The sequence below is a fragment of the Andrographis paniculata genome, unplaced genomic scaffold, assembly GCF_009805555.1.
Source record: "Andrographis paniculata isolate CXL003 unplaced genomic scaffold, ASM980555v1 Contig77END, whole genome shotgun sequence".
Lineage (NCBI taxonomy): Eukaryota > Viridiplantae > Streptophyta > Magnoliopsida > Lamiales > Acanthaceae > Andrographis > Andrographis paniculata.
Window position 1 is genome coordinate 2678442 of NW_026137614.1, and position 130228 is coordinate 2808669.

At 30.9% G+C, this 130228-nt stretch overlaps 6 protein-coding genes, 1 non-coding gene and 1 pseudogene across 10 annotated transcripts; 3 read left to right on the forward strand and 5 right to left on the reverse strand.

Annotated features, from left to right (window-relative positions):
* Nucleotides 1–10836: 10836 nt before the first annotated feature.
* LOC127239261 (protein trichome birefringence-like 12) lies at nucleotides 10837–19527 on the reverse strand (annotated as a pseudogene).
* Nucleotides 19528–23872: 4345 nt separating this feature from the next.
* LOC127239262 (uncharacterized) lies at nucleotides 23873–24124 on the forward strand (the record flags this gene model as incomplete). The annotated part of the gene is made up of 1 exon (XM_051257339.1): nucleotides 23873–24124. A coding segment is annotated over exon 1 (252 nt), but the record flags the coding sequence as incomplete, so codon positions are not given.
* Nucleotides 24125–29272: 5148 nt separating this feature from the next.
* Nucleotides 29273–29761, reverse strand: LOC127239211 (histone H4). The gene has a single exon (XM_051257251.1). The coding sequence runs from the start codon at nucleotides 29707–29709 to the stop codon at nucleotides 29398–29400; it is 312 nt and encodes a 103-aa protein (XP_051113208.1). The 5' UTR covers nucleotides 29710–29761; the 3' UTR covers nucleotides 29273–29397.
* Nucleotides 29762–37690: 7929 nt separating this feature from the next.
* LOC127239209 (calcium-transporting ATPase 1, endoplasmic reticulum-type-like) lies at nucleotides 37691–43968 on the reverse strand. The gene is made up of 9 exons (XM_051257250.1): nucleotides 43695–43968; nucleotides 42011–43501; nucleotides 41602–41674; nucleotides 41402–41523; nucleotides 40736–41017; nucleotides 40260–40643; nucleotides 39896–40005; nucleotides 38651–38879; nucleotides 37691–38577 (listed from the first exon to the last, which is right to left on the reverse strand). The coding sequence occupies exons 2-9, from the start codon at nucleotides 43433–43435 to the stop codon at nucleotides 38002–38004; spliced, it is 3201 nt and encodes a 1066-aa protein (XP_051113207.1). The 5' UTR covers nucleotides 43436–43501; nucleotides 43695–43968; the 3' UTR covers nucleotides 37691–38001.
* A 7188-nt stretch (nucleotides 43969–51156) lies between these two features.
* On the forward strand, nucleotides 51157–60415 carry LOC127239220 (probable NOT transcription complex subunit VIP2). 4 transcript variants are annotated; one of them, XM_051257271.1, is made up of 15 exons: nucleotides 51157–51471; nucleotides 52978–53106; nucleotides 53842–53950; nucleotides 54022–54203; nucleotides 54446–54560; nucleotides 54657–54824; nucleotides 56061–56270; nucleotides 56350–56445; nucleotides 57374–57462; nucleotides 57539–57721; nucleotides 58944–59372; nucleotides 59457–59509; nucleotides 59613–59654; nucleotides 59878–60022; nucleotides 60110–60415. In XM_051257271.1, exons 2-15 carry the CDS (start codon nucleotides 53089–53091, stop codon nucleotides 60167–60169), a joined length of 1899 nt encoding a protein of 632 aa, XP_051113228.1. In that variant the 5' UTR covers nucleotides 51157–51471; nucleotides 52978–53088; the 3' UTR covers nucleotides 60170–60415. The 4 variants fall into 4 exon arrangements, with proteins under 4 accessions (XP_051113228.1, XP_051113225.1, XP_051113226.1 ...); XM_051257268.1 differs by having other exon boundaries at nucleotides 54446–54824; XM_051257269.1 differs by having other exon boundaries at nucleotides 53010–53106; nucleotides 54446–54824.
* On the reverse strand, nucleotides 53870–53950 carry LOC127239507 (small nucleolar RNA snoR35). Its single transcript, XR_007836141.1, has one exon. It is a non-coding gene; the product is annotated as a small nucleolar RNA snoR35 (small nucleolar RNA).
* A 670-nt stretch (nucleotides 60416–61085) lies between the features above and the next one.
* Nucleotides 61086–63607, reverse strand: LOC127266716 (ankyrin repeat-containing protein At5g02620). The gene is made up of 3 exons (XM_051297073.1): nucleotides 62739–63607; nucleotides 62250–62659; nucleotides 61086–62184 (listed from the first exon to the last, which is right to left on the reverse strand). Exons 1-3 carry the CDS (start codon nucleotides 63073–63075, stop codon nucleotides 61288–61290), a joined length of 1644 nt encoding a protein of 547 aa, XP_051153030.1. The 5' UTR covers nucleotides 63076–63607; the 3' UTR covers nucleotides 61086–61287.
* A 51098-nt stretch (nucleotides 63608–114705) lies between these two features.
* Nucleotides 114706–116777, forward strand: LOC127239395 (3-ketoacyl-CoA synthase 12-like). Its single transcript, XM_051257516.1, has one exon. It carries the CDS (start codon nucleotides 114940–114942, stop codon nucleotides 116359–116361), a length of 1422 nt encoding a protein of 473 aa, XP_051113473.1. The 5' UTR covers nucleotides 114706–114939; the 3' UTR covers nucleotides 116362–116777.
* Nucleotides 116778–130228: the final 13451 nt, after the last annotated feature.

Consider the following 130228-nt stretch of genomic DNA (forward strand, 5'->3'; position numbering starts at 1 on the left):
TTCTCACTATCTCAGGTGCATATCTCTCTCTCTCGCTCTCTCTCTAAATATATATATATATATGTGTATATATGCTGGAATGAGAATCTGGTCTTGATTTGTTCGAATACAGAAGCATTTTAAAATAGTGCAGCAGAATAGCCCTTTTAGAGGATCAAAGAAAGAAGAAGAAGAAGAAGACAGTGACAGATTTAAGTTGGATCCAACCCAAAGAATGACTTAATGCCAATTAAATTAATAATTTATTAACAGCATATATATATATATATATAATCATCATCATGCAGAGCTATCGAGTCCCTAGTATGTTGGAAAAGCCTATTAGTTTATATATATATAAATACATGTTTGTGGCACAAATTAAACCACCAACAAACATCAACATTTCTTAACAATTTGTCTTCTAAAAAAGAAGAAAGCAGCTATGTATAGTTTTTCCTTAGGCACATGCACACCATTATCTTCACCACCAAGGCTATGATATATATATATATATAATATGAATTCATCAAAAGTAGTAGGTAGGTAGGCTGCCCTCAGTGTTGATATATATATATATATGGCCATGCAAAAGTACATGGAAATTAATGAATGGAGTTGGGTTCACTCATGTCTGGAATAGACATACTATGAACCTTAACAATAAATATGTAATACTTACTCCCTTTGCTCATTTGAAGGGACACCACATTATGATTTCATACCCTTTTTTGTTTTTATAAAACTATTATGATTGTAAATCAAAATTTTTGTCGCCTTAAAATTAATCTTTATGTCGAATAAATCTCCGGTAAGCACACATAGATGACTAGGCAGTGAAAAATATAAGAATTTGTTTGCCCAGTTCAATCACACCAAGACCTACATCTGGGGTTTCAACTCAGGCTTGATGGTTAAAAATTCAATAAAAATTTACGCCAAGTTACACCCCAAATCAAGTTTTACAATGGCTAACACAAGACAACAAATATATTGTAAACTCCTCCTCAAAGGATGTCTAACTAAGCTTCAACTCCGATTTCTTGAGTCACCAACTCAGATGGTTGAGTGAAATGAATTTTTATTTTATTCTCATCCTTGAAACAATCTTTCTCCTATAAGCATTGCATTTCTTTAGGCAATAAATTCAAGGATCGGATGATGTAATTAAATGATCGTTTTGGCCCGCTTTTGGATCAGATGAATCTTTCCGACGATAGATTTTCTTCTCTAATATTTTTCCCATAAAGATATAGTCACTCACCTCATGGGTCTCACACTTGCATTCTATTTTTTTTCCAAATACATACATGAAAAATGTAAACAAGATTCTCAAAAATTTTAAACCATTCACAATCATCTAGATGTTTGTATGTGAATGGGTTTGTTGAGCTGTGGGGAACTAGCCATGAGAATTTTGGCATAGATCCTCACCACAAAATCTTAATTTTGTCCTAAACTTGAATTCGAATATGTCGTGTCATGTGTTCACCAACCCTGTAATTTTGATCTCAATCATTAGGTCTACGCATATCCCTCCTTAAGAAGATTTCGATAGGCTTGTTTGTTGCAATCAACCGACTAACTTTTAGACAACATCGACCAAAATCTTTTTTATGCCATGAATCTCTTCTTTGTTGGTTAATTTTCCCTAACAACTTAGGGAATGAGATGTTGACCTCTACACTATTTTGATCCTAGCTATAACAAATTAAGGAGCAAGCTTACATACAGTGATGAAATCAGCTGTAAAATTCCTTGGAGGCAAAATATCAATTCGTTTTTATCGATTCAATGTTGTCTTTTCGATTTGTCCATGCGCAATTGGATGAATAAAATAAGGGGAAAAAATGGGTAAATATTAATTTAGTGTTTTGATTTGAAATCTTTTCACGTGAAATATAGAATATTGTGTCTATAATAAAAAAAGATAGATTTTGTGTTGAATGTTAATTTTTATAAAAATAAAATAAAATGTATATATTGAAAATCGTATCGAAAAAAAATTGGGCAAACAAATCCAAATGTTTAGAGAACAATTTAACAAAATTACATAAAATTCAATATTTTTTTACTAAAAAAAATTTAAAAAATTAAAATCTAAAAAAGTGTAAATCAACGACATTACAAAAATTTTATTATTTTTTAGTATATAAAATAAAAAACTACGAGGGAAGGGGCAAAATAATAAAAGATAAATAATTTTATTATTTTTTACACTAAAAAGGAATACTCCCTCCCGTCCACAAATTAATATCCTACTTTCCTATTTGGGTCGTCAAACAAATATTGTTCTATTTCTTTTTAAACATAAATTTTACATTTTTACCATTCATTCATTTATTACTTTTAATTTCTACCATAACATTAAGGACAAATTTGTCAATTTATAACAAAAAGACAATCAACTAAAAAATCGTGCAAATATACTTTACAATAGAAATTGGACTGGAGGGAGTGATATATTTTGGGAGCTGGATCAGTCCCCTCAATCAAGCCACCATAATATCCAAATCAGCTAACAAATATTCAACCAATTTAAACTAAACAATATACTAGCTCATACAAAAATAATGAGCAAAGCAAACAACAAACAACCATACAAACACAGCCAAAACGAACTAACCAACATAACAACTAAAGTAGTTAAGTACCTCATTCTACAAGAGATTGTTTTCCTCATTATCCTTCGCATCGGTGACATCCGTCTTTTCTTCAGATGGCGCAAAGAATAAAGAGAATTAAGGACACCCCCATAATCCATGCAAATCGGTTTAATCAAGTATCACAATCAACAAAAGTTAATGAACATAACCAAAAAAATTCATTCAATCCATTAATCAAGTATCAATCCTTAAGAAAAGTAAGCTTAATCAATTACCCTTCAATCGTGTTTTCTTCAATCGACATGTCATTTTTAGTTTTCAATCACTCAACACAACTCTTAAGATAATCATTCCAGGAAATCAGCACTTTCTATTCAACCACAATCTCCTCAATCGCTTCATTTTATTTTTTTTTTCCAAACCCATCTCGCAATGCTATTTTTGTCATCATTCTTTTGACTTTCTGTTTTTTCATGTAAAGTAAAGACAACTACATTTTCTTCTTCATCTTGAGCTTTTGAAACCGATCCTTCGATGCCATTATCCTCATCACTCCAGGTAATACCCATCGCCTTAGTCCCTTTCCTTATTGTGGTTGGGTATTCGAAGCAATATGTCCAAAACCATTGTAACCATAATAAATAACATCATCATTCGCATCATCATGTCTGTCATTCTGGTGTTCTTCGAATTACCCGCATGTGTAGTATTTTTCTTTAATTCTCTTGTCTTTTTTTTACTAGAATATTGAAGTCATTTTGATATGTCGGTACTTCATCCTCGTCAAAATCATCCTCGGCAGAGTCATTAGCTATGAAAATTGTTTCCTGTTTCATATTCAATTTGAGATTATTAGCTCACAGGTTTGCAAAATACCAGTTAGTCCATCCAAGGTCATAGTTTTGATCTTCTCCATCTTTTTTAAGGCAACAACCTTGGGGTCAAATTTATGAGTTATAATCTTCAATATTTTGTTAACCAATTTCTTTTCCACATAAATCAATCCGAGCATGTGAGCTTGATTCATGATGTCCTTAAATTGACTAATTTAATAAAAATTGTTTTACTTTCTTCCATCTTCAGACCATCGAACTGTGACTCAACCATCTATAGTTTTTTTCACCTATACATAGGTTGATCCTTGAAATGTCACCAAAAAAGCATCCCAAGCCTCTTTACCTGTTGTGCAAGTGGATATGATCCAGAACAATGGCTCATCAACCCCATTGAAATTTTATCGCCATTTGTGTCCATTGAAATCTATTCGGCCAAAATATTCCCCATTGGTGAAGACCAGCCACCTTCAATAGTTTTTCACTCCTCATCATTAATTGATATTATAGACAGTTTATCTTTATTTTTCAATGCCGATAATTCACACCATCCAAGAGAGGTAGCCTAGAAATTGAGCTCACTTCCTTCCACATAATGTTGAATCAATCTTTGTTAAAGCTTGATGAAACTTGAAATAAGGAAGCTTGTTAAGCTCATAAATGGATTTATTCAGTTTCCACACCATCGACTTTTAGTCACCAACCACAAAGTTCTCAAGTTGCATTACATAGATCTTTTCATCAATGTCGTCTTTGATAAATGTTGTCTTTATATTTATTTTATGTAGCTCAAGATCAAAATGCGCCATAAAAAATGCCATTATTATCCTGAAAGAGTCACCAACCACAAATGCTAATAAATAGTGCCTTCTTTTTGTCTAGAGTCTTTAGAGACCTTGTATTGTTCCACATTGCCTCTTGGATCCTTTTTTGGTTAAGTATTCATTTTTAACCAATATGTTTTGTACCTTCAGGTAATGAAATAATATCCCAAACTTTGTGACACGCCACAAACCTCATCTCTTCATTCATGACATCAATCTACATCAAGAGACTTTCGAATATGCATGGCTTCGTGAAAGTTGATTGAATTATCGTCCACTATACCAATGTCAATCTTTTCTCTTGAAGAAATACAATATAATCATATGTTATTACACATCTTTTGCTCTAGTAGATCTTAATGGCACTGGTTCTTCCGGTTATTGAGTTGGTTCTTCTATATTGGGATATTCATTGCCTTACTCTAGCGTTTGAGGGTCATTTATGTTATTTTTTTAGTTGCATGAGTCTAGTTATAGTTCTACAATGATTCTCAAGTTGATGTTCATTTATCATCCACATAATTTTCAAAGTGCCACGAAACAATTTTCCTCTAATGAAACATGCAAATTGATTTGACTTTTTGTCTAAGTCAGATTGCTTCATAATAGTTTTACTTTTAATAAAAATATAACTCTTCCGACTTCTTCTTTATAATCTACTCGGTTGGCACAATTCCATTCCCTTTCGCATCATGCCTTTTTTTCTTGCCATGAACCGTCAAGTTCATTTTCTCACATTCCTCCATCAACAGTCTCTCCTCTTCTTTGACACACATGGCCATCAACTCGTTTATAGGCCATTTATCCTTATGTGTTGTAGGATATCTTGAATGGCATGTATTGGTGAGGCAAGTTACACATAATGTAGTAGACAAGAAAAGACTCAAACCTGGTCACCTCCAAGGTTTTTAGATACGCCTTAATGTCCCGCATGCGCATTATGTGCTCACGCACACCCCTCACACCCGTGAGCTTCAAATGGAGAAGTGAATAATCAGCGTGATGGCAAGAGCCCTATCAGACTTGACAAATTGTTCGTTAATGGCCTTCAAAAGGTCTCTCACATTGGTATGTTGATCGACAGACACAGATACCAACACATATTTCGGTCTTTATGAGCATCATGGAAAGACGGTTAGATCTCTCTCATCGCTCAAAAAGATTCGCCTCATCTGGCTTTCTGGTTTCAGTAATATCCGACAGCTCGTCTTTCCGGATAGCATAATCAATATCCATCCACCCTAGATGAAGAAGAATCCTCTCCTTCCAGATTTTGTAGTTATCACTAGTTAATTCGCGAATATCGTACTTAATATTGAAAAAAATCGTAGGGTTAAACTCTGCAAAATTATATATACATGCTCATCAATAAACGGGAAGAATAAATTACATGTTCTACCAATGTAAACATGTCAAAATACAAATCCAAAAACATAACACTTGTTTGTGGGCTAAAGTTTTACTTAATTAGATTCATACATAACCTAACAATAGAACTTTCAAATTGTGTTTCTTTTCGTAATTCCTGTTGGTAGATTAAGAAATACAATTCGATATTTTAAGTTTTTAACATAACTAATAAATATAACGAGACTCTTGTGGGTAGATCTCATCATATATGATAATTACAATTGATGTTTATTAATGTGATTTCAAATAAATTCATAAATAAATTGTAATTAACCGGGGATGTTGTGGCTTTTCCCTAACTAATTAAAATTTAAATTAATCACAAAACATCATAAATATTAATCAAAACTGAATCACATGTATCATGTTGCAACACAGAATCCGGAACATACATACACAAATATATACATAATTAAATTTGACTAATGACGGCTACATGCTTCAATTAAATTAGAAGTGCAGATATTTTCCGAAGAAAAATTCTATACACTTACTTATCCATATTGAAACTACAATGCATAAAAGTCTGCAGCAATTTGTCATCATGTCTAATGAATAAACATAAATTTTATTCCTACAGGCAATTAAATGATGATGTAATTAGAAAACACACATAGATTGAAAATAAAGATGAATTGTGCAAGACAACATTCAGAAATTGGTTGCAGACCTTTTATATAAAATTCAATCTCCAATGGCAATGCATCAAATCAATCATTCTTAAACAGATTAATTACTTTTTCCTCACAATCAAAACTCATGCAGCACTAACGTGATGATGCTTCTACATTAATATAATCCAAATGCGTCATCATATGCATAAACTAAATCACTTTACATCAATCGCACACTACAAGGATTGAAAATGAATTTCCAGACGAGATCAAGAAACCTTTTAGAAAACATATTTTTTTCATAAATTAGTTTACCCAAACAAATTTGTAATCGAAATTCTTAATTTTCTCAAAATCATAACGAAAATTTTCTCAAATGCAAGATGGGATCTTGATCAAAAAAATATCACAAGTAATTCGAAAATTAAAATTCAGGATATTTTTCGAACAAAAATCAAATCTCAACTTGATCAAGGTTTCGAAAAGACGAAAATTCAAAGCAAGGTCTGTAAACCTTGGCTCTGATACCAAATATTAGAAATATTTAAATTTTTACAAATCGATTTAAACAATATATTTCTATTGCAGTTAATTATGCTCAAATCGAATCAAATTAGGGGAAACGAAATACAAAAATAAAATCAACCTCCAACCATGGCTACGAAATCGAATATGAACTTTGGATCTTCTCCTTCAAGGAACTTTAAGTTAACTCCAAGAAATCGAATATGAACTTTGGATCTTCTCCTTCAAGGAACTTTAAGTTAACTCCAAGAAGACATTTTCAAACCCTTGCTCTCAAATGCTGATGGTAGATTTTTAATTTCTGAGAGTAGGTTCAGTAACCCGTAGGAGAAGATACATACTAATCAAAAAAATAAATAAATCGTCTGTCACGATTTTCTAATACTTCTCACGTAAATTCCTAATCTTGATGGACTTAATAGGAGAGAGGGAAAGAAGGCTTTGTTTCTATTATTTTTTCACACGTTTTTCCAAAATAATTAATACACTTCACATTCATTATTTTTATATTCCCAACATAATTCTCTGTATTTCACATTAAAAAAAATTCTTTCCAATAATCTCACAAAACAAAAGACCCTAATATTCTCCAACTATTCTTAACTAATTAAAATTAATCACAAAACATCTTAAATATTAATCAAAACTGAATTGCGTATATTAAGTTGCAACACAGAATCCGAAACATACATACACAAATATATACATAATTAAATTTGAGTAATGACATGCTTCAGTTAAATTAGAAGTACAGATATACCATATTAGACTCATAACCATAACCGACAAATGTAGAAAGGATACCTTACTTTTCGAGCAAGATTTTGAACTTAATGCAATCTTTCTTCATGTGTCCTTTCTTTTTACTGGAAAAGCGCGTAGACTCTTTCTTTATAACCCACTCGCCTAGCACAGGTCCTTTTCCCTTCGTATCGTGCTTTCTTTTCTTGCCATGAACCGTCATGTTCACTTTCCTCCCTCAACAGTTTCTCCTTCTCTTGGACACACATGGTCATCAATTGACTGATGGACCATTTATCATTATGTTCGTTGTAGGAAATTTCGAATGGACCGTATTGATGAGGCAGGTTGCACAAACCGTAGTGGACAAGAAAAGACTCAACATGGTCACCTATGGTTTTCAGCTGCGCCGCAATGTCCCGCACGCGCATTATATGCTCGCGCACACCCTTCACACCCGTGAGTTTCATGGTAGAGAACTGAATAATAGAGCCTTATTAGACTTGACAAATTATTCATCAATAAAAGGTCTTTCACATTGGTATGTTGATCGACAAACGCATGGATACCAGCAGATATGTTTGGTCTTTATAAGCATCATGGACAAAGGGTTAGAGGGATGGACTTAATGGGAGAAAAGGAGAGAATGAATAGACCACAATATACGGTTAGTTTAAATAGTCAAATTAATTTAAAATTAATCCAATATATATATATATTAATCTTAACTTTAATTAATTAAACAAATAAAATCTAACCCTCTTTCGATGATGCTCATAAAGACCAAAAGATATTTGTTGGTATCCGTACCTCTGCCGATCAACATACCAATGTAAGAAACCTTTTGAAGGCCATTGGCGAATAATTTGTCAAAGTCTGATAATGCTCTTGTCAGCACATTGATTATTCAGTTCTTCACCATAAAGCTTACGGATGTGAGGGGTGTATGCAAGCACATAACGCGCATACGGGACATTGCGTCGCAGTTGAAAACCTTGGAAATGACCATGTCTGAGTCTTTTCTTGTCCACTGCATTTTGTGCAACTTGCCTCATAATACGGTCCATTCAAGATATCCTACAACACACATAATGATAAATGGTCCATCAATGAGTTGATGTGTGTCCAAGAGAAGGAGAGACTGTTGATGAAGGGAGATGAAAAAATGAACCTGACGGTTCATGGCAAGAAAAGAAAGCACGATGCGAAAGGGAATGGACCTGTGCCAGCCGAGGGGTTGTAAAGGAGTCTACATGCTTTTCTGTAAAAAGAAATGGCACATGAAGAAATAATGCATTAAGTTCAAAAACTGGCTCGAAAAGAAAAGTATTCCTTCTACATTTGTATGTTATGAATATAATATGGTAAATATTAATCATAACGCATGGTGGATTGATTCCGGTTCTAAAATCCATGTTTCAAATACTAATAAAGAAATTCTTTATGCAAAGCTAGGAGTTGTCGTAATTCCTGTTGGTAGATTAAGAAATACAATTCGATATTTTAAGTTTTTAACATAACTAATAAATATAACGAGACTCTTGTGGTTAGATCTCATCATATATGATAATTACAATTGATGTTTATTAATGTGATTTCAAATAAATTCATAAATAAATTGTAATTAACCGGGGATGCTGTGGCTTTTCCCTGACTAATTAAAATTTAAATTAATCACAAAACATCATAAATATTAATCAAAACTGAATCACATATATCATGTTGCAACACAGAATCCGGAACATACATACACAAATATATACATAATTAAATTTGACTAATGACGGCTACATGCTTCAATTAAATTAGAAGTGCAGATATTTTCCGAAGAAAAATTCTATACACTTACTTATCCATATTGAAACTACATTGCATAAAAGTCTGCAGCAATTTGTCATCATGTCTAATGAATAAACATAAATTTTATTCCTACAGGCAATTAAATGATGATGTAATTAGAAAACACACATAGATTGAAAATAAAGATGAATTGTGCAAGACAACATTCAGAAATTGGTTGCAGACCTTTTATATAAAATTCAATCTCCAATGGCAATGCATCAAATCAATCATTCTTAAACAGATTAATTACTTTTTCCTCACAATCAAAACTCATGCAGCACTAACGTGATGATTCTTCTACATTAATATAATCCAAATGCGTCATCATATGCATAAACTAAATCACTTTACATCAATCGCACACTACAAGGATTGAAAATGAATTTCCAGACGAGATCAAGAAACCTTTTAGAAAACATATGTTTTTCATAAATTAGTTTACCCAAAAAAATTTGTAATCGAAATTCTTAATTTTCTCAAAATCATAACGAAAATTTTCAAAAAATGCAAGATGGGATCTTGATCAAAAATATATCACAAGTAATTCGAAAATTAAAATTCAGAATATTTTTCGAACAAAAATCAAATCTCAACTTGATCAAGGTTTCGGAAAGAGGAAAATTCAAAGCAAGGTAGAGGTAAACCTTAGCTCTGATACCAAATATTAGAAATATTTAAATTTTTACAAATCGATTTAAACAATATATTTCTATTGCAGTTAATTATGCTCAAATCGAATCAAATTAGGGTAAACGAAATACAAAAATAAAATCAACCTCCAACCATGGCTACGAAATCGAAAATGAACTTTGGATGTTCTCCTTTAAGGAACTTTAAGTTAACTCCAAGAAGATGTTTTCAAACCCTTGCTCTCAAATGCCGATGGTAGATTTTTAATTTCTGAAAGTAAGTTCAGTAATACGTAGGAGAAGATACATACTAATCAAAAAAATAAATAAATCGTCTGTCACGATTTTCTAATACTTCTCACGTAAATTCCTAATCTTGATGGACATAATAGGAGAGAGGGAAAGAAATCTTTGTTTCTATTATTTTTTCACACGTTTTTCCAAAATAATTAATACACTTCACATTCATTATTTTTATATTCCCAACATAATTCTCTGTATTTCACATTAAAAAAATTCTTTCCAATAATCTCACAAAACAAACAGACCCTAATATTCTCCAACTATTCTTAACTAATTAAAATTAATCACAAAACATCTTAAATATTAATCAAAATTGAATTGCGTATATTAAGTTGCAACACAGAATCCGAAACATACATACACAAATATATACATAATTAAATTTGAGTAATGACATGCTTCAATTAAATTAGAAGTACAGATATACCATATTAGACTCATAACCATAACCGACAAATGTAGAAAGGATACCTTACTTTTCGAGCAAGATTTTGAACTTAATGCAATCTTTCTTCATGTGTTCTTTCTTTTTACTGGAAAAGCGCGTAGACTCTTTCTTTATAACCCACTCGCCTAGCACAGGTCCTTTTCCCTTCGTATCGTGCTTTCTTTTCTTGCCATGAACCGTCATGTTCACTTTCCTCCCTCAACAGTTTCTCCTTCTCTTGGACACACATGGTCATCAATTGACTGATGGACCATTTATCATTATGTTCGTTGTAGGAAATTTCGAATGGACCGTATTGATGAGGCAGGTTGCACAAACCGTAGTGGACAAGAAAAGACTCAACATGGTCACCTATGGTTTTCAGCTGCGCTGCAATGTCCCGCACGCGCATTATATGCTCGCGCACACCCTTCACACCCGTGAGTTTCATGGTAGAGAACTGAATAATAGAGCCTTATTAGACTTGACAAATTATTCATCAATAAAAGGTCTTTCACATTGGTATGTTGATCGACAAACGCATGGATACCAGCAGATATGTTTGGTCTTTATAAGCATCATGGACAAAGGGTTAGAGGGATGGACTTAATGGGAGAAAATGAGAGAATGAATAGACCACAATATACGGTTAGTTTAAATAGTCAAATTAATTTAAAATTAATCCAATATATATATATATTAATCTTAACTTTAATTAATTAAACAAATAAAATCTAACCCTCTTTCGATGATGCTCATAAAGACCAAAAGATATTTGTTGGTATCCGTACCTCTGCCGATCAACATACCAATGTAAGAAACCTTTTGAAGGCCATTGGCCAATAATTTGTCAAAGTCTGATAATGCTCTTGTTAGCACATTGATTATTCAGTTCTTCACCATAAAGCTTACGGGTGTGAGGGGTGTATGCAAGCACATAACGCGCATACGGGACATTGCGTCGCAGCTGAAAACCTTGGAAATGACCATGTCTGAGTCTTTTCTTGTCCACTACATTTTGTGCAACTTGCCTCATAATACGGTCCATTCAAGATATCCTACAACACACATAATGATAAATGGTCCATCAATGAGTTGATGACCATGTGTGTCCAAGAGAAGGAGAGACTGTTGATGGAGGAAGATGAAAAAATGAACTTGACGGGTCATGGCAAGAAAAGAAAACACGATGCGAAAGGGAATGGACCTGTGCCAGCCGTGCCAGCCGAGGGGTTGTAAAGGAGTCTACATGTTTTTTCTGTAAAAAGAAATGGCACATGAAGAAATAATGCATTAAGTTCAAAAACTGGCTCGAAAAGAAAAGTATTCATTCTACATTTGTATGTTATGAATCTAATATGGTAAATATTAATCATAACACATGGTGGATTGATTCCGGTTCTAAAATCCATGTTTCTAATACTAATAAAGAAATTCTTTATGCAAAGCTAGGAGTTGTCGTAATTACCGTAGGGCAGTGCCAGTCGAGTCGAAATACATACGTGAGAGAAGCTAAGCTTTGCATCCCACTCCCAAAAGCACTGCAGAATGGCCTCACCTCCTGCACTACGATGGAAATGTGTGTATATTAATCAGTCCTTCAAAATGTCATTTGGCCACAATACAAATACAAATACAAATCATCATTCACTAAATACTTTACTCTGTCCAATCCAATTCTACAACCAAATTGACACATTTTTTAAAAGACTTCAAAATGTGAAGCTAAAGAAAGGGAGTGTTAAAATACAAAAATAACTAGTTACTACTAAAAAGATCATCATACTATAATACCATTGATCAGTCTGACGAGGACACCGGCACCGACTCTCCATACCGCAGGCTATCCATCAATTGGAAAGAAAACCAAAACAAATCAAGATATATATATATAGATATCTTTCTATTTGTGTGAGTCTGTTTGTGTTTTGCACATTCAAATCCAAATCTAAATCGACAAACATGAATTAGCTTACTTCTTGGTCATCTCAATCTCCTCCAAATTTTAAGTAATCAGTTGAGTTAAGATATCAACCCATGTATCCGGAACACCTGGCAAGCACCAATGCATGCAGTCCTGACCCTAGATAACCACGGCATCCTTCTTCCCTAGCCAGATTGCAGGATGAGCATCAGCTCGGAATTCACTTAGGTGAGTCAGATCTAGCGTCCTGATACTTGTTCCTCTCAGCACCTCCTCAATCACAAGATTTAGTTTCCTAGCTTCTTTGTTCACTCCATTATTACGCGGATCAAACCATAGATAAAGCTGCACAAACATTTACTCACTTTCTAAGACTAAAATCACATGGAGAAGTAAACTTGACAATATTATTGACACGGAACTAGTTCAACACATACCTGAGATTCGCCAAGAGGCTCATTTAACAAACAGCTTCCCCTCTCATTCCATTCGCCACCGTGAAAGTGTCTTGGCGACTGCAGCCGCCAAAACTTGAGCACCTTTTTAGGAAATACTTTTTCAATGTGGGTTACCATATTCTCAAGAACCACTTTAAGACAATCCCAAATTTCCAAGGGAGGATTCATTGCTCGGCCATCTTTAAAGAACAGTGGAGTTTCTTTTGGAAATTTATCGTAACCCCACCTACGATGGCAATTAAGCCAAACAAAATTTTCAGGATTGTGTTTTCATACTGAAACTGGTAAATGAGTAGTTCTTTAGTTAAATTTAAAGATAATCTATAGAAACCAACTATAATTCTAAAATCTAATATATGTAATAAAATATCACAGTTGATCTAAAAAAACAAATGACATTGTAAGATATCAAGTTTCACATATTTTGTTTTTTAAGATTCATTATCATAATATAAATCACTCAATTCAGCAATCAATATCAATATCAGAAAAAGATAAAGAGTAATCACCAGTGACCAGTGCTGAAAACCAGAACATCATAGAAATCGGCAATATTTGCCCAATCGTCAGCTGGAATGTCAACATCTACTCAATAAATCCCTTTGACTTCATCTTGGGTGGGGGGCAATGAGTCAGTTTAGTCTGCCACTTTAATTTTATCAGTAACAATCTAGTGAGGCAGCTGATCACGGCAAAAGGATACATTCATTTAAATCATTTTATACAGCTGGGATATAATATCATGCAATATAATTGATATCATACAAGGGATAAAACAAAAGGTAGGGAGTTAATGATATGCACCATAATACAGAGCCTTTAGCATTCATCTTTGATCTAAACACAAACCGATTACAAGGAACCAGTTAAATCAATCATAAGTTAAAAAAAAAAAAAATCCAAAGCCCATTCAGTTGGAGCGGTTTGGAGTAAATTGATATAAATCCATTTGTTTCATTTGACATTATAATAGATTTCAAATGCACAAAGATCCAGAGAATTTCAAATCACTCTCCCTTTAATACTTGCTATATCATTTCAAATACTTCAATTTATATTCTCAAGTATTTCAAATTCGGAATAGTTCATATCCATTTCAGCAAAAATCATTTTTGGTCTCATTCAATATCATAATTATCAATTTTGGTCCCATTCAAAAAAAATTATCAATTTTGGTCCCACTCAAATGAAAATTTATCAATTTTAGTCCCAAGATGGTTGACTGGGACTGAACACGGCCGTGTTAGCTTGAACACGGCCGTGTTGGATGACTCAGAAGGTGACAGGGCATCCCAGGCAGCCAACACGGCACTTCTGAACACGGCCGTGTTCCTGCCCGTGTTCTCAACACAGCCATGTTCTAGGCCATGTTCCGCCCATGTTGTCAACACGGTCATGTTCTAGACTATGTTTCTGCCTTCTCAACACAGCCATGTTCTAGGCCATGTTCACGACCATGTTTTCAATATAATCATATTGTAGATCATATTTTTTATTATTTTTACATTTTAGTTAAACTTATTTGATATATATATTTATAATTCAACAAAAATATTTTTTACAATTTATTTCATAATATGAAAAATAATCAACTTTAATATTTTAAAAATATGTAAAAATAATAATATATTAATATATAATCATCATTATATATATTTTTAAAAATTTATAGTAAAAATTTTAAAATATTATTTTAAATTAATTATTTTTATAAATTATAAATTAAATTTATTATTCAAAATAATATTTTAAAATAATACTCCATCCGTCTCACGTATCTGGGTCACCGTAGACACGAGAATTCAGGATAAGTATAAATAGTAGATAATTAAGAATGTATTAGTGAAAATAATTATCATATAATATAAATAATTATAAATTAAGATTAAGATAACTCAAAAAATTAAATTAAAAAATAGTGTGTAATTATTTTCCAAAAAAAAGAAAGTGACATGTGATGTGGGACGGGCAGAAACGGCAATGTGGACATGGTAAGTGGGACGGAGGGAGTATTATTAAAAATATATATTAATATATTATTATTTTTATATATTTTTAAAATATTAAAAATTGATTATTTTTTATATTATAAAATAATTGTAAAAAATATTTTTGTTGAATTATAAATATATATATATATCAAATAATTTTAACCAAAAAGTGAAAATAATAATAAATATGACTTACAATATGATTATATTGAAAACATGGCCTAGAACATGGCTGTGTTGAGAACATGGGCAGGAACATGACAGGACATGGCTGTGTTGAGAACACGGGCAGGAACACGGCCGTGTTCAGAAGTGCAGGGTAATCAACACGGCCGTATTGAGACCAACACGGCCGTGTTGGCTGCCTGGGACGCCCTGTCACCTTCTGAGTCATCCAACACGGCCGTGTTCAATCCCAGTCAACCATTTTTGGACTAAAATTGATAAATTTTCATTTGAGTGGAACCAAAATATATAATTTTTTTTTGAATTGGACCAAAAATGATTTTTACTCTATCCATTTATTTGAAGTTCATCCTTAATTCAAATCCATCCAACAATACGGCCAAATGTTATGTTTTACCCTCTCTATGAAGCTGTACAAGTTTTGAAAACTTGATATTATTACCAAACTAAGCAGTCTCTTTAACTGTAAACAAATACCTTATAAAATCAGTACCAACATATTCTCTCTTTTGTATCCAAAATTGTCACAACTCGTGCAAATGCTCTTACATCACATTCAGATAAAGAGCTAAGCCACAATGCACAAAATCCACAAGAATTCAAATAGACATGAAAGAACCATTCAATAAACAAAAAATCACAGAACGACATCAAACTAACAACACTTACTCATATTTTGCCAGCAAAACTGCACGATGATAGGCCACAGTCACATTAAACTTGGGGAAATAAGCACCTCTCCAAGACCCCCTTCGCTTCCACTTCTTAGCGCCAGTATCACCAATGCTTAATATGCAGAAAAATGACACCAGAAAGTTCTCGTTCAAAGAGTCCCCCACCAGCCCAATATTCCTATTCGTCATCAGATTCAAGAACTCAACCAGATCAACCCTATTAAGATCACAGGCTTCGGGCACCCATTTCCTTGAATTGATCAGACCCATATTTTCCCTTTGATTTTTGATGCAATTCCATGTGTTCCTATGGAAAGGGCAGGTGGAATCGTATATCGGTTTTTGAGAGGGGTCGCAAACCATTTGCCTCTGAAAAGGTCGCATGGAGGTGGCGGTAATAGAAAACTTTTAGAAGAGTGGGGTTGAGGGGGTGAGGTGGTGTAGAGAGGGAGGAGGGTGCAGTAGAAGAAAATGAGCAAACATGAGGGTAGAATTAACCATAAGATGGTTTGAGGGATTAATTTGGATGCCATCGCCATTGCCACTGCAGTGCGTATTTTGATAATAGAGATTTCAGTGTCCGTTTTACAGTACAGGGGTAGAGAAAATTAAAATTGAAGGAAATTGGGGAAAGGACAAATAACCCTACCCCAACCAACTTATAAGTCAGTTTACAATACGTTTCTCAATCATTTAATTGAATATATTGAAATTACAAAATAGTCTCAACTTTGAGAAAACCACTAAGATGCCATTAATAATAAAATAAATATATAATAAATCAACTCTCAAATCTATCATACGATTCGTGTTATTTCACTTTTCATTTCTTTGTAACTTATATCGTCGACCTTGCCTTTATCTTTGTTGTGTTATTGTCGCCATGGGTAATGATTCTAATGAAATTATGTCCAAGCACCTCCCTTTATTTTTGCTAGCATTAAAATGTCATTTTTCTACCATCTTTCTGTTTCTTTATATATATACACACACATATATATATATTCTTCATTGAAGCATGAATGAGCTCAAGGGTTTTATTTTGCCCAACACTGGAAAAATATTGATATTTAGCTATAAATAAATTCATAACGAGTGATACTAATTTAATATCAAAAAAGATTTGGAATGAAACAATTTTCGTCGCCCCTTTTGTCGCCAATACCTCGTAGGTAAAGGCCTTTGGCAACGAATTTCACTTTCGTAGAAGAAAAGATGTTTTTTCTTGCGGAAGTGTCTAAATTGTAGCGAAAAGATTTTAAATTCGAAAATAGAATTTTGTAGCAATTTTCTCGCAAAAAGGCTTTAGCTACAAAATATAATTTCGTAACAAATGAGTTTTAGTTAGGAAATATGAATTTTGTAGCAAAAAGAGTTCAGATACAAAATACAGTATGAATTTTGTAGCAAAAGACCAATAGCTACGAAATAGAATTTTGTAACCAAAGGCTTAAAGCTACAAAATATAATTTTTGCAACAAAATAAGTTTAGTTGCAGTAATAGGATTTTGTAGCAAAAGGGTGTTGGCTACTATGTTTAATTTTTGTGGAAAAAATTATTTTAGCCGTAAAAATAGAATTTTGTAGCAAATATGGGAAAATAGAATCTGGTAGCAAATGAGTCAGCTACAAAACATAGGATTTCATATTAAAAACTAAAAAAAAACCCATAAAACCAATAGTTCATACATTAATTCCTCGAAAGGATCAATAAAAAAAGTGCAACCGTGAACTATATATAGCAAGCTTCATCACTCAGTACATTTGATAAACAAATTATCGCAAAAAATAAAAATGAATGCTAAAAAAGATTCATACTAGTACTAGAAATAAATGGCAAATCTAGAAATTATGATACCAGACTAATCATTCCAATTCAAAATTCAAATATCTAATGCTTGTACTAATTAAATCCAATATAGCTAATTCAAATGAACATTGTTGCAACAATCTTTGAAGTAGCTAACTTAAAATTATATATTAACATACTATTTATTCAATGTATTGAGGCAGCTTTTCAACACATAATATTGAGAGATGTGATTGGCAATTCAAGTGTACAATGACCACCATCTTTGTGATAACAAAGTCATTAGGCAGTAGATACATTCTTAAAAACAGGACGGATGATTCAGAACAGATGAAGCATGGTTTGACTAAGACTCAATTACAAGGATTAAGGCCATAAGCAAAGTTCACAGTCAAGGATAAGAGAAAAATAATAGAAACAGAAAAGGTATGAGATGTTTGAGATGATATGTAGAGCGAATCGAAATCTAGCTAAGGTTCATAATGTTTTATGCATCAGTTAAAACAAATAATGACAAGACACAATTGTAGAGTTTTTTTTCCTTATGTGTTTTATCAATTGGATTCACAACACAAGGAAGGAAGGAATGGATAAATACCTGCACTGCAGAATTCAGGATCGAACAAATAGGGGGAGAGAGGTGAAGGGCATGTTGAGAGGCTTCCAATGCCAGTCTCGATGTCCATTCAGAGATATATCCCTCAAAATTTGAATGATCGGATGGACCATTGGTACAGTCACAGATGACCTCCCCAAATATTCCTTGAAACTTCACTGCCTGCAGCAGCTCTGGCAAAGTATGAGATTATTCAATCAATTCTTTTATCCACTAATACATTCTTACATACATACATCCAACCAACCTACCATATCATTAAATAAGCATACGTACAAAAATAACCATATAAAACAAACCCCGGGTTAAACAATAACACAAGTGCCTAAAGGAGGGAACAACTAATAAGATGTGGCTGTGTGTGTGTGTAACAAAGAAGAAACAAAAGAGAATAATGCAGCCATATTTCCTCACCATCAATTTCTACCCAGCATTGATAGACCAGCTTTACACAATCGAAAAGATTGAAAGTACTCAAGTAAATTCAATACATAGATAATGTAGAGGAATGGAAGGAAATAAGAAGAGCAAAAAAAACCCGCAAATTTACTTTCACTATCAGTTAATATTGTCAGATGAATCACTCCTGAGAACAAAACAGGTTCATAATTTTCAAAAACCAGGCCAAACCTGTCTTCATGATTCAAAATACGTAAAAATCAATTCAATAGGCAGGGGATTGATAAATTAATAAATAAATACATTAGAGAAAATTGATAATTGCAGACACAAGGCTAAAGGAAGATTGAAAAATAAATAAATTTAACATCATGTTGAGCAGACAAATTCCAAACATAATAACACATATAATGGTAGAGAAAGAGCTTACAATCGCATCAGAAACAAAGAATGAAAATGGTTTGAGTTAGATGATGATCACCTCAACCTCAATTGAAAATAAGAAGAACGATGGAAACTTGAATCTAGCGGATGTTAACATGCAAAATACAATGTCGAATAAGATCTGAAAGGGAAGAAGCAGCCAACTCCCAATTTTGCAGAAATAGAAGCAAATATGTTCAGTAGAGTGGAGTCGTGAAATAACGAGGAGGACAAGGACAGGACGGGGACGATGGAATGATGGAAGAATGAAATTTGCGAAGATGAAAGCCGAAAGCGGAGAAGTGGATTTTAGAATTAGGGTTGTTCTTTATGATTTTAATGCATCGCATTAAATACGAGCCGACTTATGATGTTTGATGTTTGGATTGACTTTTTGTAAAGTATTTAATTATATTATATTTTAATTATTAAATTATATATTATATTTTAATTTTAATTTTAAGAGATATAATTGATATATTAAATTTTATAAATAAAAATTTAATTATAAAGTAGATAATTTAATTTTTAAATATAATTTATAAAGTTTTAACATAATTTATAAAGTAATTTAAAATTTCTGTAAAGTTAATTATACTTTTTATTTTTATTTATAATTAAATTAAAATTAAACATATAATTTATACGTAAAATTTAATAAATATGTTTTCAATTGTGGTAGGTAATATAAAATTTTTAAATATAATTTATAAAATAAATTAGAAAAGTTTAATGAATATATATATATTTATATAACTAAGTCATATTTGGTAATTTTAAGTTTTAATAGCGCTTTTAATTTTATTGTACCCAAACAATTTTTTATAGAAATTTATTTTTATAATAATTTATCAAAATATAAAATTGAATTGTTTATGATTTTTTATTTATTTTTTAAGTCAATCCAAACGGGTAATTAGCCTTCTAATTAAAAAATTTTAGTAATAATAATTTTTTTTTGATCAAAATTGATTGGTGTCATAAACTTTGAAAGCAACAATTGATGTGACGCTAATGTGGACTTAAGTTAATTTGGATGTTTGTTTTTATTTCTTTTTTGCTTTTCTTTTTATTTTTTGTCAAAAATCAGAAATTATAATTTTTTTAGTTTTCAATAAATATACATTAGTCAAAATTCAATGTTCGCTGTAAATAAAAAATAAAAAAATTCAAACCAAGCATCAGACTAAGTATTCATCTAGCAAAATTTTACAATAATTTGTTCAACATTTCATTTTCTTCTTACTTTGCAAAGTCTGAATTCACACGAAGGAGATTCAATTTTTACCAAAAACAAATTTGAATGAAGTAAGAAATTAAAAAGAAAAATTCCAAAAAATATATATATATATATATAATCAAGACAAATTTACATGGGAAAATCGTGTTGTTCGAACAATCCAGTCAAAGCTACGCCGCACTAGGAGAAGTGATCTGGTAATGGAGGATAGAAGAGGAATGAGCAATTGCAACAACGCTGCCACAGTCGGGAATACTGAGATTTCGGGACTAGCTCGCTCTAGAGAGTTTGCGTAGAAGAAGATCAAACTTCCGTCTTCCAAAATGAGCACGGCCGCCACTTGTTGCGGAGGTTGCCGTTGTTGGCGAGAGCCATAAATCAGATGAATATTAAGATATCTTCTCGCATCCCGAAAGCATCCATTGGTGGTTTATGAGATCCTCTTGTAATCTCTGGTTGTTACTATATTACGAATTCTTCCCAATCTTATTCGATAAAGTAGGCGAACTTCATCGACTGACTGCTTGTGTTGGGGTATAGTTTGATCTTCTTCGTTTGTTGGTATCCATTCAGATAGGTTTTGGCCACGCTTATCCTCAACGATCATATTGTGCAGTATAATACATGTGATCATCACTCGGAGGAGATCGCTTGTTCTTTGAAGCCTTGCTGGAAGCTCCAAAATTCGCCATTTTTGTTTGAGTACTCCAATGCCCTCTCAATGTCTTTCCGACAAGCCTCTTGCGAAATCGTAAACGTTTTCTCCTTAGCTGTAATTGGATTTATGACAGTTTGCATAAAGATAGCATGTTTAGGATATATTTTGCCTGTCAGATAATATGGTAGATTGTACAATGTCCCGTTTACCTCGTACTCAACTGGTGGTGCCGTGTCATCCATGTATTTGTTGAACAACGGCGAATAATCTAAAATGGTTACATCATTATATGTGTCCGACATCCCGAAAAACACATGTCATATCCATAGATCCTGAGATACAACAGCCTCCAATATCAACGTTGGGTACCCATAACGTCCATTGTGTTGGTTGCGCCAAGCAATGGGACATGCATTCCATCGCTAATGAATACAGTCTAGCAAGTCAATCATCCCGGGAAATCCACGAGTTTTTTTTCAAATAAGAGACGCGCAAGATCCTCCATAGTTGAATCACCTAACTCCATTGTTGCCCTCTATGTTGTTGTGTTCCCAATCTTTACGACTTCGTCGACACTATCAAAACAACATCCATAAGTGAGAACACACACGACGGCCATCATTTTTTGCAGCGGTGAAAGGCACTTTCGATTAGTATAATCAGCCCGTTGTGTGAAATAGTGATTATGATTGCATACATTGTGTAAAATTTTGGTGAATACCTCATGACGCATGCAAAATCTCCGCCAAAAAAATGATTAGGAAAACGAGGAGTTTCAGACGTATAGTCATTCCATAACTCTTCATGTCTCACTTCACGATCACGGTATATGTAATTTCGTCGCTCAGGTGCACCTCTAGCTCCAATGTCAAAAATAAAAGGATACGAGTGCTGTAACGTTTCAAGCTAATCATGTTCTAGTTGTAGTAGTATAAGCCTCCTCCACCTTCTCCTGTAATCACTCTCTTAAACCATCGACTAAAAGTAAAAAATTTTGTCTGACATGTTGACCACCATCATCATCACTATCCATATAGTGTTGTGAATAGAACAAATTTAAGGTAAATTCACTTGTTCAGTTGAAAATAAAAATATGTGTAAACCTTATGTTATAGTGATTCGTTTTTATAATATGAGATCCAACAATCAATCTTTAATACAATGGGTATTAATAAATATGATTGGATTTAAAGTAATTGATATAAAGGAAATAAATGTACAAGATTTGCAATTAATACACATTGTAGTAATAAAATGGTCAAAAGAAAAAACCTCCGCTTGTACTTGGCAGGCCCGTCCCTAGGGCTGGGCAATGAGGGCGACCGGCGAGGGCCCAGTCCAGGTTAGGGCCCCAAATTCTTAGACTATATTTATATATATATGGGTAATAATAGCATACTACACGTTGTAGGCGGTCATTTTAATAGCGAGTCTCTCAATATTCCCGATGCGAGTATGCCACCATTCCACTCCCGCCAATGATTCATCTTGCAATTTACCGTCAAGTATTAAATTTTATATATGTACACTTATACGGGCGAAAAGACATATCTGTAAAATTGAACAGCGAAAATAATAATAACGGTGTCGATCCATTTTCTTTCTCTGCAATTTTTTCCCCACGGCCACATCCAACGCGATTCTTCAAGTTAAATTGTAGAAGAAGATCCAAAGTGAAAATTTGTTGCCGCATTGGCCAATTTTACAGGTAGTTAGGATTTCAATTGATTTTTTTATTCAATTTATTTGCTTAATCTTACAATATTTTAATTGAATTGATTTGTTCAATTTTAATTTTTTTTTTGTTATAAGTTAACTTAATTGTTTAATTATATATATATAAGATTATAGTGATATAGATAATAAATCCAATTTTTATCTGAAAAACATTTTCAATTAATTTTTTTAATTGAATTTCTTTTTTTTTTTATTTTGTGTTATAGGTTAACGTTTTATTTTCCTTTTATATTCTTTACATATAATACAAACAATTGAATAAAGAAAAAGAAACAATTGTGAATAAAACCCAGTTGCTTTTGTTTCAATTCGTTAAATATATTTTGTTATTGTTTGATTTATTTATATAGCAATGTTGCCAAGAAAATATCTTTCCGATAGTGAAAAAAAAAAAGATTGAGCAATTGATAGAATCGCAAAAGGATTTCTTGATAAAAAAAATTTCTAGAAATATAGGTTCTTCCAGTGATGATTTGAATGTAGATGATATTGATCAGTTGGAATCTAACGATGAATTCAACACTGAAAATAAAAATAATATTGACGAATTTAATGACAATAATTTAGATGAGCATGATAATGATGTAAATATAGTTGATGATGATATTTTAGATGAAAATTTATTTATCTATGACACGAGGTATTAGAATAATTTTGATAATAAAAAAATATATATATTTTAATCAAAAATAGACCAAGAAGAGACTTAAATCTTAGTTTCCCCTTGGATAATACTTCTCAACATTTTTCAAATATTCATTACACTATGAAAGTAAAGTATATTATTTTTGTTGCAAGTTATTTACATCCAATAATAATAAAAGTTATTTAGCAGGTATAAATTAATTACTAGAAACATCTTGGGGATAGACTTAGAACACATGAGAATAGTTTTGAATATATTACTAATATGAATACTTGGAATGAAGTGAAATTAAGATTAACAAATATCAAACAATTGATAAATATTTGCAACAAGAAATTAGGAAAGAAAAAGAACATTGGAGACAAGTTTTGATAAGAATGATTTATGTTGTCAAATGTCTTGCTAAATATAATTTAGTTTTTCGAGGATCAAATGCAAAAATTTATCAAAACGGCAATGGCAATTTTTTAGAATTGATTGAAATGATTGCTGAATTTGATTTAGTAATGCTAGATCATGTTAGACGGATTCAAGATCAAGACATTCATTATCATTATCTCGATCTTAAAATTCAAAATGAGTTAACTTTATTATTGGCTATTGGTATTAAAAATTCAATTATAAAAACTATTAAAAAAATTAAAATATTTTTCTATTACTCTTGATTGTACCCGGATGTGAGTCATCAAGAGCAAATGACTTTGATTATACGTTGTGTAAATATGTCTAATAGGATGATACAAGCGGGTTAGAGTTTTTTAATGAATTAGTAAATACGCTTAAATCTCTTGATCTTGATATTGCTAATATTAGAGGCCAAAGTTATAATAATGGTTCTAATATGAAAAGTAAGCATCAAGATATTAAAAAACGACTACTTGATATCAATCATAGGGTCTTTTATATGTCATGTGCTTGTCATAGTCTAAATATATGACAAACTCTTGTGTAAAAGCTATATCATTTTTTGAAGTTATACAACCCATATATATACTATTTTCAAGTTCTACAAAAAAGATGAAAATTTTTGCTTAAGAATGTGTCTGGTTTAACGATAAAATCATTGTCAAATACTCAATAGGAAAGTAGAATTAAAAGTGTTAGAACTATTAAATTTCAAACTCCTCAAATTCGATTAGCTTTAGTGGATTTATATAATTCCTGTAGTGATGTCAAGTCACAAAACGAAGTTGAAAGTTTATTAAATGCTCTCGAGTCCTATGAATTTTTAATTGTATGGTAATTTGGTATGATATTTTATCTGTAATTAATATTGTAATTAAAACATTGCAATCTAAATCAATTTGTGTTGATCATGCTGTCAAACAAATAGATGTTATGAAATATTTTAAAAATTATAGAAATGTTGGATTTAATTCTAATTTAGAAAAAGCTAAATAAGTTCTTTTAATATGGATGTTGAATGTAAATTTTTCAAAAAAAACGCCATATTTATAGAAAAAAAAAAAAAAACTGTTTGACGAAAATAAAAATGAAGATGGTATACAATCTGACGAAGAACAATTTAAAAGTAATTATTTTCTTATTATTGTTGATATGACTATTACATTATTAAATGAAATATTTGAACAATTAAGTCAATTTAATAGTATTTTTGGGTTTTTGTTTAATTCTAAAATGCTTAAATATTTGAATGATGATAAACTTAGAAAATGGTGTTTTGTATTTTCAAATAGTTTATCTCATAATGATTTATGTGATATTGATTTAGAAGATTTTATTATTAAATTAAAAGTTTTACAAGTTATTTTACTAGATAACTTAAATTCGCCTATTGAAATTCTTGAATATGTTAGAGCTATTGATTGTTATCCAAATGTTTCAATTGCTTATCGAATTTTATTAATAGTTTCTGTAACAGTAGCATCTGCTAAAATAACTTTTTCTAAATTAAAGTTACTGAAAACTTATTTGAGGTCATCTATGTTGTAAGGAAGATTGAATGGTTTAGCTATGTTATCTATTAAATATATATATATTAGAAACCATTAATGTTGATAATATTATTAATGATTTTGCATAAAAAAATGCTAGAATGAATAATTTTATGTAATATTTATGTATTTTTATTTATATTATGCAAGCAGGGAATAGAAGTAGCTCCCACAAAATAGTAGACAAAATATGATAAAATAGCGGCGGCAACATGTATGAAGTTGGTGGAATAATCCAAAATATTAATCGTTGGCTTAAATCTTTTTGAGTTGTATTATTTAATGTTTAATTTGTTTTGCATTAAGTATACTTTGTAAAACTGAAATATTGCTATTTTTAATTTTTTAATAATAATTATTTTTTTATTTTTTTAAAAAAATTATTTTGTAGGGACCTCTTTTTTTAAGTTTTTGCCCAAAATCTTCGATATGTCAAGAACGGACCTGGTACTTAGCATGTTTTTCTAAACTAAATTTTTCCTACGAATAGAGCAAATGTACAATGTAGTAATAGTTTGATGCACAAACATTATAGATCAAATCAGTTGCTCCAAAATGAACACTAAAACCTACTTTATGTAAGAAAATTCAATGTATATTCTCATATTTGAAACTTGTAAGAATTGACAATTTACTCAATACTGCAAACAATTTCACAAAGAGAAAGAAAAAAATATATACATATTAAAAGGTATAAATCAATTATGTTCCCGTATATTTGCAGCCCTGCAATTCCATGCAATAAAGACGAGAATTTTGTACAAATACATTGTTGTCTTGCAGTGAATTGTATATCAACAAAAAATGCAAACATGTCGAAACAAAAAAATATATATTTATTTTGTTTTAATTTTAGGAAATAAGAAAAATAAAACAAGGAATTGAATATAAGGAAATGAGCTATGTCTATTCACACAGCTGACTTATTAAAATATTACATTCATAATTGATACAATAACAACTATTATAAGTAAGTTTAGACATTGTGTTGGCTTATAATAATTATTATTAAATAAGTATCTTCTTGAACTAAATTTGGATTCAACATCAATATGCATTACACAGCCACATCGGCCTCCATATGAAATAGGCAACAGTGCCAATAAAGTATAAATCCAAAATTTCATCTCTTTTAAAAAATATAAAATTATATAATACTCCTGACGTCCTATAATAAATAATGTAGTACCATTTTCGGCAAGGGATCATCGGTTTAAAACTTACCCAGTTTAATCAGTTTAACCAATTATTTTATAACATCTGTTATGACTTTTTAATATTTTTTTAAAATAAAAAAATAATTAACTCAACTAAAATTATAATTTACCTCTCCAATATTTTATTTATTTCATTCCATTCCTATTAAACACTCCCACCCGATTTATTTTTTCTCTTTCAGCCCTAATCTTTTGACGAGAAAAATACTCCGATGAAGAGAAGAAGAAGAGGGGGAGGAGAGATGACGGCAGCTTCGGTGGAGCAGACCCCAATGGCTGGTGTCGCGGTCGACGACGAGTAGGAAAAAGGCTGAACAGCGGGCGGTGGCTTTGGCAGCGGTGCAAGGCGTCGTCGGGGGTGAATCGATGATCAATGAAGGGGGAAGAGAATAAGAGAGAGTTGTGAGGAAAAGAAAGAAATAGAAAATAAATGCAAGTTTGGGAAGTTTAATTTGGGAATTATAATGAAATTTGGGTGGCCGTCGGCATCACGAGAAAATTAGGGTTAGAGTGTCGATGATATTACGGGAGAGAAATTTAGATGGATGTGTTTACGAATGAAAGGAAAAATAAAAGATTGGAGGATAAAATTGTTATTTTAGTTAAATTAATTGTTTTTTATTTTAAAAAAATATTAAAAAGTCAGAACACATTTTATAAAATAATTGGTTAAACTGATTAAACTGGGTAAATTTTAAACCGACGATCTCTTGCCACCATTTTCATTTTAATATGTCCCATAACAAATATTCCCTTCATCCCAAAAGAGATATTTTATTGGGAGTTGACACGGAAATTAAAGAATAATAGTATTTAATTGAAAGTTAGTATAAAGTAGAATATAAATTACTAAAATGCCCTTACTTTCTTAAGGATTTTAAACTGTAAATTAGTGTAATAATTAAAGGTAGTTTGAATAGTATGAATAATTTTGTTAGTAGGACCACGGTTACTAAATAAGGAAACAAGACAATTATTTTGGGACAAACAAAAATGGAAAACCAAGACAATTCTTTGGGACAAAAGGAGTAATATATTTTTATATTTAATAAATTTTACTAATTTAATACATATTTAACAAACATAAATCAGTTTAATTAACTTTATATATATAAACGCACTTAAAACATATTTATTTCTATCTCTCATCAATAATCAAATATTTATATTTATAATTAAAATGTATATTTTTTATTTATATTATATAAAATTTTATTTTTACAAAATAATATTCATATTACATATATTTTATTAAGATATAAATATTAAAAAAATATTTTTTAATAAATTTTAAAGTTACTAACAATACCTTTTACATAAAAAAGTAATAAAATAATATTATAACATATTATTATCAACTAATTAAATATCATCACCTTAAAAATCATATACTTAATAAAAAAATACGTCATCTGTCCCAGGAAAGTTGTCTTATTTTTTTCATTTTCATTCATCCCAAAACAATAGTCATATTTCTTTATTTAGTAACCCTTTACAATAAAATTATTCTTATTTTTATAAAACTACCCTTAATTATTATTCTAACCTACTTTTTAAAATCCTTCAAAAGTAATTTAATCTTTTACATTCTATACAAGACATCTTTTATGGGGCGAAAGAAAGTATATTTAATAAAATGAATAGAGTATTATTTTTTTCATAAAACAAAAATTGCACAATATAACCTAAAAATAACAAAACTCTATTCTATTTTTATAGTGGAAAATAAAAGTATAAAGTCATCTACAATGAATAGCCTTTCTTTGGTGCAATTACTGCATATACGGAATTTTTACACTCCAACTCTATTTTTTATATAAAAAATAGTATTTGCTAAAGTGCACCATTTTTTGTGTTACACTATAACAATCTCATTTTATGGGGTAGGCTTTTTTTTTACATATTAATTCTTTTATTTATTATTTATTTTTTAATTTTTTTAAAATATAATATTAATTGTAGATATAAAAAATAGTTTAAAATAATATATAAAATAAAATATTTTGAAAAATATTATTTTTGAAGTAAAAAATAAAGTTGTAGATTAAAATAAAAATATTGTAACAACTATTTTTTTAAGTTAAAACGATATAAATAGAGTTTATGCATTGGAAATGGCCTAATAGAATTGAAACTCCAACTTTCAAATTTAACACAATAAACTGATTGATTAAAATTACTCTTGATAAAATTTTAATATTTTCAAATTTTTAAATATCCTTCAAACTTAATATGTCATATATTAGTTCTAACTATTAACAAATAATTTGAAATAAAATCAAATCAACATAGGCCCAACCTAGAAGATATCATCATGTTCCAAGCCATTCAAGTTAAAAGAAAAAATAACCTAAAACAAAATCATATCAACCTAAACTCAATCAAAAACAATTTGTATTGTTTTCAAAATTTCAAGTTGAGAAGTAAGTTTGGGTTGTACTCAAGTTTGCAAAATTTCTAGATTTTCTTAACAATCAAGAATGATGTCAGAAGGAGACTAAATGCATCTTAGAAGTGCTTGTGAACATAATGAATTTTCTTAATAATCAAGAATCAAATGGATCTGAATATATAAGTGCAGATCATAAACAAGAACAAAGCAAAATATCGAAACTAATGTATATCTCATATATCTTGAGTGATTTCCATATATTATCAAATCTAACAGCAGCAAGACAGTCAGTGTTGATACCAATATCCCTTAAAATGCACAAAAACAATGAACAAACCCTAGCCGCCGAATCCATAGAGGGTCCTGCCCTGCCTCTTGAGGGCATAGACGACGTCCATGGCGGTGACCGTCTTCCGCCTGGCGTGCTCAGTGTAGGTCACGGCGTCACGTATCACGTTCTCCAGGAAGATCTTGAGCACGCCACGTGTCTCCTCGTAGATAAGCCCCGAGATCCGCTTGACGCCGCCCCTTCTGGCGAGCCGGCGGATCGCCGGCTTGGTGATCCCCTGGATGTTGTCGCGCAGGACCTTCCGATGCCTCTTCGCCCCTCCCTTCCCGAGCCCCTTCCCGCCTTTACCTCGCCCGGACATCCTCCTCCTGCTATTTCTAGATTGGGAATTGAATTGTAAGAGACTTGACGAATGAATTGAGGCGGGTTTGATTGATTGTTTGTTTATTTATAATTTTGAAAGAGGGGTTTGCTGGTGGGGGGTCGATCCGGAAGGGAATGTGGGATGAATTTTCAACCGTTGGATTTTGTTTATTGGACGGTCTGGATGGGTCCTTCTCAAAAGGCGCGGATCGGATAGTAGTTCGAAAATTATAGAATGGGTTTTCTCAAACGAGCGAGGTTTTAAATTTTGTCTTTTTGGCGGGCGGACCAAATATATTGCACCTATTCTATTGTATTTTGTTTTTATAATTTTTTTGCTTTCAAGATATTTTTGGATGACGTTTGTAATCTAAATATTTGAAAATTAATTATTATTCATTTTATTGTATATACATTATGTAGTACACATGTCAAGGATACGTGGATACTGTTATACCATTTCTGTGGCAGATCTACGCCTATAAATATATGTACATGTACGAGGAATCGATCAATTAATTCTCATGTTTCCCTTACTCATTCTCTCTCCTTAGCATTTATCTTCCTATATTATAGATATATATATATATTATAATATATATAATTACTTATTACTAATATAATACTTATGCCTTATATAAATATATACAATTATATATATACATACACACGCTGCGAATATATATTATTATATATAATATATTACATAATATAAAATAGTGGTTAGCGGTAGAAGTAATTAATATTTCTATTGGATAATCCTATAATAATATCACAACACATTTCATCTATTATAATTATGCTAGATTTTTTATTGTATTTTAAATTTATACATAATTTATTTTGATACTATAAAAAAAAAATTGAAAAAAAAATCCTTGCTCATGTGGAAAATAATTTTATTTTTATTATTTTAAAAAATAATTTGTCACTATTTTTATCATATTATTTTAATAAATTTTCTATATTTTAATAAATTTTCTATAGTACCTTCACTTTATTTTTTATATATTCTACTTTTATATTAAAATATTGTTATTTTTTTAATTTTCATATTCAAGCAAAGTGACTTAAGTATTACAAAAGAGTAAAAATATAAAATACGGTTAGCAACATGTTAACTAATCGATTATGATAAATTACATCAATGGTGTGTTTGGCAGTTAGTTGTTAACTGATTTGATTAGCTGTTAGTAGTTAGCTGATTCGAGTAGCTGGTTTGACTAGCTGATTCGATTATCTATTTGTATTAAAATATTTCGTAAAATAGCTGTGTGATATTAATTGTTTATACGTAAAATGATGATTAATGACATTTTATATTTTATTTTCAAAATATTTAGTTAAATTTTTTCGGTAGATAGATTTTTTTAGAATTTTTATTATTAATTTTAAAAATTAAAAGAAATATATTATGATATTTATTTATTTCTTTTTAAAATATTTTTGAAGAATTAATGCAAGTTTATTGAGAAATATATATTATTTATTAGAAAAAATATAAATATAAAAAGAACAAAAATCATTAGTATATGTATTTTTATTATAATAGTTTTTTAATTAATATATATTTACATTAAATTATAATCTTAAATAAATATATTCATTTTTAATAAAAATATTATGTGATAAAAAATTCTAGTATATAAATGAATATATAATATTCATATTTTTATATTATCTTTATTCTAAAAATTTAAAATATATATATAAATAAGATAATTGTCATATAAAAGATAATTATTTTACATTTATAAACATAAATTTATAAGTTATACAAGAAAATATATCCAAATAATGAATAAATAGTGTAATAAAAAAAGACAAATTAATATATATGAAAAATTAATTAATTTTAAAGTAATAAGAAAAATTAAAATGAAAAAAAGCTAATCTAAAACGCTAGGATGTACCGCTTTTTCAAAATTAGCTTTTTGGACATAATAAACTAATTGAAAAAATTAATTTATCAAACACCAAAATTAGTTGATTTACTAGTCAAACAACTAAAAGTTCTTCAATAAGTTAAAAGCTCTTGAAAAAATTGTTTGTCAAACACCCTGTAAGAAATACCTTATGAGTCATGAAGTAATGACATTTCTATCAATATTGTGAACTCTGACATGACAGTTTCATCCGGCTGAAACTATTAATTCACTTATGATCTATCTTATGTCGTGCCTTAATTTTGCATATACCTTATGAGTCATGAAGTAATGACATTTCTATCAATATTGTGAACTCTGACATGACAGTTTCATCCGGCTGAAATTATTAATTCACTTATGATCTATCTTATGTCGTGCCTTAATTTTGCATACAACGAGCCAATCATCTCTTTTTCTACTCCTACTTAGATAACAAATACTCACTCCGTCCCGGCTACAGTGTCCATTTTATTGTAGATATGAGAATTTAAGATAAGTATAATTAGTAAATAATTAATAATGTATTAGTGAAAATAATTATTTTATAATAAAAATAATTTTAGATTAAAATTAAGATAACTAATCAATCTAATCAAAATTTAAAAAAATTAAAATTTTAAAATAAGATTAAAGTGTATAATTATTTTCCAAAAAAAAAAGTGACAGAATAAGTGGGAAAGACGGAAATGGAAAGATGGACACGGTAAATGGGACGAAGGGAGTATAATATACCTTAACGGTTTGTTGAGCGAAAATATATTATTCCTCTGATCGATACCATCGTTTAAAATTCACATCAACAAAATTATATTTAGCATACACTCGTTGTCCACGAATAGGATCGACCCATTAGCATTTAAACAAAAGAACATGCATTTCAGGACCTTCTAAAAAATTCACATGTATTATTTCTTCCAACTAACCATAGAAGTCGTCTTCAACAAAGGAATAATTGCATTATCGCACACATACCCCATAGTTCATAGTCTGGTTACCATCAACGAATTGCACTTTATGAAAATTGAATCTATTGACAGAATATGCTTCAATTGTTGTCACTTTATTCGATATACATCATGCTAGTGTTTTCAACAAAGGATCGTCTATACAATTTCGAGCATCTTGAATCTGAAATATAAAAATTAATATATCAAAAAAAGTATGTATAATGTTCATATTAAGACAAGATGTTGATAACTTACCTATGATTTAAACCAATTTAAGAAGTGCTTCCACACAAGTGTATCAAGATTCACCCTCTCGTTACTATAAAGATCATTCATTTGATCTTTAAATATACTGCATCAATAATTTCAAAATTTAAGATGAGAAATCTTAATATAAATGAATAAATTTACTTTTAAAAGATCACTTTTAAAAAATTTAAATATAATACTATAAAATTACCAAAAGTAGAGCTCCACTTCAGGGCAATTTAATAATATATGTCTCAATAGTATGTCGTTCTTGTGAGTTAAGATATCGAAACAATATCTTACCATCCAAATGACCAGGTTGATTGAAAATTGAGAAACTTAAATCCGAGACTTTCTCAACACCCTCGTTGTTCCTACTATTGCGAATATATTTTGTGTTGATGCTAGAATCAAAATAATAAGATGCCAATATTGTGACTTCCTCTACTAAATATACTTCGCATATAGAGGCTTCAATAGCTACCTTATTCTTTGGGTTTTTTTTTTGTTTTTTTTCAAATCGCACAAAAACCTTCAAAATAAATATTGAAATAATTAAACATTTTGTATTTACAATATTAACATACCTTTCAAAAGGATACATCTATCGATATTGCACAGGTTCTCCTATATGTGCTTCATATAGTAAATGAACCATAAGATGTTCGATTGAATAAAAAAGGCTTGGTGGAAATATCTTCTCAAGATTGCAAATTATTAATGGAGTTTTGTCCAGATCTTTCATATATTCTCCTTTCAATATAGGACTACACAATTGCTGGAAAAATAGACTAACCTCTACATTGGCACTCCATACATAATCTGGAAGCATCTTCTTGAATGCAATCGAAATCAACCTCTCCATAAATATATGACAATCATGATTTTTCATACCGCTCAAGTTAAACTCATTCACGTCAACACATCTGCCGATATCAGAAGCGTAGCTGTCAGGGAATTTCAATGTCTTAATCCATTGACAGATCTTCTTCATTTGTTCTCGACTTAATGTGTATATTTCTTTGGGCATAGTACCCGTATCTAGGTTCACGGTAAGCTCTGATCGATTGCATAAAACTTTGATATTCTTTTGAGAACTGAGATTATCTTTACTTTTTCCTTTGATTCTCATAACAGTATAGAAGATATTATCAAACACATTCTTTTTAATATCCATCACATCAAGGTTGTGTCGAATCAAATGAATTTTCCAATACGATAAATTTCAAAAATACTTCTGTGGGTCCACTTATGATTAGTATCAAATCCATGAGGCTTTTCAAAAAGATCATTTATAACACTATTAAATTGACATATTTGATACCAAATTTCATCTCCATCTCGCCTATGAGGCGGAGATGTATTTTCAACTAAATCTCTTTTAAAAGATTTCTTAACACGTCGATACTCCTGATCAAAGGGTAAGAATCCTCGGTGGCAATCAAAATAATCTTTCTTCCGTGTTCAAGTAAAATGTTCGAGTATTTTCCATACATATTGGACAACTAATAAGCCCAGTTGTACTCCAAAAAGAAAGCATACCATATGCTGGAAAGTCATTAATTGTCCACATATGTGAAGTTCTCATTCAAAAATATGTCTATGTAGAAGTGACGTATGATATTTCTTTTATCTCCCACAACTTTTTCAGCTCTTCAATTAAATGTTGCAAATACACATCAATATTACCTTTTGGATTTGTAGGGACAGGAATTATTAACAACAAAAATATATATTCACTCTTCATACACATCCCTGGAGGTAGGGGTGGACACGGTTCAATTATTTGCAAATATGCATGTATTTGATATCCGAACCGAAAATATTTACAGTATTTGTAAATAACTCGAACCAACCGAAGTTAAGAAAAAAATACATTAGAAAATAATTAAAATTCTAATTAAATAAAAAATATTTAAAATATTTATACTCCCTCAATCCCATTGAAAGGTTGTTATTTTCTATTTATGTCCGTCCCAAAACAAGATTATCATTTCCTAATTTAGTAATTGTACTACCTACCTAACGTAATAAATACTCTTCCAACTTACACTATATTATACAAATGTCATTACTTTTATATTACACAATACTAATAGGGGTATTGTTATCTTTTTTAATATAACACAATATAATACTAATATTAAAAAATATACGTGTAATAAGTAAACTGTAACCTTTCTACGGAACGGAGGGAGTATAAATTTTAAAATATAATAATATAAATATATTCAGTTCGGTTAACTGAATCAAAAAATATCAAAAACTGAAACCAAATCGAACCAAACAAATATCAAATATGCAGTATTTGTATTCGAACCGAATTTGCTCGGTTAACCAAAAATTCGGTTCAGTTCAGCGGTTCAACAGTTCAGTTCGATTTTTTTACCCACATCTACCTAGAGGTAAGTTATAAGGTGTGACAAGAATAGACCAACAAGAATATTGTTTTCCATATGAACCATTCGGACAAAAGTTATCTGCACATAATTCTAGCCGAACATTTCTCGCCTCATGTGAAAATTCAGTATGTACACGATCAAAATATGTTCATGCTTCACCATCACAAGTATGACACATATAACCATTTTCAGTATCATGTGTGAAATGTCACGTCATATATTCTAAAGTCTTTTTAGAAGATATAACCTCTATACTCTAGGGATTAATGGTAAATATCTCAATTGTGCAAAATGAACTTTTTTTCGTTGAAGCTTACTTCCTTTGGGTGCTTTATAATGTGAATACCCACAAAATTTGCAGAAGTCCATTAACTCATCTTCATTCCAAAACAAACATACAACTAATTTTTTAGCAATCAATTTAATAATTGGTAACCCTAATTCACATATCGATTTTTTTTTTTTTTTTTTTTTTGCATAATAACCCGATGGCAACTTATAGTTTGAAGGAAATATTTCACCTATAATTTGCAACAAATCATTGAAGCAATTTTGTGGCATATTATAATCATTCTTTATGCTCACTAAACGAACAACTGCAGATAATTGAGAATATGTCTCACAAATATTCTACATAGGACGATTAGGTGCACGTAGAACATCTATAAACTTGTTCAAGTGTGCACCATTGTTAGATTGTTTAAATGTGGCATCTATAGATGATTCATCTCCATTCGAATATGTATCTTTCCAACTATCTGCAATATCAGATTGCTCCAATTTATTGACGTCCCAATAATGTCAGGTAAGTATTCATTGCTTCCAATTTGAGTGATAATGATTATGTATTAAGTTATAACCTATATGAAGGGTGTGTTTGTTTGGGGGTTTGGATTTTGAGTTGGGATTTGAATAGTAAAAATTTTGAATTTGAATAGTTGTATGATGTGATATAAATAGGTGATGATGTGATGTTTTGAATGTAAAATTGATTTTTAGTATAATATAAAAAATAAAAAATAGGTGTTTGATTTGATATTTTTTAGGGGAAATTTTGGATGAATAGTGAGATTTGGACCAAATCTCTCAACCGAACACACCCGAAATATATTAATTATAACAAATACATTACGGGTGTGTTTGTTTGAAGGATTTTGGAGGATTTCCACTATTCATCCAATTTTTTTCCCCCAAAAACATCAAATAAAACACCTATTTTTCATTTTTTATATTATACTAAAAATCAATTTTACATTCAAAACATCACATCAAACCCTATTTATATCACATCATACAACTATTCAAATTCAAAATTTTTACTATTCAAATCTCAATCCAAAATCCAAACCCCCAAACAAACACACCCGTAACACCATCCACGATTTCACTATTAATTAATTTTTATTTTTGTGTTTTCACATATTTTTGTAAAACTTCCCTCCTCCAACTTTTTAACTTTTTGACTTTTTTTTTTTTTTCATTTTCAACTTTTTTTTTTAATTATTTTTTATTTTCAAGCGACGTTTTTAAAAAAAAGTCCATTCACCCCCAAATTTTTATGTCTTTTCAATCTATATACTATAAACACGTTTAGATTTTAATTTTTTTTTTTTCCTTTCATATATTAATAGCAATATGAATAACAATATATTCCAATATAATATATCCACTTTTGTTAACAACCTTTTTATTTAATTTTGTTGTTTAGATAATTATATGTATTTACCAGATATAATGATCTTTTGGTTTAAATTTATTTATTTTTATCCTCAATTTCAAAACCCAAACACTCCACCTTTTCTGCCAACAAAACTAAACTGAAAAATGGTACCCCGTTTTAAAGATTACAAAAATATAGAAATATACAACGTGTGTGTAATTTTATATTCTAAATAATATAATTAAATTCCTCCCACCAACAAATTAAACTTAAAAAAGGATACATAAACTTTAAAAATTACAGAAATAATCCTTTTTATTTTTATAAAATATATTTTTATAGTTTTTCTTCATTATTATGTATAATACGTAATAAAATATAATAAAAATTTCAGATATTAAATATTAAATATTTTCAGTTGAAACAAATTTCAATCATATAAAGGTAATATATGTATCATGGTGACTTGGAAAATAATAAAAATAGTTGAAAATTGGTAAAAACACAAAAAAAAAAAAAAAAAAAAAAAAATGTAATAAAGATGATAAAAAGTATAAAATATATAAAATTAATTTTTATAACTATTAATTTAAAAAAGATTTGGAATGAATAACTAATCAAATAGTAAACCGCCCGGACCTACCGTAAAGTTGCTCTTGCCCATCGTATGGTTTGCATCATAAAAAAGTTATATATATATATTGCTTTAACTATTAATTAAACATAATATTTTATAATAAAAAATAAATATTTTCACAAATAAATAATAGAGACAATAACACAATTGCCAACATGCAGTAAAACTTTGTTGTGCTATATACAAAAATTAATTAAAGGTAGCAATACTAAGCAGTACATGATAAGAGGGCTTTTAATATGTAAGTAAGTTGTCTTCGTCTCCCAAAAGTATCACCATTACCAACAAATTATCGATGTTAAGAATAGAATTCTCTAATAAGTAAGTTCCACGACAGAATGACTAGAACAGTTAAAAACGTAATATAACAGACACAGGACGAGGAACCCTAACTAAACCAGGCAGGGTAAGGTGGGGTTGGGTAGGGTAGGGTAGATACTCACCATTTGAATCCCATCCCGCCATCGTCACTCGCGCTTCGCCTTAGATAACGACGACCTCATACCTGACGCAGTCGTGCATCGCCCGACAAACTTGAGAACTTCATCGATTAGAATCACCGGAAAAGCGACAGCCACCACCAGCCACCACTCGTTCAGGCTGAGCGGCACAATGCCGAAGATCTGCGCGAGGAAAGGCACGTAGAGGATAAGGAAGTGCAAGGCAAACGACACCGACATAGCCAGAAGCAGCCACGGGTTGACCCACGGGGGCATCGACAAGAGGCTCCCGTCTTCGGACAGGGCATTGAGCGAATTGAACATCTCGATTGCGACAAGCACCGACAGGGAGAGCGTCGTCGCCTTGATTTTCCCCTCCTTGAAGTAGTCGCAGGGATCGCTGAATTTTATCACCTCCGCCCCCGCCGTGAACGGCGAAGCTGAGAAATTCTGCCAGGTCGGGCACTGCCCCCAGTTGGCGAGTTGGGAGTATGTTACGAGGCTGTGGCCGTCTCCGCTCAGGTCGATGCCGAGGAAAGATGACTGTGTGTACCAGATGACGAATATTCCCACTGTTGCTATGCCTACGTAAGATCCGATTACCTGCGGCAACAAGATAAGGAAAATGGTTTAAGTGGGCGTAGAATTCATTGAAAGGAAAATGATGAGTGTGTACCAAATAGCGAAACAGAATCCATGGATTTATCAATGAATCGTCGCTTTTTCTGGGGGGTTTCTTCATTATGTCCTTGTCGGGAGGATTAAATCCCAAAGCAGTAGCCGGTGGCCCGTCGGTGACCAAGTTTACCCACAGGAGCTGTACCGGGATTAGACCCTCTGGAATGCCTAAAGCAGCTGTTAAGAATATAGATGCCACCTCGCCCATGTTCGAGGAGATCATGTATCTGTGACAAGAATCAGAGAATAAAATTGCTATATTGTGCAGGAAAAAAGAAACAAATAAAATAGAATCAATATATCTTTATCAAATTCTTTATACAAACTTGAATAGTGTGCAAACCAAGTAATGTTCTAACTTCATAATTTTGTTTGCCGTAATAAATGGTATATTTCATCCCTCACACAGTAAATATGGAGCTTCATTCTACGTCAACAGCCGACACATACAATGGAAGTGAGACCAAGAAACATACCAAATTGCTATCCTTTACACAAATTACATAAATTAACTATAAACTTTAAATTGTATTCTTTTGTGGGTTTTACCATATTCTTTTTTCCCTTCAAAATTATCACATCAAACAATTACTTTTTTTTTTTTAATATTATCCTACAAATTTATTTTACATTCAAAACATCACATCAATCTCTATTAATATCACATCAAACAACTATTCAAATTCAACTTTTTACTATTCCAAAATTCAAACCCAAAAACTGAAACCACAAACAAACACACCAAAGCATTTGTTGTTTGACCTGAAGGTTATTTCCCTAACAGCTGACTCGTATCTCAGTAATAACTGGACAACATCGGCCACATGAATTAGCAAGTGCTCCTCTAAGCCATCAGCATGTTTCGCAAATACTGTTGACTGATTGACAAATAAATCAATGTGGCATTCAAATAAAAAACACCACTATCTAGCACGGCAACTAATTCCGGTGCTCATCAGTCTTTAGGGTTATAATTGGGATTGAAGTCATTATAACAATCCAATAGGCAAATATTTTAGCATAAACAAGCAATCCCAAAGTGTAAAACTTAATCTGTATTCTATCTATTCAAGCATTGACTATAGATAAAGTCCCAGAGTCGAGATAGAGTGACCTATTAGAAAAGTAGCTAAAAGTTGGGAGGTAGAAATGGTTAGAAAGCATATTTATTCATCAAAAGGGTGTAATGGAAAACATAATATAGCGAAAAATCAAAGATCACAGACTAGGAGAAAAGCATCACCTGATGAAGGCCTTCATATTATTGTAAATTGATCTACCTTCCCCTACGGCAGCAACAATAGTGCTGAAATTATCATCTGCTAATACCATATCAGAAGCTTCCTTGGCAACCTACAGAAAGAAAAATGAGCATGATAAGTTACAATGGATTAGGATACTGTATTGCATAAACACCGAGCATCAAAATCGATTGGAAGAAAATGTTGCATTACACTCAAAATATGTTCAACCACGTATATAAAAGGGTGAAAATGCAGGTAGTACCATCAAAATATAATTGGTGCAATATGACAAAAAAAGGCAGTATTTGATAACATGTATTGAATAATAGCCGATGCGGCAGAATAATTTGACCTACACAGTACCTCAGTCCCAGCAATGCCCATTGCTATACCAATATCAGCCAATTTTAGGGCAGGAGCATCATTCACTCCATCACCGGTCATTGCCACCACTTCACCAGAATCTTTGAGCAATCTGACTATTTCTTGTTTATGCCGGGGTTCAGATCTTGAAAACAGAAGCCCACCATTTTGATTTAAATGAGCTTCTTTATCCTGTTTAGAGAGATCCATAAAATCCCTCCCCGTTAAGCTCCTCGAGCTAATCTTTTCATGTTTTTCAAAAATACCTATTTCACGACAAATTGCTTCAGCTGTATTTTTATTATCTCCAGTAATAACAATAACCCGAATGCCAGCTGTTTTGCAATCCTCCAATGCTTGAGGGACCTCTTTACGAGGAGGATCCTAGATAATTTAAAAGAAGATAGCATACTCAATTACAAATTTCATAATTCCTTGGCGACTTAAACACAAGGTAATATGAAAATACAACTCACCCTCAAACCAACCAAACCAGCAAAAATTAATTTGCTCTCAATGGAGGAATAATTTGCAGTGTCCAGTAAGAGCTTATGAGCTGGATGGTCTTCATCACCGTTGTACGTGGAAAATTCCGGGAGGTCATCCCTATATGCAAAACCCAACACTCTCAGTGCTCTTGAAGACATATCATTAAGGCTATCCAATATCCCTTCTCGGTAAGTTTGATCAAGTTCTACAATGGAGCCATCCTGCAATTGCACAAATGAACTCCTCTCCAGCAATGTTTCTACTGCACCCTGCATAAGGCATCAGCTACCTCCATGTTACTGAGCATAAATGAAGCTTAAATGAGAGAAAGAATAGCTATGACTAAAAGACTCGTGTTGGCTGATTGCTAGTATCATTTACTGATTTTTTTTGTTGGGAAATCTGTTTGTTTGTGGCAAGCAGGGTAAGTGGTTTTTCACAATGTGACAAGCAAATACATTTTGTTTGTGCTCAGGAGACAACAAAATCTTTTGATACCATGGATAATCTTAGAAAATACCAAAAATGATCGCCAAATTGCACCCTCTTGAAAATAAATCAGAGATAATCATTTTCATTTAAGTAATACTCTGCAACTCATTAAATTCTATACTATTTAATTATAGATGGTGGGAAAGGGACAAAAGAACAACCTTCACAAGTAGTGATTTCTTGTTGTTTCTAGAATTCACAATGACTCCCATTGATTTCCTATCGCGATCAAATTCAAGGGTGGCAATCCGCTTCTCGATTTGGCTCCACGCATAGGAGCATCCTGACATGATTCAATAAGAAATCGCACATCAGTATCATAACTCACGAAAAAAATTCTGAGAGATTGAAGAAGACATACTTAAAACACCATCAAATCCTGAACCAGAGGTAGGGTTTATGTCATCTGGAAGGCCCATTTTCTCAACAAGAACCTGAAAATATAAAAAGGTCAAACGTGTGAACTTCACTAGCCATAAGAACCTCAAATTATTTCTTAGATAGTATGGACTAAAACAAAGTTTGCCCTGTGTACTATATCTCAAAATTGACCAGAGGAACAAAGTTAAAATAACAAATATCAGTCTGTTACTGCAACAAAAAAAATAAAAAAATACTTTCAACATTTCGGCACAGCTAAACTACAACACATTTCTATTGATGAATCATCAATTTGCATGACAACACAAAAATCTTGAATTATCAACAACAATGTTCATTTAGTGTTGTGTATTATGTAATTCTGGCTACTTAATTGTATTCATTAGTACCTTAAGAGCAGCCTCAGTTGGCATTCCATTGGCCACATAATGAGCAGATACATCATGTCCGGATTTTTCCACATCAGCATCATTACACAAAGCAGCAATCTTAGCAATCATTTGAAGATTAGAATCTAATTTTCTTGTTGACCAGTTCTCTATCTCTCCATCAGCTGGATCATAGCTAGTCCCTTGCACATTAAAAGATCGGATAACATTTCCCTTTGAACCCATAGCAACGAGCTTGGACACTGCCATCTGATTGGTTGTTAGTGTACCAGTCTTATCAGAGCAAATCACAGTTGTGCATCCAAGGGTTTCAACACTAGGCAACTTGCGAACAAGCGCATTCTTGGCAGCCATTTTCCGGGTGCCAAGTGCCAAGCAAGTTGTAATCACAGCAGGCAAACCTTCTGGAATAGCAGCAACAGCCAATGCTACAGCAATCTCAAAGTAATAAGTACACTTTTCGAATGAGAACTTGAAATTTGTAGGCCACCCGTCAACAAACTCCCACGAAAGGAAGTATTTCACATTAATCAGCCATACCAATGTACAGATTGCTCCAATGATTGCAGTTAAAGCCTCTCCAAACTCATTCAGCTTCTTTTTCAAAGGTGTATCATCATCGCCCTGGGACGCCTCATGAATTTGTGAATGCACCTTCCCTATCTCTGTTTTCATTCCAATCTCAGTCACCAGACAAATACAGTTTCCGTTCACCACAGTTGTTCCCGCAAAAACCATACACTTCTTGCCCTGAATGTCGACATCCTCTGCCACAGGCTTAGTAGTCTTACTAACTGCCTCACTCTCCCCTGTCAACGACCCCTGCTCAACTCGTAGTGTTGAGCTGATCAAGTTTAAAACTCTCATATCCGCGGGAATCTTATCCCCAACTCTCAACTCCACAATATCTCCCGGAACCAGCTCCTTGGCAGGCAAATTAGAAATCTTCCTTCCCTCACGAATAACAGTTGCATGCTCAGACTGGATCTCCTTCAATGCATCCAGTGCTTTCTCCGCATTGTTCTCCTGCCAAACCCCGACTACTGCATTCACTATCAATATCAAAAATATCACCAAAGGCTCGACAAATGCCGTGATCTCCTTTTCCCCGCCTTCTTCTCCGTCGTACAATGCTAACACAAAGGAAACCACTGCTGCCACCAGTAAAATCCTGACCAATGTGTCGTTAAACTGGTCAAGAATCAACCTAAAGATCGAAACCCCTTCATGTTGCTCCAATTCATTGAAACCATAGACCTGCCGCCGTTTCTCCACCTCATCCGCTGACAATCCATTCTCCCTACTCACTTGATACTTTTCCTCACAATGCGCTACATCTTTCGACCACGCTGGGTAATAAAACCCATTCTCTTCCTTATTAGCCAAAATTTCACTCTTACCATAATCTTCCCCTCCTTTCCCCATTATGAAAATAATTTTCTTAAAAAAAAAGAAGAAAGATAATCAACACACGCCCCTAAATCCAGCAGCCTGAAACAAAAGTTCTAAAAGCATTAGAAAGTCAATTCTTCACAATCGCTAAAATCCAAAATTAGAAATAACAAAGAACATGTAATGGAAGAACGCTTTCACACAAGACAATATCACAAACTCCACAATCGACAGTACAACCGCCCCATAGGAACCGCAAAAATTAATACCGAACATAATCCGAAATGATCACCTCGATTTGCAGTCAACCGCTCACCGATCAGTTGATTAGTGCATCAATCTTCAAGCAAGCCAATAGAAACCAGATAGCAAACTCACAGGAGGCTAAACTGCGGCCCACAATACAAATAGTGCAAAAAGACTGAAACGACTATCTCTGGAAACTACGGGCGTCCCGCCTCCTTGTCGCAGGCGATTGTCCACTTGTGAGGCAGTGGGGCGAGAGCTAGGTCCCCGTGCATCGCTCCTTGCTACGACTATTCGCCTATCGGTGTCAGAACGGGCTGTACCATTGATCATTTTGTATGTCTAGCACCTGGTAGGAGGCCGGATTAAATGGCCCCACATATTGGGCCGGGCCTGTCAGCTATAAGCCCAATAATTAAAAACACAATCTAGCTCCAATTCTCCGGGTGTGTTTTTTTTTTTTTCTTAATTTGCATTTTATTTTCAAAAAATTAATATATAACATATATTTATTATTTATATTACTTCTACAATTTTTAATATCTCAAAAAAAAAAAAAAAATTCTTTTGCCTCAATTTTGAAGTGTATAAAATAAAGATAATCTTTTAGATTTTACCTTATACTCACATTGTCTGGGGTTTAAACCCATGATCTCGTCCAACCTCTACACCATTAAGTCATTGTCATTTTTTACTGGACTTATTATAAATATTAAAAAATGATGATATGGCCCATGTTCACTGCAAGAAAATATTATTTTTGTAACGAGATTTTTTTGTCGTTAAATTCACTTTTTTCGTTACTAATGATATTAGAGACGGAATTACTTACTAATGATATTAGAGACGGAATTAATGATGGAATTAAATTAGCTATGTGATCTTTAGTGATGGAATTCCGTTACAAATATACTATTATTATTTTATTTTTTTTTAGTGGTTGCCGATGGTCTTAAACATTCATTTGACTTAGAGTCACTTTATTTTTTTACAAAGCCCATAAGAGTGTGTTTGGTTGTCTATTGGAATCGGTTCACATTATGCTTTCATTATAAGAGTGTGTTTGGTTTTGAATTAAAATTTCAAATTGAAACCATTACTTTTAATATAATATAAAAAAAAAACAAGTATATATACGTCAATTATCTATTTTTACAGACTAGTTTATAAAGTTAATCATACAAATATTATTTATTTATTATATTACATAAAATTTTATTTTCTATAAATTACCACAAATCTAGCCAAACAATATTTCTATCCAAACAATAAAATCTAAGTCTAACCATTAATATTAACAGCTAATTAACCAAACAAACCCTAACCCTTATCTGAATCATACATATGTAATATCCAAGAATCTCATACACAACAAATTAAACAACCAAGTTCATCTATCCATATCCAAATCTAGGGGTGTCAAAATAAACCCGACCCGAAAAATCGAATCCGTTCGACCTGAAATTTTTCAGGTTTGGGTATTTCGGATTTTAAAAAAATCAGTTCGACCGGAACCCGAAACGAAAAAAAATCCGTATCGTGTTCGGGTCGTGTTTCGAGTTGACCTGATAATTTGAAATATAAAAATCAGGTTAGGTTTTGGGTTTCTTTCGGGTTAACATGAAATTTTTATTATTATCATTTTAATTCATAATATCTATATTATTTTAAATATAAAAAATAAAATAAAATGAATTTTTTAGGTCAATTTAATATATATATTTTTTAAGTTTTCGGGTTTGTTTCGTGTCGGGTTTGTTCGGGTTTCGAGTCCAACTTGAAAGAATTCGTGTCGTGTTCGGGTCCAGGGTTTCAGGTCAGATTTCGAATTCGGGTCGAGTTCAGATTGACAGTTTTTTTTGTTATCCCCATGACTCAACTCGACACGAACACGACCAAAAAACACAAATTCACACCCCTATCCAAATCCAAATCCAAATCCAAAACCCTAATATCATGCAAACAACATCTTCTCTCCCAATATATACACACCACTTAGAACTAAGTCATGAAAATTATTGAAATAATCAAATTAATTAGTAACATAACATATCATCGAAAACATGAAAATATTCAAATCTAAGAACACAACTCGCGCCACCACTGCGGAGATAATGGAGACGATGGAAGCCTTGTCATGGATCAAAAGAACTCTTCCCGCCAATGTCGAATTCTACGACGACGGCGACAATGAAAACAATCCTCCGGCGTGGAAGCGGGTCAAATTCTCGACGGTCTTAAATGGGCCGGACGCCGACCGGGATTATTTCACGTCGCGCATGGTGGCTGCCGATCCCGACCGCTACGGCCGGCTCGGACCCGACCCGTGGGAGGCGAGGGTTAGGCTTTATCGGAAAAGATCGAAGTTCCTACGAAGCTATCCTTTTACTTATTCTGAAGAACATAGGAATCGGAAGAAGGATGCAAAAAATAAGGAGAAGAAGAAGACGAGTAAGAAAGTCGATGACAACACTGATAGCGATAGAGATAGCGGTGGCGAGAAGAAGAAGTCGATGATCGGAGCTTATTTCCGGCGGTGGATGCTGCCGTGCACGGCGGCTAAGGTTGGGGATTCGGGGAAAGAGGTATAGGATGTGTTTGTCTGTAAGTTTTAATTTTTGAGTTTGGATTTTTGAATAATATAAAATTGAATTTGAATGGTTGTTTGATGCGATATAAATAGTTGTTGATATAATATTTTGAATGTAAAATAAATTTGTAATATTTTTGAAAAAAAAAAGGAATTTGAATAATAAAAAGCTATGATAGATTTCAAAAAAAAAACCACATCCTTAGGGTTTGTTTAGTGTTTGGGTTTTGGAGGGATTTTAATTTGGTTAAGTAGAATATTAGATATATGTTTTGCTTGTTTAGGAGTTTTTGCAGATCTTTCGCTGTTTTAAATTTTATTTCAGAAATTTTTTTTTTTGTTTGAATTCAAATATTTTTTTGTCACTTTTGTTTCTCTAACTCCGAATCTTTTTTTTTTTAAAAAAAATAATTATATATTAAAACTAAAATATTAAAACCTCTAATATATTTCTACCAATTAATAAAATACTAGTACTATTATTTCTTAATTTACTATAAAATATCAAAATGGGACTTCTTACATATTTTTATAAATAAATAAAATACTATTATTTTTTAAACTATTACAAAATATCCCTTTCAAATGGGACGGAGAGAGTATCAAATTAAATAATATTTGTAGGCATTAAAAATTGAATGTCTAAATTAAATTAAATATTATATATTTTGAAAGAAAATAAAATTTCAATAATATAAATATATGGTATTTAATTATGCACATGTTAATTTTTGTACAATAATTATCAATCATTAATGCAAAAATTTGCTTAAAATGGAAGATACCGTACAAATATTACGTGCATAAATAAAGTCATAATAAATTTGATAGCAAAATAAATCAATATTGTCAATAAATGAAGTATATAAATTAATATCTTTCGAAAAAAAATGATATAAAGATCTTGGCGAGGAAGGTGCACAATCAAATTCGTAAGAATGGAAAAGAACATACGATGGAAAAGGAAAGATTATAAAATCTTCATATTGGCTAATCAGGACACGCCACGTGGCACCATTCAAAAAGGAAGCCAAGGCCACCCCTCCCCTATAAATAGGAGTCATGGCCATTTCAGCCAAGGCCACCCCTCCCCTATAAATAGGAGTCATGGCCATTTCATTTGACACACCGAAGTTACCTCGATGATTCAAGCAAAGAGGTAAATCTCTAGACTCTCTTTGTATTGTTGTTCGTGTCCTTCGAAGCGTTCTTCGTCGAAAAGTCATCGATTTGGACAAATGATTCAATATTGGTTGACAAATGGATGAAGTTAACGTTCTTCGTCGTATGTCCGAGTCGGAGGAAGGATCAAAGCTCCCAAAGCCATTGGAGAATTCGTTAAAGCTAAGGAAGAGCCTCCCAAGTCCATCCCAAAGCTTCAAGGTGTTCATCGCGTTCTTCACCAAAGCATCAACTAAGCCTTCTTCGATCCAAAAGTCAAAGGGACACGCGCACCAAAAGTGTTATGGAACACCAAATCCACCTCTTCAAGGATCAAAGTTACAAAAGCCGTTAAAGAATCCATCAAAGCCAAGGAAGAGCATCTAAAGTTCAAGCTTCGAGGTGTTCATCGCGTTCTTCACCAAAACAACAACTCAACTCTTTTCGATCCAAAAGTAAAATGGACACGCCGCCAAAAGCGTTATGGAGCACCAAATTCACCTCCTTAAGATCAAAGCTTCGGATCGTCAAAATAAACATCAAATCCAAAGCCAACGATCAAATCGCCCACACGGAGACCAAAGCCCTCCGAACGGCGGCAAAGCTAAACAAAAGATCAAAGTCGCGGATCGTCCAAAGAAGACATCAAATTCAAAGCCAACGATCAAATCGCCCACACGGAGACCGAAGCTCTCCAAAAGGCGGAAAAAGAAAACTAAAGATCAAAGCTGCGGATCGTCCAAAGAAGACACCAAATCCAAAGCAGATGATCAAATTGCCCCAAAGCTTTCCAAAAGGCGGCAAAGCCAAACCAAAGATCAAAGCCGCGGATCGTCCAAAGAAGATATTAAATCCAAAGTCGATGATCAAATCGCCACATGGAGACCAAAGTCCTCCAAGAGCGGCAAAGCTAAAGTAAAGATCAAAGCTTCAGATCGTCTAAAGAAGACATCAAATCCAAAGGCGATGATCAAATTGCCTACACGGATACCAAAGCTCTCCAAAAACGAAAAAGCTGAATCAAACATCAAAGCCTCGGATCGTCCAAATAGGATATTAAATCCAAAACCAATGATCAAATCGCCCACATGAAGACCAAAACCCTCTAAAGTCCGGCAAAATCAAACCAAAGAACAAATCTTTTCGGATCAAAGAAGCCATCGAAAATCAAGTTGGAAAATAAATCGACCCGGAAGGAGAATCAAATGACCCATTTAAAGAATATGACCCGCTTTAAATTCAAATCAAATATAATTTGTACAAATTTTATGTTTATTAAAAATAACACAATTTTTTGTCCACAATATTCTTATTTTTTGTATTATAAGAAAAATATTTTTTTAATATAATATAAAAACATAAATAATATATATAATGTAATATTTTTAAAATAATAAAATACTAGTTAATAATGATATTAAAAATTACAATCAAACGCCCCATATATTTTAGATTGCATAATGAAGATGTTTAGAAGGCTAAACAAACACACCTTTTAGACTTTCTTAACGTGTGTTTGTTTGGTTTTAAATTATAATTGGGCCATGGTGGTTCCGGTAAAAATTAATTATTAATTATTAATAAAATATTATATTTAAATTATGCTAAATTGTATTATTTTGATTTAAAATGTTAAAAGAACAAACTTTACTTCATCAAATATTAAATTAAGTTTCTTTTATTGATAAGTTCTTCAATAAATTAAAACTGATAAATAAATTATTTGCCAAACAGTCTCCAAATTTAATGGAGTGTATTCATTTGATATTTTATTAAATTTTTTCAGATTTAAAAAAATTTATGAATTTATGTGGATTTATAAAATCACAAAGTCTATACGGAATTTTTATAAATTTATAGAATTTATATAAATTTAGTAATATTATAAAATATTTTTTTATTAATTTATATAAAACAAAAGTTTGATAAATATAATAAATTTATAATTAAAGTTATTATATGTTATTATATTTTTATAAAATAAAACAAAATAAATATTAATAAATAATATATAATTATTAATAATATAAAAATATTGTAACATATTCCACTGCGGAATTCAAAGTATACTATTTACTATTTTGGTCTATTCCATTCTGAAATATCAATTTTCTATTTTTAGTAAAAATTATCATAAATTAATAATAAAATATTTTTAATTTTTACCTAAAAATACCATTACATGTACAATTATTTATTTACAGGCAAAATGTCAAAATTTTTTACACAATTCCACTAACTAATAACATATTATTATTTTTTAATCTATTGCAAAATCACAAGTGGCCTATTTTGGACTTGGACTTTGTTACGGACAGGAGAAAGTACGTAATACTAGGATTGTGTATATCATTCAATTTTATAATTTTATTATATTATCATTCAATATATCAATTTATTATTATTATTATTATTATTATTATTATTATTATTATTATTATTATTATTTATATAACTTTTTAAATAAAAATAAAGATATAAATAAATCAATAATATAATTTACGATTTTTGAAAAAAAATCAAAAAATTTAAAAAAATATAATCCATCGTTTTAACAAAAAAATATAAATATCTAGTTCAGTTTAATAGAAATGACAATATAGGGTTTGTTCGTTTGTAGGTTTTTAACAAAATTCTACTATTTATCCAAAATTTTCCCCCCAAAAACATCAAATCAAACAACTATTTTTCATTTTTTATATTATACTAAAAATCAATTTTACATTCAAAACATCACATCATCACCTATTTATATCACATCATATAACTATTCAAATTCAAAATTTTTACTATTCAAATCTCAACTCAAAATCCAGACACCCAAACAAACACACCCATAATGTATTAAATAATTGACAATATATAATATTTTTCAAATATTATATTTATAATATGAAAATACATATTTTCAAAAAATTGATAATAATTAACTAGTATATTTTAGTTTTAAATTATTATTTTTATTAAAAAATTATAATAATATTAATAAATATTACTCAATCCGTCTTTTATCTATCTATCTATCCGTTTGCTTTAGTTTTAAAAATATTAGTAATATTGAGATGTAGTATGAATAAAATAGAGAAAACTAAAATAACCATGTGTGATATAAATTGCAATGACATTTGTGTAATATATTGTTAATTATAAGAGTATTTTTAATATTAGTAAAAAATACAATTACTAAAAAAATAAATATTTTGCTATGACACAGATCAAAATAAAAAAACACGTAAATTATTAAGAGACGAAAGATATTATTTAGTAATTGTACAATAACAAGAGGAATAATAATAATGATTTGTTAAAATTCAATAAAATTTATTGATTTTTAAAGTTAATGAATCATTGAGTACTTTATAAAATTTGCAATAAATATTTTTTAATTTTAAAAGAAAATAAAATAAAGTTAAATACAATTAAATTTTAAAAGTTCCTGCATCAAAACACACACTCCCCCGTTCCCTTTAAAGAATGTTCTGAAATTATTAGACCAAATCTTATTCTTAACCCTAAATTATACTACCTTGGCCTCGTAGGTCTCATTTATTTTTTATCGTTTTAATTTTTAAATATTAAATATTATATTAAAATAAAAAATAAAAAATTGATATAAATATTTTTATTAAAATTTATATTAATATAAAAATATTTTTAATATTAAATAAAATGAAAAATAAATGTGACAATGCAATATAATTTTATTATATATGTATATATATATAGCAGTAGTAGTATAAGTATATTTTACCATTCGTTCCATATCATATCCAATCGAGTCGAGTCGTGCTCCACTTCCAGATCCCTCTATCGTCTTCTTCCTTTCTTTCCATTTCCATTTCCATTTCCATTGATTCTCGTCTTCTCTCTTTCTTACTCTCTCTCTCTCTCTCTCTCTCTAACCTCCAAGTTTGAAATTACTTTCCTACCGTTGTCTTCTCTTCTTATCCTTCTCTGGCTTCCTGGTAGTTTTCTTCTCTGCTCTTAGACGTCGTACTCCAAGACAGGGAAGCTTCGTTGAGTCGTCGTCGTTTTGTTGTTTTCTTCTTTTTACAGTTGTGTGGGAGGCTTTGTAAGTTAATCTCTGCATTAATTTTGAATTATTTGCTGTTATCATTTTTTTCAATGCCGGATGCTATGCTATTTAGGGTTTGAATTGATTGCTGTTAGTTGCAATTAGTTGTGTTGGTTTTAGATTGATTTAAAGGGTTGAAGTCAATTAGTTTAATTTTTGTTGGCTCTTTGGGGATAGGTGGGTTACTTTCAGTTTCTTTTATTGGAATTTTTTAGGTGCGAAGTGGATTGGTTCTAATTTTATACATTTTTGTGTGATTGAAGTTATCTTTGTGAGTTTATCTTCATACAATTTTGTAAATTTAAGTGTATGAAATTAAGTTGTTATCTTTTCGAAATATTCAAATTTCATATTATTTGCAGATTGCAAAAAAAAAAAAAAAAAAAAAAAAAAAAAAATGTGAATAAAAAATGTAGTCATGGAAGATCAAATTGAAAGTTCTAAGGCTTCAAATTACAAAAGGATTGAAGTCCAAACATATGTTTGATTTATTATTATTATTATTATTATTATTATTATTATTATTATTATTATTATTATTATTTTACAAAAAATGGAGTTGGAAAATATGTGATTTGTGGATGCAATGATTGCCAGAGAATATATAAAGTAGGGAAAAAACATTTGGTACTTCTATGTTGAGGTGCCACATGGAAACTTGGATAATGCTGAAAGATCATGATATAGTCAAATGCTTGTTCATACTGATGGGAATTGAAAAATAAAAAGGTGAACACAAAGATTCCACTTACTTTCTAGCTCTTGCAGTTGTCAAACAGGATTTGCCATTTTCATTTATTGAATAGACGGTTCTGTGGTTTTTGAAGTAGACAACTCTCACACTTCCTCTTATACCTAGAAACTCTATTTTTTCTGTTATTAACAAGTAGAATTTCAAGGAAAAAGCTAAACTTAGGGAAGTTTTAGCTAATATTCTGCATAGAGTTTGCTAACTTCAGATTTATGGACTTACATGTACTGGTGAAGGCTTCATTTGTTGGATTGCTCATGTTGCGATGAAAATTGGAAATAATAAGATATTTATTTGATGCCCAGAATGCAGAGAAGCTGTTAAATTGATGTATCATATGCTATTCAACTACTTAGCATTCTCATTGTAGCCCTAGCTCTGCAATTATCATCGCTTCCATAAAGTCAGCCCTGCAAATTTGAGACATTTTGATGTAAATAAGAATTTGATTCGACAATGGATGGTGATATGAAGTATCTGTAATGTCTTATGGATGTTTATATTTAATCGCGATCTATTTGAGTTTGGTATGACCACCATACTTATTGACTTGCCTCTCTTCTTCATGGCTTTTGTTTGTTGTTTTTAACAACTTTCTTTTGTTGATGGATACTTTTCCTGCCTCTGTAAGTTATGCATATGTTTTTTTATGAGTTATTACCTTTGGGGGCTGTATGCAATAGTGGAAGCATATGCGTTCTTTATAGTTTTGTTTGTTTTGACTATTTGTTTAATTCTCCTATTCTATCCAGATTATAACCAGCAAGCTCTTTCTCATTTGAAGATATTTCTGACCCAGGAAGAAAGCGAAGCCACTGCTTGTTGACCAAAAGTCCTATTCATGACCTTTTGATATTTTCAAAATGTCAGGGCTGTTCAATGTATATTTCCCTTCTGTTTTGTTGCAATTTTACGTAGCCTTAAAGTAATATGCTGTTATACAGTTCTGATTTTAGGTGGAACTTGTCCATTTTCTATTTAGATGTTTTTATCGTATTCTTAATCTACTCTTGCCATTTTACTACTTTCTTATCTCCTTTACTTATATCCCATCTCTTTCCTGAGTTCTATGTTAAGTTTTACCTACCCGAAAGTTGGGGAGAATTATCTGTTTTGTTTAATATTAACTTTTAATTATTAATATGTGCTCATTTACTCTTTATTTGGAATTGGTGAGGCTATTACTAAGATATACTGATATATTACTCTAACTATTCACTAGTTGAATTGCTTTCTAAATATGTTACAACAGATGCTAAAATTTTTGCTGTGGACTTAGTAAAATTACTAAAATATGCGGGCTACTTTGATAAGTACAAAGTTTTTTCCTTTTTATTTTTTCTTTTTTAATGAGAGTTGAACAATATGGTACCTGATTTATTTATCAGTGTCGTATTAATTCAAACCTACTATATATGTGTGCGTGCATGCATGCATGCATGTGCTTATAATCTTATGTCGGGCAATTATGCTTCTCACTTTATCAAGGCATGCACTATGCCAGGCATCATACTAAACAACATTGCAATGAAGTTTTGTAGACTAAGTTATCTCATGCTGAAGGCAATTTTTAGCTACAAGTTTTGATTGATTGCATTAGGCTATTTGTTCTGCAGACATCACTTAATGGATCAACATCGAGTCTCGCTGACAGTACAGGACGTGCTTTCTCTCCATCCTTTTCTGCTCAGTCTGGTAATGGATCTGCAGTTTTTCATCATACTGGTGAGTTGATTTTTAGAATTGTTTTATCTGTTTTCTCCAAATTCTGTTTAGTAATAGCCTTTCAATTGCAGGAAATGTGCCTCAGGGGCTGCATAATATTCATGGAAGTTTCAATGTTCCAAACATGCCATCTGCACTTGGATCAAGGAGTACAACTATAAATAACATACCTTCTAGCGGTATGCAACAAGCTGCTGCCAATCTCTCTAGTGGGCGATTTGCATCAAATAATGTTCCAGTGGCTCTTTCTCAGGTGACATGTTATCTCTTAAAAGAATTGTACATGTGATGCTTGAGTTTTTGGGATGCCAATTATGTATTGGAAGACACACAGGTTAGGAACCCTGAAACTATTTTAAATGAATGTTTTGGGGTTCCTTTTGTTATTGTTTTATATTAAATTGATGGTTTGAACCTTCTTTCAGCATCTATTATCTTTTGATGCTGTGGATTATATTGTTACTTTGGCTGACCTTTTGTAAAATATCTCTGCAGATATCTCACAGTGGTGGACATGTTCATTCAGGGTTGACAGGCCGAGGTGGTATGAGTGTTGTTGGAAACCAAGGGTACGGCAGTAACAACAATGGAGTTGGTGGTTCTATCCCTGGTATTCTTCCTAGCTCTGCTGCAATTGGTAATCGAACATCTGTACCTGGTTTGGGTGTCTCTCCTGTTCTAGGAAATACTGTGCCACGTATTTCAGGTTCGGTGAGTAGTATAGCTGGTGGTGGAAACATTGGCAGAAATATTAGCTCAGGTGGCCTATCTGTGCCTGGCCTTGCTTCTCGCATAAATTTAACTGCTAACAGCGGCTCTGGAAATATAAATGTGCAAGGACAAAATAGGCTAATGGGTGGGGTGCTGCAACAAGGTAATTTACAGACTCAATTTAGCTGTAGCCCTGGAAGTCTTTCCAAGTTTGCTCTGTTTTAGTTGGAAAGCTTTCTTGTTTATGTTCTGATATTCTACCACTGGTGGTCGATAGTGGTGCTCGACAAAAGTAGTGTTTTTATCTATTTTATTAGATTGCGACTATGGTTATATGAATGCTTCTGGTTGTTCTATGGTGATTTCAGTATGGGATAGATGCATTATGTGTACATATAGTGTAATAATGGTTTATCATCTGGATAAGGATTGGTCTGGAACTGTTATTTGATCTATAGAAATCTGCTGACTGAATGTTGAGTGCATTTAGGAGGTGTGAACCGTTATAAGATCCCGACAAATATTTTCATTTATGTGATCTCTTCTCCCTCTTGTGGTTCGCTATTACAATCTCAATATTTAGTGGGTCTTAAATTGATTGGTCTAAGGTTACTAACGTCCCTGACTCCCTGGATATATTTGTTCTCTCAAAAGATGATTTATTATTCCATCTTTTAGGTCTAATATTCATGGTTTGCACATATTTGTCGATTTGGTTCTTAACAAGCATATGCTTATTTTTGTTTATATCACCCCCCCCCCCCCCCACCCACCCAAATCTCTGGATTGTCTATTTTTCTCACGCAATTTTTCATTTTATTTTGACTGGAACTTCTCATTTAAGCACAAAGAGGCTTCTCTTTTGATTTCTTTCTGATAACAAACTTGTAGTCATTAAGGATTATGTTATCTGTTTCACTTATTCTAAATTTTTTCCTGACACAACCAACTCCTTATGATTCAAACGGACCGTTTTTTTACTTATTTAAATCTAGGCTGGAGACTTCAGTCCTTTATGATCCAAAGAGATTGAACTTTGTGACAATCAATACACATGGTTTCTGTTGAACCACTTTTGACTTGCAATGCTATCCTGTTCCATTTTTTGCAAATGATTGCTGAACCAATTTAAAATTATAAAACCATTATGTTTCATGTTTCGCACATGGATACTAAGTCCTTTGACAGTATTGATGTACTTATATTGAAAAGTGATCATGCTACATTTTCTTTTATCAAGTAATTTTAACAAATATTTCTATGATATTTTTGTGCTTATGGTGCTTGGTTATTTAAAAATTTTAATTATATATATGACCTAGGTAATTGGCTTTGCCTAGAACTTTGTTCTAGACTATCATTAAGTTTTTATAGTGATAAAGAAGCTTCTGTTATTCAGCTTCTCCACAGGTTTTATCAATGTTAGGTGCCAACTACCCATCTGCTGGTGGTCCGTTTTCTCAAAGCCATGTTCAACCTATGAATAACCTTACTAGCATGAGCATGTTGAATGACGGGAATCCCAATGATGGTACCCCTTTTGATATCAATGATTTTCCTCAATTGACCAGTCGTCCCAGTTCTTCTGGAGGTCCTCAAGGACAATTGGGTAGCTAGCTAGAATTCTCTTTCATTTTTCTTTTTATTTTCCTGCAAACCTCTTCTGTAACATAATTCTGCAATTTTAGGTTCATTACGAAAACAAGGTCTTAGTCCTATCGTTCAACAAAATCAAGAATTCAGCATTCAAAATGAAGATTTTCCAGCTTTACCTGGATTTAAAGGTACCTTTATCTATTATAATAAGTTTGATGTGGTTTCTTATGCTATTCCAAATTATACAGTTTGTCTTAAGTTACAAAATGTATTAGGTTGAAGTTGAGATGCTCATCGTTTGATGTGCCTCATAAACCTTATTTAAATATTCATGTGTGAATGCAACTCATTGTTCCCATCAATATACTGCATACTTGACTTGTGCTTGGTTCTCCTTGAACTAGGTTAGTCTGAGATTCTCTTAATCCATACTGCCTTTCACTCTGGAGAATATAAGGCTGTCCTTTTATTCTGTAATCGACAGGCCATACTAAGCATTTTCCTTACTGCATGCTCCATCATGGTCTGATGATCTCCATAACCATGTGTCATTATGACGTTGACCCTAGTCTTCTGGGCGGAGGGCATGCTGAAATGATGTTGCAAGACAAGATCATCATATCATCATGTGTAGATAACTGAGTTTATAATTATATTTTTGCCATTCTGTTGTGTATACATATATTTAATTGATGAGGAAGAGTATGTAGTATCGTTAATAGACCTTTGGTGGGGCTATTATCTTTTCCTTTTAGCTCTATGCGTTTGTGTGTGCTTGATGAGATTTCTTTTCTGTTTATCAGTTATTCATTTATTATGTGAAAGATTTCTTTTTTATTTTTCCTGTTTTCATCTAGTCATTGCTATGTGGTTAGTTTTGACTGGTTCAAATTCATTTTCCCTTTTCAATGTTAGGGATTGGAAATTTGTTAACAATCTTGTATATCTGCAAATATTATTTGGTTTATTACTCATGCGTCTGTTTTAGGAAGGACAGCGTGGTTGATGGAGTTCATATATCCCTTCTGTTGTCCTTTTCAGTTAGAACCTCTTCTCAGGGACTTCAAGTATCTATACGCCCTGTTATTGTCTTTTTGAGCATTAATTTTGTTTCAGGTGGCAATACTGATTATTCTATGGATCTTCATCAGAAAGAACAGCTTCATGACACCTCTGTCTCTGTGATGCAGCCTCAACATTTTTCTGTAAGGATTCAAAGTTGAAGTTGGTACCATAATAGCTCTGCTAGTTTTTCTTAGATTCACTTATTTGAAAATGCAGATAGGCCGTTCTTCCGGTTTCAATCTGGGGACAACATACTCATCTCATCGGCCACAGCAACAGCAACATGTTCCAGCTGTAAGTGGCAGTGGTGGACCCTTTACAAATGTAAATAGCCAAGATCTCCTCCACTTACATGGCGCTGAGATGTTCCCTTCATCTCTTTCAAATTATCATTCACAGGTGTGGTTCAACCGAGTTCTTATTCTGTCTCATTTTATCATTATTACCAGTCCTAAGACAAGTTACTTTGTGCTAGATTGATTGGGTCGTGTGGTTAGAAAAATGAATTCATCCATGTTATATTAGGTTTGAATTACTATGGGTCCAGAAAGGCTAATATTGGGTGTCTAAATCAAAGAAAGATCAATTTTAATAATATATGTATCTTTAATTTCTTGTTGATATGCTTTAACAATTGACTTGTGTACTACCTGAATGTGTAGCATAACCCAATATCTTTGGGGCTTTGAAGCTAGTCCAAACTCGTCTAATCTTTGATCTAATTTCTTGAAGAGAATACTATATACTTCCTTGTATTGGTAATCTTGTCCAAGGTGGCTCCATTCTCATGCAACCTACTTTGTTGAATCTACTGGAATCTAGCTTATAAATTTAATTAACATATGACTCATTGAATATAAAAGCCTACAGAAGAATATTGTACTGCTTTCCCATTTATTGTATCTATCTTTTGTTTGAGCTTCTGTTTTATTCATTCCATTTTCTTGCTCTTCGGTGTTCAGGAATTATTGACTTTCCTGTCTTGTAAGTTATTATAAAGCAGGCTGAAACTGTATAGGACTTTGCTTTCTCATAGAGAGAATACAATATCAAATGTAGAAACAAAATCAATTCTAACTATAATTTTAAGCATATAATAATTCTAAATATAATATGCACTTCAATTTCTGAAGATGTAGGAACAGACTAGAGAGAATCCTTTATAATACTTCCCCGTAAGTTGAATATGGATAAGCAGACAATGTTCAACTTGAATAATGATTCCATATGTGGTAAAGACTCCTTAGGGAAAATGTCATCATGTACAGCATGTCAGCTATCTTCATCTGCATTTGGCTTGACTGTACCATAACATGAGCCATGGGTGGCTTGCCGCATCTTTTCTTCAGTTACACTGGGCAACTTGCTTTTATTTTGCATGTTGTGGGCACTTCTGAACTTTGTGTTGTGATTGACAATGGTGGGAAGTTAAAGTTCCTCTTGAAGGAGTTAAAGGTCTATATATTATTTTTTAACTTATGCATTGGAACTGACACCTGAAAGATGCTTGATTTGATTTCAATTTTCAATACGCACATTTACATTCAACATGTGAAAGCATTGTGTATTATAGCAATTTGTAATGCCTGTTGTTTGTATGTCGTCATTCTGGATGATCCAGAGTAGTGGAGCCCCAGGAATCGGATTGAGGCCTCTGAATTCTCCAAGTTCAGTATCTGGCGTAGGCCCATACGATCAGGTTCTACAGCAATATCAACAGCATCAGAGTCAACCCCAATTTCGCCTTCAACAAAATTTGTCTGCTGGTGGTCAGCCTTTCAGGGATCAAGGGATGAAGCCTGTGCAGTCTGCCCAGGCACCTTCCGATCCATTTGGTTTACGTGGTTTGTTAAGTGTTATAAGAATGAGTGATCCAGATTTAACATCTCTTGCACTTGGAATTGATCTAACTACACTAGGATTGAACTTGAATTCGACTGAAAATCTCCACAAAACTTTTGCTTCTCCTTGGTCAGAGGAGCCTGCCAAGGGTGACCCAGAGTTTAAAGTGCCACAATGTTATTATGCCAAACAACCTCCGCCATTAAGTGTGAGTTTTCTTACTATCCTTGTTATCTGTTACTTTGCTTCTTAGCCAGTTTCACGTTGCTGAATTATGATCGCTTATTTGCAGCAAGCATACTTCTCAAAGTTCCAACTAGACACATTATTTTATATTTTCTACAGGTAAGGCTGCTTTTTTTTTTTTTTTTTTTTTTTTTAACTTCAATTGTTACCTTTGATATTGCTTAAAAAACAACGTATGTACTCTCTTACTGAATTTATGCAGTATGCCGAGGGATGAAGCTCAATTATATGCTGCAAATGAATTGTATGTACCCTTCTGCTATGATATATTCTTTTTTCTATACTGCTTGTGGAGAATTATCCCGTAGATAATGAATTGTTTGTACCCTTCTGCTACATTTCATGCTGGTATCTTTGTGGTACATTTTAATGCGCGCTGGTTAGTGTTTGCTTCGACTTTCACGGTTGATAATGATCTTGTTTGCAACAGGTGACATTTATTAAGCTTCCTACATTGCTATTTTCAGGTATAATAGGGGTTGGTTCTATCATAGAGAGCACCGGTTTTGGCTTATGAGAGTGACTAACATAGAGCCTCTTGTTAAGACAAATACATATGAGAGGGGTTCCTATATTTGTTTTGATCCAAACACGTGGGAAACAATTCGTAAGGTTGGTTTTTCGGTTTGAAATTTGTTATATTTATTTTTCAGCTATATCTTTAGTTAGTCGATTAATGGACTTTACAAACTTATGCAGGATAATTTTGTCCTTCATTATGACATGTTGGAAAAGAGACCAACTCTACCTCAACATTAATTAGCATGCTAGTGTGTATATGTTCAGTTTACTTTGTTTTTTTTAGGCAGAAGAAACCATTGTCCTTGTTGTTAGCTGTTGTAGACTTGACTTGTAGTCATCTATGTATCATCTCTGTGAAAGTAGACATTGCAGAACTAATTGAAACAGCTTCATTGCTGTTTCATTTTCCGTTTGAGTCATGCAGTTTCGTTTCAATCTTTATATTATGCCTCTCAAGAATTTATTGATTTTCTTGATCCTCTACTAGTATGTATGGTTACCGGTGCAGTTACAGTGCTGATTTTTTCAGACAACAACTCTCCACAAAGTACTGTGCAATGGGGGACAGGTAGAGTGCTGAATTGGAAAAATCGGCACTGTGTTGATTTTTCAAATCAGCACTATTAATGTATACAAACATCAGTGTCTTATTATATACATGCTGTATATAATAAAGACCGGTACGGTTGGTTCATAATTATAAGTGTGTTGTATAACAGTATGTGGTGTGTTGAAATCAACTATTATTTGTATTGCATTAGACTATAGCATGAGCTATTAATTCCTGTGGTGTTGGTTCATAATTACAAGTGTATTGTATAACAGTATGTGGTGTACTGAAATCAACAATTGCTTGTACTGTATAAGATTGTTAGTTTATGTTTGTATTTGTACTATATAAATGCATACAGTGTGTTGCCGGTAGTAATACCGTATGCTGCAGGATGCTATCAGTACAGCGCTGAATTTTAAAATTCAGCACATGTCATTCTTCAATAGTTTAAAGTAGTATGCACTGTATTTAAAATGTATGTTTTTGAACTCTCGAGGTTTATAGATTTTTGAATTGATACTATTTGAATAACTAACAATACAGTATAGTATCGAGCATAATATATACTACATAAAGCATTATGAAGTGCTTGTACTTTTGGGAAATCAAACATAATGTTATTTCTCAAATCAGCACAATAACAAAATCGTTGCTTACGGTTGCTAATTGTCGTGTCGTAATCTTTACAATTTAATATGTTCACTCCTTTCTTAGGATTCATGAGCTTCAACCTAAATATTAGTAATTGGAAAAACGTTTTTGACTTGGCTATTTAATTATCATCTGTGCTTTAATTAATTAATCAAATGGCGTACATTTTCTTAGTGTCCAAATCTTCAGGATCATCCGAGTTAAAGGACACGGCCGTAGATCGGCTGCCGTCGGAGTTCCGCCGGAGCATCGTCCGGCGGCTGCTCCTCAGGTGGATCCGATGCATAACCACCCAGTAACACATGGTGCTGAGCGTCGTCGTCAGTATGGCCGTCCCGATTATCGTCACTCCGATGGCCAGCCACCGCTCGTTGCCGCTGCCGTGCCCGACCACGATGAACGACAGCGCCAGGTACGCCACCGATATGAGCACGCACGCCACCCACATCAGCTTGTTGATCACCGCCATCATCCGCTTCTTCGCCTTGCACTCGATCACCACCACCGACGTCTGCACCACCACCACCGCCAGCGAGATGAACAGCGCCACCGAGTCGAAGACGAAGAAGATGAGGAACGGTGTCTGCCCCGCAATGTTCGCCATCCCGAGCGACAACGACGACGGCGATGACGGAAGCTCCTCCACAAATTGACCCGGCACCGTGAAGATCGCCGCGAACGCCACCGTCGCGATCAGCACTGCCACCACCGTCGTCGAGTTGATTGCGTTGTTCAGCCCCTCTGCGTGCATCTTGTTTATCCGCTTCACGATCCCCCGCACGCGCCGCCGCGTCCGCCGCGTATGCTCCAGCTGGTAATGCACCTCGTGCTTTATGTCGCTCACCGTCTGCTTCAGCTCCCGCGCCGTCCCCGGAATATTCTCCGACGACTCTGGGTTGATCATCCGCGCACTCACCACCCCCCACTCCCGCAGCACCGCCGCAATCCCGACATGCCCCATCTTCTCCGCCGTGTCCACCGCCGTCTCGTTCGATCGATTCACCGCCCCCGTCTCCGTCTCCTTCCGACTCAGCAGCCTCTCGACGATCTACAATCGTGCTAAACCCGATAAATTTTTCGCCGTATTCCAAAGCTTATAAACACATACATTACCGGAGCCCGGCCTTTTCGGGTGGCGATATGCAACGGCGTGTTGCCCTTAGTGTCGACCATGCTAACCGTCGACGGATCCGCCCCAATTAGCGCCTCGACGACGTCGAGATTCTGGCCTTTAACGGCCATATGCAGCGCCGTCTGCCCCTTTTTATCGGTCCGGGTCGTGAGGCCGCGCGCTTTGCTCAAAAGTGCCGCGACTACGGCGACGTGCCCGTTCCTCGCCGCGGAATGGAGCGCAGTTTTTCCGTTGCTTCGAGCGATATTAGCGAGGCTGCTCTCGATTCCCAAAAAATATTCTACGACGTCAATCCGGCCTTGCATTGCCGCCGTGTGCAGCGCCGTCGTGTTCGCCGTGTCCACCGTCATCAGAAGCTCCGGATGCGCGTCGAGCAGCGCCTTCACGACTTCTACGAACAGCGCGCAACCAAACCAACATCGATAAAAGAAAAAAAGAACGGATCGAAGAACACGAAGAATCGTATATACCTAAGTCGCCTTGCTTCGCGGCGATATGCAGTGCGTCGAACCCGTTCTTGGCTTTGATTCCGGCAGCCGCCAAATCGTACTGTTTGATCAAATCCCGAACGAGTTCGTAGTAGCCGTACTCGGCAGCCACAAACAATGGCGTCTCGCCAGCTGAGTTCTGCTTCGACAGCAGCCGGACTAACTCGTCGCCGCCTCCGGAATTATCGATGATCTCCATAATGGCGGCGATGTTACCTAACCGAGCTGCGGAATGCAGCACGGTGTCGTCCCGTTTCCCGGTCAGCTGCTTCGTCATCTTCGTCCGCGGCGTCAACGCCAACGCCGACGGGCCCTCCATTTTTACCACTCTCTCCTTAGATGGCTTAGCAAATTACAAAAATACCATTCTAAAGATCAAACCTGCTTCATCCATGATTATAACCAAGAACATTGTCAATTATTGAAATCCAATTCAAAGTCCCTACCAAACTAAGCAAGATTCAACCATGTCACACATATGTATATACATATATATTCCTATATGTATGTATTTATGAATGTGAAGGTCAGATTGAATAGCTTGGTTGTGAAGAAACAGGGAACTTTAGGGCAATAAAAATTTGAAGAACAAACAAAATATGATATATTATAATTTGTATGAAGCAAAAGGAAACTGTCCAACAAAAATAAATAAAATAAAAAGGATGAAAGGGGAGAATCAGAGTTCTGGCATTTCATTTTTTATTTTTTAGTTTGCAGATAAAAGTGAGGGGAAAAAGAAAAAGGGTTCCAATGGTAGAGAGAGAGAGAGAGAGGCTAAGATAATGGAGCCATCAATGGCACATGTCTGCAACAACAAGAACACTAATTAACATCAATGTATTATACTATGTCCGTCCGTTTATAAGGATCTTATTTATTTTATGCGTGCTGATATTCAAATATTAATTATTATATCAAAATACAGTAGCAACAATATTTTAATTAGTGTTTTACAATACTAATATAATGACATTTGTAAAAGAAATTATATAAATATATAAATATTTTTAATGTTAAATACAATGACGCAAAAGATAAATATGACCTTAAAAACGGACGAAGAGAATATATATATGTGCGTATGTATAAAGTGAGAGAATGAGGTAGAATAAGAGAGATCTAATTAGGAGACAAGGTGACATAACAATAATGGCCCTTTAGTTTTGAAATATATATAAATGTTTGATGATGATTATGATGATGGGGTGGCTGATTCTGATTTTGATTCTCATATTAGGAATTAGAAAGTCCCATTCCATGAATGCAAACATTGATCACATCTTAGCATTGTATAGAAGTATTATCCTGTATAAATATATTTATTACGTTGAAATCAATAATATATTGTGTTATGTAAAATTATATCATATACTATAATGTCTATCAGGTATGTGTTGTTTGTCTTGATTATATGTGTTGACTCAATTCCGAAGTTTCATATAATAATTTGAATACATTTGCTACATTGGAGTTTTCTTTTTGTTCTAAATCAAATGTTTTTTTCTTTCTTTTTTTTTTTTAAAAAAAAATTACTTATAAAATTACGATAATTACATGGTTTAAAAAAATTTGAAATCAAACTAACAAAAAGAAAAAAATACATTTGTATATATTTACGATGTTAATATATATTATTTTGGTATGATGCATATACAAGAAAAAATCATTTTTGTAACAAAATATTTTTTTATCTCTAAATCTATTTTTTTCATTACTAATGACATTAGAGACGGAAATAGGAATGAAATTACGTTAGCTACGTGAACTTTAGGGATGGAATTCCGTTACAAATACTACAAAAAAATATCAATTTTGTAACAAGATTTTTTCGTCGTTAAATTCAATTTTTCCGTTACTAATGATATTAGAGACGGAATTTGAGATGAAATTACGTTAGCTACGTGAACTTTAATAACGGAATTCCGTTACAAATATACTATTTTTTTTAGTGAAATATATTATTTTTTTTAGTGATATATTGAATTATATTATTGAAATAGGATAATGAGTATACTAAAAAATAATCCGATATTCAAATAACCATATTATTGAAAAATATCATTATTGTTTTTATATTTAATCTTGTGAAAATATTAGCCAAGAGTAAACTACAAAATTTTTGTATTATTAAAACATATAATATAAATAATGTCAACCTTATGAAGTATAGGGGTGAAGACTTTAGTCATGTACTATTAATTCCTATTGTACACCTTCTAGCGAGTTTATAATTGTAATGAAATGAAATATTATTCTCTACGAAACATTGCTTTCTCCATTAATTGATGAATTATTGTGTATATATATACTTATTTTTCTTAAATTAGGTCTAATAAGTTTGATAACTCAATGTAATTATTTATTTTTAATATTATAAAATGCATTAATTTAGTAATATATAATTTAAAATTTAAAAGAGTTTGGAATGATCGATGGCCAATGTTGATTGATTGGATCCACTAATATACACATTAGTATTTTTTATATGATTTGAATTAAGCTCGTAGTAAATATTAAATTTTTGAATTAAAATAATATATAATATAATATAAATAAATATTTGATGCTATATTTTGAATGAAAAATTTAATTTTTGTTTGATATATGATATAGAAAATATATATTTGATTTAAAAACAAAACGGTGTCTTAAGCGACCAAAGAGAAGTCTAAGCAGCTTGCCCAAAGAGTTTGGTTGGCAATGATAATGCGGATACAATACTGATGTCAGTTATTTTATTATTATTGGATTTATTTAAAGATGATAAATGTTGTATTGAACAATTTGTAAGAAGTATTGTGTGCGGGTGCACTCAAGAATGTTTATACAATATTGAATGAAGTGTGAAATAACAAATAAACTGTATAAAACAACGCAATAATTAAATTGTGAATCAGTTTCTCCTTTTTTTTTTTTTTTTCATAACTAAAAGAAGATTGCATTCCATAATATGACTGTTTTGGAAAAAATTACGTATTTTTTCAGAAAATATTGTGTTGCCTTTTAATTATTATTTTATTTTTTTCATATTAGGAATTAAATTATTTATTTTCTACAATTTAACCTTCAAAATTTAAATTTAATTAAATATTCAATTTTGAATTAATAACTTTAATGAAGAAGAATTTCTTTAATTTAAAATTAAAATTTTGTTCTTAAAAATAAAAAAAGATTATATATATTGGATTTATAGTTAAACTAAAATTTTCTCAAAAAAGACTTCCCATCTATATGTTACTGTTATCTTTAGGGAAAGACAGAGGGTGAAATATGTATTAAAAAGAGAAAACACAAAGAGTGACGTAAAGTCATACATTTTGTGTAAAATGTATAGAAATACTCCCATAATATATTTTCTACAGAATTCTAGAAAATATATTTTTTCATACACAAATAATCCCTCAATCTCTTACTTGTTCGCATTTTCTCCTAAATTTTCAGTACTATTATGTTTGATCCTCGTACGAATTTCGTGTAACCCGAAACATAAAATATGATCAAAATATCGTATAAGAAAAACGAATTTACATGATTCAAAGTATATCCAAAATTATTTGTATCATGCAACATATTCCATGTACGATTTCTCCAACAATCGTATACAATATTTTCAAACAGATTATGAATAACTGAAACACATTATTAAATGAAACCATTAAGGAAAAATTGATACTACCCATTATGGTTCATTGTGACCATAAGGCTATTATGCCTAAAGCTTTATATTGAGAAATATAACTGAAATATCTATATGTGCTTGTGAGACACAATATGATACAAGAGTCTATACAAATGGGGTAATTATTGTCGGCCATATTTGGTCGCAGTATAATACGATCAATATTATAACTAAAGATTGACTAGATACTTAGTGCATAAGTCGTCAATCAGGATGGGATTAAAGTCCACCTAATTCCACTTTAGGTAAGACACCAATTCCCTTATAGAAAAATGCAAGAAGCTAAATTTAATGCGGAAAACTAAGGTGTAGTAGATTGAAACGTATGCATTTACATTCCAAGGTAAGTGGTTAAATTTTATCTTTCAATAATTGCTTTGAAAAATCATTGTGCATGGGCGAGACAAAAGAAATTACTTACACAAAGATAAAGTAGATATTGTATTTGTTGATGATTTTTTTTCTTCTTTTTTTGAATAATATAAAGAACAAAAAGAAGACCTTGGATCATATAGGGAATTTATAAGTTTTCCTTTGCGTTCTGCAAAATATTCTAGGTACACAAAGTATAATATATGCTTGGCATGACAATTTTATTTTTATTATTATTACTGATGCCATCGTCAAGTCTTGATATGTGAATATAATTCTTGGTTCTCGTCTATTCATGCATTTTAATATTGTACATAACCAATAGAAAAATTTCTTAGTTTCTCACATAAAGTGTTTTTCCAAAAACACATTTTTGCCTATGGTGGTTGAAACTAACAAATACTCCTACAAAACATGAAAATTTAATTAGTTATGTATTTTTTGTCTTTTTATTAATCACGAAATTTGATCTTAGAATGCATTGATCTTCATTTTTAGTTGTGCTGAATTATTAGTACACGAAGAAAAAACAAGTAACAACTGTAAACTAACATATCAAGTGCTTTTTCTTACAAAAAGTTTGGAAGTTCTTGTTTGTTTGATACGTGGTATCAAATGCTATAGAATCTCGAAATAATGAGCAATCTATTTTCATTTGATTATCAAAAAAAAAAAAAAAAATTCCTATCTTGTCATATATGTATCAACCACAATCTCATAGGAGAAGTATGGACTGTCTTTTGATCGTTGATTGAACTATTTCAGTAATGCACATGTTGTTATTTTTTATTTTTTATTTTTTTACAGAGCAATATCTCTTTGATGCTATCCCGTCTACTATTGTCTGTAGATAAATATATAAATAACGTATTATAACAACTTAAATTTTTAGGTAAGACGGTTATTTACATCATCTAAATCCCACCGTCTCCCATTTGTCGAACATTGTGCAGTGCGGGCATGATTGTAATACAAGCAATAAGCATCCTTAGGTGTATGAAACACCATGTCGATCTGTTGTATTTCTCGTAGCTATAAATTTTTAGAGAAGAACCAAAAATATAAAAATATTTTTTGTGATGACTTATAATTGAATGTGTTCTTGTTAATTGTTATTCAGTTAGATATTGTTGTGTCTATGTTTATATATATTTTTAATTTCTATGTCCCTGTCACTTTGGTGCATACATTATTTATTTATTTATTAAAATAGATTTTTATCTAAAGGGAAATGTTCTTTATTTAAGACATAGTATATATGATATGCTAACTGTACTCAAAACAATAATATTGAAACAAAAGTAATAGTATATTATTATTATATTTAACAACTATTTCATTCATTAATCAAATTAAAATTAAAAACATAAATCAAAATAAAATAATCCATAGAATGTAAAATATCCGTTATAACAATGACATAGTAACCATTTATTGGAACGAAAAATTCTGTAAAAATGTCATCCTAATTTCAATTAATTTAAATAAAAAAAATTTGTCACAAAGAATTCGGGACAATAGTGGATAGGAATGATGCTATCTCCAACCCTATATATGCATGTTCATATATATATATATATATCTATGCACATGTTTATATATATAATGCTCTCTACATTGTCAACTTTCGTATTATATATATATATATATATGTATATACTCAAAGCTAAGTAACATTACAACCATATGAGGTATTTAAAAAAATCTATTATTGATAGCTAGACTAATAATTGTAGGAAGAAAAATGTACAACAATTTAAAATAATGGATATAGAAAACATAATCTATAAACTTTATTAATGCTATTTTTTTTTAAAAAAAATATTTATTTGTTGTAGTATTATTATAGGATTAGCCAATAGAAATATTAATTACTTCTACCGCTAACCACTATTTTATATTTTGTATTATATAATATATATATGATGGGTATATATTTATAGATGTATGTGTGAATATAATATATATATATGTAGTATGTATGCTAGTATATATATATATATATATTATATAATGTATGTAAAGTGGGGGAGGAAATGCAGGGGAGGAAATCAATTACATAGACAAAGTAAAAATGGGATGTATTTTGATTTCATTCCTTCAATCAGTATTTATACACGAGAGTACCCCACAACGAAGTAATTGAAAGCATACATAGCACATCGTGTGTGTTACGTGTACAATACTCCACATTGGATGCTTTTATACGAAGAATGTGCCTTGTTAAAACCTTATTAGGAAAAAACCCTGTGGGAAAAAAATCCTAGTGAAGGAAAAAGAGTACAACATTCTTGTATCGATTCGCTCCCCCTGATCTGAGCATTATTTGAGATCCCTTAACCGACGCATCTCAATTTTCTTCACCAGTTTTTCAAATGTTGCTGTCGGCAATGCCTTGGTTAATATATCCGCCAAATTATTATCTGATCGAATTTATTGCACATTAATTTCACCGTTTTGTTGCAGATCATGAGTAAAAAAGAATTTTGGTGAAATATGTTTCGTTCTATCTCCTTTAACGTAACCTCATTTTAATTGCGCTATACAAGCTGTATTATCTTCATACAATGTAGTTGGGGGAATTTTATCGTCAGGTATTAACCCGCAATTTTTCAGAATATGTTGAGTCATTGACCTCAACCAAACACATTCTCGACTAGCTTCATGTATTGCCAATATTTCAGCATGATTTGAAGAAGTGGCAGTTAAAGTTTGTGTCATCGATCTCCAAGAGATCACTGTTTCGCCACAAGTAAATATATAGCCAGTTTGCGACTTGGCTTTATGAGGATCCGATAAATATCCTGCATCGGCAAAACCAATTAATTCATGTCGAGAATCTTTCGAGTAAAATAACCCGAGATCAATTGTTCCTTGGAGATAGCGAAAAATATGCTTAATTCCGTTCAAATGTCGTCGAGTAGGTGATGAGCTGAATCTTGCCAATAAATTTACAAAAAATGATATGTCAGGTTGGGTGTTGTTAGCAAGATACATCAATGCGCCTATAGCACTCATATATGGCACTTATGGGCCAAGTGTTTCTTCGTTTTCCTCTTTTGGTCTAAATATATCCTTTGCTAGATCGAGTGCCTTGACGATCATTGGGGTACTTAGCGGATGTGATTTATCTACCAGGAACTGTTTTAGTACCCTTTTGGTATAATTTGATTGGTGGATAAAGATTCCACTTTCGAAGTGTTCAATTTGCAAACCAAGGAAAAATTTAGTTTTTCCAAAATCTTTGATCTCAAACTCCTTTTTCAGATATTCAACAGCTTTTTGGATTTCATCAGGAGTTCCAATTAAATTAAGATCATCAACATATACAACGATTATTACGAATCCTAACCCATTTTTCTTTATAAAAACACATGGACAGAAGGGTCATTTATGTAATCTTCTTTGGTTAAGCTTTCGATGAGATGAATGTACCATATTCGACCCGATTGCTTGAGCCCATACAAAGATTTTTGTAATTTGATGGAATATGATTCTTTTGGCTTTGATTTGAATGATTCAGGTATGTTAATCCTTTATGAGATTTTCATGTAGACGTCATTGTCTAAGGAGCCATAAAGCTAGGCAATAACCACATCCATTAATCGCATATCAAGATTATTGTGTACTACCAGGCTCACCAGATACCTGAATGTTATTCCATCCATGACCGGCGAATATGTTTCTTCAAAATCAATACCCGGTCTATGGGAGAAACCCTGGGCTACGAGCCTTGCTTTATATCTTGTGATATCATTATTTTCATTTCTTTTTCTCACAAACACCCATCTGTAATCAACAGGTTTCACGTTTTCAGGTGTTTGGACTATGGGGCCGAATACTTGCCATTTTTTCAATGAGTCCAATTCAGACCGACTTGCGTCTTTCCATTTTGCCCAATGATCTCTCTGCCGACATTCGTCAACTGATTTTGGTTCATAATCCCCGTTATCTTTCATTATATCGAGTGCTACAGAATATGCAAATGCATTATCAATATTTGTTTTCTTTCTGTTCCAATATTTTCCACTGGTGGTATAGTTAACAGATGTTTCAATAACTTCATCATCACTTTCATCAGAATTTTTAGTATTAACCTCTTCATGGGTTGTACTGACCTTTTCAGGTATCTGATCATTGTTGATCTCTTCACCAGTATTTACAATTTTCTTCTTTCATGGATTCTTATCCTTAGAACCCAACGGTCTACCACGTTTTGCGCGGGCAGTATGTTCATTAGCACTCGACATTTTTCCTTTTGGGATATTTATTTTAGCTGGTGTATTTGCTGTTGCAATATGTGATTTTGTAACTTTAGCATCATCATTAAAAGCATCAGGCAATTGATTTGTAATTTTTTGCAAATGCACAATTCTTTCAACTTCAAGTTCACTATGTTTCGTACGATGATCAAATTCAAGTGGTATTTTCCGCGAAATTTCTTTTTTCAGTTGATTACTATCTCCCCCTAATGTCGGAAAATGTGATTCGTCAAAATGACAGTCTGCAAACCTCGCAGTAAATAAATCACCCGTTGTTGGTTCAAGATATTTTGCGATTTAGGGTGATTCATACCCGACATATATACCCAACCTTCTTTGAGGTGCCATTTTCGTGCGTTGAGGTGGCGCAATTGGAACATAAACAACACACCCAAATATTCGCATGTGAGATATATTTGGTATTTTTCCAGAAACCAATTGAGTAGGGGAATAACAGTGACAACTTATCGGCCTTATTTTCACAAGGGCTGTTGCATGTAATATAGCATGTCCCCAACATGATACGGGAAGTTTAGACGTCATTAACAATGGTCTAGCAATTAATTGCAATCTTTTGATAAGGGATTCAGCCAGACCATTTTGCATATGTACATGGGGAACAAGATGTTCCACAGTAATCCCAATTGACATGCAATAATCATCAAATGTATGTGATGAGTATTCTCCAGAATTATCTAAACGTATTTTCTTTATCGGGTGATCTGGAAATTGTGCTCACAATTTAATTATTTGTGCAAGTAGTCTAGCGAAAGCTAGATTACGAGTAGATAACAGACATACGTGTGACCATCGCGTTGACGTGTCAATTAGTACCATAAAGTACTTGAAGGGTCCACACGGTGGATCTATTGGTCCACAAATATCACCCTAAATTCTTTCCAAAAAAGTTGGGGATTCAAATCTAACCTTTGTTGGAGATGGCCTGATTATTAACTTCCCTTGGGAACAGGCAGCACAGACAAAGTCATTCGGACTCAAAATATTTTTCTTTTTCAATGAGTGGCCATTTGAATTTTCAACAATTCGCCTCAGTATTACATTGCCAGGATGCCCAAGTCGATCGTGCCAAGTTTTAAATTTTCCAGTAGTCATTTGGTTTACTAGGTGATATGTTTCAATGGCACTGATTTTTGAATAATATAAGCCGGAAGAAAATGATGGCAATTTTTCTTTTACAGTTCTTTTGCCATTCACAATTTGAGTTATCAAGAGATACTTATTTTCTGCCTCATTCAATGTTTCAATGTGATATCCATTTTTTCGAATATCACTGAAGCTCAATAAATTCCTTCGAGCTTTGCTCGAGAACAAGATATTTTCAATTGCCATTTTTGTCTCTTTTGGGAGAAATACAATAGCTTTTCCTGAGCCTTCAATCATTTTCGATACACCACTGATAGTAACAATTGTGGTCTTTCCCATATTCAGGTGGGAGAAATAACATTTGTTTTCAGAATGCTGTGAGTCGTAGCACTGTCGATAAGGCATATATTTTCATCGGCTCTAAAATATTTGGCATCCATATCTTTGCAAGAAGGTAAAAATAATAAAAGACATGTATTAGTAACATAATCAAAATAGACTTATATTATAGGGGGTAATACAAAAAGGGGGGCAAAAAGCATCAAAATAACAAAAGAAATACAACAATATTTTATCAATTTAACATCATCAGCTATGTCAAGCAGATCATCGGTATCTAGGTGCGTGATATTTTCATTCATCACATCGTCAAATGTGTCATCATGGGCAGCGTGGTTTGTTTCGGCAATAACTCTTCCCTGCCTTTCTTTTGAGGCCCGATACAGTTCAGCCAAGTGACTGGCTGTGCGACAAACATGGGTCCAATGGCCATTGATTCCACACCGGGTGCATTCCTCGTCATTGTTTCTGTTTCTCCCGGTGTTGAACCTCCGTTGAGGTCTATACGGCCTTCTGTCATTATAACGCCGATTTGGCACATATCAGGGCCTGTTTTGATAATTATTGTGACTGTATGCGTTTGCCCGGCCCCGTCCGCGATTCTGATTTCGATCGCGATCAATTCTTTGATTTCTGACCTGCCCACGGCCACGCACCGGATTTGCCGGTTGTATTGCATTTGCCTCTGGAAATGGATTTGCACCTGTCGGCCGAGATTCGTGATTTTTCAATAGCAATTCATTATTTTGTTCGGCCAGCAAAACACAGGTGATCAATTCAGAATATTTCTGGAAGCCTCTTTTGCGATACTACTGCTGCAAAACCATGTTAGAGGTATGAAAAGTGGAGAAAATTTTCTCCATCATATCAGATTCAGATACATTTTTCGCCAAAGTGGCGCAGCTGTGATGTTATTTTAAACATTGCAGAATTATATTCTTGGACTGTTTTAAAGTCCTGAAGCCGTAGGCTTTGCCATTCGCTTCGTGCCATTGGCAACAATGTTAGCCTCAAATGATCATATCTTTCTTTCAATCTTTCCCACAATTCGAGTGGGGATTCCAGCGTGACATACTGCATTTTCAGTGCCTCATCGATGTGATGACACAAAAAGATCATGGCGTTTGCACGATCTTGGCTCGGAGAGTTTTTATCCTGGGCAATGGTATTTTCCAAGCCTATTGATGCCAGATGCATTTTAACATCGCGAGCCCATGCCATATAATTTTAGCCAGAAACGAGGAGAGGGAGAAATTCCTATTTGGCAAGATTAGACATAATAAACAGATAAAATATAAAATATTACCTTGCAGAAAATAAAATATATAATCGTGCTGATAACGTGTTGTAGTATTAGTATAGAATTAGCCAATAAAAATATTAATTACTTCTACCACTAGCCACTATTTTATATTTTGTATTATATAATATATATATATACTATGTAATGGGTATATATATATAGATGTATGTGTGCAGCCGTGTGTGTGTGAATATAATATATATATATGTAGTATGTATGCTAGTATATATATATTATATTATATAATGTATGTAAAGTGGGGGAGGAAATGCAGGGGAGGAAAAGCAATTACATAGACAAAGTAAAAATGAGATGTGTTTTGATTTCATTCCTTCAATCAGTATTTATACACGAAAGTACCCCACAACGAAGTAATTAAAAGCATACATAGCAGATACGTAGCACATCGTGTGTGTTACGCGTACAATATTATTATAGATTTTTTTTTATTTTTTTTTAGAGTAAGTGTTAATCGCTTAATCAAATGACACAATCTTAAGAGAATTTAGGACCCTGCGAAATTTGGTTCCAACAATCAGAATATACGTATTCAGTCATCAAATTCATAATTGAGAATATTAAAAAAATAAATATTCTTACATAATGTCCGGAGGGAAAATATATTTTTCTAGAGTATAGAGTGCAAGAATTCTTGTTTTAACAAATTGAGAAATTAAATATTAATTGAATATTTAATCCATTTTCAAAATTGAATTTCAGTGAGTGAAAAATAGATAATGGATGGTAAAATATATTATTCATGTCACATTATTTAATAATATGCCGAATCGAGAAACTTTATCAATGTTGAATGAATTAATAAGATTACCATATGAATAATTTCCATATTTGAAATTGATACCATATTTTGAATATCCTATCCGAATGGTTAATTATGGTATGATTCTTATTATGATTCTCAGTGTCGACTATTTTACTCGGTGGCGGCTACGGTGCTGAGAACACACTGCAGCATACTGTGTGCTATCAGACAACACATAATGTTACTACATGCAACACCCTGTATGCATTCATATAATACAAATATAACATATGAACTAATAGCACATGCTATAGTCATATACAACATAAAAAAATAGTTGATTTCAACACACCACATACTGTCATACAACACACTTGTAATTATGAACCAACAACATAAATACAACATATGTTATAGTTTTATACAACACAAATAATAGTTGATTTCAACACACCACATACGGTTATATATCACACTTATAATTATAAACCAACAACACATGTCTTTACTATACAACATTGCTGTGTATAATAAGACCGTGTGTTGTTTATATATATTACGTGTGTTGGTATTGAATTTTCTAAATCAGCACCCTAACCGTTCCCATCTTACTCTCTTATGTTTGCCAGACCTTCTGATAGTGATGCTACTTCGAGACAATATAAATTATTCTACCTTTGAAAATGATACGAAGACATCAAAGCACCACCAACCGTATTTCACTATGTGAAAAGAGGTCTCTCTCAACTCATTTTCCTTCTCTAACTATTCTATTATAACCCTATATTTTACAACAGTAATAGGTGAATATATATGATAATAATTTCTAATTCACTTAAGGATAACCCTTGCATCATCAAAGCCGAACTTTCATCTATTGGTTACATTTTTAAGGCCCCCCCCCCACTATGCTAAACATCGCTACCACCTTAGCTACTGACGAAAGCTAGAGAAATAAAAATAGAATGAGAGAATTTTCGTCCAAGACTGCACAACCTAGGAAAATTGGTGATTTCCGCTTTGGTAATCTTCAAATCAAGCTCAAATTTTTAGAAGGTGTTTGTGACTCATTGTTTTTTCAATCTTGTAATGGGATTTCCGATTAGACATCTATACCTCCATCAGAAAATTACATAACTCAGTTGTTTGTTGTTGCTCAGCAGATTTGATCTAAAATTAGATGAATAACAAAAATTTGTCTTTCTCGATTGAAAATAAACATGAACGTGAAAGTTTGTTTGTGCTTTACTTTCTTTAATGATTGTTTGTTTATTTTCATAATTCAAATTTTATCTTAGCCTTGGTTGTAGTGTTAATTCGGTTTTGATTCAGTATTACTAATTTGGATTTTATTCGATTTTGTATCCGCTTATTAATTTGTATAGTTTGTATTTTCAAGGTATTATTAAAAAAAAAAAAAACTCATTGATATTGGATCAAATTCCCTATAATCCTTCTAAAGAGAGCCTTAATGGCCAATTGATTGCGAAATAAAAAAGATAAAATAAAATTATGGTTTGAATTTGATAGGATTTGATTTATGGTGAAAGGTTAAACTCTCCTATCTTAATATTTTCGGTGTATTTCTCATGTGAAAGTGAATATGTATATTGCTAAAATTGTGTTGGTTGGCTATATGAGTTTCTTGATGATTAAATAATTCTTGGAATGCATTGTTGCTTTCTTTAATTTTCTTGGTATATTTCTAGGATTATTTTTATTGGCCCTGTGATATATACTAAAATTTTCTTGTGAAATAGCATAATGTATGATTGGTGTCGGTGTTGATATAAATAAAGGATAATCAGGAATAAAACTAATTTTTGTTACATATGTAATTTCCTATGAAAAACGCATATATTAAATTCTTAATTTTATGCTATGTGATTGAATTAGAAAGTCCTCCATAAGATTCCTTGTTAAGATATCAATATCAATAAAAAATTATATTTTTTGTTCTAAATTTCTTTGAGTTGTTTGATTTATGGCAGATAAGTATGAAAATAAAATACAATAAAGACATTTAGTAAATTTAAAAATTATTAGAGAAAATAAAGTTCGATGTTGAGCAAATATTATGATGTTTGTGTTGAAATAAATCAACAAAATAATCTTTGTGGTTGTTAAAAAAACTATTATGCGTCTAGAGTTAATTCACACCATTGTGTATGATTTAAAATTTATTCAAACTAGAGGTAGAGGAAGTAAAATATACTTAGCTTTTGTAGATAATTGTTTTAAGTATTGTTGTTTCTATTTATTGGAAGTAAAAAAAAAACTTCTTAAAGTTATTAAGAACTTTAATAATAAAGCCAAGAATTGAATTGGTGTATGAATAAAAGATATTTGAAGCGATAAAAATAGCGAATACGTTTGCTACAGTTGAACAATGTTATATAATACTCCACTCGTCCACCAAATTTATTTTTACTTTTCTTTTTAGTCCATCCGCTAAATTTATCACATTTTGGCAAAATCAATAAATCAACATTTAATTATTATCCTTCATTCAACACTTATTTACAACAAATATCACAAACTTTATTATATTATCTCTCTTCATTTATTTTCATCTCTAACTAAATTTAAAAAATTATCCCAAACTACTTATTACTTTTTCAATAAAATATTTATTTTTCTTAAACTCCGTGTTAGATCATAATAGACTATTTTTAGTGGACGGAGGGAGTCTATATTTTGTATGTAAATATATATATTTTTTTATTTCAATTTAAAATTTAAGTAACTTATTTAAATAAAAGACAAAACAACTTTGTATAATATTAAAATTAAATTATAATTTATAAACTTATAAAATAAATGTATATAAATTCATAAAGTTATCTAAATAATGAAAGTTACATGTGTGTTTACTTATAAGATATTGATTTTGTGTTTTGATTTTGAATAGTAAAATTTTGAATTGAAATAGTTATTTAATGTGATATAAATATGTATTGATGTGATATTTTGAATGTAAAATAAAATTTTTGTGTAATATAATAAATAAATAATATGTGTTTGATTTGATATTTTTTGGAGGAGAAAAAATTGAAATAGTACTATGCTATGGAGTATATGCTAATAGTCGGCTCTGGTCACAACCAGCAGTTGTTAAATTAGATATTTTGAATTATGAACGGAGTATTTAAAGAAAAATTTTTGAATTAAAAAGTAAAATTTGATTGCGAATCTTGGCTATAATTGAATAATGAAAGTAACAGTTTAATTTAAATGTATTAAATTTGGTTGAATGTGGGAAATGTTGTTTTTTATTCACTTGTTTTTAAATTTTTAAATTTGACTTATTAGTACTTTTATGTGATAATTTATATAAAAAATAATATATTTATATTAAAAATTATGAAAGTCACTTAACAAAAAAAAATTAAAAAGTGATAAAAAAAAAATGCTTCAAATTTCCAAATAGTGTTTTTCACAATAAGGAAATGTGTATATATATATATATATAAAATTGTGCAAAATTATTAATTAATTAATTACTGTGATATTAACAAAATGCAGTTGAGTGTAGGTGTGAATCTATCAATGTGTTGAAAGCATCGACGAAACTAGGTAGGTAGGGGCTTCCCAAGCCTATATATTTATTTATTTAATTTTAATTTAATGTAGATCATTAACAATTGCCTCCCCAAGCTCAACAGATTCTACTCACTCCATAAAAATTACTTCAAACCTAATATATTTTAATTTTATAATACTAAAAGAAATAATTTAGCACTATTCTTTCTGGTCCAAATTTAAAATTGTTTTACTTTTTTTTTTTTTTGAAAACTAAATTATCTTTTAATTATTTTATCTAAATTTATTATTAATTTTATTATTAAATATTAAAAATTTGGTAGATATTGGATGTTGGTTTTGGTCATTAGTTGAAAGTTGAGAGTATATGACTTTGTTCTCCTAAAAACTTTTTCAGATGTAATTCTCCAAAAATAATAATGAATTGTACAATTTTTTTTTTTTTTTTTTTTTACGAAAGTCAAAATAAATTTCAAATAATCATTACAAAAAGTCAAATATTCGATTTAAAATAATATATTTTATACTGTTGACACCCTTTTCCATATCACGTATAAAAAATTAATTCGTCTGAAATTACTTTGCTTATTACATTTATTTATTTATTTTTATTGGGCTATAAACATAGTTGGGCCTCCAACATTAATTGTTTTTGAAGACCCAAAATGCATGCTTTCAGTTGAACATTTGAGCCCAAATTCTTGACCTATTTCGTTTATATAAATATGTATGTACTACAGACACAAAAATAGGTTCTATATAATTTTTCCCCTTTTTTTTTTTTTTTAAAAATAAAATATAAAAAAGTATTATAAAAATATACTATTTTAGCTCATGCCTTCAGTGGTTTAGTAAAAAGTCACCATTTTCAATTTTATTTTAATAGAAAGATTATAGAATATCTATATTTGTCTTTTCTCAAAAGTTATATGTTGAATCGTATTTTCACATTAAATTAATGGAATTAGGGGGCGTTTGGTACAGAAAATGAAATTGCAGAGAAATGGGAGTAGAATAGATAATAGAATGGAAGAGAAATGGAATTGAACAGATAATGAGAATTAATTCTCTTGTTTGATAAAATAGAGATTTGAGAAATCTAAAAAAAATACAGATATATAAATGATCAAACAAAAATAAATGATTAACTCGATAAAAAGAGAGTTTTAACGAATAATAATTAATGAAAAATATTTTAATTTTAAAAAAAATTATAAAAATTAAATAGTAAAAAAAAATTTTAAAAATTAAAAAAAATATATACTGCAATATCATTTCTCTCTATTTCTCTGCATATCATAAATGAAGACAGAAAAATGGAAATAATTTATTTCTCAAATTCTATTTCTCTGGCCTCATTTATATGTACCAAACACAACCTTATATGAATAATCCGAAACCCTAACCCTAATGATACCGATAAGATTGAATTGGTTTTGAATATATACATATTATATTATATATATATATATATTATTGTGTGTTAAATGACTGGATATCAATTTTATGCCCGTGTTTGTTTGGGTTTTGTTTTGAATTTGATTGTTTGTTTAACTATTAGACTATAGGCTCATTTTTAACATAAATCTATTTTTTTTAAATATATTTATAAAATCTTTAAATTAAAAATATTTAATGTTAATAAATAATGCTGGGCCGGGCCAGGTCCAACCTTTGTATGCTTGGGCCCCGAACGGTTCATCGTGCTGGGCTAGTACGATTCGAAATTTTTTAGATCTCTTTTTATAGGTTCAAGTATAATTTTTTCGTGTTAGACTATAATCGAATTTTCAGGTTATATTTATTTTTACAAGTTTTACACCTTTGCTTTACTGCCACCTATTGCCATGGCTCTCTCCGAGCAAATTGAAAGAAAGGAGGAGACATTGAAGCCTATGGTTGCTCATGTGATTGGAAGTTAAGCTTAATTAAATACTCTTTTCGTTCCATAACACTCGATATGTTTGGTTTGAGTACTGGATTGAACGGAATATAATTTAGTAAGTTAATAACAATATTTATGATATTTTTAAAATAAAAAATAATATAAAAAATTAAAAAAAATAGAATATATATTTAAATTTTTTTACATATTATATCTCAATATAATATATACAATATGTATATTATGGTAGATCAACTATTGAATGATTGTTTAGTTAATTTTTTAAAAAGAGATGTATATACGAAAATTAATATAGTTGCTATTGTCAACTGATATCAAAATGTAAAATCTTGTCATAAACGGTACTTATAGTTATTTTAATGTATTATTGATTGTTAATTTGATGTTCCCTACTTTTGAATGTAAGTTTGTTGATGTATTTAACTAATTTTAGTTTAATTATATTAATTATTGACCCACAAAATTCAAAATTCTATATCTGCCACTTGCACAAAGAGCTAACAATCAACTTCATACTGTCCCAAATAGATAAGAACTCAACATAAATTAAAAATACAACTATCGATATTCAGTAGCTTTTGAAGTAAATGATGTCAGACCCAAGGTTTTTATATGTGTTGATTGCATCTCATGTTGTTATAGTGCAATATATTACTAACACACTGGTGTGTTTGTTTGGGGGTTTGGATTTTGGATTGGGATTTGAATAGTAAAAATTTTGAATTTGAATAGTTGTATGATGTGATATAAATAGGGTTTGATGTGATGTTTTGAATGTAAAATTGATTTTTAGTATAATATAAAAAATGAAAAATAGGTGTTTGATGTGATGTTTTTGGGGGGAAAAAATTGGATGAATAGTAGAAATCCTCCAAAATCCTTCAAACAAACACACCCTTAGTGATATTAATTTTGAAAGATGATTGAGAAAGGAGAATAACAATTGATAATGTTGATTTTAGACATACTTTGCTAGTAATTTCTATAAGTTTATGTGGTGATTTCTAACTGAATGTATACTTAGTTGTTTATATATATATAAAGTCTTGGAAATTATGTTATAATTCTTTTCATGTCGTTGGACATGCCTTGGTATTTTTTTAGCATTTTAGATGCGTTTTGGAAAAATATTTAGGGAAACAAGGATGCATTTGACATAAGTGCAATGCAGAAAATGCAAGCTGAGAGTGTAAGTCCCTAATATATTTCAAGACATGCGATTGAAATGTATCAATATAGCCGACTAACCATTGATTAATAATTTACATCTTCTGTAATGGACAATGGATAATTAATTTGCTAGCTATCATCAATAATCGCCAACCATCTAAAAGTTATACCAACGCCTATAAATAGAGGTTGATTTGCGGTCATTTGTAAAAAATCGAAAAGGTTGGAAACACATTTTTATTCGAAAAGTTAAGCCAGTAAAGAGCTCCGAATGTCTAGAGCGGGTGATCGGCATCAATTGTGATAAGAGCCACATGCTCGCCACACATCCTATTTAATTATTGCACTTAGTAATTGTTACAACTTTGTTAATGTAATCGCGAACTTCATTTGTTAGAAAGTAATGATATATCATAATTCTACATTACACTACCATTCATTGTTGAGTATACTTGAGATAATCACTTCCGAGGTACTTTGTGACAACTTCGATTTAAAAGTAAATATAAGTCACCTGATAGAATCTAATTAGAAGAATTTAAAAGAAAATCACATTGCTTGACACACTCAGGACGTCTCACGAAAGCAACTATTTGAACCCAATTTGACTTAGAATTTATAATAAGAAGGTAGGTAGTGAACTAATTACTTGATTCATCAGTCATGAGTATCGATGAGAATGGCTTGCAAGACAATAAAGTATGATTCTAGAGAATAGAATATCAACTCAATAATCATGAATTAATTTATCTCTCAACATTACCTATAGACTCGAAGGATCATAGAAATCGCGAAGTACGCTAGAAAATGAATATCCCACGTAATCATCCATACTTAACACTTTCACGCACAAAGTATATACATATATTGTATCTATCTTCTTTCAGTTGATGGGCATCCCTTCTCCTTTTCGGATTTACATCTGATTATTGTCAATATTATTCAATAAATCACACTATTCCACCATCTTCCCTAAGCACTAACAACCACATCCATCTTTAAAACACAACTCCATAATGCACTTCAAATACATCACACCCATTCATTTTTTTTTTTTTTTGATTTCCCATTGCATTCAATTCCAACAATATAGATTTACTCTATAATGCATTCAATTCAATTCATATATTTATGAACACACAAATATTTTTACTTAAATTTCCCTTAAGATAAATGTCCTGAGTTCGACTCAGCATTCACCAATTATAATGAGAAAAATTATTATTTAATGAAATACTTTTAGGCTAAAATTCAACACATTCTATTTGCAATCAACACACTCTCACATTGTATTCATACCATAAACTAATTTTCAAACATCAACAATCTGATAAAAAAAAAAAAAAAAAGAACAATCATGGAATAGGAATTGACCAAAATCTAAGTATTCATAGGGCTGAGGCCCAACAACAAACAAATGGGCATAACTTAACATAAGCAAACTAACCTAACCATTAAACAAGGCCCAAAGAATTGTGTGCAATGTATCCAATATTCTTAACACCCTTCAATCAAAAGGCTGCATTCACCAACCTGAACAAGATCAAATAGTTTATTAAGTTCGCAAAAGTGAAAAATGTAGTTACTATTAAGCGCTTTTGTGCGCTCTAATTTCTGTGAAGATTGGATCAAATCAGCACGGTATTGATTTAACCTAATTAGCACAAATATACCAAATAAACAACATATAAATAACATCATATGATAATAGAATATACAACACATATCCTAACACATGATATTACAGCATACTATTAATTTTTAACACAATAAGTATATGCATATAGTACAATACAACATATAAAATGTATTCAACATGATTCTACATGGAACAATCACTACAAGAAAAAATCATTTTTGTAACAAAACTTTTTTGTCTCTAAATCTACTTTTTCCGTTACTAATACATTAGAAACGGAATTAGGAATGAAATTACGTTAGCTACGTGAACATTAGGGACGGAATTCCGTTACAAATATATTATTTTTTTGTAGTGAATATTATAGTGTTTATCTTGTGTTGAATGTTTTACTTAAGGTTAGTGAGCGGACTTTGTCAAATCATCACTTTAGCCACTGCCGTTTTTGTGAATAAGTTATGACATTGATTACTGGAGGAAATAAATTTGATAACAACAATACATTTTGTAACATAATCCCTCAATATATGACAATCAATCTCAATATACATATACATAGTGGGTTCATGAAAAATAGAAATAAAAAATTTGAAGAGTAGCAGTGCTATAAATCCTTAAGTATATCGAGTATCCATGTGATGTTTGCAAAAGTTTGTTGCAATTATCTATATTTTGCTTCAACAAATGATCTCAATACGGTGTACAGTTTTCTAACTCTTAAAAGATATCAATGAATTTTGCAAGAAGATAGAAAAATCTGTAACAAATTTTCTAAAGATCGGATAAGAAATCAGTAACATCATTTTATTAAATAGTGTAAGTAGAAAAGATAATGGTGAACAACACCGATGTATTGAAAAGAGAGTGAGTACAACAGAATTGAAAAACTTACTACTATAATCAGTTTTAAGAATTTCGATTTTCTTAATCAAATCGATTTTTTATTAGCATGAGGAATTGTTTTATGCACCTAAGAAAATTAGACTATCTAGTTAACAAAAAAACCCAACAACCCTAGAATAATCATAAGAAAAAAAGTTCAAAAGTACTTATATTCCTCTCTAGACAAAATTTTGTAAAGCCCATAATACATTACAAAGAACAAGATCAAATAGAGCATTATACCTATGATTGTTAAAACAAAAATAAGTTATAGTTTGTTTTGTTTTATTGTATGTGTCACATACAACTTTTTTTTTTAGGAAATTATAAAATTATTTATTTAAAAATTTAGACAATCACGAAAACAACAAACATAGATTAAAATCATGATAAAATATAGTACTACAAGATACGTAATCTTGAGAAGACAGAAAACTCTTATAGAGCCTATACAATACAACAATCTGTTCACCCATATCCAAAATATTATGAAATATACAAGTATTCTTAAAAAGATTCACACAGACCGTTCTTAGGAATATAAATTTACTAATTGATAACAAATTGAATTTAAAGTAAAATATTATTTCCCCAAAATAAGTTTGTTAGTTAAATGAATACTACCATTTTCTAACACATTGACACAGAATCAATGGATAGCGTTACAAGTAAACATCCATTATTTTGTATTGTAAACAATAGATTTATTAGCTAACATGTGACATCTTGCTCCAAGATATAAGATCCAACTACTAAGAGTATACACATTACAAGAAATGATATATGTCATACTGAAATACTAAAATGTAAAATTTCCTTTTTTTTTTTATTCACTTTGCAACTTTCTCAATTGTTTGCAAATATTTGAAGTTAGAGATATATTTGTGGAATTTTTTAATAATAAAACAAAAGTTATTTACAAGTAGCACTATGGAACCATCAACAACAGTTTTAAGAGATCAATGTTAGATTTGATACTATGTTAGAAAACAAGCTAAACATAGTTTCTCTTCAGAAAAATTAAGTGACTGTAAATTCACCAACATTATTCCCTATTATTCAAACATTATCCAACATATATCTGGTGAAAATTGAAAATTTTTTCTAAATTTTAAAGGATCAGTCAAATGCTTGAATACACAGTGGACAACACAATATTTCATAAAACCCTAAAAATAAGCTTCGTATTGTCATAAACCTGTAAAAACTAAAAATAAACTTAACAATACAACCATCGATTTTTATTTTTTAGCAGTCTTTAAAGTGAATGATGGTATGATATCTAAGGTTTTCATGTGTGATATCTAAGGTTTCATGTGTGATGATCACATCTTTCGTTGTATTGGTGCAATGCATTAGTAACATGCAAACAAGAATAATCAAGATTGACCTGCAATAGAAAAATAGATAAAACAAAAAAAATACTAATATTATGCGATGAATTTTGAAATTGAACGAAGAAAAAGGAGCAATTTGATGAGAATCAGAATAAAAATTAGAGATCTGAAGAAAAAATAAAGGTGCACAAAATCAATAGAGAAAAAAATTCCTACAAACGTATTTTATAATAGTAATACTCGATCAAGACCTAAGCAATTACCCATAAGGCTGAGGCCCAATAAAATATTAGTGGACCGAGTCCAACACAACATTTAAACTGCTCAAAAAAAAAAAAAAACATGCCACGTTCTTTGTATTCAATATTTTTACCCTATATTAAGTTGATATAAAAATTTTCAGGTATTACTTCTTGTTAAATCTAAAATTTAATGTTGTTTGCAATTTAATTATGATGCAAAAAAGTCACCCACTAATTTGTTTTTATTATTCCCCCATTCCAATTCAAAGACTATTTTCGTCTGTCCAATTTCAAAGTATCACTTTCCTAATTTATAAAAAATAATCATAAACTAATACTAAAATACCTTTAACTTTTACTTAAATTACAAACATACCCTTATAAATACCATTACTTTATACAAAAAGTGAAAGGACAAAAATATCAAAATCTCTTAAACACTTCAACTAATTAATAAAATACTACTACCTCCGTCCACCGTCAATCTATCAATTTACTTTTTGTACGTTAATACTTGAATATTAATTATTATATCAAACGTAGTACAAATTAAGGAAAAATGACAAAAATATTTCTATTGGTGTCTTATAATACTAATGTAACGATATTTGTCCAAAAAATTATACAAATATAAGGATATTTTTAATATTAAAAATAATGACGCTAAATACAAACAGATAAACTGACAGTAGACAAAAATAATATTATTTTTTTAATTTACTACAAAATTCCAAATGACTTCTTTAAAAACGGAGAGGGAGAGTATTATTTTTTATTTGTTGTCGTACCCTACAAGTTCAACCAAAGAAACAATTATTGCTAGATTTTGTGTTCACAAGATATAGTTTTTAAATTAGACAAATTGAAATAGACACTTAACGCTGATGATAAAGAAAGTTTAACAAACAATCAATCACTTCAATTTATCATACAATGAGATTGATTGTATAGAAGATGTGATGTTGCTTCCCATTTTTATTTTAATTTATTCTATTAACTAATCAAATAATCATTTTTTTAATGAAATTATATAATCCAAAAATATAATACTTTTCTTACAAAATATATATTTATGATATTAAACAAAATCGAATAATGCGTACAATAAAATAAATATTTTTTCGATTAAACATGTCAATTTCATTGAACCACGGCATCATTATATTTTCGATTTTGTATTTGAACAAATAAATAGGTAAATGAAGAAGCAACAACATAGAACGATTTGGCTGGACTGTATTTGTATTGCATGTCTAGATTTGGTATATTATACTTTCAAAAATATATTCATCAATCATTTTATCTTTCAAACATTTATTGAAATTTTTGTTTTTTATAATGATATACTTCATCCATTATTTACATTTGTATTTTATTTTTTTTACTTGCCATGTAAAAATATTTTTATTTATTTATTTATTTAATAAAATGTTATATCACTTTTTATATATATTTTTTATTATAAAAAAATACAGTCACATTAAAACGCATGTCAAAAAATAATTAGTTCTTGTTTGTATTATGATATTCATCATATCTCAAATCAATAGTCATATTTTTTTATTCTAAAATAGTAATTCTATTTCTATAAATAATTATATCACCATAAAATTACTATTATTGTTTGGTTGACGTTTCACAGCTAGCTGACACTATGTTCTTATTTTTATTTTTTATTTTTATTATAAATCATATGGGATCCACTCAAAATCTATTAAAATTTTTCATTTATATCTTTCTCTTCGATAAACAAACTCCCTATTTATTTCTAAAATTAATTTATTTTAATAATAAATAAATATTTATATTTTATTTATTTATTTGTATTATATAAAAATTTATTTTCTACAAAATGATATATATTTTATTAAAATTTAGTCATTAAAATAAGTAAATACACATGTTAAATTTTTTAATCTTATATATATTACATCTAAATCAAATATTAATCAAATAAATCATTTCCGATACAACTTCGAACTCAAAAACTCAACTACTAATCAAACGGACTAGTCGTTTTACTATCTACTTTATATGCATTTTTAATATAATATTATTATTTTTTAAATTTCGTGTCCAATCCAAATATCCCTATTATTTAGAGTTAGAATGAGTATATTTTTTTATTTATTCTTTGACTGATACATTCTTCTTTGTTTTGTAAACAAGATATATTTTTAGTTTAAATTTCTCCCTAAAGTTTAACGTCATCTTATTACATTCTATTGTTTGCCCTATTCTTTCTTTTATTTTTTCTTGAATAATTATACAAACTTCATTCAATTTTTAATTATTTACATAATAAGTAGAAAAATATATTTTTATAAATTATAATACAATGTCGATCATTTTAAAAATTTTTTTTTTTTCAAATAGCTGATGATTATTGTATTTTAATATTTTTTCAAATATTTGTCTTCATATTTTATATTATATTGTAATATTAGTCCAAACTACATTGTGTTTAATATTATACTATTAATTTATTTTATGTTATGTAATATTATAATAATGTAATAGTTAAGATTGGTGCGATATGAATTCTTGTATTTAATTATTAATTTACTAAATAATCTATAGCATAAAATATAAATTAAAATACCAAATATTCAAAATAAAATAAAATTTGAGTAAAAAAATATAAGAAAAAAATACTTCCAAATTTGGAGTTACCCTCCAAATTCTATATTAATCATGCAAATATATAATTATAATCTATTGCTTAAAAGTTATAATTCCTTAATCTTAATCAAAATATTCCAAATTCTTTTGAGAATCCGTAGATTCTCGAAAATGCTTATTCGAGAAGAGTGATTGCTTTTGAAATTCGATTTATCTTATTTTTCATTTGATTCTTCATTTGTAAGTTTGCTTTAGCATTATTGAACATATTAGACATTTCCATTCGATTTTGATTTATACATGGAGATGATCCTAATCCATGTCACAATTCCTCTCTTTTTCCGTTGATCTTCTCCCTTTGCTCTATTGTTAGTTAAGATTTCGGTGAGTTTCTAGTTACTATTTCCAGAAGTTGATCTATATAAGAAGAAACAGAGACCAATCAGAGATGATAACCAACTTGAAAATACTTTTACTCTTTGTTAGATAGGTTATCTGCCGGTGTTACATTACAAAAAAGTTTACCAATTAGCCATAATTTTTGCGAAGGAACAAAAATCGAGTCACTGTTTATTTTTTCCACCAAGTATTTTTGTGAGGAATTGATTCCCTTGCAATTAATGCCCTTAATTTTTTTGGAGATTAAAAACCATTGCTATTGGCGAGAGATTTTGCGAAAAATTTAGGGTATGTTTCTTTAAGGCAGGTTTGGCAAACCTACTGTTTGCATACTGTTGAAGACTCAGGAGGCGCGAAGGAGCTTGGTCGGCGGTGGTCGCTGTCTATTGCCGACCAGGCTCCTTCCGAGAGGGTGCACCGGCCGGTGAATGCTTCACCAGTTCACCCAAACGGAACTTAATTCTAATAAGTTTTTGTTTATTGTTTGGTATTTTTTTAAATAATTCGGGATACTAATACAAAATTTGCAGAAATATGGTAGATTTTGATATTTCATCTTCATTGTAAGTTCTTAGTTTTAGCTTTGGTAGCTGTTCTTACTTTCTATGATTAGCCCTAAACTGATATGCAGTATTTGCGATGAGAGGAGATTTTCTCTCATATATAAAGTAGTTCTATTTTTGAAATACTTTGTGGTTGAAAAATGTATTTAGAGATTAAATTTCGAGAGAGGCACTTTATCTAATTTTAGGTTTCTAAACTCCTATTAATTGAAAATTTCTAATTGAGTACCAAGATCCAGCAAACTATGTACTCAACATCCATATAATATTCATTATACTTGGTGCAAAACAAATGTTTTGTGTGTGAGAAACAGATGAATAAATACCTTGAAGACATCACCTTAACGAGACATAGCATAAGATTGACTATTTTAGAATTACTGTAGCTCGCCAGTAAGATCAAACACATAATAAACATGTTTCCTATTGATTACTAGTCGTCGATGATCATCGTAAGCAATTATTTTTATTGCTATTTCCGTTGAGGATCCAACACTTTTGCAAAGTAGGAATTTGATGAATGGCGAATCTCTAATAGTATCTAGACAAAAATTTATTAATATGACATATTACTAAATTTAGATCATTGTGACCTGGATGGCGATACCGGTGTTCTCCCGGTCGCATGATGTATATTTGTTTTATATTTCGTTTACTTTTGGTATCCTTTGGATTGATGAAATAATTGTTTATTTTATGTCATCATATGGTACTGAGGATGGTGTTTAGGAAACCCCAACGATCAAACACTCTCGCCCCCAAAATTTTGTAATAAACGGTATTAATTCATAGATTAATGTTCGAATTGTTATTGAAATGAGTTCTATATTGTAAGCTTGTAATTGTTTGGGATAAGTGCAGGATTTCAAAATGAATCATTGTGGGGGCAATTTTTTGAATTTTTATGCAATGGATTTTTTGCGAAATTTCCAAGTTAACTTATATAGCATACCAAATTTTGCGAAGGACTATTCACTCATAAAATTTTCGATGGACTATTTTCTTGGAAAATTTCTCACTATTTTTTGTGAGGAAATATTTTATTGGATCCGAATTAGCGAGTACGAGTATGGTGATGGATTCTATTCCTTTGCAAATTCCCTTGCTAACTTATTTTGCGAGGGATATAATTTTATTAGCGATGAAATTTTTCTTTTCAAATCAGTAGCATTTTTGTAGTAATTATTGTTATGATGTAACGATCAGATACTTGTGCATTATCCAAAGTAAGCTATAGGAAAGACTAATTTTATTGGATGTTTGTTGGTGTTTTTCGTCGTTGTGAAATTGGTCAAAATAAGTAGACTAACTCATGTATTGATATCCCTAGATGTAGGTTTTTATAATCGAATTGGGTCAACAAACTTATCGTGTCATTTATTTTCTTTTCTTGCATTTGCATTCATTATACTAATACTGAGTCGTTATTACCACAAGTTTACAGTTGTGTTTTTTCACTTGTTCATAATTCCTATATACTCAGAGGAGCTTACCTCTTTACTGATGGTTCGACTAGATTGTAGCATATTTTTCAATAATTGGTATCAGAGAAATGTGCTAAACCTCATGAGTAGATCAACTCGTGCATCGAAATGAGTAGAGAAGACAGTTCCACAATCATTTTCTGGTGTATATTAAGATACATTAGCTAAAAAAAAAATTGTTAGAAAAAATATCTTTTGGATAATATTCCATACACATTGGATAATATCTTTCGGATAGTCATAGTCACAAGGTTGGTGATAGTATTTATTTGTTCACGAGTTTTTTTATTTAAGTATTGGGTATTCAATTTTGAAAATTTTTTATTCGGTTTTAAGTTCTACAAATAAAAAATCAATCAAAATTTAAAGTTTAATTTGGTTCGAACCGAATCGAACTGAACAAATGAAGACCCCTAGATCCATTACAACATATAGAGCATATAAAAAAATAAGAACACAACTATTTTGATTAAAATTGTAGAAAGATTGGTTTATTGGCTTGCGAAAATTTATCTGACATATTTTCTTAAAAAATATTAATATATTATTATTTTTAGTACCTATATAATTTTCTATATTTCACACTTTTTTTTTCTTTAAATCAAAACACAAAACAAACAAACTCATGTGTTCTTTTTAAAAATATTTTAAAATAGTGATATATATATAAATATATGATGTTGTGAAAAAATTTTGTAATAATTATATATAATAGAAATATGAAACCAAATCCACCTTCCCTTAGGTATGACAATGAGTCGGGTATAGGTCGAGTCCACTTGGATCTGAAACTCAATTGAAATGTACATAATTAGACCCGAGATCTGAATCGGACTTGTTAATATTCGGGTTCAACTACACTTAGACCTGACCTGATGTATACCCGATGAACCCAATAGACCCAAAACATCTTTGTAATTATTAGAAATTTAACTCAAAATTGAACCCGGACTCATGCTCAAACCCGACATACATCAAAATTTATGAATTTTATTAAAGCATGTTATAATAAAATCATAAGAAATAAATCAAAGATAAAAAAAAGTATTTTTAATACAATTATAATGTTATAAATTAGTTTTTTAAACACATGATTGATATATTATTAATATATTAATCGAGTCCATTTCAAATTCGGGTCTGGATTGGGTCCACCCTGGATCCTGGATCCAACTTGGACCGTATTAGGACATATAATATCCTCCAACATATTCAATCCGATATACGAATAATTGGATTCACTTTCTAATAAATAGACCGAGTTCGGGTCCGAGTCGGATCTCAGGTCTATCTGAATCCATTGTGATTCCTACCCTCCATTTACCAAAGTTATATTAATATTATTCTTTTTAATTATTCATTGTGTTTGTTTGGAGGTTTGGATTTTGAGTTGGGATTTGAATAGTAAAAATTTTGAATTTGAATAGTTTTATAATGTGATATAAATAGGTGATGATGTGATGTTTTGAATGTAAAATTGATTTTTAGTATAATATAAAAAATAAAAAATAGGTGTTTGATTTGATGTTTTTGAGGGAAAAATTTTGGATCAATAGTAAAATTTTGTCTAAATCTATCAAACGAACACACCCTTAAATTTATGCATAATTAGTAAAATATTTTATTCACTTACAATCTTATTATTCACACTTCAACAATCCATATTATTTTCTATTTATCTAATTATTTTTCTTTTCTAACTTTTTTTCAAAAATTGCATAATACCTTACTTCACTTTTGTTTACCCAATTTTAATAATAAAATATGATTATTATTTTTTTTTAATCTTTATGTTCAATTAAATTTACATAAATAATTTTCCGGAGTGAGGGAGTAGAAAATATCAGAGCCCATATAATTGTCTCTCTCACGATCGAGCTGTAGCAAATATACACACGTCATTAATGCCTATCCTTTGTCACTATCTCATTTCGGATAGTGTATTCACACAGCAACATTGATATTAATGACCAACATGCACCAAAAAATAAAAATAAAAATTTAAAATTTAAAAAAATCATATAAATTTTGGGCCTTGGCTATAGGCCCACGCATGCACTTATCACAATCAAATAGATATTTGTATAACTCTATTTAGATATATTCAAACATCATTTTTTGAGACTATTGATATTATTTATTTTTAATATTATTTTTAAAACCATCCAATCTAATGAAATGCCAATATTTACATATTTAGTCTTCTTTTCTTAAAATTTTGTTTGTCCAACCAAATTTGGTCTGATATGATTTTTAATATATATAATACCCTCTCGATCCATTGCGAATGATTATATTTACTTTTTGTTTGTTAATCGTTAAATATTAAATTATTATATTAAAATACAATACAAATCAAGAAAAAGAAATAAGAATATTTTTATTAATATCTTATAATACAAATATAATGAAATTTGTATAATAAATTATTAAAATATAAAAAAAAATTTAATATTAAGTACAATGACGTAAAAAATAAATATAATTGGTGGACGGAGAGTATATATTTTATTATTTTACAAAAATTTTAAGATTCAATACAATATATGCATGCAAATTGTGCTGATGTGTACCATATGCATGAGTTTAGATCATTTGTTTATGTAATAATTAATTCACAATAAGCCTAAATTAATCTTAACCATCTAATTATCATAATTATATAAAAGTAAGTTGAGTACAATATACTATCCAACTTGAATTTTAATTTCAATTTCCAAAAGGAAGTATTTATAAATTATTAACAATAAAATATTTTTCCGAATAAAATTTCATTGGATTGAACTAAATTGCAAAACAGCACAAAATTAAAAGAAGTCACGGTATCTTCGGAGAAGTTTTTATGTTACTATCACTACTATAAGAAAATATCATTTTTGTAACGAGATTTTTTCGTTTTTAAATCCACTTTTTCTGTTACTAATGATATTAGAGACGGAATTAATGATGAAATTACGTTAGCTACGTGATCTTTAGGAACGGAATTTCGTTACAAATATACTATTTTTTTTTTAGTGTATATATACAATAATTTAGAAGAAGTATAATTAGCAATAATTAAAAAGTGTATTAATAAAAATAATTATTTTATAATACAGCCTATTTCATAATTCCCAATTTTTGGCATCTCGCCGTCATTGATGAGACTAGACGAGGCGTGATATGGATACCTGGGGCAGCGCTGCCATTAAAAATTGACCCGATCGACCCACAACTAACCTAACTTTTCGGGAAATACAAGTGCTTGAGAAAATAGTCGTCGAGCAATAACTTCAAATTAAAACAATGTCATCAATATCTATATATATATATATATATTGAATATGAAAATTAATACCTAAAAGTGAGTATTCATGATCTTGGTTGCATCCATTAATAACAATCCTAGACAAAAAGAGTTTGCCACTTCAATTTTAATCCAACTCTCAAAACAGATTTCAGTAACAATAGTGCAAAGTTGTTAGAACAGGCAATTGAAGTTTTGTTATTCTTTTAAATTTTCTTTGCAATTTTTTATTTTTCTATAAAAATATACTTTATTTGTCTAAATGTAGGTATGTGTTTTTAACCAAAATAATATTATAGTGGTTGATTTTAATTTAAAGTAACAATGTTTTGGGAATTAGTAAGTTAATAAGGTGAGAGAAAATTTTTAATAAATTGAATGTATAAATAATTGTATATATACACTACAAAAAAAATATCAATTTTGTAACAATATTTTTTTTTTTGGTCTCTAAATCCTTTTTTCCGTTACTAAAGACATTAGAGACGGAATTAGAGAAGAAATTGTGTTAACTACAAATACTTTAGGAACGAAATTTCGTTACTAATATACTATTTTTTTTTGTAGTGATATGTAAATAAATGTAATGTTCAAATATATAAGTTAAAAAGTGTATAACAGTTATTTGTTAAAACTAAAAAAATTATATTTTTTGTGAACAAACAAAGAAATAACACATGCATAAATTTGATGGACTAGTCTTAGGCAGGGGTAAGCCTATTCTTTCCCAATTAATCTTTGGTTCGGGGTGTATAATTTTTCATATAAAATATATTGAACAATAATTATTTTATCTAAAATTTAAAATACAAATATTTAAAAAAAAAATGAGCAAAATATCCGAAATTTGAACAAAACCGAAACTTAAAATTTAGTTTGGATTTTTGAATAGATTTGGATTATATATATATATTTTTTTATAAAACTTGAATTTTCGGATTGATTCGAATAAATATAATAAAAATCTGCACCAATTCGAAATAAAAAGTCCTATATATAAATATATTTATACTATAATAAAAAATATGAAACTCATAATTTTATATTAGTATATTTATTATATTATATAGTTAATATTTTAATAAAAATTGTTAAAAAGAAAATAAACTTATCAAAATTTAGGATGTTTAAATATATTATGCATTTTCATATTTTTTTGATTTGGTTTAGATTTTATGATTCGGATTTTGATTTAGATCTTGAATTATTTTTTATTTGATTCGGACTTTATAGTTCCGATTTCGGACAATTCAGTTCAATTCGAATTCATTTCTTAAAAAAAAAAAAAAAGAAATTCAAATTTTCGAATCAGTTCGATTTCGACAAAATTCGATTCGAAAATCCGAATGTACACCCCTAAAAGAAACACCCGATGAGCAAACCCTAACTAAGTAGCTAGTAGCATGTTTCTATATCTCTGAATTAATTCACGATACATTCTCTCCAATGGCTTCGATTAAGAAATCCCAATTTCCATGGAAGATTAAATTTAATTTCAATTTACATAGTCGATCAGGGTTATAGTAAAACGTTTGTAGGCATTAAGAATTAAAGGAGATGTGAAGAGGGAAAGAGAGGTCCTTCTCAGACGCCATAAATGTTCACATGGAGCAACCGTGTTGGGTACAGCCTTTTTATTTATATATTTATTTTTATGGCCTTCGAAGAGGGAATTGAAGACACAGATAGCTGTTTTTCCTCCGTGACCACCACCCTTTCATTTAACTCCTCCTCCTCCATAAACTCCATTTTTACAGATCTGTGCAGATATTGGTAAAACACACAAAAAAAAAATAAATAAATAAAGAAAGAAAAAAAAGGAAACTAGGGTTTTATTCTTGGTTATTAAAGGTCTGTCTGGTAATATTTTGATTTACAGAAAGAGGGTTTGTGTTCTTATAAGAATCTGTAATGGACTTTGATACTGAAATAAACATTATCATTAAGTTTATAATGTGTTAATGATGAAATTAGGGTATATGCCAAAATTGTGAATTATTTGAGGTATTGAATGAGTAGGGTCCATAAATTAATTATCTTATAGTTTCAATAAAAAATTTACTTTAAAGGTTTTTAATCAAATTTAAACTCTTTAATTAATTAGTGAGTAATAAAAAATATATATCTCATCCTCCTTAGAGAATACACATATACAACAGCTTAGGGGAGAGAAAATTTAAGGGTATGTTAGTTTCAAAGATCTCACCATATTTTAACACTATTTATCATTTTTTTTCCCAAAAATATTAAATTAATATATATTTTTTATTTTTACTATTATATTAAAAATTAATTTTACATTCAAAACATCGTATAAACCCCTATTTATATATCACATCATACAACTATTTCGATTTAAAATTTTTATTATTCAAATCCCTAACCCAAAATCCAAACCCCCGAACAAATACTACAAGAAAATATCATTTTTGTACAAAGTTTTCTCGTCCCTGAATCCACTTTTTCCGTTACTAATAAAATTAAAGACGGAATTAAAGATGAAATTACGTTAGCTACGTGAATTTTAACGAAAAAATTCTATTACAAATATACTATTTTTATGTAGTGAAACACACCTTAATGAACACAATCAGATGAATCAAACATATCCATCTACGTCCCGTAAGGGATGGCCTGGTAGTGTAGGGATTGGACTTGTGACCGTGAGGTCATGGGTTCAAACCCTCGACGCCTCAGGTCACCTGCCACACATGGTTCGTCTAGTGTGACTTTTTCGTCGGGCCTGATTTGCAGGGTAATAGTTTCGGCCGGAGTTTACCCAATGCGCACTCTCGGGTAGCAGCGGCGGGACTATATAGACTATATATAATCATTAGCCTTATCAAAAAAAAAATGACAAAAGTTTGGTATGATATTTTTATTCATCGAGTCACAAGTCATGAAAACACACATGTCTATGGTTTGAACTAATTAATTAACCACTTCACATGAAAAAAGTGAACAACCGTATGATGTTTACAAATTAATTGTGGTTAGGGCTATACATCTTTTGGACATTTGTGACCTACCAATGTTCAATACTTTATTATTAATTAAATTCATTTTACCAAAATTCAAAAGGGAGATCGATAGATGCAATTAATCTAGTCGACAAAACCAGATCATCGATAGTTCCTTAGCGAAACAATCATGCTATTTTAAGTCAACAAGTTGTGCCGATGATTATTGAAAACATATTAAAAACTCGAAGAAGTGGTGGGGGGTGTGCTATTGAAAAGACAAAGCCTCGGCCCCCCTTGTTGCCATCGAAGCAAGCTCAAGGAGGCCATTGAAGTCATCGCCCTTAGCTTGCACCGTTAGAAACGCATGTGTGGTGTTTCGAAAAAAAATAAAAATGTATATTTCCTATGTATGTTAGGGATTAAATTCTTGTCACTTAAATGTTTTTGTTATTTTTATCATGTATATCTTTCTCATGTGTTATAATCATATACTTTACAAAAAATCACATTTTTGTTCTCCATATGACTAAAAATGTAATACTTATTTTCTTTTTGGTAGTAATTTAAATGCAAGATGATGAAGGTAGCAATTTTTTTGTAGGATACTGTATCAAAGAACAACTAAGGATACATTGAGGACGAAAGTAATAAGGGTAAATTATGTAAGACCCTTTATGTTTAAGTAAAAATATATAAAACACTCTGTATTTTATTTATTGCATAAAACCTTCTTGTGTTAATATAAAATTTGCACGAAACACTTCCTTGTCCAAAACTGATATTTGGTTCTAAATAAGGACTTAAATTACGCAAGTTTTATACAAATAAAAAATGCAAAATATATTAAATAATTTTTTGAATAAAATAAATAAATAATTGATTAATCATTTTTTTATAATTTTTGGAGACAAATTGTTATCTGATTTTTATAAAAATTATAAAAATAGATGATTGATCAATTATTTATTTATTTATTTTATTCAAAAAAAATTATTTAAGATATTTTATAGTTTATATTTTTATAAAACTGGCATAATTTAGATATTTATTTAGAACCAAATGTTAGTTTTAGATAAGATGATGTCTCATGCAAATTTTACATTAACACAAAGACATTTTACGCAATATATAAAATACAAGAGGGGTGTTATATAATTTATCCGATGATAATTGGTCATTAATACAAGAGTTATATTACAACTTTTCCAAATACACATTTCACATCGTGTGATCATGTCCACAGTTAGTAACATAATTGATGAAATCAAATATTTCAGAATTTAATATTGGATAGCTGGATCTTAAAGTTTAATTATCCAAATAATCATTATTTTTGGATTTTTTTTATGCATTTCTTTGGTAAAAGTTTGAAAAAATTTGGTTGAATTTGATATTAAAATAATATTTGATATAATATTTTATTAGAGAATATATATATATATATAAAATTACATAGTCCAAATAGAAAAGTTCAAAAGAGTTGTGGTAAAAAGTACAACTCCATAACTATTATTTTAAAAAATATATTAATTTACAATATTAAAAAATATAAATTATATATACTCGATCAACTCACAAAAAGTTATCAATTCAATACAAAAGATTATTTTTATATATTACCAATATAATTTCTCCTATCTAATCTAGAAAACAATGTATCAAAAAATACAAAGTGAACTAACTTATTTATAATTGGAATTTAATTTCTTTTATTACAATGTTATAATTCTAAATATATTATTTTTTTAAACATCATATTCAAATTAATTATCCTATAAACTAAAATCTAAATAAAATTTCAAAACCAAATCTGAACAAATACATATCTCAGTATAATTTAATACTCTTTTCGTCCCATTTTAATTCACATATTTTCTATTTTAATTTAATACTTTTTTCGTTCCATTTTAATTCACATATTTTCTATTTTTGTTTATCCCATAACAATTGACATATTTTGGATAAGGTTTACAAATCACATGTTGATTTACTAAATTAATTCAGCATGACTGAATTAATGCTAACTATTGATTATAGAATGATAATTTAGTCCATACAAACATTTAATTTTAATCGACGGTTCTAAATTAATTCAATCATGCTGAATTATTGAGTTCAGCATGCAATCTCATCTATTTTGGTAAAACTTATTATATCAAAATATATTTAACAAAAATATAAATTAATTTAATTAATTACATAATATATAACATCATACATCTCGTATTACCCACTCAAAACTCATTTATTTCTATCTCTCTCATAAAACTATAAATATTTTTATCTATATTTAAAATTCTACATCTTTTATAAAATTAGTTTATATTAATTATAAATAAATGTATTTTTTTATTTATTTGTATTATAAAAAATTTATTCTCTACAAAATGATATATTGCATATATATTTCTATTATGATAGTAATTTTTAAAATATTTAAATACATATTTTAATTAATTTTTTTAATCATATATATTAAATTAATAGCAATATTTTGTCATTCAAACACTGACGATGTTAGTAAATACACATTTATTATAGTAAGCATTATAGAAATAAATTGAAGAAATATATTAAATATAATTCTATAAATATAACAAGTAAAAAAAATGATCAATCCTTTATTAACACGATTCGTACAAAGAAGACGAGAGCATTAAATATTAAAAATATTTTATCCAATTTATTTGTAAAAGACCTGTAATATCAAACGTATATTTACAAACAACCTTAGCTTTTTTATGTAAATAATATTTCTGTGTTTACTTTAATATAATATAAGAGAATTTTATCATATGTTGTGGAGCCCACATTTGACTGCTAGATCTATTTTGGATGGGGTGTTGTTTGATTTGCATTTATATATATATATATTTGATTTATACTCTCTGTCACTTGTAACTCTGAAATTACTAGTGCAAATACTTAGTTTGGCCGCTCACAGACGTAAATTATCCGGATTGAATTGAATAATCAAATTGTTGTGTTCTTATGTGTTTTTTTCTTAATTTTTTTTATTTAAACAGCAACAGGTATTAGAGCCTTAGATTTCGTTTGAGTGGAAGTCAAAATAAGTGATCGTCATGCTGTCAATATATTCGATGGAATGAACTTCGGTTTATGGAAGATGAGACTGGAAGATTACTTGTATGGCAAAGATCTTGAGGCAACGGTGAAGGGGAAACCCCAAGATATTGATAAAGTTGAATACAAGAAAATCACAAGAAGACGATGAGTGTGGTTTGACTAACTCTTTCGAAGAATATCTCATTTCACATGGTTTAAAAAGCATCAACATTGGATATTTTGAGAATTATGTCGGATATATACGGACAATTGTTTGCTGCAAACAAGATTTACCTGCTGGCAAAACTGTTCAATATGAGGATGGTTGAAGAGACTCATGTTGTTGTGCATTTGAACGAATTCAACTTGATCACTATGCAATTGCAGTCGGTGAATCTTGAATTTGATTTACAGATCATAGTTGTTATCCTGCTATCATCTAAACCAAATAGTTGGGATTTGACAGTAACAACCATAAGTGTTGTTTGTTCCAGAAAGAAGAAGATGAAATTTGATGCAATTAGGGATCTAATATTTGAGTGAGAAGATCAGGAGAAATTTGGGTAAAAAAACTGGATCTAGATCTAGTGTTTTAAGTGTTGAAAAAATGGGTAAATTCAAAACGAAGGGAAAGGGTCAAGATTGTGAATAGTTAAAGTCAAACTGAAAAATAAGAATAAGAAATATGCAAGTCAAGTAGTATGTTAGAACTATAATAAAAAATGGGTACTTGAAACGAAAGTGTAGGACTTCGAAAAATGATCAGGGTTAGGCAAATGCAGTGGATGAGATATCCAATGCGTTGATTTTAAGCATCAGCAGCCCAATGGAATCGTGGATCATGGACTCAGGAGCGATGTTCCACTCATGTAGTGATTTGAGAATCATGGAGTCCTATAGCGCAGGAGACTTTGGTGTCTTCTGTCTTGCAAATGAAAAGTCGCTGAAAATTATAGAAAATGAGATGTCCGAATCATAACACCGAATGGAGGCGAGTGGAGACTGAATGATATAAGACATGTCCCGAGTTTGAAACAGAATCTAATTTCCACGGAACAATTAAATGAAGCAAATTACTCGACGGTCTTTAAAACTAAGACGTAGAAGGTAACCAAGGAGTCCCTTATAGTGTATCAATGGATAAAAGATAACGCTCTTTACATGAATAGCAACACGTAAGACGAAATTGTTTTGTGGACATAAATAATGATGCAAATTTATGACATTCTCGTTTTAGACATATAAACGAGAAAATGATGAAGAAACTTGTTTCAAATAGGAGATTTCCGGATCTCAAGGCTGCCAATATTGAAGTATGCAATAACTATATATTTGGGAAGTAGAGAAATGTTTCGTTCTCAAATAATGGCAGGGACCTGAAAAAAAACGAAATTAGAGTTGGTCCATACAAACCTGTGGGGATCAACTCATGTGTCATCCTTTGGAAGCTCACAACACTATATCACGTTTATTAACGACGCTACAAGGAAGGTACTAGTATATTTTCTTAATCGTAAATCGGATGCTTTTTGATATTTTCAGAAAATAGAAAACACTTGAGAATAAAATAGAGTTATGAGTAAAGTATCTGAGGTCGGCTAGTACGAGTTGAATGAGTTCAAGAAGTACTATACAGAGAATAACATCTGAATGGAAGAGACAATACATAGAACACCATAACAAAATAGTGTAGTTGAAAAGACAAATCGGACGTTGAATGAGAGGGCTAGATGCATGCGTTTAATGTGTGGCTTGCCAAAAAAATTTTAGTTGATGCAATCAATACGGCGGCATTTCTTATCAGTAGAGGTTCATTGACGCCGTTGAATAATTAGATTCCATATGAGGGGTGGACAAATAAACCAGTAAATATCTCTTTCTTGCATATTTTTTTGTTGCACTGCATATGTCAAGGATAATGTTAAGAAGAAGTTAGATGTGAAATCGGTGAAATACACGTTTATTAACTATAGTAAACACATCCAGTGTCTTTATTTTATTCTTACTTTACATATATATATATAGTGATTTAATTTATTAATTAATTTTAATTTATCTTCCATCTGATTTGGGTTGTTTGATTTCTTATATTTATTTATTTATCTATTTTATTTATGTTGTTTGTTTACTCGTGTATGTGAAGTAGAAGATAAAAACATATAATAAATCAATTATATTAGTTAGATAAGAAAAAAAATTTAAAAACAATATTGCTTTGCGGAAGTAGAAAAACATGGATAGAGAAAGAAAAAGATAAATAAAAAATTATATATTTACTCTTCAATTTAATATTAATTGTTAAATTAAAATATAATTTAATGGATAATAATTAATCAACATCTGCTTATTAGCCTTAATCGGTAGGTTAACCGTCGCCATATATATATATATGGGTATGTATAATTCAATTTATGGCCATAATTAATCATATAATAAATTTAAAATGAAATATCAGTTATTTATAATTAATTATTGGTGGACATATGTAGCATAGAAAAATAAATTTAAAGGTGCTATTTATTGAGTACTAACTACGGTTATTAGTCAGAAAAAGATATAAACCTAATCCAAGGACAAAATCATGATCATCCTTGTTAGGTCCTTTAAAGATTTTTATTCTTATTCTATTTAGGACATTTTAATATAGCATTTTGTTTAATATATTAAACAATTATCAATGTCCTCATTTACTTTCTCATTAAACTTTAAGGTTAAATTGTACAAAATTCCCATGTGATTTCATGAAATTGCGCCAAATTCTCATATTTTTAAACCTGTGTCAAACTCCCTTGTGGTTTCATAAACTATGCGTCTAATCCCTTCGGTGGTCTTATTTAACGGTATTTGACCTAAATGGATCCAAACTGCGAATAAATTATAAAATTTCAATTTCTAAACCCCTAAAACTACAAATATATTTATGAAAAAAATCATTGTACTCCCTCCGTCTACACACAAAGTAAACAATTACTTTTGGCGTGGTATTTAAGAAATAATAATATTTTAATTATAGTGAGTAGTTAAAAGTAGTGTAATGACATTTTTGCTTTTACTTTTTGGTGTAAAAGTAATAATGTGATGTAAATTAAGAGTATTTGTGGAAAAAAGTAAAGTATTTAATGAAATGTTTACTTTGTAATTCGACGTTCCAAAATATAAATATATATAATTTCTAATTGGATCGAGAGAATATTAAATGAGAAATATTTCCAACTAAGATTGCTGGCAATAATCAATTGACAGATGATTCAGCATTAATCAATTGACAGATGAATCATGCACATCAAAGCCACATGACACTTCAAAATAAGTTAGAAATTTAGCTAAAAAAAAAAAAAAAATATTTGTAGCAAAATGTATAAATTCATAGCAAAAATATTTTTGTGACAAAACTCATTTCGTCGCCTATACCGCGTTAGTAAAGATTTTTGGCGATAAATATGATTGTCGTAACAAAAAATAAGTTTTTTTCAATGAAAATTAAGAAAAAAAATTATAGCTACGAAAATATGATTTCGTAGTTAAAGCTCTTTTGCTATATAATAAAAATTTATAACATAAGAGTTTTAGTAACAAAATATGTATAATTATTTTTTTTTTGTAAATGATTTAGCTATGAAAAATAATTTTGTAGCTAAAATCTTTATGCTATAAAAACATAATTTTCTAGCAATAAAAAAATTTAGCGACAATTAATTTATAAGTAAATAATTTATTTTTAGCGATTAAATTAATTTTTATTGCTATATGATACCTTTTAACTACAAAAAATATTTTGTAGTTAAAAATATTATAATTAATTAAATAATTTTTTTATAGTGCGAAAATTGTTAAATTAATTATATGTATTTATCTTTTCTGCAATATATTTATTTCATATTTAGATTTATTCGGACAAATGTCTGTCTTAATTTTGGGGTAGCAAGTCAGCAATGACCAGCTATATATTAAATGCAAAAGGTTCACAATTTCTCTTCTTACATTATTATTTTCAAGAATATTTCACATATAAAAAGAGTTTGGTTCATGTACTCAAACCAAAATAAATAGAACAAATAATAAAAAAAAACACACACACAAATTAATAAATAAATTACGTACTAAAAAAATTGTTATAGGGTGATTTGGGATGCTTTTAAAAACAATTAGAAATATCGGTCCATAAAAAGGGCAATATTGGCCTTTTGCGTCATTGTATTTAACGTTGAAAATATTCTTATATTTGTATAATTTACTCCACAAATGTGATTGTATTTGTATTATAAAAAACTAATAGACGTATTTTTATTATTTTCTTTTGATTTGGACTACGTATTGATATAATAATTAATATTTAAAGATCAACATGCAAAAATCTCATGATATTCTTTTTATGGGATGCAGATAGGAGTTATTATACTTGTTAAGAAAAATACTCTTTATTAATTTTCATATAGGTTGGATTATATGCTATTGGTTTATAAATTCAATATTTTAATTTTTAACTATAGTTGTGGAACAAACGAACAGTTCGCGAGATCGGCACAATTCAGCTCATTTGAGATCGATAAGAGCTCATTAGCTAAACTAAACAAGCCAAATATAAACATAAAATTTAGCTCGTTATGTTCATAAACAATCTCGAGCGTTCACAAATGTTCGATAATATTTGTTAAAAATTAAAGGATTTTTTTAGTCTCGTAACATTTTATCATTTTAGTTCCATAACTGAAGATTGTCTTAAAATAGTATAGTGAAAATATTTTGCACATTTAGTCCTGTGGCGCCGAAGATGCCTACGTGACATGCCGAAGATGTCTGCGTGGCATGCCGGATGACACGTGTCCGCCAGGTTAAGACTACCTGATGGACACGTGGATAATTTTTATTTTTTATTTTAAAAAAATGATAAATATAAAAACATAAAAAAAAATTATCCACATGTCTATCAGGTGGCGCTGACCTAGCGGACACGTGTCTTATGGCATGCCACAGAGGTGCTATGCAGATATTTTTGGCGCCGGAAGACTAAGTGTGCGAAAATTTTTCACTTACGAGGCTATTTTAAAACAACATCCAATTATGAAACTAAAATGATAAAATGGTCCAATTACGATACTAAAATAGTTTACACAAAATTATATTTATATTTAATAAGTATATGTATTTTTATAAATTTATACTTAATTCTATTTTTATTTATTTTTTGTAATTTATTAATAAAAATCATATTACTATTAATTGAATTTAACTTTAAATAAAATTAAATAAATAAAATTATAATTCCCTTAATAAGTCCAGCAGAACATCAACAAAAAAAAATTACTAAATGAGCTGAACTAAAAAAAAATAAAAATCAGCTCGTATCCCTTGACGAACGAACACGAGTCGAGCTCAAACATGAAAATTTTGGCTCAATTTAGCTTGTTTACAACTCTACTCTAAACTGGACATGTAGTTTGCCAGCGTTTTAACTGCGAGTCGATATTCTTTTTCTGTGCAAGGTGATACAAAGAGAATTACCGGAGAAAATAAACAGTGTTTGATGTTTGTTGGGTTACGATGTATTGTGAAGTCCAAGTTGAAGCCAGAAAGGTACCGTTATTTAAAGAGTGTTTAGTAAATAATTTTTTCATAAACTTTTAGCTTATTAAAAAGCTTTTAATTGTTTGACCAATAAATCAGCTAATTTTGATGTTCGGTAAATTAATGTTTTCAATTAGCTTGTTGGGTCTAAAAAGCTATTTTTGAAAAAATTGTATATCCCAGCATTTCATATTAGTTTTTTCATTTTAATTTTTTTTATTCTTTATTTACCCTTAAAATTAAAAAATTCTTTCACATACATTAATATATTTTTTTTATTACACTATTTATTAATTATTTAGATATATTTTCTTCTAATAACTTATAACTTCATATTTACAAATTTAAAATAATTGTTTTTTATTAATATAATAAAAATACATATACTAATGATTTTTGTTTTTTTATATTTATACTATTTATAATGAAAATATATATATATTTTTCAATAAGCTTGCATTAATTTTTTTAAAAATATTTTTAAAATAATAAAAATAAATATCTTAATAATTTTTTTTTCTAAATTTTAAAATTAATAATAAAATTCTAAAAAAGATTACCCACCAAAAAAATTCAACTAAATATTTTGAAAATAAAATATAAAATATCATTAATTGTCATTTTATATATAAACAACTAATATCACATCGTTTTTTTACCAAATATTTTAATATAAAAAGCTAATCGAATCAACTAATAACTAACAATTATCAGTTAATTGTCAAACACACCCTTAGTTTGTAGCCACTCCTTTAGGTCTCATTGGACCTCGTTGTTTTGATTGTTGGGCATATTTTTAGGATTCAACGTGCTAGGTTTTGGCTTACATATCTATATATACTTGATGTATTCTCTCTTTGTAATTAACATCCTTAGTTCTAGTGCAATTACCTGAGTTGGCCGCTCCAGACGTAAATTATCCTGATTGAACTAGGTCAACAAATTCTTTGTGTTCTTGTATTCATTTCTTGCTTTCCTATTATTTCCGCAATAGAGTAGAGGTAGAACTGTTAAATGAATCGAGTAGCTCGCTAGCCAAGTTTGACCCGACACATTAACAACTCAACTCAACTCGTTAGAGATAAACAAGTCAAACTCGAGCTCGAAAATTATTGTTTTTCTATAAGTGAGCCGAGCTTGAACTCGGCTCGCGGATAGCTCAATTGAACTTGTTAATGGATAGTATATATTATTTATATATTAATAATATTTGATTTTTTATTATCAAAATTTGTATTTATTAATAACATTTAAATATTTTATCATAATAAATTATAAATAAAATTAAATATATTTAATTTATATATTCTGAGCCTTTGTTCTGCATTAATCTGTTCTTCATCGTCTTGATTGTTATCTCAACATCCATCAATCCAACTGGGATATACATTACTATTTAATTTTCATGATTTTTTTTTAATAAAAAGATACAATTTAATTACATCTTATTTATTAATTATTATTTAAATCAAAGATCAAAATTTAAAATATATATATATATATATATATATACAAAATCAAGCCTCAAATAAACAAATCTTTAGAGTTGCTGATTTTGGATCCGATTTTTATTATTTATAAAAATATTATATTTTAAAAATATGAAATCAAATTAACATTTGTATATTATTTTTTATATTAAAAATATCAAATTAAAATATATTTATATCGAATAACAATTATTTTAATTCAAAATTCAATTATCAAATCATTTGTCCTCTTAAATATTGTGCTATTCAACATATGTTTTGTCTTAAAAAAATTAATATGAATCACTTATTTTTAATTTTATATTAGATGAAAAATTCATACTATATTCCAAAATATTATATTATACACCAATTTGTATTATGATTAAAAAAATTCAATCTAACTTTTCACGATTGCTGGATCATCCTACTACTTTCTACCAAGTCCAAACAAACATGGTTATTGATTTTATATTTATTATTATTAAAAAATCAATAAATGACGCCAAAGAAAGTCAATACTTAGTCTGCATTTATTGTATTATATCATATATTTATTTATATATATATATATATAAAGAATTTGTCACAAAACATGCAATTTATATGAATGCTGGTTGGCCCTCATCAATTTGCCAGCCAATTAAATACTTTCCTATATTTTCTATTGATTTATTTAAAATTTAAAATTATTCTCATCCATATGCTTGCCTTTCACAGCTATCCAAATATTATACTCCGTCCCTCTCAAACACTCTGCAATATTTTATTTTTTGTTTTGTCTCAAACTCGCTGCAATATTTTCAAATTTAGAAATAATTAATAATATTTTTATACATATATTAATATACACTTCACTTCACTTTATCACATCACATCACTCATATAAAAAAAAAATAATCATTTCTTTCTCCAATCACATCACTTAATATCAAAATTATCTCAAATTACTATACTTAATACTTTTCATCTAAATTTCTGTGTCAAACACAAATATTGCACGGTATTTGGGACACAAGGAGTATATATAAATATATATATATATATATATGAGAAAAAGGGCAGACTTCTTATTCACACACCTGGCAGGTTTAGTCATGCAATTCATATATATATATAGTAGTCATATTATTATTATTATTATTATTATTATTATTATTATTATTAAAAAGTAAAAATGAAAATAGAAAAATTAAAAGGGATGGGAAGAGAAAGGATATGTCACATGGCAGGGATGCATTAGCTGGAAAGACACCAATTCATGCTTCTCACTGCTACACAAATTTAATGTTCCAACTCCGTTGATGTTCTATTTCTCTTTCTTTATTCTTCCTTCTGTGCCAGATACCATGTCCACGTTGCCGTTTCTGTCCGTCCCACATACCATGTCACTTTCTTTTTTCGAAAAATGATTACACATTTTAATCTCATTTTAAATTTTTTTATTTTATTTTTTTAAATTTTAATTAAAAAATTTAATTATCTTAATCTTAATTTATAATTAATTATATTATAGGATAATTATTTTCACTAATACATTCTTAATTATCTACTAATTACACCCTTCATAAAATACCGTATCTACAGTGTAGCAGACACGGTATGCGGGACGAAGGAAGTATTTTTTTTTTTTTTATTACATACTCTCTCTCCTTTTATTTATGTATTTTTATCCAACTTTATTCGGATATCTGTAAATTATGTTTGTTAGAAAAAGTTTTATAAGACCATCTCCAACTGAGGGCCTTTTTTGCCGCAATTGCCTCACAAATGGAGTTTATGCACTCTAATGCATAGCTATTTTCGATTGTAGCAACCGTGTTATCTTGTTTTTTTTTTATTATTATTTTTTCTTTAAAAAATTTACATATTAATTCTTTTATTTATTTTTTATTTTTAAATTTAAAAAAAAATAATATTAATTGTAGATATAAAAAAAAATGGTTTAAAATAATTTATAAAATAAAATATTTGAAGAATATTCTTTTTGAAGTACAAATAAAGTTGTTGGTTAAATAGAATGTGCGGGTGGGAGATTGGCTAGTTTTCCTTTGAAAATATGTTTGTAAATTTCGAAGTAGTCATCCATTAATTGTAGGACTTAATATTGTTGATTGATCGATGCTACTGATGAAGTCAATCAATGCATATCAATTTAATCAGAAAATCCTACCCCAAAATAAAAAAATAAAAAATCTAGGAAGGTTCTAATTTGGATTTTACGTGCATGCCCAATTAGTTAGAAAAATAAATAAATAAATCAAATGCTAGCAAAATCTATCACAATAATAATAATAATAATAATAATAATAATAATAATAATAATAAAAGAGTAAATGCTGATGTTTGTATATATATTTATCTACTTCCACGTTGAACGTACCTTATCCGTCAATCAATCAAAAATTTAAACGATGTGTAAAAAATCATTTAAATTATATATATATATATATATGCTTTTTGAACAATATTATATACTTGTTGAAGGAGAAGGGACACAAAAAATTTATTAAATTATCTGTATAGATGCACGGCGGTTTCGAACTTTTTTTTAGGCCCTGAGCAAAAATAAATTATAGGTCCTACGAATACATGATTAAAATATATTTTTAATAATATTATTGATTGGCGTTGATTGGACAAAAGGTTGAACGTTACCGTCTGAATAATGTCAATTTGAAAAAAGAATATGAAAGACGGTCTGTCTTAAAGTTCAAAAAGCAATAAGGACTGAAGGAGGGTAAAAGATATAAGAGAAAATGTGAGACATGTTTAATCGAATTGCTGGGGCAATGCGATAGGATGTAAGGTAAAGAAGTGTAGACGATTAAAAAGAAATAAAAATATATATATATATGATTAGAAATCAAATTTTAATTTTAAAATTAAATAGAATAATTATAACAAAAAAATATAAATTAAAAGTTAAAATTTAATTTTAAAATTTAATAATAATAATATATAATATTTAAAATATAAGTCCTCTATTAATGAAAGACCTAAGCAGATGTCACTCTGCTCCTGCTATAAGCAGCCCTATACATATGAATGTTGGATATATTATAATATTGTTGAACTCTATAATTGTATAAACTCTTGTATTTTTGCTTTTTTTATTTTATTTTTTTCTCAATGTTTTATGGTTCAACTTAGGTGTTTATTTTGATTTGGTTTGAAAAAAATTTAGTTTGAGTTTGACATTAAAAAAATGTATAATAGAATATTTTGTAAAAGAATTTTTTTTTTTTTTTTCAAAAAACGCAGAATCTAAATAGTGTAGTTTTATAGTTACCAATTAAAATGTATCAATTTTACATATAATACATCACCTCCAATCACTATTTTAAATAAAAAAAAAATAACAAAATAAATAATTACAAAATGCAAACCAAGCACACCCTTTGTATCTAATGTGATTGTTGAAAATGATTTATTGAATTAAAATTTTCATCAAACAATAAAAAAGAAAAAATATTAGCGTGCAAATACTAGGCGAACTATGTGTGATAGATAAAATTTAAATATATCGAAAAATTGAACTCATGACCGTGAGTTCACCCTCGTACCACTAAACCATACCTTACGAGACACATGCAATTTTTCATTAAAGTTCAAATAGTTGAACATAGTTAAAAATGAAAGAATAACACTTAAAAAATAAATACAAATACAATATAATATATAAATATACTCCCTCTGTCCCAATACAATAGTCCTATTTACTATTTTTGTCCGTCCCAAAACAATAGTCTTATTTCCATAAATAACTATATCACAATAAAAGTATCTTTACTTTTTTCATTATTATTACATAATTGCCATTACTTTTTACACTAATATACTCACAAGGGCAAAAAAGTCTTTTACCCATATTTTTTACCCACTATCAATATAATATCAATATTCCTTAAATCTCGTATCCAACGCAACAAAAACTATAATTCAAATAGTAAAATTCGGGCATATGCTCGAATAGATCTTTATAGCTTCAGAATGAAATCTCTAAGCCATTAGAATGATGGGGGAAAAGTAAATTGAAAATAAAATTAAAAGAGTGATTCCAATAAATTCTTTCAGAAATTTATGTACAGTTGAAAATGTCGAAATTGTTGTTATTGTCATATATATATATATATTGTATGTAACAACAATATAATCCATTAAAACTTAAATGGAGCAAATTACCCCACACATGGAACCCTAAAAATACATATATATATATATACATACACTACAAGAAATTATCAATTTTGTACGAAGTTTTTTCGTTCCTAAATTTACTTTTTCCGTTACTAATGATATTAGAGACGGAAATGTTACAAATATATTATTTTTATTTTTTTATTTTATTTTTAGTGATACACATGCATGGGGCCAAAATATCTCATAATTTAATTTAATTTAATGGCAGACTTAAAAGCCCAGCCGCACACATATATTATAATTATATAATTCATCCATCGTTTACTTTTTTAGTCAATTTTCCAACTACTTATTCAAACGCAAATTGCAATGATCCACTTAGGGTTAGGGCTAGGGTTAGAGTTAGGGTTAGGGTTCATAATATTTATATAATTATTATTTTATTTATTATTATTATTATTTTATTTATTTATTTATTTTTTTTTTGATCGATCAAATAAGTTTTAATTAATGAAATAGTAAAGTAATTTTATTAAGTCTACCAAGGCAAGAGAACTCTTATCTACCATTCATAAATGTGGGTAGGCTTCAAAAAAAATTTTCTACTAATAAAAGTTGTTGTCAGGGCTCATAATGGTGTAGTAGATGTTCTTGCATTTATGCCTCTCACTTTATTATATTTGAATAATTATTGATTTATTTAAATTTTTTAAATTAGAATTTATAAAAATAAAAAAATAATAATAATAATAATTAAAAGAAAAGTGGATCTCATCAAGAAATTATATGTATATGTTTAATTTGTAAGTATATTTTACTAAATAGGTTGAAATTTAGGCATGGAAATGATTTGATATCACTAAAAAAAATATCAATTTTGTAACAAATTTTTTTTTTTTTTTTGTCTCTAAATCCCTTTTTTCCGTTACTAAAGATATTAGAGACGGAATTAGAGAGGGAATTGCGTTAACTACACACACTTTAGGAACGAAATTTTGTTACTAATATACTATTTTTTTGTAGTACGATGTTCATTCTAAGGAAATAAAATGATATGAAATTTATATATAGCTCATATTGGTTGGAGTTTTTTCTAATTTAAGATCTCATTATGAATATATTAGCTCCTCATCGAATATACCATTTTATTAATCTTTACTATACAATTCGAGTCAAAGCATAAAACCTCTTTATTAAAATTAACTAAAATATAAAACAAAGTACCAATACATTTTCTAGCATATAAGTAGCAATATATACATATATGGGCATGGATCGTGTTGGTTTGACTGTATCGGCATATGTTATACAGGTAATCACTATATATTTATGTATATCTCAGCATATTTATATAACTTATGTTATATTATATTATAATCTAATATATGTTGTATTATGTGTATGATATATATTGATATGATCAAATCAGCATCACATCATGCTGATTTGACTGGATCAGCACATAATTCGCAACATATATATATATCTAATGAAATAATAATAATAATAATATGAATGGAGTAACGCGAGTGAGCTCCACTCATATATGCGTTGACTAACTATGAATTCTAAATCCACATATTCTTTATTGTCGATAAAATTAATTTTAAGTTTTCGGGCATACTAATCATTCTTATACACAACAAGAGTTCTAGGGTTTGTTTAAATAGGAGTTTTTGGAGGTTTTCGGAAGTTTCGAAAAAATAAAAGTTAGTATTTGATCTGATGTTTTGTGAGAGAAAAAGCATATTTAATGTGATATTTTTTTAAAAAATAAATAGTATGAAATGAATAAAAGTGAGTTGTGTAAACAAATAGCTAATCTTTTGCATTTTTGTCTTCTATTTTCATTGCATTTTATTCTAAAAAACATTGTACTTTAAATGGTAACTTACTGGTGTGAGAAGTGAATTCATGGCTCGTGAAACTATGAATTTTGCCGGCTATTAGTTTACAAAAACATATACTTACATTATATCAATTCACTATTATCACCAAGAACACACCCAAACACCTTTCAATTTGCCTACTACACAAATATTAATTAGCAAACATACCTATTATACATATATATATATATATATTATTTTTTATTTTCTCAAATGCTTTGTACAACATATGATAAAAATTAACTTTCTAAATTAAGTCGCCAATCGATCTTCCGGACAAACCACGGAAATGCCAATTTATTTTTATTTGGCAAAAACTGTACTGATTAATTTATTCACTTTGTACATAAAATGTTTATTTTGGGAATTTAGGGCCTTTAACAAGTCACTCGTGTCTACCAAAATTATCATGCAAATTAATTAAAGAGAGGTATAAAGGAAACTTCACATGTCTAACGATAATCCCAAAACCTATAAGGTACATGAGCCTCTAAATTATCCAAAATTTAGTGGTAATAAACTCAGCTTGACATCTCACAATTATTATCATTCTTACTATAATTTTTTTATTTTATTATTAAATTAAAATATAACAGTAGTATCCGCTACAAGAAATTATCAATTTTATAACGAAGTTTTTTCGTTGCTAAATTCACTTTTTCCGTTACTAATGATATTAGAGACGGAATTAGAGATGAAATTACGTTAGCTACGTGAACTTTAGAAACGAAATTCCGTTAGATTTATACTATTTTTTTTTTTGGAGTGTCAATCATACATAGGAAACAAAGCCTAGTTGAAAATTATTGAAAAGTTATGATGAAACATGAATCCTTCCTTACACTCATAATTAGTCCATTGTGGGTTTGAGACTAATAATAATAATAAACCCCCATAAAAGAAATTTTAAGAAACAAATTTCAAACCTTAAAAATCATATATATACTTAAATGATAAATATACCCTTATTTAATTTTAACAATTAAATTAAATTTTAATAAATAGTCCTCTTCTTTTTTATTTATTTTTTTAAAATATAAATCTTTACTTTTTAAATAGGTAAAATACATATTCAACCTTCAATTTGGAGCTTTACAACACAACCACCTAAGTGGAATTCAATCTAGTTAAGACCACAACTGTTAATAGTTTTTTCTTCTTTTTCTTTTTCTGAAAATTTACTATTTTCAGTTTTTAATGATGTAGGAACCGCAGACGCTACCGGACCATCCCTTAAAGGACTAGGGTTTAGTAGTTTTGATTTAACTAGGATGTGGTTATTAATATAATGAAAAAGCACGTATTAAGGGTGGGCAAAAAAATCGAACCGAACCGTCGAACCACTGAACGGAACTGAACCGAATTGAATTTTCGGTTAACCAAGCAAATTCGGTTCGAATACAAATACTGCATATTTGATATTTGTTCAGTTCGATTCGGTTTTGGTTTTTGATAATTTTTTCGATTCGGTTAATCTAACCGAATATATTTATATATTTAGTATTATATTTTAATTTTTATATTAATAATTATATTCGGTTCGGTTCAAATATTTGAAATATTTACAAATATTTTGATTTAATTAGAATTTAAATAATTTTTTTATTTCGATTCGGTTCGAATTATTTGCAAATATTTTTTATTCAAATACAATTCGCAATTTCGAATATTTATTCGGTTGGATTTGGATATCAAATACCAGTATATTTTTAAATATATTGAAGGTGGGTTAATTGGCAATAATAATAATAATAATAATAATAATAATAATATAGGTGATTAAGTAGGGCATGCGTTGTTTTGTTTGATAGTCTTTAAGGGTTTAGTTAGGGAAAGTCACGCAGGCAACAGTTGGTGGGCGTTGAGAGACACATTTCAATTTTTAAATTAGCAGCACCAGCACCAGCACCAGCACCAGCACCAGCACCAGCTTGCAAGCTCCATCCAATCCAATCATTTTAAAAACCCTCTTCATTCACATGCCCAACTTGTCTCTCTCTCTCTCTCTCTCTCTCAAATCCATTATTTCATATCCTTCGTCTTTCTTCTTCCTCATCCATTATTTCTTGCTATATTAATGGCAGAATCCTTATTCAAACGACAACACCCCACCTAAAAACACCCCTCTCTTTTCTTCTTCTTCTTCATCTCAGAATTCGAAGCACCCAAATCAATCGAATAATACCTAATATGGACATTGTTAATTTCTTCACCTATTACTGTCTCCCTCTCCTCCCTCTCCTCTCCATTCTCTGCAAATTCCTCTACGACCGCCGCCACCGCCACTGCTACCTCCTCGACTACGAGTGCTACAAGCCGACCGACGACCGGAAACTCAGCACCAAATTCTCCGGCGAGGTCATCCGCCGGAACAAGCACCTCGGCCTCAACGAGTACAAATTCCTCCTCAAAGCCATCGTCAGCTCCGGCATCGGCGAAGAGACCTACGCCCCGAAAATGGTGTTCGACGGCCGCGAAGCATCTCCGACCCTCGCCGACGGACTTTCAGAAATGGACGAATTCTTCCTCACCTCCATCGACGCCCTCTTCAAACGCACCGGCGTCTCGCCGGCGGAAATCGACGTCCTCGTCGTCAACATCTCCATGCTCGCGACGATCCCGTCGCTGGCGTCGAGAATCGTCAATTTTTACAAGATGAGGGAGGACATTAAAGTTTACAACCTCACCGGAATGGGTTGCAGCGCCAGCATCATCTCCGTCAACGTGGTGCAGAACATTTTTAAAACCAGGAAGAATTTACAGGCCCTGGTCGTCACCTCCGAGTCGCTCAGCCTCGGCTGGTACAACGGCAACGACAGATCCATGATTCTGGCGAACTGTCTTTTCCGATCCGGTGGCTGCGCCTTCATTCTTACAAACAAACCCTCGCTCAAAGATCGGGCATTGCTAAAGCTTAAGTGCCTTGTCCGTACACACCATGGAGCTCGTGAGGAGTCCTACGACTGCTGCATCCAGCGCGAGGACGATAAAGGGCTCGTCGGTTTCCATTTGGGGAAGAATCTGCCGAAAGCGGCGACTCGTGCTTTCGTCGACAACCTTAAAGAAATCGCCCCGAGAATACTCCCGGTCCGGGAGCTTCTCCGGTTCTCGGTCCTTCTCCTATGGCGGAAGCTCCGGCAGAAATGGGACAAGGCGGCGGCTGGCGGCGCGACTTCCCGGCCGGTGATCGATTTCAAAACAGGTGTGGATCATTTCTGCCTCCACACCGGCGGGAAGGCGGTGATCGACACGATCGCGCAGAGCTTGAATTTGAGCGAGTACGATGTTGAACCGGCCCGGATGACTCTCCACCGGTTCGGGAACACGTCGGCGAGCAGCCTCTGGTACGTTTTAGGGTACATGGAATCGAAGAAGAGGTTGAAGAAAGGGGACAAGCTGTTCATGATAAGCTTCGGGGCCGGGTTCAAGTGCAACAGCGCCTTGTGGGAGGTGGTCCGGGACCTCGACGGCGCCGGGAACGTCTGGAAGGGATTCATCGACAGGTATCCGATGAAGAATCTCACGAATCCTTTCATGGAGAAGTACGGATGGCTTCAGCACGAAGATCCAGCCACGTTTTATGTGCCAGATGACTACGAAATTCCCGATTGATTATATCTTTTTTTTTTTCGAATTAAAAAGAAAAAGAAAAATGAATTCTTGGGGATGTATGTATATTTATATTTATATTTTTGGGGTTTTTTTACAGCTTCTTGATCATTCTAATTTGAAAAAAAAATACGTGTTTTTACTGTGTTCGGGGGAATTGGGATTTTATTTTATTTTTGTTTGGGCTTCGATTGCCGATATAAGATTAATGACTGCGTTTTTCTAATAGTTTGAACTTTTAGATGACACAGTCATTATCCGACAATTTTAATTTTTTACATTATATATATATACACGTTATAGAAGGTTTGATACCTGAGTTGGACAGTGCAGACACAGCATACATATATGTATAGAGAGACATATGAGCTGTATTTTACTTCCATTTGGTTACAAGAATTAATATTTGGAATATGCTATATATTTTTTGTGGCTTATGTTATTAATTATTCAATAGTCCATAGTTTCATTTGATTACAAGGATATTGGGAATATGCTATATATATTTTGTGGTTTATCCTCTTAAATATTACTCTCTTCGTCTCACTTAATTTGTCTACTATTTCTATTTTCTTCTGTCACATATAATTTGTCATTTTCTTTTTTTCGAAATATAATTATACACTTTAATCATAATTTATAATTTTTTTAATTCTAATTAAATTATTTAGTCATTTTAATATTAATCTATGATTATTTTTATTAAATTATAATTATTTTTACTAATACATTTTTAATTATTTACTAATTATACAATACCTAAAACTGCGTACCTAAGCTAGAGGGGACAATTTAGCTGGAATGGAGGGAGTATTCAATAGTCGATAGTTTTACTTGTGCATTTTAATGTAATTAAGTCGTAATTTGGGTAATTTAATCCGTATATCAATTTAATGTAGTTTATGTATCTAATAGGATTATTCTTTTAGATGAATACATCACAATCTTATAAGGAGTTAGAATGCTAATTAGAATTAATCAGTATCATGTTATTGATTAGTCTAATATGCATTTGCGACAAAACGGTCATCCGTCGCTATTAGCTACAAATTGAAAGGCTGATCCTAAGTTGCGACGAATATTTGCGACGCTTTAAAATAGATGACACGTATTGTGTCGGATTGTTGTGACGGACTAATGCACCCGTTTTTCAACAAAATGCATGTGAAACATACAACAAATAGTTGTATGAAATTCATTCCGGCCGCAATAGGAAAGCCAACTCAAACATCCCCACCTTTGTCATGGAGAAATGAAGGGAACATTAATTTGAGAGAATTAAACTATTTCTTTCACGGCTAGAGAAAAAAAATAAATAAATTAAAAAAGAAAAAAAAAGTGGATACTTGTGGAAATTTATCGTAAATTTTAATTTGCGACAATTAAAAGTTACGGAGACTAATTTCGTGAAAAAATTATGTTACAATTTTTTGCTGATTTTTCCGTGTGTAATATTTGCAGAAAAAGTTATAAACAATTTTTTATGACTATTTAAAAAAATAGCTTATCTAACAAAAATGTTCAAGATATTTCTATTATGTGTCTTTTGACTATTTCGTCTCAAAAATTGTCACAAACAACCCAAATCAGATGAAAGATGAATTATAATTAATTAATAAATTAAATCCCTATATATGTAAAATAAGAATAAATAAAGACAATAAAGGTTCCCAATAGAGTTAATACTTAACTATGCTCACTGCTCTATGTTAATGGAAGTAGTGCTTATTGTGAACAGATATGGTACTCTATGTTAATGGAGGTGGTGCTTTAGGTAATAGGTACAGAAACAATTTTTTGTTAACAGAGACAATGCTTTCTAAATTTTTTAATCTAATACTGATCTATTTTTTAAAAAAAAAAAAAAAACAGTTGTAATCTCTTATGATTAATATTGTGTTTTTATAATAATATCATTGTTGTAGGGAGAAGACTGTTCGAAGCCAATAATCCACTAATATTATTGTTGTGCTTTTCTGTAATTAATATTTTGTTTTTATAATATTATTATTGTGTTTTTCTGTAATTAAAAAAATATGTAGTTATTAGTAGTTATATTAGTAGCTATTTTTAGAGTTAATTATTTATGATTATTTTTAGAGGTAGTTAGTAGTTAGTTTTAGAAGTAGTTATTTATTGGCGGTTGTAACCGCCAAGTTTCTAGAAGTTCTTCCCCCTATAAATATCCCCTCCAATTGTACCATACATACACCCATATATACAAAATAATATACATTCCATACACTTCATTTTCTCTTTCTTTTCACTCATATTTTTATCTAATTTAATAATACGAAATTTTCGATTTTGTGTCGCAAGCAAATTGATTTTCCCCTCATTCTCTTTTAATTTCAGCATATTATTTTAGCTAGTAGAATTCCTATTATATTTCTCCACCTCACCTTCACCCAAAAAAAAAAAATCCATGTTCGATTTGAATTGTTCAAGTTAATTTCGGCAAGGTTGCGAAAATGCGATAGAAGAATCGACTATTTCAGCCCTGTTTCGCGTCACAAACAGATTCTGGGTAGTTCAACGTAGCTAAGTACGCGGGAGCCTTGTCAACCTGTTTAGTTGCTGTTCTGAATTTGATTCCAATTAAAGAGAGGTATCAGAGGGGTAGAGCCACTCGCGGAGCGGTTGAAAAAATAATTCATTGGGCATAGGCGGTGGTCTATTAGGTCACAGAAATTTCTAATGACAGTAGAGTTTTTTGCTTATAATGTTCTTCGCCGGGTGTCACTGAAGTCTCGTTGTAAATCCCCTAAGGTCAAGTACCAACCGAGTCGAGAATCGGCTTAAGCGAGCAAATACGATCACGCTCATTTCTCCAAGCCGCCCCGCAATTATACATATATTTTTCGCTATCACGTCATCGTCATCCCGCTCATTTCATCCATGGAAATCTAGCCATTAAGGAACGCAAAAGTCAGACACAAACGTCTCGCTTCATCCTTTTCGAGATATGTATATTTTATCATTTTTTAGTTAGATTTAATTTTCTGCAATTTATCCTTTCAGTTTCTTCGATTGCATTAACTCATTACACTTTTCTAATTAAATATTGGATATTCGCATATTCCCTGAGTTCGACCCGGATACTTACCAGTTAAAGAGATTTTTTATTTTTAACAAAATTTTTAGAGTTACTACACGAACACGCACGACACTATTTTCATTTTATACATATATCATATTTTTTTAAAAGATATTATATTTTAAATCTCTCAAAAAATCTTCAATCAGCTAAATTACATAATATTTCTTTTTAGTTTAAAAAGCCTTAATTATGAGAAATATATATAAATAATTGATCTGATAGTTTTTGTTATAAAAATTAACAATTCGTGTACGAAACATTATTAAATGAATAGATGATAAGTTATTTAATTATTTATTTTATTCAAAAAGTATTATTTAAAATATATATATTTTTTTAACAAAATGTAAATAATTACGTATGCTTTTTTACATTCAAATATCATATTTGGACGAATAAAGTATTTTGTGCATATTTTAATTTAGTATAAAAGAGTTCCGCGCAATAAATAAAATATAAGATGAGTTGAAGACAGATAATAGGGATAAACATGGTCAGTTGGGATCAATGCAGCAACGTGTTACAAAATGAAAAATCACCAATGAGTCAAATACGATCTCAATTTAATTAACCATCTTGTAGCAGTTAGGGCGTACGAGAGCATCACCCATTCACTAGCATGACCCTGATTCAGATGGTGGTAATACTACGGTATCGTGATATTTTATCATTATCCAATTTGTAAGTTATGATTTTATGTGTTTTTGTATAGTATTTTCTAAATAAGAGTAGCTTTATATGTTTTTCTAATATTTGAAAATGACGGTAGTGATACTAAATATATTTTGTTTGATAGTCAAAAATCGCATACATTAAATATTCATATTACTTGCGATATTTGTTGATTTTGATCAGATATATATTGTTTATTTATGTTTTGCAGGAGAAAACTAATAAAATTGGTAAAATTGGAGCAAAAAAGTTTAATACTAATAAAATTGGTAAAATTGGAGCAAAAAAGTTTAATGACTTGAAAAATTAATTGAAAGGCCCAAAAGTCCGATTGTTACAAAATTATGGCAAATATATAAGAAAGAACAAGGGAGAGACGCCACTTTATGCTGGCAAGGAGGAGAACACATGCAGAACAGTCCCAAAGACAAATCGTGCAAGGACAGAAGAAGAAAGATTCTTCCAAGAAGATTTCGAGTTCTTTCTATCAATCCGATCTATCTAAGGCGATGTTTATCTTTATTTTCTTTGTTTTTCCTCCTATAATTAGCAAGTAGTTACTTTTCTAGTTTATGAGGGAAAGAAACAACTTGGTATAGAATGGTGATATTAGACTATTTTTTTATTTATATTATTTCTTAGTTCCTAAGTATTTTTTTTATTTCTGATTTTAATTTTTAATAATCTTTGATTTAGTTGGGTATTGTGGGCAAATATTTCAATGAGATTAAAGATTAATTGCTAAATGAAATTAGACATTCGTAATTACGTTTTAATTTGGTTCATGTAGCAACTAGAGGCATGCACTACTAGGGCTACTAAATTCTTTATAGCTTTACTAGGATTCTAGTCTAATTAGGGAAGCAATTGACGGACATATTTAGACTGTCGAGAAATTAAAGAAGAGTTGGTTATTAGGCGCGTGTAAGTAATTATAACTAATTTATTTAGAAACCAATAAAATTAAATATTTATCGATGATCAAATTCACTATCCAAGTTGTCAATTTCATTCGTAGACTGGAAGCTTATTTTTATTGAGTTTATCCTTTAGTTGTAGATTTTTAGTTTGTTATTTTATTTTTATATTCAATTTTCAAAAATCTCCCATTTTATTATATCTATGTATTAAACAATCAAAAATATAATATTTTTTATTTCTTTAGGAGACGACTCTACTTCAACTATACTACGTTATTTTTTATCGTGAAAGTAGGTTTATGTTATTTAAATTTTGCAACGTGTGACAAACATCTGTCATTGTTCATATATTATAATATTTTTTGTTCATTAAATTTGTTTAGATTTGAAATTTCTATATGGTTCCGTTTGGTTTTCTCATCTTTGACGGGAAGTATTAATGGAGTTTTCAAATTGGATTGATTGTAGATAATTGAATTAATATTAGTTATATAGACTTTAGAAAAACGGGCAAAGCATTTGAATATGGGTGTTGAAATAATTTCATTAGGGATTTTGTGGTAGAATTAGCTACAAATGTTCCCTTGCAATGTTCTTAGTAAATTTCCATGTTGCGATCGAATTAGACGGAATTAGTTAGGGGTGTAAATTCTTATTCTTGGTTTGTGTTCGTGTCCGGTTGAGCCATGTGGGTAACACAAAAACTGTCAATCCGAACTCGAACCGAACCCGAAATTTTGACCCGAAACCCTAGACCCGAACATGATACGAATTTTTTCAGGTCGGGTTCAGGTTGACCTAAATTAGTTTCAGGTCACCCGAAACCTGAACAAACCCGACACGAAACAAACCCGAAAACCTAAAAATAATTAACCTAAAAAAATGATTTTTGTTTTAATTTTTATATTAAATTAAAATAATAATAATAAGTAATTTCAGGTTAACCCGAAATACGAAACCCAAAACCCGATCTGATTTTTATATTTCGTGTTATCAGGTCAACCCGAAATCCGACCCGAACACGGCACGAATTTTTTTTATTTCGAGTTCGGATCGATCCGATTTTTTGCAAACCCGAACCTGAAAAGTTTCAGGTCGGATAGGTTCAATTTTTCGGGTTAGGTTTAATTTTGACACCCCTATAATTAGTAACATCTTTATTTCTTTGCAATATTTTTTTTCATTAGCTATTGCAAGAGTTTCCGTTGTACCTTTTGTCGCAATTTTATGCAACGGTTTTGTTGTCTCTATTGTAAAACATATTGTTTGCAACATTTTCCAATTAAATTAATATTACTTTATAAAGAATATTTTGTGAATATTTGCATAATAAAAAGATGAGTAAATTCCTTTTTTATAGTCCGTAATTAGAATTTTTATCATTTTAAACATGTAATTATATCTTGTCGCAAATTAGTTCCGTAAGTAAAAAAAAAATTCGTAATTTTAGTTCTCCGGCACCGAAAATGCCTGCGTTGCACCCGCGTGGCTCACCGTAGGCCACGTGTTCGCCAGATCAGCGACACCTACCAGACACGTGGATTTTTTTATTTATATTTTTTGTATTCGATCCAATTAAAAAAAAAAAAAAAGATAAAGTATATAAATTTAAAAACAAAAATCCACGTGTCTACCAGGTGTCGCTGACCTGGCAGACACGTGGCCTCCGGTGAGCCAAGCAGGTACAATGTAAGCATCTTCGACGTCGGAGCTAAAACTGTGAAATTTTTTCACTTACGGGACTAGTTTGCGACAGGCTTCAGATACAAGACTACACTTGGCAAACACGTGGCCTCTGATGAGCCAAATAGATTCCACGCAGGCATCTCCGTCACCAAAGAACTAAAATTACAAAAAAATATTATTTACGAAACTAATTTACGACAAGTTCAAAAAAATATATATATATTATTTACAAAAACTCCTTGCAAATAAGACTTTTTGTCATTATTTCAATCATCTAAGCAATAATATATTATCTTGTGCAGTAGCATCACCATTATTGATATATAGCTTGTTAAATAGACTACTTGGCATTTGCCAAATCATATCATCAATTTTTATGAAAAGCACATAAAGATGAAAATACAACTGAAACAACAGCTTTTAATTAGGCTCCAATTACTGTAACATATTTTTATTTTTTATTATATAATTATTATAATACTTTCTAAAACACATTATTTTTTTCTCATAAATTATTATATTTAACTCATTATTTAAATAAAAATAAATAAAACTAAAATTCCCAACAAAAAAAAAAAAAAATATATCACCAAGTAAATGGACATTCCAAAAAGAAATTTTAGTGTATATATATATATGTTGAAAAATGTCATAAATAATCAAATATATTGGTTTTTTTTCAAACAAAAAAGATTCCCACTATTTAGCTTATACAAATTTGAATAAACATACGGTAAAGATTTGAGAATTGAGATTATTTCACCGTATTTTTGGCGATGAGTATATAGTATGAATATATAAGATTACAATACAATAGGATCCACAATTTGTGGAGATAAATATGAAAAATATACAAGGATCCACAATTTGTGGAGATAAATATGGAAAATATACAACAAATAAAAATTTTATTATTATGTTCTATTTACTCCCATTACCCCCCGTCAAGCGTTGCGTGGGGTGCAAGCAAACGCAAAGCTTGGATCATAGAAGTTCAAAGGCAGGTCTAGGCAGACTATTGGTGAAAATATCGGCTACTTGAAGATCAGAAGGAATGAATTGCGTTAGTAACTTCCCGGACAAAACGAGCTCTTGAATAAAATGACAATCGATGTCAATGTGCTTAGCACGCTTGTGCGCCATAGGATTTTGGCTTAGAAAGATGGCACTTTTATTATCGCACAAAAGAAAAGGTTGACCCATATAAGATTGACGAAGCTCCCGAAGTAGGTTCGTGAGCCAAACAATCTCTGAAGCAGCATTAGCCAATGCTCTGTACTCAGACTCGCAGCTTGAACGAGCCACTGTTGGTTGTTTCTTTGCACTCCAAGAAACAAGATTACCTCCCAGAAAAATAGAGTAGCCATAAGTGGACCGACAAGTTTCGACACATCTTGCCCAATCTGAATCCGTGTAACCCATAATCGACTTCTCCGGATGGTAATTAAAATTCAGAACAAAACAAATTGTTCCTTTCACATAACATAAAATCCGTTTGACAGCAAAAAAATGTGCATCAATAGGACACTGAAGGAATTGACTAACGGAGTTCACTGCGAAGGATAGATCAAGTTGTGTAATAGTAAGATGTTGTAACGCACCAACCAACAACCGATAAAGTGTCGGATCAGAAAACAAAGTACCAGTGTTGACCAAGGATTCGCCGGCAGCTAAAGGAGTAGAAACTGGTTTGCAATCCAATAGGTTAGCTCGTTTTAAAATATCATGAGCATATTTAGCTTGACCCACAAAGAGACCAGTGGATGTGTAAGAAATCTCAAGGGCCAGAAAAAAACTCAATTAGCCGAGATCTTTGATGGAGAACTCAGCATGAGTTCTAGCGATAGACCGTTGAAGCATGCCCGAATTATTTCCGGTAATAATGATATCATCCACATAAAGTAGAAGATATAAAATGGAAGGACCCTTACGAAGACAAAATAAAGAGGAGTCAGACTGTGTTTGCCGGAAACCCAATTTCAGCAAGTAGGAGCTGAACCGCTAAAACCAAGCCAAAGGAGCTTGACGAAGACCATATAATGCCTTTTGGAGGCGACAGAAATTATCAGGATAACGTGGATCAACAAACCCGAGTGGTTGAGCCATGTAGACTGGCTTGGGGAAAACTTCATTTAAGAATGCATTCTTTACATCCAACTGATGCAGGGACCAACTGTGATGCACTGCAATGGCGAGTATAGTGCATACAGTTGCGGCCTTGACAACAGGACTGAAGGTGTGATGAAAATCAGCACCAGGAATCTGAGTGAACCCCTGAGCTACCAGACGAGCTTTATGTCGTTCAATAGAGCCATCCGAGCGATACTCGTTCGAAACACCCATTTCGAGCCCACAATATTAGTGTTGGGAGGCGGCGGTACCAACTCCCAGGTTCGGTTCTCCATTAAAGCGTCGATTTCCTCGTGCATCGCAGACATCCAATGAGGAGACTTGGCAGCAGACTTGAAACCCTGAGGCTCGCTAGCAAGAGCCAAAGAGGAAAGCAAATCCGTAGACGCAAGATCAACCAGATATTTTGGTTTGAAAATACCCTCCCGAGCTCGTGTTACCATCGCGTGTTGAAGCAAAGGCGGTGGCAAAGGAGCTGCCGGTGGAGATGGCGCCAACAGTGGTGAAGCGCCGCCGGCGGTGAAGGTGGTGCAACGTCAGGTTGAGGCTCCGGTAGTGCAAGAGCATCAACTGGGTCCGGCGGTGCTAAAGGAGTAACCGCCGCAGGAACGTCTTTCCCATCACTAAGCAAATCAGTCTCCGGATGAAGATGACATAGAGAAATGTATGAGGGCGGATCAGGTTGTGGAAGGGTTGTAGGAACACCCGGATCCAAGAAGCTCGAAATAGGCAAATTAGTTGCAGACGAAGTGGCATCTCCAGAGAAAGGGAAAATTTGCTCATTAAACTGGGCATGACGAGTAACATAGATGCGTGCGGAGGCAGGATCAAAGCATCGAAAACCCTTATGAACACTGTTCTATCCCAGAAAAATGCATGGACAACTGCGTGGAGATAACTTATGAACTGCATAATCCCGAAGAAAAGGGAAAACTCGACACCCGAAAGGTTTAAAAATAGCATAATCCGGAGCATAGTGGAATAACAACTCATATGGAGATTTATTTGCTAGCGTGGCTGAAGGCAACCGGTTAATAATATAAACAACAATGGCAAATGCCTCAAACCATAAAGTTGCAGGTGCAGAAGCATGGAACAACATAGAAAGACCAGTTTCAGTGATATGTTTGTGCTTTCGTTTAGCTCGACCGTTTTGCTGTGGAGTATACGGACAAGAAATATGATGAAAGATTCCATGGTGAATCATAAAATCAGCAACACGTTTATTCACAAATTCAATACCCCCATCAGACTGAAACACCTTTAAATGACGAGAAAATTGCATGCAAACAAAAGTGTGAAACCGAATCAAAACATCATAAAATTCTGATTTCACACGCAATGGATAAAGCCATGAGAATCGAGAAAAATCATCCACAAACACAACATAGTAATGAAACCCGGCAGAAGAAGTAAAAAGGGCAGGTCCCCACAAGTCACAGTGCACTAAATCAAGCACACAGGAAACACGTTTTTCATTTAAAGAAAAGGGCAATTTTTTACTCTTAGCCAACTGGCAAGGCGAACAAACAGTAGGATGAGACAATAAAGATGTAATAGACAGGTGTCCTAATTTGTTCAATAAAGAAATAACTCCAAAGGAAACATGTCCTAAACGTAAGTGCCACAAATTAATACTTGCTTTGGGATGTAGGGTAGCAACCAAAGCCGAGCCACCCTTCTCTAGCACATAAAGGCCTTTTTCACACTTTCCCTGAGCTAGGGGTTCCTTTGTCACCCGATTCTGAATAATAAAAGATTTATCAGAGAAGACCACATCAACATTATTATCTGAAGTTATCTTGCTAATAGACAAGAAATTCTTAGTAATAGCCGGCACAACCAAAACATCTGACAAATTAATATCTGGAAAAATAGTACTTGAACCAACATGATAAATAGGTAGAGATGTTCCATTACCCACAGTAACAGTGTCATTACCGGTATATGGCTTATATGAATCCAATTGAGCACTATGAGGAGTTATATGAGCCGAAGCGCCAGAATCAACAAACCAATCGGAAACCGGAGATGGTTGAGGCATTGAATGCTTGAGCCAAGTCTTCCGAAGAGGAAAAAGTGGATGGGGGCTAGTGAACTTGAGTCTGCAGTTGCAAGAAGCGGGGGCACTTATCAGCGTAGTGCTCCCCTTGGCACAACTGACAGTGGGGCGTATACTGCCGGAGACCACCACGGCCACCGCCCCGACGCTGAGAACCCGCAAAGCCACCCCCACGCGACCAGTACTGCCCAGAATTCCAATCTGCATCAACATTGGAACTTGCAGCAACAAAGGCGGCCTGAGTAGGAGCAGAGCCCTCCATAGACCTGGTTAACATGTCCAACTGCAAGGCTTGATGCAGTAGGTCATGAAAATGAGGCACGGGATGCATGGACATCCTAGTATCTGCAAAGTTAGAGAAGGAATGGCCTAACCCACGAAGGAACCAATAGCTTTTGTCATATTCGTCGATTGGTTTTTGGATGGCGGAAAGCTGATCACAAAGTGATTTAAAACGACGCCCATACTCCGCAATGGACTGACTCTCACGACGAAGAGACAAAAGCTCTTCCCGGAGTTGATTTGCGTGGGAAATGGAAGCATAGGCGAAAGCCGATTCCAACGCCAGCCATGCAGAGCGAAACGAGTTGCAGTCAAGGACTTCGGCCATGGCTTCTTGCTCTAGGGTAGCATAGAGCACTCCCAAGAGTTTCTGGTCTCGTAGAAACCAGGCGGAGTAAGCAGGGTTGGGGGTGTCCACGCCGTCTGCACCGAAAATGGTTTTGGCAGGAGGCTGGGTGGATTCCTCGACAAGATCGAAGAAATCGAAAGTGGTAGCCATGGAGAGAAATTGGTGTTTCCACATCAAGTAGGTAGAGGAGGAAAGCTTGATCTGGACTAAATTGATCATAGCAGTTGTCAGATCATAGAGTGATTGGATCGGTGCAGCCATGGTTTGAGAAGAAAAGAAAGCAGAAAGAAAAAGAAGAAGAATTTGCAGAAGGAAAATTAGGGTTTACGATGAAAAGGCTGATACCATGTAAAGATTAGAGAATTGAGATAATTTCACCGTGTTTTTTATGATGAGTATATTGCCTGAATATATAGGATTACAATACAATAGGATCCATAATTTGTGGAGATAAATATGGAAAATATACAACAAATAAAAATCCTATTATTATGCACTATTTACTCCTATTACATACATTATTTTCTCTAAATATAATATATTAAAATATTATTTAAATTCAAATTCAAATAAAAAGTTCAATCTGAAATTCAAATAAAACAAACCCTAAAGTTGTGTAATTTTTTTGTTTTGGTTTTATTTTATTACTTTTGGGGGTGTGTTTGTTTGGAGGATTTTCTCCCAAATTCACTATTCATCCAATTTTTTTTCTCAAAAATATCAAATCAAATACATATGTTTTGTTTTTTATATTATATTAAAAATCAATCTTACATGCAAAATATCACATCAGCGCTCATTTATATTACATCATACAACTATTCTTGACCTATCGCACGGTCAATCAAATAATTCACCTATTCTGTGATCACAATTTAATGTAATACAGGGGAAGATATGTCTCCACAGGGATTGTGTGATTCACTATTTCGTGTTCTAATGCAGTAAATAAAAGGGAAAATTTTTTTTATTATCTAATGAAAATAAAATAACAAATCAATTAAATTAAGGGGGAACTGTCTATCGAGGGAATGTCTAGCTCAAGGGGTGATGCAGTTATGGCACTTGTGTTTTATCATTAATTCAATAAAGTTAATTCTTATTAAATTATCAATAAATTGGTTATAGTTATTAATAAACTCTGACAACCAATTTTTCCTTACAGTGTAGGTGATTAAGGTACGACCGTTAATTACTCCTAATTAAACAAATAAACCTGGATGAGCCCATAAGAAATATTGTCTAATCGCATTCTAATCTAGAAAAATCCAATTCAAAACAACTACTACCTAAGAGGAGCAATTAGATTTGATTGTCTAACCCCCGGGAAGGAACTATTCAACCCGGTTGTCACCTATTCAAGTGCGAATACAATTACGGATATCCTACCTGAACTGACTTTAGATTATCAGACTAATTCAAATATCGGTACCAAAATATTCAATCAATCTAATAATCACAAACATTATTCTCAGAATTAAACAAATATTGATAATCAAAAAGAACTTTTATAAAGAAAATTAAAAATCTCCAAAACAAAAGAACCAAAACATTATCACCCCTCAAACCAAAAAAGTATCTACTCCATAATCAAATAACAAATAACAAAAGAGAAAGATAAAGTCATAGTGGGAGGGGAAATCTTCTCTGTCGATTTGCTCCTGCACGATCTATGAGTCTGTCAGTTTTCTGCTCTTGTGTGTATCTGCTCTGGTCATTCTCTCTCTGAAACGTGTGATCCCTCCCCCTTTTATTTAATTTTTGCTCTAATTATTTTGTAGCTGAGCGTTTGGGCCTTTAATTAAATTCTCATGTCAAGAGGATATAGTCTTCCTTTATTTGCCAATTATGCCAAATTTGATATTTGCCCTCTGCACACAGCAAATAAACAATATGCGTATAAATTAGGTAGAATCCAATCAAAATCACTCAAATATCGCATATGATATGAACATAAAACGTATGCGATTTCTAACCATCAATTCTAATTAAAAAAATTTACTATTCAAATCTCAACTAAAAATCGAGAACCCCAAACAAACAAACCCACACAAACAAACCCTATATGAACATCATATTCAATGCATAATTCTCTCGTAGAACATTACATCAATCTAGTATGTATTATCTTGACAAAATTATAATATTTATATTATGTATGATTTCCATATATATATATATATATATATATCTCGAGGTGAGTCATGAAAAAATGAAAGCAACTTAATACTTACCTAGAATATTTAATGAAATCCAACTATATATGTGTATATTAATTATAAGTTAGATAGGCAATGAATCAATCATCAATCAATTCTGCTTAAAAAGAGTTTTCTCCGTTTCCTTCGCTATCATTTGGATCTTTCAAACACTTCACTTTCTTATAATTAGACTTTCTGACCCTAATTTATTTTATTTAATATTTTTATTAGTAATTAATTGATATATTGTAGTATTTTTTTATTTATATAATATATATATACATATATATATATATATCCAGTATGTACTGCAAATAATTCTTATATCACATTTATTGTTCCCAACTAACTATATCTTCACACACACAAGAAAATTTTAAAAATAAATAAATAACTAAATAAAAAAATCATAACTATTATAGAAAATTATTCACTTTAACAATTTTTTAGGTGTTCATTAATTATGTA

Bases quoted from the DNA above. Each gene is read 5' to 3' on its own strand.
- LOC127266716 (XM_051297073.1), bottom strand. From the start codon at position 63,075: ATGGAGGGCCCGTCGGCGTTGGCGTTGACGCCGCGGACGAAGATGACG. The intron at 62,660-62,738 runs GTATATACGATT...CGCTGTTCGTAG, and splicing joins CGCGAAGCAAGGCGACTTAG to AAGTCGTGAAGGCGCTGCTC. The intron at 62,185-62,249 runs GTAATGTATGTG...GCACGATTGTAG, and splicing joins CCCGAAAAGGCCGGGCTCCG to ATCGTCGAGAGGCTGCTGAG.
- LOC127239395 (XM_051257516.1), top strand. From the start codon at position 114,940: ATGGACATTGTTAATTTCTTCACCTATTACTGTCTCCCTCTCCTCCCT.
- LOC127239209 (XM_051257250.1), bottom strand. From the start codon at position 43,435: ATGGGGAAAGGAGGGGAAGATTATGGTAAGAGTGAAATTTTGGCTAAT. The intron at 41,018-41,401 runs GTTGTTCTTTTG...TGCCTTATGCAG, and splicing joins AGAAATCACTACTTGTGAAG to GGTGCAGTAGAAACATTGCT. The intron at 38,578-38,650 runs GTACACACTCAT...TTGTTGCCGCAG, and splicing joins GGATTCTGTTTCGCTATTTG to GTAATCGGATCTTACGTAGG.
- LOC127239220 (XM_051257268.1), top strand. The intron at 53,951-54,021 runs GTGAGTTGATTT...TTTCAATTGCAG, and splicing joins TGCAGTTTTTCATCATACTG to GAAATGTGCCTCAGGGGCTG. The intron at 60,023-60,109 runs GTTGGTTTTTCG...AAACTTATGCAG, and splicing joins CGTGGGAAACAATTCGTAAG to GATAATTTTGTCCTTCATTA.
- LOC127239211 (XM_051257251.1), bottom strand. From the start codon at position 29,709: ATGTCCGGGCGAGGTAAAGGCGGGAAGGGGCTCGGGAAGGGAGGGGCG.